This window comes from Carcharodon carcharias, chromosome 18 (assembly GCF_017639515.1).
Source record: "Carcharodon carcharias isolate sCarCar2 chromosome 18, sCarCar2.pri, whole genome shotgun sequence".
NCBI lineage: Eukaryota > Metazoa > Chordata > Chondrichthyes > Lamniformes > Lamnidae > Carcharodon > Carcharodon carcharias.
Window position 1 is genome coordinate 36,462,814 of NC_054484.1, and position 121,896 is coordinate 36,584,709.

General features: G+C 40.3%; 4 protein-coding genes across 9 annotated transcripts; 2 read left to right on the plus strand and 2 right to left on the minus strand.

The window, feature by feature from the left end:
• Positions 1–3,413: 3,413 nt before the first annotated feature.
• LOC121290822 (sentrin-specific protease 7-like) lies at positions 3,414–91,118 on the minus strand. Of its 6 annotated transcripts, none has more exons than XM_041211793.1 (24): positions 90,671–91,118; positions 90,182–90,273; positions 81,509–81,588; positions 71,601–71,720; positions 68,864–68,985; positions 67,477–67,689; positions 54,764–54,879; positions 42,718–42,890; positions 33,225–33,450; positions 30,363–30,535; positions 29,325–29,471; positions 26,169–26,202; positions 23,822–24,001; positions 23,055–23,314; positions 21,302–21,438; positions 19,248–19,364; positions 15,984–16,106; positions 12,821–12,913; positions 12,132–12,346; positions 11,344–11,405; positions 10,354–10,409; positions 9,563–9,631; positions 7,418–7,568; positions 3,414–3,751 (listed from the first exon to the last, which is right to left on the minus strand). In XM_041211793.1, exons 3-24 carry the CDS (start codon positions 81,566–81,568, stop codon positions 3,620–3,622), a joined length of 2,979 nt encoding a protein of 992 aa, XP_041067727.1. In that variant the 5' UTR covers positions 81,569–81,588; positions 90,182–90,273; positions 90,671–91,118; the 3' UTR covers positions 3,414–3,619. The 6 variants fall into 6 exon arrangements, with proteins under 6 accessions (XP_041067727.1, XP_041067722.1, XP_041067723.1 ...); XM_041211788.1 differs by having other exon boundaries at positions 33,225–33,603; positions 90,671–91,117; XM_041211789.1 differs by having other exon boundaries at positions 33,225–33,603; positions 90,182–90,288; positions 90,671–90,720.
• A 3,856-nt stretch (positions 91,119–94,974) lies between these two features.
• On the plus strand, positions 94,975–97,158 carry LOC121290751 (putative protein FAM172B). Its single transcript, XM_041211631.1, has one exon. It carries the CDS (start codon positions 95,956–95,958, stop codon positions 97,003–97,005), a length of 1,050 nt encoding a protein of 349 aa, XP_041067565.1. The 5' UTR covers positions 94,975–95,955; the 3' UTR covers positions 97,006–97,158.
• An 8,816-nt stretch (positions 97,159–105,974) lies between these two features.
• On the minus strand, positions 105,975–114,712 carry txnl4b (thioredoxin-like 4B). Its single transcript, XM_041210659.1, has 3 exons — positions 114,492–114,712; positions 112,258–112,409; positions 105,975–107,297 (listed from the first exon to the last, which is right to left on the minus strand). Exons 1-3 carry the CDS (start codon positions 114,621–114,623, stop codon positions 107,132–107,134), a joined length of 450 nt encoding a protein of 149 aa, XP_041066593.1. The 5' UTR covers positions 114,624–114,712; the 3' UTR covers positions 105,975–107,131.
• Positions 114,713–115,049: 337 nt separating this feature from the next.
• Positions 115,050–118,222, plus strand: trmt10c (tRNA methyltransferase 10C, mitochondrial RNase P subunit). Its single transcript, XM_041212013.1, has 2 exons — positions 115,050–115,271; positions 116,625–118,222. The coding sequence occupies exon 2, from the start codon at positions 116,703–116,705 to the stop codon at positions 118,023–118,025; it is 1,323 nt and encodes a 440-aa protein (XP_041067947.1). The 5' UTR covers positions 115,050–115,271; positions 116,625–116,702; the 3' UTR covers positions 118,026–118,222.
• The last annotated feature ends 3,674 nt before the right edge of the window (positions 118,223–121,896 follow it).

Below are 121,896 nucleotides of genomic sequence, written 5' to 3' on the forward strand. Positions count from 1 at the left end.
CTTTATCCCTGGAATCATTCTTGTGAATCTCCTCTACTCTCTCCAACGCACATCCTTCCTCAAGTATGGCATCTAGAACTAGATGCAGTACTCCAGATGAGGCCTAACTAGTGTCTTATACAAGTTCAACATGACCTCCTTACTCTTGTTCTCAATGCCCCTATTAATAAAGCCTAAGATACTATATGCTTTAACTGCTCTCTTAACATGCCCTGCCATCTTCAATGGCTTATGTTCATATACACTGAGGTCCCTCTGTTCCTGCATCTCCTTGAGTCTCTCCCTTATTTTATACTGTCTCACCATATTCTTCCCGCCAAAATGGATCACCTCACATTTGCATTGAACTTCATCTGCAACTTGTCTGCCCAGCCCACTGACATGTCTATGTCCTTTTAAAGTTCAAGACTATCCTCATCACAGTTGAGATTTCTAATCTTCGTATATATCAGGAAGAGCAAGGGTCCCAACACTGACCCCTGGGGAACTCCACATCAAACATTCCTCCAATCTGAAAAACAATCCTTTTTCATTTCTATGTATCCTGTCACTCAACCAATTTCCTATCCAAGTGCCTACTTTCCCTTTTTTTCCATGACCTAGAATCTGTGGCACTGTATCAAATACCTTTTGAAAATCCACATACACCACTTCAACAGCGTTTTCCTTATCAACCTTCTCTGTTACCTCCTCAAAATACCCCAGCAAGTTAAACATGCTATTTTAAGTAAAGATAGCATTTCTAACATCATCATCTTCTCAATTGTAAATTCTTCAAGTGTACCTGTTACCTCCTCTCTCATCTCGGCCTGGGAACATCATCTTCCTTTGTAAAGACAGATGCAAAGTACTTGTTCAATACTTCTGCTATTTCTCCAGCCTCCACATGCAAATCCCCTTTTTGTCCCTAATCAGCTATATTTCTTTTACTACCCTTTTATTATTTATATGCTTATAGAACACCTTGGGAATTCCCTTTTATGTTAGCTGCCAGCCTCTTTTCATGCTTTTATTAGTTTTTTCACTTCCCCTCTGGGCCTTCTATATTCAGCTTGATTCTCCATTATATTTTCTACCTGACATCTGTCATGTGTTCACTTTTTTCATCTTCACCTCTATCTCTCTCATCATCCAGGGTGCTCTGGATTTATTTGTCCTACCTTTTCCCTTCAAGGGAATATACCTTGGCATTGCCTGCAATACCTTTTCTTTGAAAGTGGCCCATTGTTCAGCCACCGTCCTTTCTGCCAACATTTGATTCCAACTCACTGGACTTAGCTGCATTCGTAGCCCATTGAAGTTAGCTTTCCCCCAATTCATTATCTCTGCTCTGGATTGTGCCCTGTCCTTTTCCATGACCAACCTAAACCTTACGATATAATGATCACTGTCCACTAGAGGCTCTCCCACTGATATTTGATCCACTTGGGCCAACCCATTCCCCAGAACCAGGACCAAAAGTACATGTCCTCTCATTGGATTGGAAACATACTGCTGCAGAAAATTATCTTGAACACATTCCAGGAACTCTCGCCCCTCTTTTGTACTATTCCTATCCCAGTCTATATTTGGATAATTGAAGTCCCCCATTATGATTACTCTATTACTCTTGCACCTCTGTAATTTCTTTGCAAATTTGTTTCTCCACATCCCTTCCACTTCCAAAATGAATATTCTCATTTTATTTCTACATTCACACAAAGTTTTCTAGGTAGCAGGATATAAACTACACATTGAGGCACAACTAGTGCAAAGATTTTCAGAGTGGAGACTGTCTTTTCACAATTTATTTCTTTGTCTCCACCTTCTAGCCTCCTTTCTTGCTGATATTCTCACCCCTCCACTCCTTATTGCAAACTTTAAATCTAAAAGAAAATGAAATAGTCTCCAAACCAAAATGTGACAATACACGTTTGCTTTTGTCTTTTTATTTGATATTCCTCCTTGTGATATCTATTATTCCTCTCTTCATAATTCAGGCAGGCAGCCTGCTTATAATGCCGATTGTGAATCATCCTTTGGGTTTTGGTAAACATGACTTAAGCAATCAGGATTGCTCCTCCTTTCGAACAAAACTTAGCTTTTGCTCAGTTCGTTCTTTTCTTCTCTGTAATCTGTTTTCCTTCCCTCCTCAACCTCCCCACCAAAAAAAATACAACAAATGGGGAAATTGCAAAGTAATCTGCATGCTATCAGTTTCAGCATACTGATATGTTATGTACATGCCTGACACTTGTTCTAGTCCAAATAAAATTAATTGCAATTAGATTCCACAACTTAGCGTTTATACAAATGGATGAAATACTGCATACATTAGGGCATTTTTCTTTTTGCAACCAGTGACAGTGCAAAGGGCTCAACTGAACAGCAGCACATATGATACAATGCACTATTTTGTTACATCATCCTCTGCATCCTTTTTAAAAAAGATAAACTCAACAGTACAATGGTCCTTTCCACAATCTCTGCCCCAGTTATGACTCAAGGGTCTATTTGTCAAACCAGTGGAGCAGCCATTACTCAGTCTGCAGCGTGGTTGAAATTATTTATTGCTTAACTTGGTATGTTTCAAGTATTCCTTGTGGGAAAGAGTCCCAAGTCAGAGAAAAAGTCATCCTAGAATTAAAATTGAAAACTTGCACCTTAAAATGGCATTAGCCTCTATCTCAATATTAGGAAAGTAATGATTAAAGTTTCAAAGCAAAATGACTAGGTACCATACTGACTGCACTTTCCACCTTGGACAGGTGTGTGGGGAACTCAATTCCACCCAACCCCCAGACAATCCCCAAAGGCAAAGTTTTATAGTGCTGGAATGACAGAGTATGAAGATCACTACCAAGTTGAACAATAAACTTATCTAATCATCTGGTAATCAGAAAAAAATGCATAAATGTCCTCATCAATATTCATTAACATAAATCTACTTATGTCCATAGCTACAACATTTAGTGAAAATTATGAAACAAAACAACAATGATAGGGTGTGAACAATAGTTCAATAAAGCTAAAAAGAAAAAGAAAATAAGTTATGATTGAAAATAATACCGCTACAGAATGTTAAAATATTCCTCAAACTGCCTTGTTCTCTTACCCCTTCTTTTGTCCCAGTGTCTCCAACCAACATCATATTTTCTTTTTCAACCAGAATAGCTCGGACAAAGCTTCACATCACCCATCATTACTGTTCCATTATTACTTGAAAGTAGTATGCTATTCCAGAATATAGTTAATTCACCCTTCTCCCTGTTCCAATTCATGGACAAGTATTTTAACTGTTGCTGAAGCACATGAAACTTAAAACTGAGATGGAGATTTGTGTACTGTGGCCTTCTAGCAGTGGAACTGAATAAGTTATTGGTCCATTAACGGAATAGTCATTTTGATAACAAAATCAAAGCAAGAAGCCAAAAAAGTCATAAAGCAGTATAATTTATTAAACTGTACACCACTATAAACAGAACTATTTTAAACTGAATGTGCTACACATTATTGGTCAACTGGTTCAAAAATTTACAGTTGCGTTTAAAATCTTCACATTTCCAAGACATCTGGATACTTGATGATCAGCAGCTTTGAAATGACCCGGTACACTATCTGTCCTGCGTGTACAGATTCATTAGCTATCAGTTCTCTGCTGACTGTGTAAGTGCAGAATCAAATCTTGTATCTCCTCCCGTTTTTTCTTTACTTCCTCTCGCAGGAACCATTTATCCAGCTGCAATGGCAATTCAAAATTTGTGATGGGTTTCTGTGGAAAGAGAAATAAAATACAATTTTGTAAAGAGGAAGAAAGGCCACTTACCAATGTAAGAGTAAACAGTGTTTTGAAATGATTCCTCAATATTAATTTGAATAGAACTCCATTAATAATTTGAAAATAATACAAACACAGCTATGCCAAATGTTTAGATAAAAACAAAAAACTGCGGATGCTGGAAATCCAAAACAAAAACAGAATTACCTGGAAAAACTCAGCAGGTCTGGCAGCATCGGCGGAGAAGAAAAGAGTTGACGTTTCGAGTCCTCATGACTCTTCAACAGAACTCAAACTCCAGTTATGTTGAAAGGTCATGAGGACTCGAAACGTCAACTCTTTTCTTCTCCGCCGATGCTGCCAGACCTGCTGAGTTTTTCCAGGTAATTCTGTTTTTGTTATGCTAAATGTTTGTCCATCTTGATGGGACTGTTCTTATTTAGTTCCTCTTTCACCTATCCACTCTTTTCCAATGGATCCCTTCCCAGTGGCTCCTCTTCCCAACCCTTACTGTCACCTGGGGAGATCCCAAAGGCTGGATTGTCACTGTGCAACGGAGGTGCAAATCGGGTCGCAAAATGCTGAACTTAGTTTTCTTTTTGCTGGAAAAGTATTTTCATACACCATATTCCAATTATATATTATCCAGAAATCAGGGAATATGAAATGAAAACTAACTAAGAATCTCAGCGATCTCATGATACCCAAGAAGGTTCTACGAATTGTTGTGCCACAGATATTGCTTGCTGTGAAGGGCCATGGAATAATCAGAAAAGAATAAGCTGGATTGGGTCCTTGCAAGGAAGGTGCTAAATGGGTGATCACTGTATACAAGATTGCACAAAGTCATAAGGTGCTGAGAAAACTCACTTTCACTTGCAATGATGTTCAAAAGTCACACTTCTTTGTTAAAGTTTCTCAAGTAAAGACTTGGATTAACCACCGCTCAGTCATTGTGGAGACGAAGTCCTGCCTTCACATTGAGGATACCCTCCATCGTGTTGTGTGGCACTACCACCGTGCTAAATAGGATAGATTTTGAACAGATCTAGCAACTCAAGGCTGGGCCATGAGGTGCTGTGGGCCATCAGCAGCAGCAGAATTGTACTTGAACACAATCTGTAACCTCATGGCCCAGCATATCCCCCACTCTACCATTACCATCAAGCTGGGGATCAACCCTGGTTCAATGAAGGGTACAGGAGGGCCAGGAGCAGTACCCGGCACACCTAAAAATCAGATGTCCAACTGGTGAAGCGATAATAAAGGAGCACTTGCGTGCAAAACAGCACGCAAGGAAGTGATAGACAGAGCTAAGCGATCCCTTAACAAACAGATCAGATCTAAGCTTTGCAGTCCTGTAACATACAGTTGTGAATGGTGATGGACAATTAAACAACTCACTGGAGGATGAGGTTCCACAATTATCCCCATCCTCAATGATGGGGGAGCCCAGCACATCAGTGCAAAAGGTAAGGCTGAAGCGTTTGCTATAATCTTCAGCCATAAGTGCCGAGTGGGTGAACCATCTCAGCCTCCTCTGGAGGTCCGCAGCATCACAGATACCATTCTTCATTCAATTCAATTCACTCCATGTGTTATCAAGAAACGGCTAAAGGCACTGGATACTGCAAAGGCTATGGCCCTGACAATATTCTGGCAATAGTATGGAAGACATGTGCTCCAGAACTTGCTGCGCCCCTAGCCAAGCTGTTCCAGTACAGCTACAACACTGGCATCTAACCAGCATTGTGGAACATTGCCCAGGTATGTCCTGTATACTCTCATCAGTCTACTCTCCATCATCAGTGAAGTAATGGAAGGAGTCATCAACAGTGCTATCACACAGCACTTGCTTGGCAATAACCTGCTCACTGACGCTCAATTTGCGTTCAGGCAGGGCTGCTTAGCTCCTTACCTCATTAGAGCCTTGGTTTAAACATGGACAAAAGAGCTGAACTCTCGAGGTGAGGTGAGAGTGACTGCCCTTGACATCAAGGCAGCATTTGATGGAGTGTGGCATCAAGGAGCCCTAGCAAAAATGGAGTCAATGGGAATCAGGAGGAAAACTTGCCGCTGGCTGGAGTCATATCTAGCACAAAGCAAGATGGTTGTGATTGTTGGAGGTCAGTCATCTCAGTTCCAGGACATCACTGAAGAAGTAGGGTCCTAGTCCCAACCATCTTCAGCTGCTTCAGCAATTACCTTCCTTCCATCATAAGGTCAGAAATGGGAATGTTCACTGATGATTGCACAATGTTCAGCACCATTCGTGACTCCTCAGATACTGAAGTAGTACATGTCCAAATGTAGCAAGACCTGGACAATATCCAGGTTTGGGCTGACAAGTGGCAAGTAGCACTTGTGCCATACAAGTATCAGTCAATGACCATCTCAAACAAGGGAGAATCCAACCATTGCCCCTTGATGTTCAATGGCATTACCATCACTGAATCTCCCACTATCAACATCCTAGGGGATGACTGGAAGCTGAACTGGACTAGTCATATAATTACTGAGCCTACAAGAGCAGCTCAGAGGCTTGGAATCCTGCGACAAGAAACTCACCTCCTGACTCCCCAAAGCCTGTCCACCATCTTCAAGGCACAAGTCAGGAGTGTGATGGAATACTCCCCACTTGCCTAGATGAGTGCAGCACTCACAACACTCAAGAAGCTTGACACCATCCAGGACAAAGTAGCCCACTTAATTGGTGCCACATCCACAAACATTCACTCCCTCCACCACCGACATACAGCAGTGTGTACCATCTACAAGATGCACTGCAGGAATTCACCAAGGCTCCTTCGACAGCACCTTCCAAACCTAAGCACTACCATATAGAAGGACTAGGGCAGCAGATAGATGGGAACAACACCACCACCTGGAAGTTTCCATCCAAGCCACTCACCATCCTGACTTGGAAATGTATCGCCGTTCCTTCATTGTCACTGGGTCCAAATCCTGGAACTCCCTCCCTAACAGCACTGTGGGTATACCTACACCACATGGACTGCAGCAATTCTAGAAGGCAGCTCACCACCACCTTCTCAAGGGCAAGTAGGGATGGGCAATAAAATGCCAGCCAAGCCAGCGAAGCCCACGTCCCATGAATAAAAGGAAAAATAAGCAATCGATGTCTTGGACAACTAGAACATTAAGGTGGCTTGAATAATGCAAGCTTTCCAATATAATTCTATTAATTTGGAGCTGTTCATTTTACAGTTATGAGGAAATTTTCACTTGGGGCAACAGCTATTGCAGTGGTATGAATATAAATGCTCAGAAATTCTAGGTTTGCTACTATAACGATCTTTAGCCAGATAATTGGAAGGGCTAAAATGTAGAGAGGCAGGCAGGGACTGAAGTCCCAAGCATTCAATTGATTAAACTACCATTTGATCAGCACTCTAAGGCACTTCAACAACTTTCCTAGTTCACTAATTGAACTAGGATGTGCACATTTGTGACTGAAGACCAGAATTCTTCCAATTCAGCAACATTTACACTAACAAGCTAATGCTCCAGCAAGTCGGCTGATGCAAGTTAGACAAGCAATGAGAAGCTTACTAGTACTCAGAAACTTAATATGAAGACTCTTCACCAGCACTATTGATTCCCAATGGTTAAACAACACTCAGTTAATCAAAATTAAGTTACCTGAAAAAAGCTCTCCACATATTGCAGTAAGTAAATACCACAGTCACTGCTGTTATCTTGCTTAGGAACTCTAGGGACTGAGCCCTTCATGTTTTCAGCTGTGAAACTGCGTTGTCCTCTTTTTTTCACTTCCCACTCAATCTGCAAATACCTAATTCAAGGAAAAGGGAAAGGTGTCAATACAGCTTTTATTTATCATTATTGGAAAACAATAGAACTGTAGCAGTAGTTAATGATCCAACTGCCATCACCAATTTGTACAGTACTTGCACAGCACCTTAAACATAGCAAAGTATCACAAAGTACTTGACAAAAGGAGTGGGATAAGTTGGGTGGGACAGACACCAAACAGAATGTAGGACTTATGGGAGATGATTGAAAGAATATCTGAAGAAATAGGTCTCAAGGAATTGTCTGAGAGTGTTGTAGGGGAAAGAATAAAGTTTCAAAAGTGAAAGGCTAAAGATAGGTAATTAATGATAGGGAGGAAACAAAAAGGGAAGTAAGAACAAATAGATCAGAATCAAAAAAACATAGGGTGCAATCTAGGTTGTGGAGTTAAGGGAGACTGCAGAGATGCAGTGGGCAAGACCAAGGCAGAATTTGTAAACAAGAATCTGGAATCAGTGCATTAGCAACTAGTAGCTAATGGATCAACAAGAAAGGATGATTAATAATTGGCCCTTAGCTAATGAAGCTTTAAATGAATTTGAGTTTATGCAAGGTGGTGCATGAGGGGAGTCCTGAAGTCAAGTCTGGAAGTGACAGGAGCATGAATGAAGGTTTCAGACAGAGTATTATTTGGGCTAAGGACACCAGCAGATGATCTTATGAAGAGAATTGCCATTTTTGGGGTGCAAAGGATGTGGGTTTGCGGCTCAGCAGGGGGTAAGATAAGATATTGAGGATGTGCATGATCAAATTCAGCCTTAAAAGGCAGCCAGGCAGGGAAAGAGAGGAGAGAGCTAAATGTAAGGGCTTTGGCAGAAGCCAAAAAAAAGGGTAACTTTTGGCTTGCCAAAGTTAAACTGGAAAATGTTTGGCTTATACATGGAAAAGTACGTCAAGTAGTCAGACAGCACAGTGGCAGCATGGAGTCAGAGTTGTGTAAGAGTTGTAGAAATAGGTATCAGCATAGATATGGAAGTGAAGGATGCTTACAGGTAACACCACTGAGGAGTAGCATATGGGATCACGCAATGCCAACATCTGCATACCTTGGTAAGCATCAACAGCTTTGGGGGATGCGGGGTCGGGGGGGGGGGAAGTGGGTGGTTTATACATCAGATGAAGAACACCCCACTGCTGCAGTTCAGATGTAGCTGATGCTCTTGCTCAAAACAAAATCATCTTCCTCTTTGCAGGGTAAAATGTTTCACTACTCCATGATCACGTTGAAAGGCATGGACAATCCAGAACTCCTCTACAAAAATCACCTTCTCTGAGAACCCACTTCTTCACCTCTAACATGAAGCGTGGCAAACATGAATTTCGATCTCCAAATTTTGAGGATATTTGGTTAGTGCTGGGAACTATAAACTCCCAGATTATGTATAGCCCTGTTGGATATGCAAAAAGAATAAAGCACTCTTTCTATCCCAACAGTGCATCTCATCCAACCCCTGAGGAGTAACCTTTGGTGCTCTATTGATATAATTTTCCATTTCTCACACAAGCTATCCTGTGGCCCTCAGTTAATTAGGTGCAGTTTTGTGCTGAACAACATTTCAGAACAAAGGCTGATTTTGTCCTCATCAGTCACGTGTACACATACAGCAGAGGTAGGAGAGTGGTCAGGAATGGGACATCGACGTGAATTTTGCCCTCTAAAACTGAAACTGGTACCAGCTGCAGCACCTCTAACCACTTCTGGCCCAGCTGAAAACAGTGTTTGTTTTTCCATTGATTCAAAAAAAATTGCAATTATTTTTATTTTATAGATTGTGGTCCAGGTCTCAAATCACCTCTTGCAAGCATATGCCCATTTTTAAAGTAATTGATAAAATGCTTAGGACAAAAGGTAACAAAAGGAATTATTTTTATAAGCATCAGACTCTGAGGATTCCTATTAATTAAAATAAATTTAAATAAGTTATCTTACCTACATGACTCCCAACAGATAGCATATACTTTACTGATACTCACTCTCGTAAAATCTTCACTGTGTGCAATTGTGAAGCTGCTCTTAATGAATCCATAATGAGAATACAGGGCCTGAGATGAAAAATTAAATAATTTCAATTACCACTTCATACTTCAGTTTGATTACTAAGTTTCTAGTGGCTGAGATCGGCACTGTGGTAGAAATGAATGGCCTGAGCCTCACACCACTACAATCAACAAAAATAAAAGTCACTGACTGATAATCCTGACACATCTGACAGGATTCATGCGCCAGCCTTGTAACTACACCCCTTATTCCTGATAAGAATCAAAATAGAATAGCAGGGTTTAAATTCAACTTCCAAAATCATACTCATTCAAGTTATGTTTGTTTTTTCTTTCACAGCAAAACCTAAAAGTAATTTATAAACACTCACACAGCTTATTATAAATCAAGAAAGGAAAAAACAGCTTAGTACATGACACGGACACAGCCATGATTTTACCAAATGGCAGATCGGGCTCAAGGGGCCAAATGTCATACTCCTGCTCCTAATTTGAATGTTCATATATTATAAGGGAAAAGGGAAAAAAGGAAGCATTTGTATTTCGAGGGGGAGAAAGGAGGGTTAAGTATGCAGAAAGCACTGCCTGCATGATCTTGGCTTTTGCAGCCATACATGGCAAGATTAGTAAGTCACCATTTCTAATTACCTGCAAAAGGAAAATGATTACTTACTCCTAGTTAGTGACAATCTATTGCTTGGAATCAAAAACAATTTAGTAAACTACCATTTAGTAAGTCAGCAAATTATCATTTCAATGTTACTTACTGTTTGAGTATCCTTTTTTTTTGTTGGTGCAGGTTGATTGGTGCCTTTATACATCCCTGTAAGAAATTGAATACAATTTTAAATAAAACTATTTTCCAGCTCCACAAATGGCTCTGCTGGTAAATGTAAACATGTAAATGAGGCATAAAGATTCAATTACCAGTTTGTGCCAAGTTAACTAATCTCAACGAAGAATGTAAGTAATTGTGATGGGGATGAGGCCAGATGGAAAAGGGAATGCAGAAGTTGGTATTTCCACTGTGATTGTTTAATTCAGCTTAAGTTTAGCATTCAACATTCTCCCCGAAAATTATTATTGCAAACAATGCTGGAATTTCTAAGTTCAGCTGAGGACTCACACTTCATGGAAACCTCTGGTTCTTCAATGTGCCTTTTCCAGTTCAACATGTATAACTTCAAATGTATATCTTTACCAATGATCATACATTGAGAAATGCTTCCAGGCAGAAGTTCTGAACTTGCCTTTCACCAATTTGTACTTGTATCCCCTTATCCTACAGGTAAAATAATGTTCTGGATTAACCTTCTATCACATTGATACCTTTTGTGCCTCTATAATATCTTCATTCAATTCAACTTTCAAGCCTGAAGACCCCAAGCTTTATTCAGAACCCTGTGGCATGAGACTTGCAACCCTTCTTTGCACCAGTTAGGATGTTTCTCTCACTCTGGGTTATCTGAATTGATTTCAGGACATAACAAGGGGCCTGACCAGAAAACAGTCCAACTTTAGCATGATGCCCTCAGACTTCTGCACTACTGTTTTGTTTGCTTTATGGACTGCTGCTCCGAAACTAATAGACTGGACAAGATAGAGTCTTATCGACAATCCTTGACCTCTTCCAGCCTTTCCACCAATCAATGATTCATTCTTCTACATACTTATTTTTCAATTAACCTAGACCCATATTGTCCTCATCTAAGAGGATATGTTCATTAAGAATTTAAGCTAATTATTGTGTTATTTACCTGAATTCTGGAGCTGGACAACGCTGAAGAAGTTACACAAGGAACACTGCTGGAGTTTTTATCTGTAACAGAGCAAAATTTGGTCTTACTGAATCAATGCATTCATTCTGTATGCTAATTCATATCAACCTGAATTACTGCACATCTGATCCCCAGCAAGCATACACAGCCATATTTCGGTGAATAATTACACACCATGCTTAAGGCTGCCAGATAACATCTGGAGATTAGGTAGTATTGCCAATGGAAAGGGAATTACGGAAGACATAAAAAAAAACTAATGGTTCTTTTATAATATTCTTTCTTGTGATGTTGACACCCTTAATAAGGCTGGCATTTACTGCCAATCCTTGGTTGCCCTGAGGTGGTGGTGTTGGTGGGCCTCATCTGTAATTGAGGTAGCAAACAGGGTAGGTGCATGTCTAACAATTTTTTTTGATATTTTTAAATGCTAATACTGGAACAATGGAAAGACAAAGCTTTTAAAATATTCATCTGAAAGATTTGTTACATTAGGTTCAATTTCTTCAATAAAGTGAGAAGTTCTGAGGCTTCGATAAAATATGTTTAGTGCATTTTGATCTCAACCAGTGGGTAACTTTTTTTACCTTGCTACTTCAAATCCAATACTAAATGATCTTTAAGGGAGCTGTAGGATTCATCCTTTGAGATTGTCTTTTAAATCTACAATTTTCTCACATTAAGATTACTATACAAACTGTTGATTAAAAAAATGAAATAATATTTGTTTCATACATATATCCAAGTAAAAGACAAGAAGTGCTTACCTGCTGAATCCTGTGACGGTGCATGCTGAAAGGTATTCCCATCAGATTCATCTGATGATGACACTTGTTCTTTACTCATCCTCTCATCATTAGATAACAGTGTGGAAGATGGATTTGAAAGTAACTTGCTTGCCTTTGTTTCAGTGGTTAAATCAGTTTCATAAACTATTTTGTCTAACGCAGGAAAACAAATAACAGCAAGATACCAATGTGATCTGCAAGCAAAATATGTAATGTAATAAGTTACCAGGTATGAATTTTATTAATCTTTCCCCAGTCCATAGTTACCAATAATTCACTTTCTAGAGCTCCCCTCAGTCTTTGCTTTAGATCTAGTCAAGAGCCCAAGATTAGCTCTGGCACTAAGTTGCAGGCACCTCTGAAGCACTGCAGAAGTTTATCGCTGCTTCGCTCAGTATTAAGATAGCCTGCTGGCAGACCATATAAAATGGAGGAATAAGGATATGGCTAATCTTAACAGTAAATCACTTGTAGCACTAATAATTTCAACTATCTTACTTTAAATGGCTCCTGAAAGAATCACAGAATAGTTTAGAATCTGTCAGTTTGCAATAATGATACAGCTTGGTCTCATCAATTTAGCCAAGTTTAGGGATCTACTCAAAGAAACGATTTTCTGATATATCTCAGCAGAGACATCCACAACAGATTATACAAAGCACACTTACTCTTCATTAACAGGCACAAATATGAAATCCTTTGTAAAGATATCCACATGTCGAGTCCATGTTCTCACACGTTGATGTCTCTTGTGCTGTATTCTACAAGGGCAGCATAACATGTACTTTTAATCTGATTAGGTAAATGGTGAATATGCAATTCAGGATTAGCAAATAAACAAATACTGAAGTAAAATTATTATTAAATTGTTTTATTTTTCTTCAAATAAGCCCAGTTAACAGATTAAAAGCAACAAAAGTAGTAATACCGGAGGTCTGAAAGGATTCTAATGTAGGCATTGTAAAATCAGCCTGTCAGCATTAGCATAACAAGCCATGGATCCTCAATTTTGAGTGAAATTGGTATATCTCCTCAAAATGTACATACAAATATAACTCTTGGGGCAGAGTTTCCAAATAATTATAAAATGCAAATATTTATGAGTCTTAAACAGAGCATTATGAAAGTCTTTGCAAACACTCAGTTAATGCAGAGGCACAGAAGAGGGAGAGCTGGCTAAGGTTGATTGGGTAAATAAGCTAAAAGGTATGGCGGTAACGAACCAGTGGGAAGCATTTAAAGAAACAAATCAAAATGTTCAACAAAAATACATTCCATTGAAAAACAAAATCTCAGCGACTAAGATCCATCAGTGGATCTTGTTAAGGAGGTTACGGATAGTATTAGATTAAAAAACAAGGCTTATAATGTTGCAAAAAAATAGTAGTAAGTCCAAGAATTGGGAGTGTTTTAGAAACCAGGAAAGGGCCACCAAAAAGTTGACAAAAGGGGGAAAAAATAGAATAAGTGCAAGCTAAGCAGGAATATAAAAAGACTATAAGGGCATAGTGATAATGTCACTGGACTAGTAATCCAGAGGCCCAGGCTAACACTTTAGGGATACGGTAACTGATAGAATTTAAATTCAATTAATAAATAAATCTGGGATTAAAGCTAGTCCCAGTAATGGTGACCATGAAGCCACTGTCGTCTGTCGTAAAAACCCATCTGGTTCACTGATGAAGGAAATCTATTGTCCTTACCAGCAACGTGGTTGAGTCTTAATGCCCTTGGAAATGGCCTAGCAAGCACACAGTTGTACCAAACCACTACAAAGTCAATAAGGATTACAACTGGATGGACCACCCGTCATTGGCCTAGGCATTGGAAATGATAATGGCACACCCTGACCTATCAACCTTGAAACGTCCTCCTCACTAACAAATAGGGGCTTGTGCCAAAATTGGGAGAACTGTCCCACAGATTAGTCAAGGAACAGCCTGATATAGTCATACACACTGAATCATACCTTACAATGTCGCAGAAACAAGCATCACATTACATCATATGGCCTGTCCCACCGGCAGGACAGACCCATCAAGAGGTGGTGCAGAACAGTGGTATTCAGTTGGGAGGGAGTTTGCCCTGGGAGTCCTCAACATTGACTCCATACCCCATGAAATTTCATGACAAGGAAGCCTCCTACTGATTACCACCTACCACCTACCACCCACCCCCACCTCAGCTGATGAATCAGTACTCCTCCATGTTGAACACCAAAAGAAGATGCACTGAGGATGGCAAGGGTATCTACTCTGGGTGGGGGGGGGCTTCCATATCCATTATTAAGAGTGGCTCAATAGTACCACTACTGACTTGAGCTGGCCGAATCCTGAAAGGTACAGCTGCTACACTGGGTCTGAAGCAGGTGCTGAGCGAACTAACAAGGAGGGAAAAACCTACTTGATCTTGTCCTCATCAATCTATCTGTCATAGATACATCTGTCCATGACAGTATTTTTAGGAGTAACCACTGCACAGCCCTTGGGGAGACAAAGTCCTGTCTTCACATTGAGGATATCCTCCACTGTGTGGCATTACCACTATGCTAAATGTGATGGACTTAGAACAGGTTCAGCAGCTCAAAACTAGGCATCCATGAGGCGCTGTGGGCCATCAGCAGCAGCAGAATTGTATTCAATCACAATCTGTAACCTCTGGTTGGTTCTTTCACCACTTGCTGCAGGTCCAGTTTGGTAGATATGTCCTTCAGGACTCAGCCAGCTTGGTCAGCAGGAACGCTACCGACCTACTCTTAACGATGGACATTTAAGTCCCCCACCCAGTGTATATTCTGTGCGCTTGCTGCTCTCAGTGCCTCCTCCAAGTGGTGTTCAGGAGCACTGATTCATCATCTGAAGAAGGGCAGTAACTGGTAATCAGGAGGTTTCCTTGTCCACATCTGAACTGATGCCATTAGACTTCATGGGGTCCGGAGTCAATATTGAGAACTCCTACGACCATTCCATCCCAATGTATAGCATTGTGCCACCAGTTCCGATGGGTCTCATCCTACCGCTGGAACAAGACAACCCGGGGATGGTAATGGAGGAGAATGGGACATTAGCTGTAAGGTCTGACTTGGTGAATCTAACTATGCTGATGCTTGACTAGTCTGTGGGACAGCTCTCCCAATTTTAACACAAGCTGCTCAATGTTTGTGAGGAGGACTTTGCAGGGTCGACTGGGCAGAGTGTGCCTTTGTCATGTCCGGTGCCTAGGTCGATGCCAAGTCTTTTGCCTGGTGTTATTCTTTAACTTTCCGTAGCAGTTTGACACAACCTCAAAGCTTGTGAGGCCATTTCAAAGGGCAGTAAAGAATCAATCACACTGCTGTAGACCTGGAGTCACTTGTAGGCCAGACCAAGTCAGGATGGCAGGTTTCCTCCTCTGAAGGACATCAATGGACCAGATGAGTTTTTACGATAATCCGTTAGTTTCATGATTATATTACTGAGGCTAGCTTTTAATTCCAGACGTATTTATTAATTAGCTGCCCTGGTGGGATCTGAACTCTTGTATCCAGAGCACTTATCCAGGTGTCTGGATCAATAGTCCAGTAACATTACTATTAGCTCCCATCCCCCTGAAAATGAACACATCAAAGCTGTAGTGTTTTGACAAAAAAGAAGCCAGCATTAGCACAGTGGGCATTCCTAGCTGCTAATCTCAGTGAATCCAGCAAGCTCACTTTGAAATTGCTGTGCATAACCTATGCATCTAGAGCTGGCAGTACTAAAATGGTAGTACATCATGATAAAAACTGCTACAGAAGTGTGAATGCTTTAATAAGAACCAGAAAGCCATATGAGTAGAAGAAAATTTGCTTACGAGAGGTTAGTTGCCTCCTCTGATCCAGCATTGTCCTTCCGGGTCAGGCGTCGATAAAAGAAGCTACTGAAAATGTGAGTACGTTCAGCAAGTTCTTTGGGTGCTTTCTCTAGCAGAAGGTACCTTAGATAGAATAAACAGTACCAGTTAACGTAAAACACTTCAATCAATTGTGACTAAAGTATAATAATTTTCATAATATTTTTCTGGTTTATTGTGTAGCAGGTTTATGGGTTTGATTATAGTTGGGTCTGTGTGATTTACTTACATTTGGAGTCAAGTAGTCTGCAAGCCTGAAATCATCAAAAGAAGCTAGGTGCTTGACATGCTAATGAGTAAACATGGATGCTGGCTTAGCATGTAAGGTGTGAAGGGAATTTGTATTTTTAGATAAATGAAGGGACTGTTGGGTTTCAAAGGGATGTTAGTCTCTTTACAACTAGCTAGATAAGCAAGGATAAGGAGGGTGTTTATTTTTCCCAAAGGTTACTGACAATATTGGTAACATGAAAGTTTTTATACTATGAGGAAGATACGGCGGGATTTTCCGCACCCTCCCGCCGCCATGATCTCCCAGACCAGCCGCAATCCAATGGACTTCTGGCTGGGGTGCCGCATTGCCCGTTGCGGGTCCCGCCCATGACAGGGCCGGAAAATCCTGGCCATAGTTTCAAAGATATATGGAACAATAGAATTTCATATTAAAAAGAGAGAAACATATATGAAGGAGAATGAAAGGCTATGTAAAGAAGGCCATGTAAGATCTAACAAGAGTGTGTGAAACAGCCTTCAAGAAGCCTCTAGCCATTTGTGCATAAGTCTGCTATGTAACAAAAATGAAGTTAAGGAGGTCATTTGGAATTCCACTGTCAATGGGTTTCGTGTTAACTTGCTGGTTTCAGTTTAAATCTAAAATCTATTTTGGACTATTGCCTTAAAAGGGTGTGTAACTGGAAATCAGGTCAGTTAGGAATTTTAGGATTTGTCATAGTAGTAATTGTAGTCATATGTACATGTCTGAAATCTTCTATTTTGTTAATAAATATTTTAATTTAATTTTTAAAAAATCTCTAAAGGTCTTGGTGGGCTCACTACTTCTGAATTCAGTGCACAGATCTTCTCGTGGTAAACACAAATTGCAAAACTGTTGTGATAGCGCAACCCATGACCTCTACCACCTAGATGCTTGGGAAAACTACCACTTGCAAGTTCCCCTCTAAGCCATGCACCAGCCTGACTTGGGACAATATCACCATTCCTTCACTGTTGCTGGGTCAAAATCCTGGAACTCCCTCCCTAACACAACTGTTGGTATTCCTACACCACATGGATTGCAGTGGTGCAAGAAGGCAGTTCACCATCTTCTCAATAAATATGCTGACCTAACCAGCAACGTCCACGTCCCATGAAAGAATTAAAAAAAACACTAATTGGCATAAATTTTGTTTTCTCAATGGGAAGTTGTAGCCAGAACAATTATTGTTCACTCCTTGGATTATGCCAGTGGATCAGTCATAATGCTTCACCACATTTCCCTCCAGGCTGTCTGTTACCTTGACAATGAGATTCTTAAGAAATCACTGAATTGATGTGAGCATTCCACCTTTTTTACACTCCACTTTCATTGTAAAAATCCTTGAAAAAATTAAAGTCTTGTTGACTGAAGTGTGACTAGGTTTTTAATGGTGTGCTAAGATGAAATTATTGCTGAACAAACTCTCTGGCCTGAAAAAATCCTTGGGCAAAATATTACACTCGGCATGCGGGCACGCGCCTGACACACCCGAGTGTAAAATGACGTGCGATGATGTCGGGTGAGCGTCGCGATATTTCGCTCGGCGCGCGCGCACCGGAGTCGGCTGCGCACCCACCGACAATCAAAAGGCCTATTAAGGCCATTAAGAAGCTAATTAAATTTAAATTTACTCGGTCCGTCCAACCTAATGGTTGGTGGGCAGGCAAAAAGGCCTTTACATTTTTTAGAAAACCTCTTCCACGGGCGGGATGAGGTTTCTTAAGCAAATAAACATCAAATAAAAATTTTATTTTTGAATTAAAAACACATCCCAGCTCATGTGACAGTCACATGTGGGGACATGTTTTCTGACAATTTTATTTGCTTTATTTTTTTTTAAACAGCACTTCATCTCCCTGGGGCAGCTCCGTGCCTCAAAGCGATTGAAGTGCTCTTTCGCGCACATGTGCGAAGATCACACTAGGCCCTCATGGCCTCCTCCCCCCCGCCCACACAGCCAGTGCTGAGCACTGCTGGTGTTCCATGCTGGGTAGGTCTTAATTGGCCAACCAGTGTGAAATCGCGGTGTGGAGCCGATCGCAGGCGGCGATTGTCTTCCCGACCACCCCTGTCCGAGCGGCCTCGCCAAGGGCAAAATCCTGCCCCATGTGTATTTGTGGAATGTCAAGCGTCTCCATTTGATTACATTTTTAAAAAATAATAAACTTCAAAAAAAAAAATTATATATATTTCAGCCAAGTTCCAATCTTTATTTCAGTGTTTCTGTAAAATTGTAAAAATAAATGACAAAACCAGCTTGTTGATTACTGTTTTTCTGTCCTATTTAGCCTGCTTGATGAAGTCACTGTTGCAAGGTGCCAGAGTGCAGGCAGGCAGAATGAAATTAATGTTGGGAAAAGTGAAACCCATGCCACAGAGTTCAGTAGATCCTTATGGCCAGTTTTCTTCAAGGTCAATGGCTTTGCCACTGACTGTAAAATTGGAGCCAATAAACATATTATTAGCCTGTCTCTGCAACTGATAAATACATAAATGCATTGTAGTTGGGAGATTCTGTTCCCTACAGGCTACAAACAAGGTAATAAAAAGAGACAAAGATACAAGCAATCAGCCAAGTCCTGCACCAGTTGTGGTCAGTCAGTTTTCAATCAATGTTCTTGGTTGTGTGCACCTGATTTTAAACTAGCACAGTGAACGCTTTACCAATTCAACTTTGCCAAATCTTAAAATGATGTCAATCTTCAGAACTTAAAATTCTTTCTAAAGAGGATATAAAAAACTACAAAGGAAGCAGAAAAGACCAAACAAGCCAAGGACATTGTTTGCTACAGTCTCTGAATATGTTGTTGATATTCTTAACGAATTTCCAAACAAGAACAATCGTTACATGAATTGTCAAAACTTTCTTTTCAAAAATTACCACCAGCTGGTTCACCTCCAGTAAAGTATGGTGTTCTTACAGAACAATATTATTGTGAGACTGCAGAAAAGAAGGCCTAAACACTTACTTTAAATAGAAATCAATGATAACATCATTGAGAAATTCTCCCTCTTCCAGACATTCCAGATCTTCAGTTGTAACAGCAAGTCCTCCTTTAGTTGGTGGAGGAGGGAATACTATTATTCTGAGTGAACAAAAAACACATATTAAGACTATGTAGAACTATTTAAAACTATTAAAACATATTAAAACTATATTAAAAACACATATTAAAACTATTGCCTTCTGTCTTTTTTAAAAAATCAATAATCAGAATAAAATAATCTCAATTATGAAATACCTATGTTCATTTGCGATATACAGGTATATATAACATGGCAGAAAGCCTTATTTTTTGAGTATGGAAAAGGGGCAAATTATGTTCATTTTAAGGTTTCATTTATGCATATTAATCTGAGCAGTTGTTAGATTTATACACCAGAGAAAGCTAGGGTATATCATGAGTTATATTTTTTGGCCAATGTTAGTGCAACACGTAACCCTAATTTAGTCATATTAAATACATTCATGCACTACAGTGCAGTGGAATACAGATCTGCATTCTGATGCTCCTCAAGTACAAATTTACATTCCTAGCTTCTGTCATTAGGTGTTACTAAGCTAATACCTGGGGTTACCCGCAGGGATGAAAAAGATCAGAATTTTAACGGCACAGGAGGCCATTCAGCTCATTGTGTCTGCACCAGCTCTCCAAATGAGCATTATGACCTAGTGCCTTTTCCCCATACTCCTGCACATTGTTTCTATTCAAATAATCATCTAATGCGCAATTGAACCTGCCTCCACCACACTTCCAGACAGTGCATTCCAGACCTGAACCACTCGTTGTGTGAAAAAGTTTTTTCTCATGTCACAACTAACAAATTAACAGAGGCCAGATTACAAAAGCAAACTTCAAAGCCTTGGAGCAGAGCCATAAAGTTAATAAATTATTGGCCCTGAATAAAAAATAATTTGACCAGCACCAAGTATTGTTGTTGACAAGTGTGTCAGTTTATTTTATTTGTTCAAAGGCTGTGAGCACCGCTGGCAAGGTCAGTTGCAGAGAAATTTCAACCATGTATAAGATGCCCCTATATTGTGGGCATTAAAATTGTTTATAATTGGTCCAATATGTTTTCAAAACACGCTATCTGTAAATAAATTGAGGCAGGGTGCATATCCCATCTGTGTCATATTTTGAAAGATGTAAGGAATGCAACTATGCATTCACATCCACTTAAAGCCAGATCCAGTTCCAACGAAATGCTTGGTAAAATGACAGTGGCGAACATATGATAGATATAATAGTATTTGACTCAAATCAACCCATATACTGAGTAAGATGATATTTGATCATCTATTAATATTAAATCCAATTCTTTAGAGGTAAATAGAGTACAATTAAAATTACACAATTATTTTACGTTAAAAAGAGCTCCTACAGAAAATGACTTACAGTGCCAGGATACAACAGAAAAAGATTGCTGAATGTACATTTTCATGGATCACCAAAACTATACATAAACATAATTTCTGCAATATAGTAAATAGAATCTTAGACAAAAACTTCAAGTAAATCTCCCACTAAATTTTTCATTAACATACTCAATTGAGGCCAGAGTGAAAGAGACAACTAGAAAATAGCAGAATAAATGAAGTTACAAGTCATATTAGAAATTTCACAACACAATTAGACATGTCTACTCCACAGATAACCCTGTACATTTTTTAGTATACATGACGGTAATCAGTTTCCCTGCGATGAACCAAGGATCTGCCAAAATTATTACACTCATTACGTAAATTAATTTCTACTTTGTAAAACCCCTAAAGATATTGCAAGAACTATTGTGCTAAGATCAGTGAAGGTAGAACCATCAGATTCATCATAATAGTGCGCCTGGCTCCTTACAAGCCAGCAATCGTTCATTTGACCAGATGCACAAGCTATTAAGAGCTGCTCTTCGCAAGGGCAGTTAGGAATGGGCACAAATGCTGGCCTTGCCAGCAGCATTCACAGCCTGTGAACAAATAAAATAGACTGACACACTTGTCAACAATAATAATAAACAAGCTTACTTCTGAATTGGTCCACTTTGTTTAAATGTGTGCTTCTCCTTTTCTTGTTTTGAAGCAATTGTGACCACGTACTGGTCCTTTCTCCACATGTGACACAAGGTGTAATTATTTGGCCTCACTGGACTTGCATTTTCTTCCTACAGAAGTGAAAGCAGAACAAGAAATAAGCAAAAACTGAAGGCTTTATATCATTCAAGAGATATTCTGCAGTATAGGCCCCTTGCCAGGATCACAGCTTTACTTTGATGCCTTTCACAGTACATTTCTAAAATGGCATCAGAATTTGTTTAACTGTACAGAAAGTTAAGTTGACTGCATTGCTTTCTTACACCCGCAAATGGCAATTCCAACTTTACTTCAGCGCCATTACCAGTTAATATATTCAGGCCTGGATTGTAATGGACACTATAACCACACTCACAAATTCAATAATCTAACATTTTAAGTTCTATGGTGAGTATATTTGAAATTTATTTGCAATCAGCCGCATTGCACATTATTAATCAGCATTTTTGAGAGGCATATCTGATAAGGTAGAAATATTACTGCTCAGCTTCATATATCTTTTGAACATTGGATGTCGCATTAAACATGTCCATTTTAAGTACAGTACATGCCAATGCAGAGCTAAGTTTGATCTCATCAAGTCCAGTATTCCTTAACAGATAAAGGTAAGTACAACTCCCTGCTTCACAATTATTACATTTCTGCTTCCCACACAATGGCTGAATTTCATGACTGTAGTGGTGGCCCTGTCCATGGCTGGCAAGCCGATGGCAACCCTGCCAGGGCCAATCCCAATCCCATCTCCAAGAGTTGTCGACCACAGGGCCAGCTGCTCTTCAGGGCCAACAGCACCACCAGGGCAGTGGCCACTGCTAAGACTACAGTAGGCCCCAGACCAGGAGCAGCGCTGGAGACCCAGAATAAAGGTAAGTGGGTAAGCTCGCCGAGGCCAGTCAGGCAGGCCCTGACAAGTTGGTAGGGAAGAGATTTTGGTCAGTGTGGGGAATGGAGGTTGGGCCTGCGGCAGGGTCCTCTGCATGCCCCCACCCCTCCCCCCACAAGCCTGTAGACAGGGTCCCTGGGGTATACTTGACGCCCTGCCCATGTGGCATGGGTCCACCCTACTGGCAGAGTATCTGCAGCGGTGGGATGAGATCCTCTAGTTAACCATAATTGGACACTTAAGGGCCTCAATTGCCCTTTGGGCAGGAAGGCCAGGGGTGATTTGTCAGGAAGGCCACAGTTTCTTCACCTTGTGCCTTCCTGCCCGATTAATTGCATCCCCCCACCTGCCTCTTTGGGGACATTAAATTGCATCTTAACTAGCCTGTAGCCGTGAGTGCAACTAACAAATTAATTTCAGCAACTGATTTATTAGCAGCTTTTGATGGTTCCCTGTAACATTGGTGCGCTAGCCTTAGTCACTTATGACTCACTGTCTGACACTGTAGTTGTATAATTTTGCGGGAAACAAGAAAGTAACCTTGAAAAACATTATTTTGTTTCTTCATGTTTTTAACTCTCCTTCTTGCCTCATTTTACCTGTCCATTTAAGATTCCTTTTGAAAGAGCCACATTTTTCTAGTTGTGCATATTATATAACAAAAGCTGCATGCTTTAGCAGCTAAGTATTTTTACTAGTTTTTTGAGCCTCAATGAACTAAGATATCACTTAGTATTTCATAGGATCCATTTTTTTGTGCAAATGCAATAATTGCCATGGACCTGCCTTAATCTACTAAATCACCTGAGACAAATGGGACTCCTGTGACAACGTAGCAATATCCATTTGCTGCTGTAGGGTTTTGCAGCACGACATCAAGAAGGAGCTCTGCTTCAAACTAAATTTAGCCACTAGCTGACAAGTTTCATCCAATGGCATAACATCACATAAGTCGGTAATTCCATTCTTTTCACTTATATCAGTCATGATTTTCTTCAATGCTGCTGTTTCTGTTGTTTGTAAAGGTTTGAAAAGTTGAATGAAGATAAATTCGTTGCACTTATCTGCAAAGAAAAACAGCTGTAATGAAATACAGCAACCAACAACAAAAAAAAAACACAAATCAGGCCTCCCAATTAGTTTAGAACTTTACAAATGTGGATCATGTATAAAGGATCTTGAATTCAATCTCAGATATATGAGCTGGTGAAATTTTGCAAATAAAAAAAATTCTCCCCAATTTTATGGAAAGCGATTTTAGAGCGAAGTTCTCGATATTAATTTTGTGCAGGTTGGTAGTGGAGAGAGTTCAAACTCACCTGCTGCGCCAGAAAATGGACTTTGGGTATTTTAACCCTCTGGCATCATTATGATCTCAATGGATAGATTTCCCACCCAGTCTTCTAATATAATGGGAAACCTGTCCGTTTTTGCAGCACAATGTCTAGTGCCAGGGACTTACTTAAAACGGGAATGCATCTCAAAGTAAATCCGGACACCCGGAGGGAAAAATAACTGTTATAAAATAGAATAAAAAGCAGATTCCAAAAGAAGGGAAAATGCACACTTACAATCATGTTTTGAAGGATTGGTTTGTGACTGTTTGTTAATTTCATCTATATAATCTGCAGCAAACCACAGGAAAATAATCGAGTGATTCTCACAGACTGTATCAGACAGAATCTCCCACAGACTATATTTCTTTAAGTGAATGGTATTCAGTTCTAATGAATGGTTCACACCAGACAAATCTGTAAAACAAAATACAAGATCAATATTTTGAGATAAATTAATATATTAATCTTATATCATTATTCAAGTCCATACCGAAAATAATGGACTCTAGCTATCCTAAAGTTAGTCAACTGTTTTTTAATAGACGACAATAATAATTGCAGTAATCTTTCACAGACGTGCTGGCCCCACCACCCTCCAACTTTACGATGGTTGAGCTATCAACTGGCTCGACAAAACTTTGTCCCAATTTGCGAGAAGTCCCACCTCTTGGGGATGCTGGCCAATCAAATGGCAGCTCTCTAGTCCCAGTTGCCACTCCAGGAGTGGTGGCCACTGCTGGGACTACATGCAGTACCCAAATTAAAGATGCCAATGCCCTGGACCTGGACGTGAAGGCAAGCCCGGGGTTTCATCGGAGCCAGGCTAGCATAGGGAGAATTGGGGCAGGGAGATGAGGGGGACCTCAAATGGGCACAGGGCACTTGAACAGGAGGCACCAACAAACGCCCAACTGGCAACAAGGTTGCTAAATGTTACCTGGCAGCCTGGACCCTTGGCCCTGGCACCTGCTGCCATGGGTAAAATCCCAGTGGTGTTGGTGGCAGGAGGCCCTTAAATGGCCATTAATTGGCCTCAACTGACCAAAAGGTAAGTGAACCACCCGACACCACTCTTGCCATGGTACAATCCTAGTGGAGACAGGTAGACAACCAGATACAACGCCACTGCCATAGCTCCCAATTTTATGACCTCCTCCATCTGCCAACACACCCCCAAGGGAGGGTGTAAAATTCTGGCCAACATTGTGATTAAGTGGATTTTGTGAACAAGTGGATAATATACGTCCTTAAAGATAACAACTTAACAGGGGTAGGATTCATAGTGGTCATAGTTCCTCTTGCATCTTTCCAATTGGTCATAATTTAGTGACAAATGTCAACAGCTTATTCAACTTGTGGGGGGAATGAGGTGCAAGACATCACAGCAGAGCTAATTCTATCTTTATCCAGCATCCACACATGCAGGGCTATCTGGACAACAATGAGGAGCAGCAATCTTAAGAACTTAAACAGAAACAGGAGTAAATTGCATGGCCCCTCAATCCTCTTCCAACATGCAATACAATCATGGGGCTAATCTTCTGACTCAATCCACTTTTCCACCTGCTCCCCACATCCTTTGATTCACTGGGAGATAATAAGATCTGTCTGAATATATTCAACACTGCAGCCTCTGCAACCCTCAGTATTAAGCAATTCCCAATATTCACAGCCCTCTGAGTGAAGAAATTCCTCCTCATCTCAGTCTTAAATGATGGACCCCTATCATGAAACTGTACTCTGGTGTTCTAGATTCTCTAGACACTCTCGGTGTTTATCCGGCCAAGACCCTTCAGAATCTTGTATGTTTCAATGAGATCCCCTCTCATTCTTCTAAACTCCAGAGAATATAGACCCAATTCACTCAAACTCTCATCATAGGACAACCCTCTCATCCCAAGAACCAATCTAGTGAACTAAATCAGTCCTGGTGGACATCTCCCCTTCCCATTTAAGGAGCATTGAAATCAAATGTATTGCTCCTGCAGCTATCCTAGCTGAAGTCAGCTAGTCAACAGACCTGTGATCAAACCTGGCACTTTCATGGGCCTCTATGTATCAGCCATTCACTGGAGGAAAATGTAAAATCAGACATCAGAGGGGCAAAGACAGCTGTTTAAAGATTTTAAAAGTGGATCATGCACAACACTAAATTCAATTCAAATCAACAGTGGATTTCACACCTGTGCTTAACCTCAAACATACTTACATGTATATAGTTGTAAAAATCACAACTAGGTTTGAAAATTCTAAGAAAAAAAAGATTGACCAAGTATTGTGTTCCAAAAATGATGAATTAATATATACACATGTAACTATAATAATGTGCATTTTGTCCAGAACTCAGGTTAAATGTGCAAAATCGGTCTTAAGATCTTCTTAACAAAACATTCAAACCCAGAACAATCTCAAATCCAACAATAGTAAATATAAAGCTGTGCTATTTGGGAGTTTTAATACACCAGTATCCATTTTACTATAAATTATCTAGTAAACAAAACTCATTCTTTTTTGTTAACACTGAACACCTTATTCATTTCTAATTATGACTGTAAGCACATCTTATTCAAAATTAATTTACCTGAAAACGATATTGCAATATTGTCACGACCAAACTGCAAGAAAAACAAAGCAAAAGTATTTTTTTTTAAATCAAAAGACATTTGAAATGTGTTTGTACTACCACAAAATGAGTTCTGGCTGGATTAGACTTCATTGGAATACAGATGAACATTCATATCAACCTAGAAAACTCATAAAACATGATCAACACCGTCAATAATGCAAACAGGGACCCACCCCTTAAAAAGAAATCGCGCTGTGAGAAGGTCCATGACTTCACAGCACAATAAGTTAAATTCTGTTCTACTGGGTTTCAGTTAGTACTTTGGGGTTCAAATTTCACAATTTACTTCAATATCTCGGGAAAACCAAAGCCGCTACCTATCCCAAATGAAGACAAGTGATTATACCGGGAAGGCAAGGCAACATGAGCTTGTCAGAACTTAAATTGCTGTTTAACCCAATATTCAGTTAATTGCAGCATAGAGGAAAAACACAGATCGCCAGGTTAACAGGTTTACAAATTGAAGGAAGATGTGAGACTAAAATTGCAGGTTTAATTTTCTATGGAGATTTAGGGCAAGCTCTCCTGTCTCCCCACAGGATTTTTTTTTAAAAAGACATGGGTTTTGGAGTATTTTATAGCATTCTGGAATATACTGTAATCCTATCTTTAAAACCAAAAATAATTTATTCTGAAGCATTACAAGTAAATTAAATATTAAACAGTTATTACAACTAACTTGGTTTTTGTATCATTCAAAGCTAATACAGAGTAGAACACAGCAGGCTTAGCTGAATGAGAACACAACTAATCTTACACACACAATGGAGAAAGCAATTCCATTGAATGGCAATGGGCTCTGAACCATGAAAGAGAACTGTTTGGACACACCTTACACACCAGAAGCTTAACCTGTATTAAATCTGGAGAAAAAGAAGACCACATGAAGATGTTGAGAGGCCTGGAGTTAAGGTCATGTTAGTTAAGCAGAATATGTGGTGAAAAGTGGAAAAGATAGGAGGATGCATAGGAGGCCAGAGGCAAAGGATCAAAGGATGCTATAGGGGAGACAAGATTGAAAAATGTTGCAGAAGTAACATGGAAGGAGGTTGTGGAGGGACTTATAGATGAAAGCAAGGATCTTAAGTTTGATCCATCTAGAGTCCAGAAGCCAAATAGAGACAAAAGGCAAGCAGGGAAAGAGATAACATCACAATGAGGGAGAAGACAGGGCCAATAGACAGATCTTTGGGAATATGGAGATGACTGTGTGGGTTCTGAAAGCAAAGGCAATCCAAGGACAAGTAGAATGGAATCATGCAAGAGCAGTCCCACAGACAAGAGGCAACGAAGGAGGATGGACTGATTGCTGCAGAGAAATCGAGGAGAACGAGGTAAAATAAAGCACCATGGTGAGTCATATAAGGCGAAACACAGAGGGTCGCTGGTGACATAAACCAAGCCAAGCTCAGTGCTAGGTCTGGGCATAAATTAGACTGAAGAAAGAGTTGGGAGAGGAATAAGAAAGTAGTTTAAGAGACAACTACAAGTTCAAAAAGGAGAGATTATTAGGTGGAGGAGAAAGACACATCAAGTAAAGACTTTGACAAGGGAAATTCTAGCTGTAATGCAAGTTCAAATGGTTCACAAGTGGCTCAATCAACTCAGTCTGGCTTTACTTTAGTGAGCATTTTCCCTTTGATTTTTTCTTGACCTCCTATTGCTCCAGGATCTTCCTGAATGCTGAAAGAAAACCCAAACACCTCACCACAAACTGCTTCCCTTATCCTTTTACCATCACTTCTTAATGGACATAACTCCAATTCAAAAGATCCAGCATTTCAGAACATTTGTCATTACCCTCTTCCTTAAGCAAAACCTATTCACCATGTTGATAATATCAGGCTATCTCCAACCTCACCTTTCTCTCCAAACTCACAACAGAATTTCATGTCTTCCTCTTTCAATGCTCCCTGTTTGAATCATTGCAGCTAATAGGCCATCCTGGTCAAATTCAACATCTCTCTCTATGACTGACTGGATGTAACTCTACAGTACAGAAATTACTTCTCTTGCACATGCCTCTCTACCTTTACCTCTTATGGTTGTGTTTAATGAAATTGTAAAAAATGGGAAATACAAGGGATCAGAAAGGAAGCAACAGAAACTAGCTTAAAGTAGGATACACTAGAAAAATATAGCAACAGGCATATTCTATTATATACCGCTTAAATATTTGTGATAAGTTGAAAGTTTGAACATATTTATTAATTCTGAATCTCTCCATGAAGAAAAATTGTTATTTTATTTTGATCCATTCATGGGATGTGGGCATTGGTGGCTAGGACAGCATTTATTGACCATCTCTAATTACCCTAAAGGAGGTGGTGGCGAGCCAATTTCTTAAACCACTGCAATCCATGAGGTTTAGATACTTCAACAGTGCTGTTAAGTAGGGAGTTCCAGGATTTTGACCCAGCAATAATAAAAGAATGTTGGTATATTTCCACATCAGGATGACTTTAAGATGGTAGGGTTCCCCATGTATCTGCTGTCGTTATCCTTCTAGTTGGCAGAGATCTGAGGTTTCAGGGTATTTTTGAAGGAGTATTGGTAAATTACTGCAGTGCATCTTGCAGATGGTACCCACTGCAGGCATGGTGCACTGGTCTAAATGAAAACTTCTACACGAGGTGGTGTTAGCAGGTTAGTTTAATCCAGATTTGTGCCTTAGCAGTTTTGTTTCTCCAGTATGTCCAGCACTAGTACTCTTCTGATCTCACTCTTGTAATGATGCAGTATACAACAGCTGTCTGGGAGCTGCTGGGAAGCAGAGCAATTTGATTAAGGTGAATTGATTAAGGGGGCTGAAAATCTACAAGCTCTTGAGTTAGAAACTTTTTTAAAATATAAGTATTAACCTGTGAAAAATAAGTAAAGTGAACTATAATGGACTTCTAAATTGCTGAAAGTAACAACAATGTTTCTCACTGTGGGCCTCCAGTGGCAGTACAAAACATAACAGCAACAATTCAAAGTAGGTTTTCAGTATACATTTTGTCACATGAAATGCAATGGACAATGCAAGGTTCTAGAACAATATGCCTATTTCTCCCTCTCTACCAACCTTGGTCATGAACAATTAAAATGCTGTCTATAAAAATAACATACCATTACAGAACCTTGTTCATTTCCCTCAATTTCTCCCATATGTAGGGCAGCAAATGTTAGATCCAATGTTGCTTTCGTCATTGTACTATTTTCCAAAGAACAGTCCATTTCGATTAACTTATTCTTCTCAGTTACTTCATATGCATCCTGAATACAACAGGTAACCAACATTAGAGGGATGCAAGAAAAAAATTTTCTTTCAGTTCACTCTTTTTTGATTTGTCGTAGAATCTTTCAACATTTTTATTCACTAATTAGGTTGATGATTTTCACTGAATATGCTTGGGGTTAACAGAGTGGCAATGGTCTCAAAATGAGGCATTACAACCCTGTTAACATCAGTGATATGGTGACTCAGTTTTGAAAGTGGCCTACCTACGGGTGCCCAAAGCTCTTGCCTGTTACAGGCGATAGACCCCTTTTAATATGGGGAACAAAAATATGACCCTGATCGCCAGTTACGGTCAGAACTGCTTGAAGAGGCACTGATCAGTTTCAGGGCAGCTGGAACAAAAAGAGACCTGCCAAAGATAATAGTCAAATTATTTTTATAATTGCAAAAGGAAGATAAAAATCACATTTAAAGGAAGAAGGAAATATCAATCAGGTAACAATGCATTCTGAATCAGCAATTTTAAATCTACTACAATTTGATGAAAGCTCAAAACATCAGTCATGAGCCTACAGTGAACTCACCCCTCTAATATATACATTTTTAAAAATCACAAAAAATTCAAAGTGCATATAGTCAAATAGCTTTCTAACAATGAACTGCAGCCTTTAGAAGTAATGAATTTGTGTGAAGGTAAATACTTGTACGCTTTGCAAAAGTGCATAAAATACATTGAACAAATCAACACATTAAGACACTATAATGAATGCCTTAAAATGTAAAATGAGAAGAGATACGTTATTACTTAAACATCTCTACGTTTTCTGTAGCATTAATGCATTTTTAAAGGTCTTTAAAACAAACGCATTTGATTCAATTCTTAGACATAGTGTAATGTCATCAATTACCTTCTCTGTTATACATACCTTCATATTCTCTGGTTCCAGCTTTGCTGGCACAGGCATAGTCTCTCTTTTACTGCTCTCAGTTGACAGTGATCTACTCCCCAGATGTAAGTGCTTAATCTCTGGAGTTAACGTGGTACAATGGATACTAGAGTCTACTTTATCTGTATCTTCATCATCACTGGAAAGCACAACTGAAACACAACATAAAAAAACCACATTCAGGCTGATGCATTCTAACATTCTACAGATGGATTAACATTTTGCTCCTATTACTGTTCAGCATAGACTGATGTTGAGTTAATTAACTTATTTTCAGATGAAGAATAGTATACCTCAACAGTTTTAATATTTCTAGGAACAAAATCTTATTGGTATCCTAATTTACATTCAGACTTAGAATCCACGCTGTATTAACTAGCATTGACATTCTTTTTTTTTAGAAAAAAAGAGACATTATTCCTGCAATACTTTTGGAGGTTTGGTATGAGATTGTATTTGACACCAAAATCAAGATCTTCATCATGATTACTAAAATTTGTACAATGCAATAGCCTGTTCATATGTCCGATTAGCAGTAATTAAGTATTTATGTGTAGAAAAACCATGGATGAACTTCAAAAAGCAAAACACATAAAATATAAAATGCATAGAATATGGTGCAACAACAAAAAAAAACATAGATCACTCATTGATTTTTTATCTTTCTGCCCTGAAATATTTATAAGGGTACAGGTCCTATCTTTTATCCTGCTAAACAGGCATTATTTCAGGGAGTGCAGTTGAAAATTTCAAAACTAGGTCAGGGAATGAGAGAATTAAGTGAAATAGGACTAAGGCAGGTAAATGGAATTGAGGTACAGATCAGACATAATCTAACTGAATGGTGGAACAGGTTCGAGGGGCTGAATAGCTTACATTTGTTCCTATGCCCTCAGGGCCCCGCTTATGTTGCTCAGAACAGACTATTGCTTCTTCTGTGGGATCCCTTCACAAGCAAAACCTATTGTATTACAGATTATAGCAGATAGTCTTGCCCTATACTTCAAGTCTTGACCCTATGTTTCAACAATAAAATCTACAGCAAATTTTACAAGAACTGACGTTGACCCTCAAGATGATGAGTGGTGGGGATATGTTTGTAAAGACATGCTGGGCTGAAATTCTACACATCTCATTCTGCTGGCAGCAGTGTGGTTGAGTTTAACTTCCTCCTGTCTTAGGATCCTGCTGTAGAATCTATCCAAAATTTGAGGATGGGGTTATTTAACCACACAGAGCAGGAAGCCCGTGCCAGTAAGAACAGACTAAAGGCATCCGTCTCAACAGCTGTCAGGAATACAAAAGTAGAGGGGTTATGTTTCAGTTATACAGGGCATTGTTGAGACCACATCTGGAGTACTGTGTATAGTATTGGTCTCCTTATTTAAGGAAGGATGTAAATGCATTGGAAGCAGTTCACAGAAGATCTACTAGACGAATACCTAGAATGGGCAGGTTGTCTTACGAGGAAAAGTTGGATAGGCTAGGCTTGTATCCACTGGAGTCTGGAAAAGTAAGAAGCAACTTGATTGAAATGTATAAGATCCTGAGGGATCTTGACAGGGTGGATATGGAAAGGATGATTCCCCTTGTGGGAGAATCTAGAACTAGGGATCACTATTTAAAAGTAAGGGGTCGCCTATTTAAGATAGATAAGGAGAAACTTTTCCTCTCAGAGGATCATGAATCTTTAGAATTCTCTTCCTCAAAAGGCAGAGGAAGCAGAGTCTATAAATATTTTTAAGGTCAAGGTAGATAGATTTTTGATTAGCAAGGGGGTGAAAGGCTATCAGGGGTAGGTGGAAATAGGGAAATGAGGTTACAATCAGATCAGTGATCTTATTGAATAGCAGAGCAGGTTTGAGGGGCCAGGTGGCCTACTCCTATGTATGTTCATATGTATGTACAAAAATTTGAATAGCATGACGCTGCTCCCATGGCAAATCCCAGGAATGGTTGAAGACAAGAATTATTTAACCTGCTTCTAAGGGAGCTTGATGCCAAGCTCAGAAATGTAATTGGAATACACAATCTAAATCTGGACAAGGTCCTCAAATGAAATTCAAATTAGCTCTCAGCTGGGAACTCCTTTGTGCCCCTGCAAGAGACTAATAGATGGAATTCTTGGGGTAGTCCATGAATTCCCCAGAGTTGCCCACTTCACAAGGTGGCCAGATGACTTGCCTGCAACTTTCTTCCAAATGGAACTTACACCACTTTCTGAATGGGGCAAAGTTAAGTTCCATCCCAAATTTCAGACCCTGGGCTTGCAAGGTCCCTATTCACTAGCCTCCAGAAATTCAGGGATTGTCCTTTTGTTCCTGCATGCTGTAAATCAGTATTTAAATTAAAAGTATGTTGTAGCATCACAAATTGCAGTGATGAGGCGACAACATTTATGTTCATCATTTCCTCCTTTAAAAGTGGGCCATTTTGGTACAAATCAGAGAAGCAATTAACAGATTCTTCAAATTAAACTAATTTTAATTCCTAAGATTTAATTCTACTTCAAATTTATGAAGTCAAAGGACAGCTTGTTAGTTAACAAATTCTGTAAATGTATCACTATCCAATCTATTTGTTAAAATTTGTATTAAAATATAGTCATTTAATTGGTTTCAGCAGATGCTGGACAATCACAAAACTAAACACTGTGGCACACAGTGATCCACAGAGTTTCAAAGAATCTTTCAAAACATCCATAGAGTTAACAATCTTTTCATTCATTCAAACTGTCATATAATCAATTTTGTCAGATTTAAACTTACTCAATAGGTATTCAATAAGGTTGTCTTTATTTAAACAGGTTCCTGAAACATCACTTACAGTAAGAATACTCACTTGGCTCACTTGAAACTGCTGCGGGTTTCAAGTGCTTAATCTGGCTACTTGATATAGGTGAGCTCAGGAATTTTGCACCAATTTTCTGTTCATTTAGTACTGGAGTATGCAGAGATTCCATTCGATTAATATTCCCATCAGGGGTTGAAGGGTCTTCACTGACTAACTGTTGGTCTCTGTAGTTGGGGCTTTGCTGTTTTGTATCCAAAGGAGAAAGTTGTTCCTGCTGTAGACATGATTCAGGCTGTGTTATTTCCATAAAATGAGGGTCAATTTCTTGCCCGTTATTGCTATCCGTACTAAAGCAATGGCAATTTTCGGTCTGCTCTTTGCAAGTTAGACATACAAGCAATTTCTTTAGCAAATCTTCAGCATCCTTCTGAAACAAAATACAGGGAAGAACTGCCCATTAGCTTTTCAGTTATGTGATATGCTTGTTATTCACACATTGCGTATTTAATTAATCCATGAAACTACAAATTAGACTAATCAATTTAACCTGCTAAATTTGAGGACACATTTAGCAACATTAACTCAAATTGTCATCAACTTGGCAGACAGCATCAATGTACTCTCTCATTTTTTTTGCAGTGCATGGGTGCTTTAAATTTCGTTGCACGACCATGCACAGGCGGTAACTTAAAGGAGCCAACTTGTGCATGGCCTGTGTGGGCAATTTTGGGTTGCTGCATTGCTGTGCAATTTAGAGGGAACATTGAACATCTTATGGCATTGCTAGTGCATAGATATAAATTCCAGAATATCCTTGTTTGTGCATAAAGACAAAACTGCCAAAAAAAAACAAAGCAAACTGTTTTGCATCCCTTTCAGAGCATACAAGAGATGGATCTTACAAAATCCATATTTAACAGGTCAGAGCAAAGCTCTGCAGCCCTACCACACGCAGCTGAGAGTCAGGAAATTAACATTAACAACTACAATGAAATTCCCCATTCTCAAGCATAGCACAGGCCAGCACATAAGTGCTTTTGACAAGGGCAAAAGTGCATACAAACATCTTCAGTCAAATCTACTCCACCTCCCTCTGAAGCAGGTCTCTCCATATGTTGCTAAGCAGCTGAGCACACTGAACATAAAAAGAGGCGAGAAGCCCTGACAGCATCTTAACTCTAAGATCAAACTTTTGCGCAGAACTAGCTACCCCCTCACCTCGAACTATATCACTGGCATCTTACCAACATGTGAAAACTTGCCCAGATAGATCCAATCCACATTTTTTTCCAGCCAGTTTCTTCCCACTCAGCAATGTAATGGAAGGAGTCATTAATAGGGCAATGAGCACCCTACTCACCAATTTTCAGATTCACTGAGCATAAAATCTCATTGCAGCCTTGATCCAGAATGCACAAACCGAATCCCACAAGAGAGGCATGAATAGCTACCCTTATTATCAAGACAGCATTCCTCAGTGTAGGTCACCAAAGTGTCCCAGCAAATCTGTCATTTTCCCTATTCCTGGTCTTCTCCACCCTTCTCTTCCCCTCCCTCTCCTGAACAAGCTGTCCTCAAACTGGGATCCTTAGAGCCTTGGGAATCCACAGAGAATTTCCAGCGGGGTCTGCATTAAATCGCCTCATCACAAACTTCATGTGAAACATATTGAAATTAAAAAGTTACTAACCAGAGACTACTTAATTAATGATAAATTAATTACACTAATAACAATCTTCCCCCACTAACCTTGATAAGTCTCCTGTTATGATTTTGGTTGAGATCAGTAACTATTTTTTAAGAAATCCAAAATCTTAGTTATTTACTGAAAGAATTAAGCCACAGCTAAGAGAGATCTTACAAACTGGCTCAGCAGTTCACTCAGCATATGTCACCAGTCTCAGGTTATGAAGTCCTCCAAAGCTCTGTCTTCCTCACAAAGAATTTCAGTTCCACTTCTTTTAAGACTCAGGGTGGAATAGTCCCAGGTTGGAACGAAGTGTGGTAGTGGGTAGGAAAAACAATGTTTTACCTGCTGCCTGCAATGGCGGCTTCTCATGCTGTATCATCTGAAGCCCGCCGCAGTAATTATGCATTCCTGGGAATCATGCCATTTCTATGGCAGGTGGGCTGTCATTCGCCTGCCACCACCTCGCCGCTTCATCACTCTGGGCACCACATTTAAAGTGTAGCCGTGTGCACACCCCTTAGTGCTTCCAGACCAGGACTGTAACACAGAAGACATGATGGCCCCGAAAGGCAAAAAGACTGCAGTTCCCTGCTTCAGTGATGCATCCCTTGAGTGCCTTTTGAATGGAGTGTTGGCCCGCTGTGATGTCCTCTACCCCAGCTCTAGCCACAGGACAGGCAGCTGCATCACCAATCTAGCATGTGAGGCAGTGGCAACGGTGGTCAGCGCCAATGCCCTGCAAATGAGGACAGCCACCCAGTGCTGCTATAGGATGAATGGTCTCATTCATGCTGTCAGGGTAACTCACACTTCTCATCACTCTCAACTCTCTCACTCTCAAACCCATCACACATTCACAGGGATCTCACACCTCAAGGACAACACCACTAATCTCAGACACACCCTCACATCTCCATCAGGTTCATACCCTCTTGAGCTTGCATCCTCATCCTGCCCATGGTCCACTCACCACACAAACATTCCATGCAGTACCATGCGTACTGCTCACACATTCTCCATCTGTTTCTATGCAGGAGAAGCCTGCTCACATCAGCAGGGAGGGGTCCCAGATGGCGGGGGGGAATGGAGTGGCCCACATTAGGGCCCTCCCACTTTGAGAAAATGGTGAGGACATGGACCACGCCTGCAGTAACGGTGAGGTCGGCAGCGAACACCCTCATGAGGATCCTGCAACACATCAACCCTCTCTCAATGCAAATGTGAGTGCTTTCTCTCCTGCTTTTGACTGTGTTGACATGCACTAATTATCTCTATTTTTGTTCACAAGGAACTTTGCCAAGCGACTGACAGCCAGCCAGTCCCTCAGCTCCATCCAGATCCTCACCTCTAGCCAAGAGGACACCTCCTCTATTGAAGAGCTGGAAATAAGCAGCCTGGAAGACCCATCACAGTGCTTACTTCTGCATCAGCGCCGAAACACACACCTTGGTTGGACCTAGATCTAGAGGAGGTTCTGGTTCACAATCTGGTGATCACCATAGGGACACACATCTGTAGTAGAAGGGGGCAGGTTCAGCAGAGCTCCCTGGCACTCGGAGGACTGCTGGGGAAGAGGCATCTTTGAGGACCGAGTCAGATGATGAGCCTCTGGATTTGGCTTTCCAACTCATTGTGGAGAGTCAGCAGAAGGCGTGGGAACGTTACACAGAGCTGCTGGAAGCCCTCAACAAAGTGGCACACGAGTCGGAGGAGTGCGTCCATCTGCTCTCTGATGAAGTGGTGCCCACATGTGCATATGGAGGTCTACAGGGAGGATGGCAGACACCATGGAGGCCCTGGTCCAGCAAAAAACAGAGATGTGTGCAGACCTGCACTCCATAGCGGGAGCCATGAGTGAGTTCCTGCAGTGGCAACGCAAGAGGGAAATGAGGCACCTTGGCATCCCTCCAGGTGTTCCTTCCCCTCAAGGAGTCAGGCCGGGACGCTCAGGCACCCAAAGGGAGTAGCGGCAGCTAGGTACCCCGGGTCATCCACTCAGGAACTTCTGAGGCTGTCCACTCCCTCTGAGTCCCATTTGCTTGTGAGCCCCTCAACCTCGTCCTCTGTCACCGCAGAGGGAGCAGCTGGCCAACGAGTGATTCTGGAGGGAGAAGTTTGTGTGCAGCAGGGCCTTTCGGAGCCTCGTGCAAGCACTCTCCCACACATGAAGAACCTTCATGTATGACACTCACCACTCACCTCAATGGCCTGAACATTTTCAATGCTGCCTGCTTTCGCTTTCAGTTGCCCATCTGAGCTGACCTGCATCACCGCCCACCCAATGATCACATTCCCATGCAGCACCTGATCTCGCCCACTGTCTTTTCACTTTCAATTTAGACAGTATGGTCTTGATTCGGTTTTTTGTGCACTCCACCATTTTTTCCCATCCCCCAGTCACCCATTTCTTTTCCTCCATCATTGTTAAACCCCCCCCATATCACCTTCCACCTCCCCTCCATGACCTACCAGCCACAGCCCTTTTCCTTCAGGGATGTCCAGACGATCGTCCGCGTAGCCTTCCTTCCCAGAAATCCCACCTCCATCCACATTCACCTCCCCGACCTCCTCCTTCCCACCTCCAGGGTCTGTGTCTGCCTCAGAGTACCCAACCATCCTCGCCGTCCCTTCTACCATGACCATCGAACCCTCACTCTCCCACCCTACCGCCTCACTCTGCCCTCAGTTATTCTCACCATTCCCTCGTCCCACACCCACCCTCTGTCCCAAAGGAGCAAACTGTCATGGCCCTCCCATGCACGTTCACCTGGACACCACCCCCTCCAGATCCCTTTCTCCCTTGGAACCTCCTCCCCATATTTTGTCTGTTCTCAGCTTGTGGATCTTCAGGCTGCCTGTACTGCACCACTGGAATCCTTGGCTCTGTCATCTTTTATATAGTTCCAACCAGAAGCTTTGGTTTTCGATCTGTTTCAGTCTTAGTTTCCTCAGAAATTTTCAATTAGGTGTGTTGCAAACATAACAAGCTTTGAAAGCACAGATTCTGTAACACACACAGTGCACTGATTGTTCCTGTCTGGAGCTTTTCAGCCAAAGATTCACTACTTATTGGTTCTTTGACATGTCAATCATATGCTAACTTCTGGTTTGTAGAGTGGAAAAAGAAGCTTAGTTTTTAAAGTACGATTCTAAGTACATCCATCTGTAACTTTTAATCATTGTAATGTACAAGCACCTATATTTTTAAAACCTATAATGTAATCTCGCCCCTTTTTCTGATGGGGGAGAGACAATTCATTGGAGAGCATTAATTGGATATAATAGCTGTCAATCCTCCAAGTGTCACTGTTAAACATCACGCCAAGGATAGGCAGACTCTGCAGTGAGAAGCGGACACACCCATCTCATTGATAGCTGTAATGCATGTTTCCTTAAAAGCATTAAAATACTTTTCATATTCTTTCACATTATCGGAATTGTACAGTACTGAATTTTAGATGGGGCTCTGTGAATACTAATCCATTCGAAAGGAAGACATTCAACTAACAAAGTTTGAGATCCATTGTACTAAACCATCAAAATGAAGATTGTGGTCTGGAACCTCCATTAAATAAAGTAATTTTTATCATTTAAATGTGGGCCCCCTCACTGCTGGGAACAATTTTCCATTATTTCCAGTGTAGACAAATTCTACCGTATTGCACTGGCAGAAAAAGTAATTAAATGTGAAATACTGGAATTTATCGCGTGGAGCTTGGAATACAAGAGCCAAGACATGGTACTTTAATTGTTTCGAGTCTTAAGACCCCCATCTAAAGTACTGCTTTCAGTTTTGGGTATCAAACCTCAGAAATTATATATTGGCCTAGGTGGGGATATAGCGTAGGTTCACCAGAATGATACTAGGGCTTAAGTTATGAGGAACAACTTGCAAAAACTTGGTTTATATTTTTGAGTTTAGAAGGTTGCTGGGTGATCAATTTGGGGTCTTTAAAATGATAAAAGGATTTGATAGAGTAGATATAAAAATGCATTTCCTCTAAAGGGGGAAATTTAGAACAAGGGGACATAATCTTAAAAAACAAATACAGGCCATTTCGGAATAAAATCAGGAAGCAATTTTTCCACACAAAGGGTGATAGAAATCAGTAAGCATTTTTGCACATGAAGGATTGTGGAAATTTGCAATTACGTTCCCCACCAAATATTGGTGCATGCTGAGCCTACTGAAATATAAGACTAAGATTCATAAGATTGTTAGACAAGTGTATTGGGGATATGGAGCAAAGGTAGATAGAGGGAGTTGAGGCAAAGATCAGCGATAATCTATAAAATGGAGGAACAGGCTCAATGTGCTAAATGCTGCTGTTGGTTAGGAAGGAGCAAAGGAGCAGGAGTATGCCATCCAGCCTCTGAAGCCTGTTCTACTATTCAATTATATAATGGCTGATCTGTATCTCGACTCCATCTGTCCATCTTGATTCCATAAACCCTAATACACTTAACTAACAAAACTGTTCCTATGTCCAAGTGAAGTACTCCAGTGACAGGAGTCACATCTGACACATGGACGATCATGGTAGTTGGAAGTGATTTTCACAGGCCCAGGCTATCATTGCGTGAGTTCCCTACAGCAGTGTTCTAAAATAATTACATTTTAGTTGCTTCATTTATAACCTTCCTCTTGTAATATGGCCAGTGGCAGGGATGTTCTCTAATTCAAAATTCTTCTATGGAATCAATGTTAATAAAGTAGGCCAAATTGACCTACAACAGAACTTAGATAACATCCAGACTTGTGCTGAAAAGGAGATCATATTTGTACCACTTAAGTGACTACCTCCAATAAGAAAAAGACAATGGACTTCCAACATTTAATGGCACTAACATTGCAAATAGATGCTGCTGGAACCTGCAGCTGGAGCTGCAACTGCAAAATGCTGAGCTCCCGTTGCTAACATCACTTCAGGGTCACCAGTGATGAGATTTAAATGAATCAGCCACATCAACACAATGACTACAAGAGCAGGACAAAGAGTGGGCACTCTTCAATAGGCAACTTACCTCATGACCCTTAAAACCCTCTCCACCCTCAAGGACCAAGTAAGGAGCATGAATTAGAATGATCATTGCTTGCTCGAATAGGTGCAGCCGTGACGTCAAGAAGCTCAACAGATCCAGGAGAAATAAGTCCACTTGATCACTGTTTCTGCTACTGTAATATCCACCCACTGCATCACTGGCTACAGTACATACTATTTACAGAAGGCATTGCAGCTACTCAATCCTATTTTAATGCCACCTCTGGTCCTCTTAAAGAGGATGAGCGGTAATCTCACATGAACATTATCACCTCCAAGTCACACACTATCCTGACTTGGACATACATCACCGTTCCTACATTACAAATGACTACACTTCAAAAGTATATCCTTGACTATAAAGCACCTTGAGGCATCTGGAATTAATGAAAGAATGTTGTATAGAGCCTTTCATTATTGCTAGGCCAAAATCCTGGAATTCCATACCCAACACCACTGTGGGAGAACCATCTCCTAAAGGACCGCTATGGTCAAGGTGGCCCAATGATATCTAGTCAGGGCAACTAAGGATAAGGAATAAATACAGCCTTGCTAGTATCATCTACTTCCCAGGAATAAATTAAACAAACAATAGAAGTGATTCAATAACTGTGCCAATATCTATTGTTCTGAACCTTTTTTACTGCAGACAGGTTCGCTAACAATTAGAAACTTCACATGCAGGAGATTCTCACAAAGACACATCCATTTTTGTGGTCCCAAGTATAATTTGTGTTCTTACTACAAAGTCACATTTGCAACTTCACCAGTCTGGCAACAGACTTCCCCCATCAACCATGGGGATGTCCAACTATGCCAAAAGCACAATGCTATACTATGCAATCAGCCGCCAGCTCAGTCTGCTTGGGGTAAAACCCCAAAATGAGAGATTCAGTTTGCAAACAGCAAACCTGACTCATACTAGCCATCATTGATACTTTGTTTAAAGTCCCATTCACCAATCACCCACTGCTGACCTACATGGGCTCTGGGTTAAACAATGACTTGATTTTAAAATTCTCATAGTTGTTTTCAAATTCCTCCACGGTCTCACTGCTCCCCACCTCTATAATCTCTTCCTACAACTGTCCAAGATATCTGCGCTCCTACAAATCTCACTCTTGAGCATCCCGGGTTCTATTCACTTTACCACTGACAGCCGTGCCTTCTGCTGAAAAGGGGCAGATAATATTTGTACCACTTAAGCTCTGGAGATTCATCCCAAAATCTTCTCTCTTAGCTCCTTTAAGACGCTCCTTAACATTTACCTCTTTGACCAAGCTTTTGGTCATCCAGCTTAATATAGCTCTTATGTAGCTCCGTCACAAACTTTGTTAACACTACTGTGAATCACCCGGGGACATTTTGCCACATTAAAGGTGCCCGGCATAAAATGCATATTCAAGAATTGAAAAAAAGTAATAAAAATTAGATAACAGCTTTTTCCATTTAAACTAAACAATCTCAAAATCTATGATAAACAGAAAATGTCCATGAGCTGAATGTTTTCTGTTTTGTCAGCTGCTTACGTTGTACAGAGAATGAAGCTACCGTGAATTTTCTATCAAATTATGACTATGCCAATATTTTCTGCAGCTGAACAATGAGAAGATCAAAAATTATCCTGATCAACCTCTGGCAAGAACTTCATATGCTTGGCTTAATCCCATTCCTCTTCCTAAATGCCCACTCAAGCTCAAAAAGCTTTAACACTTACCAGTATGCTTGTCGACTCTGACCCGTACTTCAAACCCATAAGCAGTCTATCACCAACACTGTTCATTTACACCATCGATCTCCTCTCCCACAATAATCCTGAAAAGCTTGTCACGCCTTCATCACCTACAGAGTTCATTTTCCCAGTACGCTGTTTACTGACACCCTAATCTTATAAAAATCCCAATTTGTCTAGAACTCAGCTTTTTATATTCTATCCCACAAAAAATTCGTGTAACCCCAATCTTTTGGGACCTCCACTGACTTCTTGACCCTCAATGCAACAATTTCAAAACCTTTGTTATTGTCTTTAAATCCATCCACAGCCTTACTCCTTTTATCCTATATCCCTGATGTCCCTCCTCCAATCTACCAATTAGGTCTATTCTGTGTGTTGTCCCCAAGTTACATTCTACCAATGGTGATAATGTCTTCAGCCATCTTACTCCTACATTCTGGAACTTGCTTTTATCCTGCCGACCACTTTGAACACCTTCTCCAACTCCCCTACTTAGATTCAGACTCCCAACTGTAAAATAGCTTGGAATATTTTGCTAGCTTAAAGATAATGTATAAATGCAAGTTGCTTTTGTTGAGCAGAGCCAAATTAAGTTTCCTAATATACAATGGCCAACTGAAATTAAAACAGGAAATGCTGGAAATACTCAGCTGGTCTGACAGCATCTGTGGAGAGACAACAGAGTAAACGTTTCAGGTCAAGGCCCTCAGATTTCCCGCATCCACAGTATTTTTCTTTTCCTTTAGTATTTAATTCATTGCCACTTCTTGTCCAGTAATGCCTACCTTGAACAGGTTCTGCTCTTCTCTTTGACGGGATTTCCATTTGTCTGTTCCATCCTGTTCACCTTCCTGGCTTTTCATTTCCCTCATGCTTGATAAATTCCCTTGACCGGAAACATTAACTTTCTCTCTCCAGGGATGCTGTCAGACCTGCTGCATATATCCAGCATTTTCTGTTTTTGTTTCAGGTTTCCAGCACCTGCAGTATTTTGCCTTAATGGTCAATCGAATTTGTTTTAATCCAAACTACACAGCTGCATATAAAATGACTGCTAAAAACATGTGGGCTAACCTGTGAAGGTGTAGCATTATTAATGTCTCTTTGGCTACAATGATCCTGAAGGTCAGTGCATAATCTTTTTTTCTTGGGGCTTGGAAGAGGTGATTCTTTTGGTTTGTCTTCATTTATTTTATTCTGTCCACAGAGCTGGTCTCCTTTCTCTGTCTGTTCTTTTCCAAAAACACCTGAAAAGAAAAGCTAACTCTTTAAAGTTTGCCACTTTTATGCAACTTCAAACTACTAAAATTCGGTAATGCTTTCAAGGTTCTGAAATAAATGAATTGCATCAGTCCTACAGACACTCTTAGATTTCACTGGTTCAAATGTATGCAGAGGTTACAATATACCACCAAACCATCTCCTTACTAGCGTTATTTGAGAATCTAAACACACATTTTTACTCCAAGATTTGCAAGGCTGAGGTTAAAAATAATAGAAGTGCTGTTGTCCAGTGAGCACAGAGCTTGTTGAGTGGTGGACATGATTCTATTTGGAGATAGCAGTCTTTATTGAGGGGTCTCAGGAGGCATGCAGGACAGGGCCTGGCTACGGCAGGGCTAGAGTCTGGGGAAGGGTCTGATCAGTGTCACTTCCCTTCACCTGATATCTCTCAGTGGGCTGATGAGGTGTTAATTATTATTCAAGCAAAGGAATGCCTGAGACTTGAACTTGCTTTCCTGAAACAAGAGTCAAACAAACTCAAAACGTTAACTCGTTTTTTTTCTCTCCACAGATGCTGCCAGACCTGCTGAATTTTTCCAGCATTTGCTGTTTTTATAGCCTTCCTGGAATGAGTTTTCATTGTGGGCATTTCTGTGGAAATTCATCTGGCACTTGGAGAAACCATCTTACTGTAAATTAAATAGCACTGTTTTAAAGAGTGTTGAATGGCGCTATGTTGCAAACTATTGCCCTTTCATCTCTGGGAATCTTTAGTTTGGAAAGAAGTAATGCATACGTCCTTCTCCCTAATGATTGCAAACATCTAACTATAATGAGTTGGACCAGACTCAACTCAACTTAGGGCCAGGAAGCTACAGTGAAATGTTGCCAAAAATCGAGCATTAAGATAGATATGCCGGAGAGAGATCACAAAGGCAGTTAGCTTTAGAATAGAAAATTCCACTAGCGCAGTAGAATAAGGTTGGGGTAAGACACAGTTGAAAGTTCATCTCAAATCCAAGCATCCCAATTTTGCAGCAGGATGTGATTTCCACTCCCCACTTTCACAATAAAATTCCCAAAATGACTTTCAATCCTAAAACTATTGATCTGAACGAGCCTTTTATAATATAGACAAAGTCTTGGGAAAGCAATCCCAAGGGCGCTGTTCTCCCAAGTTTACTTTCAAATTGCACCAATACACTTGGAAACCAATGGTCAAGGGGAACATTTTGGCAAGCTGTATACAGGAGTACTGACACAATTTTGGTGCACTATGGTGTTCCTCTGATGCCAACTCAAAAATAATACATTTGTGCAGGATGACCACGATGCAAGACCATAATGTCACCACAGAAATGACGTTATCCTCATTAAAACCCGTGGCAGTCATGGTGAAATGAAAAACAGTGTTTCTACCCATTGTCTGAAAGGCTGAAACATTTCTGGAAGTTTACCTCAAGGGATCTACATTATAAGAACCAGTGACCAAAGAACAATTTAGAAGCAGCTTCAAGTTTATTTATAATTGAAGGTGAGGATATGTAAAGCCAGAAGAGAAAGTATTCCATTTCCCTTAACTCATCAATCCACATTAGTTGGATTTCTCACAATGTAATTAATGTTGAAAGTGAGAGAGAGAGAAAAAATTGGGGATGCAAAAGAGGCTAGAATTAGAGGTGTGGAAATATCTTGAAGGGTTCTGGCGCTGGAGAAGAGAGAAAGGTAAGACTGTGAAGGGGTTTAAAAACAAGGATGAGAATTTTAAAATCAAAATGTTGCTTGACTGGGAGCCAATGTAGGTCAGCGAGCATATAGGTCATAGGTGAATGAAACTTGCTGTGATTTAAGACATGGGTAGCAGAGTTTGGATGACCTCAAGTTTACATAGGGTAGAATGTGGGCGACCAGCCAGGAGTGGTTTGGAATAGTCAAGTCTAAATGTAACAAAGTCATGAATGAGGATTTCAGCAGCAAATGAGCTGAGAAAGGGGAGAAGTCAATCAATTTTAGGGAGGTGGAAATAAGCGGCCTTAGTGATGGCATGAATATGAAGTTGGAAGCTCACTCGGGATCAAATGTGATATCAAGGTCGCAAACAGACTGGCTTAAACTTAGACTGTTGCCAGGGAGAGGGATAGAGGGGGTATCTAGGGAACAAAGTTTAGAGCGGGGATTGAAAACAATGGTTCTGGTCTTCTCAATATTTAATTGGAGAAAATTTATGCTCACCCAGTACTGGATGTTGGATAAGCAGTCTGACAACATAGTAACAGTGGAAGAGTTGAGGTTTGGTGGTCAAGTAGAACTGGCTGTTGTCAGCATGCATATAAAAACGAACAATGTGCCTTTTGATGATGTCGCCAAGAGGCAGAACATAGATGAGAAATAGGAGGGGCCAACGATCAATGCTTGGGGGACACCAGAGGGAATGGTGTGGGAGCAGGAACAGAAGCCCTTGCAAGTGGTTCTCTGCTATGATTAGATGGATATGAATGGAACCAGGTGAGAGTGGTCACACATAGCTGGTCGACACTGGAGAGGCGTTGGAGAGAATGGTGTAGTCAACCATGGCAACAGCTGCAGATAGGTCTAGAAGGGAATGTTTACTTTTGTGACAGTTACATTATTATTATTCTAATGCAGATCAGTGCAGTCCAACAGAAGGGTCATGAGGACTCGAAACGTCAACTCTTTTCTTCTCCGCCGATGCTGCCAGACCTGTTGAGTTTTTCCAGGTAATTCTGTTTTTGTTCTCCATCATACAGATAATGCAACCTATAAATTCCAAATTTGATCTTTACCATTAACTAATTTCAAACAGGTTACTCTGGACCAGTAACTCAGATAGGAAAGACAGGCAAAAAGAAGTCATCTTTTAGAAGTGCAATGCACTAAGAGTTGTTGGAAAATGCACACGTGAAATTAGGCAGCAGTGGATGAAACTCTGCTGCACAACACTGAAGAGCCTTTGACACACCTAGGCCAATGTATCCAGAATTATCAACCGGATAAGATAACTGAAGATTGGCTTAAGCACATGGAACCATAGCCTAATACTAATTACTGGATTCAGGTTGTGGAAAGAGGGACGGCTAAATGGACTTCAGGTAAAATGTTCTTCCAACCACAATAGGAAAAGCTGGAATTTCCTTGTGAGGAATATGTGGAACAAACTGTGAGTTTGTAAGAGATTACATAACATGAATACTCAGGGGAAATCCAATTACATTGCTATCAATTTTTACAATATCTTCAACCTTGCAAAGTTGGAAGCTATGAATCATAGAATTATAGAAGCTTATAGCAGAGGAGGCCGCCATTCCGTCCATCACGTGCGCTCACCTGTCAAAAGAGAATTATCCAGCCTAATCCTGCTTTCTAGTTCTTGGTCCATTGCCTCATGGTAAAGTTCAAGTGCATATCCAAGTATTATTTAAGTATGATCAGCGTTTCGGCTTTACCACCCTTATGGACAGCGAGTTCCAGAGCTCCACCACCCTCTGGATGAAAAAATTTCCCTCGACTCCCCTTAGTCTTTCTACTACTTACTTTAATCTACACCCCTTTGTTATTGACTTCTCTGCTAAGGGAAATGGATCCGTCCTAATGGATCCGTCATATCCACTCTGTTTGGGCTCCTTATTTTATACGTCTTAGTTAAATCTCCCCTCAGCCTCCTGTATTCCAAAGAAAACTACTAAGCCTATCTAATCGTTTCTGATAGCTGAAAGATTACATTCCTGATAACATCCTTTCAAATCCCCTCCGCACTTCTCGCTTGTGTGATCACATCCTTCGTTAATCAGTAGCAAACTGTACACAGTTCTCTAGCTGTGGCCTAATATTTTGCACAGTTTTAGCGTAACCTCCCAATTCTTATATTCAATATCTTGGCTAAAAAAATTATGCCATATGGCTTTTTAACCACCTTATCCACCTGTCCTGGTACCTTCAGGGATCTGTAGGGGCTCCAAGGTCCCTCTGTTGCTCTACAGTCTCAGCATCCTACCATTTATTGTGTATTCCCTTGCCTTGTTTTCCCTCCACAAATACATTACACTTCTCCAGACTGAATTCCATTTGCTTCTTTTCAGCCAACTCAACCAGTGCATTGATATCTTCTTACAGTCTACAGCTTTCTTCCTTACCATCAACCACATGGTCAATTTTTGGATCTTCTGCAAAATTCTTAATCATGCTCCCTATAAAGTGAAGTCCCACCATTCGCAAGTTCCTCTTTCACAAACTCGTTAAACCGCACAAAAGTCTTTGTACATTAGATCACCCAGTGTGGGCCCAAATGTTCACTTATCCACAGTTTTAAAAATAAAAATTAGAAGCTAACTTTAGAAAATGCTGAAAAATAGAAATGCCATCTAAATGAAGTTAAAAAAACAGAAGGCATAGTTCCCGCAGTAGAAAGTGTGCACTGGGCGTATGTCATCTGCCATTATTTGCACGTGGGTGTTCCTTGTCGCTGCGGTTTAATTCCTGATCACAGTGTAGTATCTGGGCAGTCTTTAAACCCATACCTTTAAGCATGTATAGTACCATATTTAAAAATAAGCGAGCCAGAACCAAGCAGTAAACGTCCTAGAAAAGTAAAAACACTTGCCCAAAAAGTGACAATATCAGACAGACTGAAAAATGGTGCTAGTGTGACCATGTTAGCCAGGGAATAGTGTCAATGAATCTACAATTAGATACAAAAGGCAGTCTGAAGATAAAAACAAGAGCCAATGTTATTGCTTCTGGTAGTCATGCTGCCAGGTTAACTTCTGTAAGTAGGAGGGATCCACACTTGGAAGAAATGGAGAAGTTACTAAATGTGTGGATAGAGCACCAGCAACAAAGGAGGGCCCCAGTTAATGATCCAATCATTTGAAATATGGTGCTTGAATTATACCAGTGCATAAAAAGTAGTAAAGAGGGTAGTGCTGTTACTGGTGATAATAACGATAGTGAAGGTGGTGCAGAAGGGGCCTCCACTTTACCTTCCAGAGGATTTTCAGCCAGCACAGGATGGTTTGATCGCTTTAAAAAAACATTTTGTTCTACATAATGTGAAATTGGTGGGGGTGCCTGCATCAATGACCATGCAGCTGCAGTAGAGTTTCCCCAAGGTGCTGCAGAAATGCATTGAGGAGAGAGGGTATCAGGCAGAGCAGGTCTTTAACACAGACAAAACTGGCCTGTTCTGGAAGAAAATGGCGAACAGGATTTAACCAAAAGAAATAAGGACAGCACCTGGTTTTAAAGCTGCAATGGACAGGCTTACACTCTTACTATGTGCCAGTGTGAAAGGTTTTAAGTGTAAAGTAATGCTGGTTTATATGTTAGAAAACCCTCAAGCCTCATCTATCAGTTTTTTGGAAGGCTAACAGCAGTGCCTGGGTTACGGCTGTAGTGCTCGACGACTGATTGAGAGTTGCTTTACACGAGGTCGGCACTTATCTAAGGGAAAAAACTTGTTCTTCAAGGTCCTACTTATCCTCGATAATCCACCTGGACATCCACACTCTCATGCAGTCAGCCATCCAGATGCTGATATTTTGTTTTTACCCTCAAATACGACCTCACTTATCCAGCCAATGGGCCGGGGGCTATTGCATCCTTCAAAGCTGACTACACCCATAGAAGTTTCAGCCACATCATCAACCTTATGGAAGCAAACCCTTTGACCACTGTGCGTGATTGCTGCAAGGAATTCAACATACAAACAAGGAGCTGGAATAGGCCACTTGGCCCCTCCAGCCTGCTCCACCATTCAATAAGGTAATGGCTGATCTGATTGTAACTTCAACTCCATATTCCTGCTTACCCATACATACAATAACCTTTTACCTTCTTGCTTATCATGCATCTATCTACCTCTACCTTAAAAATATTTAAAGACTCTGCTTCCACAGACTTTTGAGGAACTGTGTTCCAAAGACTCATGACCCTCTTAGAGGAAAAATTTCTCCTCAGTTCTGTCTTAAATGGGCGGCCCCTCATTTTTAGATAGTGTCCCAGACTGCTGAGGGAGGCAAGGGAGGAGATCGCAGGGGCTCTGACCCAAATTTTTAATTCCTCTCTGGCCATGGGGGGAGGTGTCAGAGGACTGGACAACAGATAATGTGGTTCCGCTATTTAAGAAGGGTTGTAGAGATAAGCCAGGGAACTACAGCCCAGTGAGTCTCACATCAGTGGTAGGGAAACTATTGGAGAAATTTCTGAAGGAGAGTATCCATCTCCACTTGGAGAGGCAAGGTTTGATCAGGGATAGTCAGCATGGATTTGTCAGAGGGAGATCATGCCTAACAAATTTGATTGAATTTTTTGAGGAGGTGACCAGGTGTGTAGATGAGGGTAGTGCAGTTGATGTAGTTTATATGGATTTCAGCAAAGCCTTTGACAAGGTCCCACATGGGAGACTTATAAGGAAGGCAAAGGCACATGGGATACAGGGTAATTTGATAAGGTGGATTCAAAATTGGCTTAGTTGTAGGAAGCAGTGGATGATGACAGAAAGATGCTTTAGTGACTGGAAGCCAGTGTCCAGTGGCGTACCACAGGGATCTGTGCTCAGTCCCCTATTATTTGTCATTTATAAAAACGACATAGATGACTATGTGGGGGGTAGGATTAGTAAGTTTACGGGTGACATAAAGATTGGCTGGGTGGTTAACAGTGAGTTGAGTGTCTTGGGCTACAGGAAGATATAGACGGGATAGTCAAATGCGCAGGTAAGTGGCAGATGGAATTTAACCCTGAAAAGTGTGAGGTGATACACTTTGGAAGAAGTAATTTGACAAGTAAGTATTCAATGAATGGCATGGCACTAGGAAGTTCTGAGGAACAAAGGGACCTTGGCATGTTTGTCCATAGATCTCTGAAGGTGGAGGGGCATGTTAATGGGGTGGTGAAAAAGGCAAATGGGACACTTGCCTTTATCAATCGAGGCATAGATTACAAAAGTAGGGAAGTCATGTTGGAGTTGTATAGAACCTTGGTGAGGCCACAGCTGGAGTACTGTGTGCAGTTCTGGTCGCCACATTATAGGAAGGATGTGATTGCACTGGAGGGGGTGCAGAGGAGATTCACCAGGATGTTGCCTGGGATGAAACATTTAAGTTATGAAGAGAGGTTGGATAGACTTGGGTTGTTTTGGCTGGAGCAGAGAAGACTGATCGAGGTGTACCAGATTATGAGGGACATGGACAGGGTGGATAGGGAGCAGCTGTTCCCCTTAGTTGAAGGGTCAGTCACAAGGGGGCATAAGTTCAAGGTGAGGGACAGGAGGTTTAGGGGGGATGTGAAGAAAAACTTTTTTACCCAGGTGGTGGTGACAGTCTGGAATGCACTGCCTGGGAGGGTGGTGGAGGGGGGTTGCCTCACATCCTTTAAAAAGTACCTGGATGAGCACTTGGCTCGTCATAACATTCAAGGCTAAGGGCCAAATGCTGATAAATGGGATTAGGTAGGTAGGTCAGGTGATTCTCGTGTCAGTGCAGACTCGATGGGCCGAAGGGCCTCTTCTGCACTGTGTGATTCTGTGATGACCCCTAGCTCTAGATTTTCTCCCAAAGGAAAACATCCTTTCCATATCCACCCTGTCAAGGCCCCTCAGGATCTTATCCGTTTCAATCAAGTCGCCTCTTACTCTTCTAAACTCTAGCGGATACTAGCCTACCCTATCCAGCCTTTTTGCATAAGACAACCCATCCATTCTAGGTACTAATCTAATAAACCTTCTCTGAACTGCTTCAAATGCATTTACATCCTTCCTTAAATAAGGAAACCAATACTGAACACAGTACTCCAGATGTAGTCTCATCAATGCCCTGTATAACTGAAGCATAACTTCCCTACTGAGCTTATTTTTTTATTCATTCATATGAAGTGGGCTTCATTGGTTGGGCCAGCATTATTGCATATCTCTAGTTGCCCTTGAGAAGGTGGTGGTGAACTGTCTTCTTAAACTGCTGCAGTCCATGTGGTGTAGCTACACCCAAAGTGCTGTTAGGAAGGGAGTTCCAAGATTTTGACCCAGCAACAGTGAAGGAACGATGATATATTTCCAAGTCAGGATGGTGAGTGACTTGGAGGGGAACTTCCAGGTGGTGGTGTTCCCATCTATCTGTAGCCCTTGTCCATCTAGATGGTAGTGATCATGGGTTTGGAAGATGCTGTCTAAGGAGCCTTGGTGAATTCCTGCAGTGCATTTTGCAGATGGTACATATTGCTGCTACCGTGGCGGAAGGAGTGAATTTTTGTGGATGTGGTGCCAATCAAGTGGGCTGCTTTGCCCTGGATGGTGTCAAGCTTCTTGAGTGTTGTGAGAGATGCACTCATCCAGGAAAGTGGGGAGTATTCCATCGCACTCCTGACTTGTGCCTTGTAGATGGTGGAGAGGCTGTGGGGAGTCAGGAGATGGGTTACTCATCGCAGGACTCCTAGCTTCTGACCTGCTCTTCTGGTCACAGTATTTATATGGCTAGTCCAGTTCAGTTTCTGGTTAATGGTAACCCCCAGGATGATGATAGTGGGGGATTCAGTGATGGTAATGCCATAGAATGTCAAGGGGCGATGGTTAGGCTCTCTCTTGTTGGAGATGGTCATTGCCTGGCATTTGCGTGGCCACATGTTACTAACCACTTGTCAGCCCAAGCCTGGATATTGTCCAGATCTTGCTGCATTTGGACATGGACTGCTTCAGTATCTGAGTTGCCACGAATGGTACTGAACATTGTGCAATCATCAACAAACATCCCCACTTCTGACCTTATGATGGAAGGAAGGTCATTAATAAAGCAGGGGAAGATGGTTGGGCTGAGGACACTGCCCTAAGGAACTCCTGCAGTGATGTACTGGAGCTGAGATGACAGCTCCAGCAACCACAAACATCTTCCTTTGTGCTAGGTATGACTCCAACCAGTGGAGAGTTTTCCACATGATTCCCATTGACTCCAGTTTTAATAGGGCTCCTTGATGTCACACTCAGCCAAATGTGACCTTGATGTCAATTCTCACCTCACCTCGGGAGTTTAGCTCTTTTGTCCATGTTTGAATCAAGGCCGTAATGAGGTCAGGAGCTGAGTGGCCCTGGCAGAACCCAAACTGGGCATTAGTGAGCAGGTTATTGCTAAGCAAGTGCTGCTTGATAGCACTGTTGATGATCTCTTCCATTACTTTATTGATGAAGGAGAGTAGGCTGAAGGGGTGGTAATTGGCTGGGTTGGTTTTGCCCTGCTTTTTGTGCACAGGACATACCTGGTCCACATAGCCAGGTAGTTGTAGCTGTACTGGAACAGCTTGGCTAGGGGTGCGGCAAGTTGTGGAGCACAAGTCTTCAGTACTATTGCCGGAATATTGTCAGGGCCCATAGTCTTTGCAGTATCCAGTAACTTCAGCGGTTTCTTGATATCGCATGGAGTGAATTGAATTGGTTGAAGACTGCCATCTGTGATGCTGGGGACCTCTGGAGGAGGCACAGATGGATCATCCACTCTGCACTTCTGGCTGAAGATTGTTGCAAATGCTTCAGCCTTATCTTTTACACTGATGTGCTGGGCTCCCCCATCATTGAGGATGGGGACATTTGTGGAGCCGCCTCCTCCATTGAGTCGTTTAATTGCCCATCACCATTCATGACTGTATGTGGCAAGGCTGTAGATCTGATCCGTTGGTAGCTCTGTCTATCATTGCTACTTAGGACTATTTGCATGCCAAACAGCATGTGTTATAGCTTCACCAGGTTGACACCTAATTTTTAGGTATGCCTGGTGCTGCTCCTGGTAAGCCCTCCTGCACTCCTCATAGAACGAGGGTTGGACTCCTGTTTTCTGGTAATGGTAGAGTGGGGGATATGCCAGGCCATGAGGTTACAGATTGTGTTCCAGTACAATTCCGCTGCTGCTAATGGTCCACTGCACCTCATGGATGCCCAGTCTTGAGTTGCTAGATCTGTTCGAAATCTATCCCATTTCGCAAGGTGGTAGTGCCACACAACACGATAGAGGGTATCCTCAATATGAAGGTGGGACTTGGTCTCCTTAACGACTGTGTGGTGGTAACTCCTACCGATATGGTCATAGACAGATGCATCTGTGGACGGCAGGTTGGTGAAAATGAAGTCAAGTATGTTTTTCCCTCTTGTTGGTTCCCTCACCATCTGCCGCAGACCCAGTCTAGCAGCTCTGTCCTTTAGGACTCGGCCAGCTCGGTCAGTAGTGCTACCACCAAGCCACTCTTGGTGATGGACATTGAAGTCCCCTACCCAGAGTATGTTCTGTGCCCTTGCCATCCTCAGTGCTTCCTCCAAGTGGTGTTCAACATGGAGGAGTGCTGATTCATCAGCTGAGAGAGGGCAGTACGTGACAATCAGCAGATTTCCTTGCCCATGTTTGACCTAATGCCATGAGACTTCATGGAGTCTGGAGTTGATGTTGAGGACTCCCAGGGCAACACCCTACTGACTGTGTACTACTGTGCCACCACCTCTGCTGCTATTTGATTCCCCTCGCAATGAACAATAACATTCTATTAGCTTTCCTAATTACTTGCTGTACCTGCAACCTAACATTTTGCGATTCATGCACTAGGACACCCAAATCACTCAGAGCTCTGCAATTTCTCACCATTTAGATAATATGCTTAATTTTTATTCTTCCTTCCAAAATGGACAATTTCACATTTACCCATATTATACTCCATTTGCCAGATCTTTGCCCACTTACTTAACCTATCTGTATCCCTTTGTAGCTTCATGATCTCTTCACAACTTAATTTCCTGCCTACCTTTGTGTCATCAGCAAATTTAGCAACCACACCTTTGGTCTCTTCTTCCCAGCACTGATCCCTGTGGCACACCACTTATTACATCTTGCCAACCAGAAAATGACCTCAGAGAAATAGGGATAATTAAGGACTCATGGAATGAAGTTAGAGGATCAACCAAAAGTGGCCTGAGGCTGTGAATGATTTCACAGGGTTCCTTAATGTGGATGCTGAAATAACCAAGATTGTTGAGTTGGCAAAACAAGTTGGAGGGGAGGGATTTGAAGACCTGGCCAAAGGTGAAGAAGAGGAGTGGTTTCAGTCTTTTCAAGAGGAACCCGCCACAGAAGTGTTGGTAGACCTGATGAAATTAAGTGAATTTAAACAGGAGCAGGAAGAGCAGCCTAAGAAAGCTCATTTAACACCCAAGACAAGGCAGACCTTGTAAGATCAGTAGAAGATTTGAGAAAACAGGTGACAGATTATGATACAAACATGGAAAGAAACACTGCCTTCTGTAGAGTGATTGACACTGCAATTGTTCCTTACCAAGAACTTTACCAAATTGAAAAGCAGTCAAAAATAACATTTTTTTTAATCTACATCAGCATCAGCCACTTCACCCACTCACTCCACCTTCACACTGAAGTACAGTACTGGGTGACAAATTATACATTGTTCTTATTTTATTGCTTTATTTAACAATTTCTCCAGTAAATCTTTCTCAAATTTATTAAAAGCATAGTTTTTATTGCCTTTGACCCTTTAAACATGTTAAATTTTAAGATGGCTGAAACCTATCTAATTGACTCCCATTTTTAAGTATGTTTGCCGTTCACAATTTCGCCATTTGCGAGATTCTGCAGGAATATAGCCCCCCTTAAAGGCAGGACTTTACTGTATTCATGTTTAAATCAATGATATTTAGAGAAATTAGAGGATCTAAATTCCATGCATGTCAAATAAATGACTAATCAAAAATGATTAATCTTAAAATTATTAGTATGATGGAGTCGACAGCAAATTTTCTCGTTTATAACACTTCTTGTAGCATCGTTCTTTTCTCAACAGGAATGCAGTACAAATCTGGGAATTCGTGCATCAACATAGTATATAATATAATTCTACACACCTTTAGCCTCTTTCTTAGAATTTCTTCCAGGTGATGTGCTATTTTCCTTCGGTCTGGTTAAATTTTCACTCTGTTTCTGAATACAACATTCTGATCTCTTCTCAGACTGCACTCCCCTGGAACACATTTAAGTTGAACGTAATTACCCATGCAAAAAACATCAACGTTTTTTTTAATTTTACTTTCATATAGATGCAGCCGCTAAGTGTGCAGGCTCTTTAAAATTTTGCAGGACCGTGCAATAACTTAAAGGGGCTGACTAGTGTGCAGCCTGTGCAGGAACTATCAAGTTGCTGTGCAGCTTACAGAGAATATTGGTCAGCACCATTGTTACATATTGGACCAGATTTTGTGGTGATAATGACTGCAAAACTATCAGTGTTCATCTGCATTACTCCAACAAGACGGTAATTTCTGGAGTCCGCATAAGTATGGATTAATGTGGAAATCCAGCAGTTACTATCAGTGATTTATGCTTTTCCAGAGATTTTACCGTAGAGCCAACCCCCAGACCGCAATTAATACAATATCAGTGAATTGACAAGATCTTCAACTCTTATACTGTCTTGCTGTAAAAACGCTTGAAAAACTACACCTTGCTGAATGAGATGTAACTGGGTTTAACAGCACACTAACTTCAGAATTTCTGCTAAACACTCTCATTGACCCTGAGAAGCTAATTTTATATTTGTGGACTGTCAGATTTCTCCATTAGGATACAACAATTCCACATTTTGTTTATCTTCATTTTTATCTTCTATCTTAATCCAAACATAAACCATTTATTTTGCTATCTAAACATTTACATTAAAACTGAAGGATAAGTTTTTTTTTAATTTCCTGGTTTGCTGTGCGTGAAGACATTAATATGATAATCTGCTTACCTGTTTGCTATCATCATTGCTGCATCCCATTGAATGGTGTCAGGTTTAAACTGCTGTTGGGAAATGGTAAAGCCACTCCACAGAGATCACTGAATCTTTGTAGGCAGCTTTCTTAGAATCAGCAGCAGTGCCCATTACCTCACAGCAACAGTCAGGCCAACACAATAATAGTTATACCCAATTTTTAAGTCATCATCATTCATTTGCATACTATACATTCTGGTACTAATGGACTTTTTGAATGAATTTACTTAAAATAAATACATACAACAAAATACATACAACAAAGAGGGCAATAATGTAAAATAAAGCCAAGTAAAATGGCAGTATACTTTCCAGCTTAGTGCAAAACAGTTGCATGTCACAGGAAGCCATCAACCTGTATTGGAAAATAGTTTTCTATGCAGGATGAACATCTTGAACTGTAAATTCTTGAATTTACTTAAGACAGTTTAAGAAAAACAAATTGGGAGGAACAAATTTTTTTTTAATATGTTTTTTTGCCTTCTTCAAAATGAAAAGAGATTGCTTCTTGGGCGGGCGGAAGCTGTTCTGCAATGTTAGGCGACATTTATAAAGGAAGGGTGTTTATGTGCAGATAAATATGGAAGTGAGGAGTCGTTTAAACTCAGAAGGGAATAGCAGGGAAAATAAAAGCAATCAGAAAAAGCAAGTAGATAAGAACTAGAGGAGGTCAAGAGACGAATAAAACAGAATTCAGCAAAATGAATTGCAGGAGGAATAAAGGATTGCAGAGTGAAATTAAATTGACCAATTCTAAGTAGGGAAGAAAATAAAGCAGAGTAAGGAGGTTTTAGCTGGAACAGAACCAAAAAATCCAAGGGAAAAGAAGCAGCATTAATATAAACAAATGGTAAATGCTTAATGCATGGAAAATAATTTGAGACCTAAAAGAAAAAATGTCATAGCAAGATTAGATTTATAGTGTTAGCAGAAACTTGGCTGCAAACTTGAAAGAAGTGCAATTAATTATATAGCATTACAATATTTTAGGAGGGCCAAAGTAACAATAGACAAGAGGATTGGCAACATTGGTGAAGGAGTAAATATTATATAGAAAAACATTTTAAAATATTCAGACACAGGCAACATGGCTGGAGCTTAAAATTTAAAGAATTCATATTAGTATGGCTGCATTGTAGGAGGGAAGTGGAAGGGAAATTTGACGGGAGTTCATGGAAATGAGTAGGAACAAAACTGTCATTATAGATTTAATTACCTAATCTGATTGTGACGGAGTGAGAGTAAATGGAATTTTTAAATTGTGTGTAGGACTCCTTCATCAAGTAGCATGGTTGCATAATTACAAGGGCAGAGCTGCACTAAATCTGGTTGTAACAAAACAGATCAGATAGAATAACTAAATGGAAGCGCCTTGAAAGTAATGATCATAATACGATAACTTCCCCCCATCTATCTGGTAAGAATTTAATAAAAAAACTAGGACACCAGATTGAAATATGACAGATTGAATAAAAGAAGAGGAATGAGCTGGCTGAAGTGAGGCAGAAAGAGAAATTGTCACACAGGACTGCAGATTAACAATTTAATTATTTCTGTAAATATAACACGCAGGACAGCAAAGTATCAAAACAGCTCTTGGCAATGTTGCCCCCTTTTTATGGCATTGGCTGCCTTAGGGTAGGTTTAAAGGGCCAATTTGAATGTTAGTGAAAGGGTGAATCTATGAATGGGTGAGGTGGTAAGGGGTAGTCGGGTCTGGTCGAGTGGGGATGATTGGGTTTTGTAGTTAGCCAGATGTTAAACTAGGGTTTCAGTGAATATTTTCTGGGTAACTATTCAGATAAGTACTGCAGATCTCTCCCAAGTCTCCGACTTTGACTCAGAGTCAAAGACATTCACAGAGGGTCCCAGGGAGCAAGGGAATTGCCCATCGGAAATTGAAACTTCCGGACAATTCCCACAGAAGTCCTTGCATCAGATCTTCCACAGGGTCCCAATGCGCATCTTCAGAACATTATTTGGCCCTTAATGTGTTACTGCCTGCCATCCTTAGATAAGTTGCTTAATGCTTTAAATATGATATTTAAATACAGGTTTCCTTTTATTAACTGAAAATCCTACAAGACATTTTTCATCCCTACACCAAACAAAAAGCTGCTCTACTCACAGTTCCATCACAATAGCTATAGCGCACACACTACTGTCCCACCACCCAAAATTGCTAGTTGCATTAAGTCATACAAACCCAAATAATATGCAAATCAGCAGCTGGTGTGAATAGCATCTGATAAAACTGTAATACAAGATCAGCATTGAGTTGACTTTTCAAAGAATGGGCTTCAAAAGAAAAGTCACCTGAATGCAAAAGACTACATTAAAACACCAAAAGCTATACCGCTGTGAAAGCGGAGGTTCTGAATCATACCCTTTGGAAATTAAGGTTACAACAGACTTTCATGAACACATTAACTACATACATTTTGAAACAAACTCTCTGATCCCAACTAAAAACTTAGCAAGTTACCTATCATATCAACTTTTATTTCTTCTATATGTATACCTGTGCAATATGCATTCTATACTTGACTTTTTGGAATTGTTTGCATGAATTAAGAAAGATCAGTCATCATGCATAGAGGTGTTGTATGTCAAGAATATGGAGTGTAACAGAACTTTGTTAAAATAGGTTTGGAATACTCAATTAATTGGAAATCAAAGATTAAAATAAAAGCATTATAAAAATTCACATGTACTGAATACAAAATGTAAAAATATCTGTTTTAACACTTAATGTTCAATTTTAGGTAAAACATACAATAACTCGCATTTATGTAACACCTTTTATGTTGTAAAACACGCCAAGGCGCTTCATGAGAGCTAAATCTGCCAAAAGCCAAAGGAGGAGATATTAGGTAACTAAAAGCTTGGTCAAAGAGGTAGGTTTCAGGAAGAAGAAACTGGTGAAGGCACAAAGAGGCTAAAAGAGGGAATTCCAGAATTTGAGCTTTAGATAGCTAAAGGTAATATCACGAAGTTGTGGAGCCTAGGAAGTGGGGATGTACAAGGCCATAGTTGGAAGAACAGTGTTCTCAGAGGATTGTAGGGCTGGAGGCAGTTACAGAGATAAGGAGGAGTGAGGCTATGGAGGGCATATTCTAGACAGGTTTAATTTTGATTTGATGACGTGCAGTAGGCATTAGAAAGTTATATAGTAAGAAAAAGTTTTCTTGATTCAGATAAAAACAGAAGACTTGTCTACACATTTCTAGGAGACATCCCAATCCTTGTTTTGAAATAAACATAGGCATGCATGTCAATTTATGCACAGCAAAATCTGGTGAAATGAACAGTTAATTGGTTTTCATTGTGTTAACTGGTTTTCATGGTGTCAAGACACTCAAAACTCCTTGCTTTTAAAATAATGAAATAGGGTCTTTAGTACTTTTGAGCAGGTGGACGGCTTTTGGCTTAGAATTATATCTGAAGAGCACTACCTTTTGATAATGCAACAATGTCTCACTATTGCGCTGAACTTTCATCTTAGATTATGCACCTACATTTTGGAGGAGTTTTGACCCTTCTACTCCAAGGTGAGAGAATGCTGCCAACTCAACCAACCTGAAAAATATTATAGACACTTCAATCACTTGAGAATTCCCAGTCCTCAAGATTTACCACTAATCTATTCTGGAGGGTAAGAAATTAGATTATCTGCATTTCTATGCAAGGACATCAAAGCAGCTCAAGAGCAGGGATTGGCTTTTGTGTGGATAAAGATGTCAAGAACAATGCCCTCAAGAATGGAAGACTTTTCATCTTGTACATTTAGTTCCAATTATGAGCTTCTACGATGAAAAAACAATATTAGATATAGAGTAAAGCTACCTTGGCCCCAACTTTAGAAAAGCAGCCCTTATAGTAGTTTTCTATTTGGCAAAAATGCCATCTTCTGGCCTGTAAGTGAAATTGCTAAGTTAATGCAATAATGAGGCCCATTTTATGCTTTGACCCACGTTTAGTAGCAACTATACCAGGACTTCTAAATTTATGGCATTGCAGCCAGCTGAGCAGAGACTTTTGTCCTGTCAATCTGAGCTGGATTTGTCAAACCCATTGCACCACCAAATCTCCTAGGAACACATCTTACCCACATAAGAAACTGGACAACACAAATTCACAAGAGCATTGACCAATCTAATAAAGCATAAGCATACAGTTCACTTATTTTCTGAGGGCAGAGAAGACTACCTCTCCTATGCTGCAAGTACAAAATGCCATGTGGCATTGGGGGAAAGGGTGGAGGCCAATTTAGCTCTCCCATCAAGAAATTGGGACATTAATTAACTTTTGGAAGGGGAATTCTGGGGGCAAAAATTGACATACAAAAAGCAATTTTATAAAAAGACCAAGATTTTGAAATCCAATCAAAAAAGGTTAATAAAACTAGCAAATGCTGGAAATACGCAGCAGAACTGGCAGGATCTGTGCAGAAAGAAGCAGAGTTAGGGTTTCAGGTCACTGACATTGCATCAGAACTGGAAAAAAGTTCGGTCTTGCATTTGTTAAATAATACTTAATATTTAAAAGACAAAAATCTGAACATAAGAAAATATGCAGGCCTCCTTGAAGGTTGAACCATTTTGTGTCAGTTTTAATACAGGGTTACTTTCATTGTATTCACGTAACAATGTTAATGTTGAAAACTCTGCATTTAGACATGATTTCACAACTATCCTCAATCATTTCAGCAAATATTCCAATGGTGAACATTTCACAAAGTGAAGGTTTTAAGCACTTGAGTGCCCAACAAGTAGGCCACAATGGTAATTAAGTGGTCTAATTATTTTGTTAAATATATGACTGCCATGCAGTGCCAAAGCCTGGTGGAGGAGAATAGATAGTGAATATTATCTCTTATTGTCAAACATCTTGTTAATGAGCAAGTTACTTATCCTATTGACTTAAGGATGGAACATTGATCAGGAGGGGAGGAAAGGAGAAATAAGAAAAATAAAAGGGGCTAAAAATCTAGTACCAGACTATAACAAAGTGTACATCACCTTCCCTGTTGCTAAATGGTCATATTTTCCGCTGCAATAAATGAGAGCCTTGCAATGAGCATTGTAGGTATAAACACAATTTACCGACTTGAGTGTGGTCTTTCTCTGAATAAAGACCATACACTAGCTGAGGGGATCATTGGCAAAACTTTATAGGTTTATACTCTTAGGAACATAAGAAATAGGACAAGAAGTAGACCATTCGGCTCCTCGAGCCTGTTTCACCATTCAATACGATCATGGTTAATAATCAGCCTTAACTCAATTTTCCCATCACTCCCCACATTGCTGGATTCCCAGAGAGGGCTAAAAAGAACAGAACACAAGGGAAGCCGAAGTGGGGAAGGCAGCAAGAAAACAGTGCCTTTTTTTTGTATACATTCATTGTCAGTATCCTTAGCTACAAGGACACAAGAAACAAAATTGTTTGTATTACTTGGGCTCATCTCAAAACAAAACTTACATTCACTGAATCATAAAAAAGCATAAAAAGTTTTCTTTAAATTTATTGTCAAGAATGACTGGCTTGGGGAAGTCTTGAATGAAGACAGGTGGGCAAGGCTCAAATTTCCAACCATCACAGTTGTGTCTACGTTCTCTTCCTATATAAATGCCCTACTTGCAGATCAGCCCTCAGTTCCCACACTGTAGACTGCTCTTACTGGTGTATATAATATATACTATGTAACTACATTAGTAATGGTGACCATAAAACTACCAAGTTGCTGTAAAAACCCATCTGGTTCACTAATGTCCTTTAGGGAAAGGAAGGAAATCTGCCATCCTTAGCCTGGCAACAAACTAAGCACCGGACATGACAAAGGACACACAATCCAGTCGACTCTGCAAAGTCCTTCTCATTAACATCAAGGGACTTGTGCTAACATTGGGAGAGGTGTCTCATAGACGACTCAAGCCTGACATAGTCATAATCATAGAATTATATCTTACAGCTATGAGACTCCTCTATCCCCATCCCTGGGTATGTCTTGTTCCACAATTAGGACAGCCGCACCAGAAATAGCAGCACAGTGCTCTACAGTTAGAAAGGAGTGGCCCTGGGAATCCTCAACAATGACTCTGGATCCCATAAAACCTCATGGCATCAGATCAAACATGAATAAGGAAACCTCCTACCACTTTTCTTCAACTGATGAATTGTACTACTCCAGGCTGAACATAACTTGTAAGAAGCACTGAGGGTAGCAATAGCACAACGTCTGGGTAGGGAACTTCAATATCCATCACCAAGAGCAGATCGGTTGCACTACTACTGACCAAGCTGGCAGAGTTCTGAAGGACATATCTGCCAGACTTGACCTGCGGCAAATGGTGAGGGAACCAACATGAACCTACTTGACCTCGTCCTCACCTGTTGCAAATCCATGACAGTACTGGTAGGAATGACCACCACACAGTCCTTGCGGAGACAAAGTCCTGTCTTCACACTGAAGGTATCCCCCATTATGTTATGTAGCACTACCATAGTACCAAACAGGGCAGATTCAGAATAGATCTAGCACTTCAAAACTGAATATCCACGGAGGTGCTCTGGGCCATCAAAATCAGGGCTGTATGCCACCATTGTTCCAAAGAAGAGTCATATGGGACTCGAAATGTTAACTCTGTTTCTCTCTCCACAGATGCTGCCAAACCTGCTGACTTTTTCCCACATTTTCTGTTTCTATTTCTGATCTCCAACATCCACAGTATTTTGCTTTTATATTATTGTATTCCACCATGATCCGTCACCTCATGGACCAGTGTATCTGTCATCCTACCGTTAGCATCAAGCGAGGTGACCAATCCTGGTTTGATGAAGAGTGTAGGAGGGCACACCAAGAGCAAAATAAATAACAAAGAGGAAGAAGTTCTGCAAACATCTCCACCCTCAATAATGGTGGAGGCTAGCACATGAATGCAAAAGATAAGGCTGAAATGTTTGCAACAATCTTCAGTCAAGTGTCATGTGGATATCCATCTCAGCCTCACAGATGCCAGTGCTCAGCCAATTTGATTCACTCCACATGATATCAAGAAACTGAAGGCACTGGATATTGCAACGGCAAGGGTCCTGATAACATTCCAGTAACAGTACTGAAAGACTTGTACTCCAGAACCAGCCACACCTAGCCAAGCTGACCCAGTACAGCTACATCACAGGCATCTATCCAGCAATGTGGAAATTTGCCCAAGCATTTCTTGTCCATAGAAAAGAAGAAAACCAATCTAGCCAATTACCACCTTATCAAACAACTCGATCAACAAAACGATGGAGGGTGTAGTCGACAGTGCTATCAGGCTACTCTAATTCACCAATAATTTGCTCACCAGTACTCAGCTTGGGTTCTGCAAAAAGTACTCAGCACCAGACCTCATTTCAGCCTTGGTCTGAACATGGAAGGAAAGCTAAATTTCAGAAGGTGCAGTGAGTGTGACTGCCTTTGATATCAAAGCAGCATTTGGCCAAGTGTGACATTAAGAAGCTCTAGTAAGATTGAAGATAATGGAAATCAGGGGGTAATCTCCCCACTAGCATACATCACACAAAGGAAAATCGCTGCAGTTGATGGAGGTCAATCATCTCAGCCTCATGACATTGCTGCAGCAGTTCTTCAGGGTAGTGTCCTAGGCCCAACCATCTTCAGCTGCTTCATCAATGACCTTCCCACCACCATAAGGTTAGAAGTAGGGAGGTTGCTGATGATTGCACAATGTCCAGTTCCACTCAACTCCTCAGATAATGAGGCAATCTATATCCGCATGTAACAAGGTCTGGACAGCATTCAGGCTTGGGTTGATATGTTCAAGTACGCCACACAAGTGACAGACAATGACTATCTCCAACAACACAGAATCTAACACTCCACTTGATATTCAATAGCATTAACACTGCTGAATCCCCTACCATCAATATCCTAGGGGGGATATATTTCCAATTGCCTGCTTGAATGCTGCTTCAACAACTCAAGAAGCTCAACACTATCTAGGGCAAAACAGCTTGCTAAACTGATACTTCATCCACCAACTTAAACATGCACCCCATCCATCACCAGTGCACTGTGCTGCAGTGTGCTTCATCTGCAAGATGCAATGCAGCAATTGGCCAAGGTTTCTTCAACAGTTTCTTCCAAACTCCAGACCTCATCACTCAGAAGAGCAAGGGTAGCAAATACATGGGAAGACCATCAGCTGCAAGTTCCCCTCCACATCACACAATATCCTGATGTGAAAATACATCACCATTCATTGCCACTGGGTCAAAATCCTAAACTCCCTACTTAACAGCATTGAGTGTGTACCAACATCATGTTGACTGCAGAGGTTCACCTTCTCAAGAGCAATTAGGGATGGCAATAAATGCTGACCTTGTCAGCAATGCTCATATCCCATGAATGATTAAAAGTTTCTTTTGTACAGCAAAGGAAAATTTACTACAGCAAAGTTCAAATATTCTGGATTTGTTAAAGTAATGCAAGCCAAAAATAAACTACGTTGAATAAACTAAGATTGTACTACATCATTTTTATCCTCCATGTCAAAGAAATCAAAGAGAAGGAGCAAAGTTAATTTGATTTTAAGGCCTCCTAAAAAAACAATGCAATGTAAAATGATATCTTCATTGGAAAGCAAATCCAGACAATAATAATGCTTTTACAACAGGCAGGACTATTCTAATTGGCTGTTTTAAAATTAGGTCGAGGCCATATTTGGAACTGCCCTAACAACTCACAATTTGTTTGTTCATATAAACTTTCTGCACATTGTTCAAAAAGGTTACCCAATTCTGTTCAGCTAAATTAATATATTTTAAATTTACACAAATCTTTAGTATATTAAGGCACTCAAGATATTTATACCAAGACTCTAGTTAATCTTGGAGGAATGCATTGATGAAAAAAATTGGCAGTCATTTCTGGAAAAAGAAAGCTGACAGTTTCCAGACATGAATTAGGAATAGCCCGGATCACAATTAAAATATAGTAGATTGACTAGAAAATTCCTTAGCCATTGATGTAACACACTAAAGCCAAGACTTCAGCAAAATAGTCTGACGATATTCCATGAAATAGGAAAGGAAATTCAAGCCACTCAATTAGATAACTAGGAGTTTTTTTGAGGATGAAACTAGTAAGGTAGTAAAAGGGAACCTTTACTATCTTACTAGTGTACTATACCAGGGTACTACACCTGGATTTCGAAAAGGCATCTGAGAAGGTACCACACAAAAGGTTAATAGGCTAGTATTGGCTTATGAGTAATATATTAGCATGGATAGAGGATTGGTTAACTGACAGGAAGCAGAGAGTGGGCATAAACAGGGCATTTTCAATTTGGCAGGCTATGACCAGTGGACTGCAGCAAAGATCGTTGCTGGGGCCTCAGCTATTTACAATCTATATCAATGACTTGAGATGAAGGGACAGAGAGTAATGTATCTAGGTTTGCTGGCAATACAAAGCAAGGTGGAAAGGTAAGCTGTGGGGAGGGCACAGAGAGGCTGCAAAGAGATAAAGACAGGTTAAGTGAGTGGGAAACAAGATGGTAGATGGAGTATAATGTAGGACCAGTGTGAGGTTATTCACTTTATGTCATAAGAATAGAAAAGCAGAATATTTTTTTAAAAGTTGTGAAATGAAATGTGTAAACTTTGATATTCAAGGAGACTTGGATGTGCTCATACAAGGCAGTAAGTTAGCATGCAGGTACAGCGAACAATTAGGAAGGCAAAAGGCATGTTGGCCTTTATTGCAAGGTATTGGAGTGCAGGATTAAAGAAGTCTTGCTATAATTGTATAGATACCTCAGCTGGAATACCGTGTGGAGTTTTATCTCCATATTTAAGGAAAAATATGCTTGAATTGTAGGCGGTACAACAAAGACTCATTAAATTGCTACCTGGGATGAAGGGGTTGTCCTATGATGAGAGGCTGAGTAAATTGGGCCAATATTCTCTGGAGTTTAGAAGAATTAGAGGTGATCTCATTGAAGCATACAAGATTCTGAAGGGGCTTGATAGAGTATTTGCTGAGAGATTGTTTCCACTGATCCAGGAATCTAGAACATGGGGCACAGTCGTAGGATAAGCAGCCAATCATTTAGGACTGAGATGAGGAGAAATTACTTCATTGAGAAATTTGTGAATCTTTGGACTTCTCTGCTCCTGAGGATTGTGGATGCTCCATCATTGAATATATTTAAGGCTGGGATAGACAGATTTTTGGTCTCTCAGGGAATCAAGGGATATGGGAAGCAGGCTGGAAAGTGAAGTTGAAGCCCAAGATCAGCCATTGTGTTGAACAGCGGAGCAGGCTTGACGGGCCATATGGTTTACTCCTGCTCCGATTTTTTGTGTTCTTGTGAACTCTTACAACAGGCCAGAGTTTAGTTGCCACTCAAAAGCAGAGGCAGTAGTCAAGAATGCACCCAAAAATGGGTGCTATATCAAGGTAAACAATACTCCTCAGAGCAGATTTGAGGTTCTATCAGCAAGTTCCAATACTGTTTAGTAGCTGAAGCAGTACCACTGACTAATTATTTAATGTCAGGGCAACTTCAGCCCAAGATCAGAGGTTAAAAACAAAAAACTGTGGATGCTGGAAGTCCAAAACAAAAACAGAAATACCTGGAAAAACTCTGCAGGTCTGGCAGCATCAGCGGAGAAGAGCAAAGTTGACATTTCGAGTCCTCAGATCAGAGGTTAATCTGTCAATGGGCATTTTACCATATAGAACTGCCTTAGAAGAAATACCACAGCATGTGTACCACTATATGGAAGTTTTTAAATTAGGCGTACCCACATCTTTTGTGACTTCAGGGCAAAAGTATTCTTGTTGGATTAGAGAAGGATCCAAAGCTTTTTATCATAGTCTAAGATATCCACAACCGATACTCTTAAAACAAGTCAGTCTTACAAATGTGGAGGACATTTTTCCTCTTACACACCTGGAATGTCTGTACATTTAAGACACCAGTCGATCTTTAGTGGCATTGCTCACTGTGTCAGAGGACACAAGATAAAGTAGAGCTACACCTCACAACTATGGCTAAAAAGCATCTCTCTGGATTGGGAATTCCTATTACAACTATACAAGTATTTTCAATGTTTAATGTAGACATGAAAAGCATGACAAAAAATCTTGACAATAGAAACTGAAATTTATGGAAGGAAATGGAGTACGTGATTATATACAGATTGATTGTATTACTAATTATATGAACTCAGATGGAGATGCAATGGGCAAAAAAAAGTCTTCAATTAAATCTCCAAAGACATGCAGAATTTGAGGTGTGATGCAAGTGTACAACACTGGGAAAAAAAAATCCAGCAAACAAAATAAACACATCTCAATGTTGAGAATTGGTCAGACTAAAACAAGGTAGAATCATTCAATTCCAAAACAAAATCAGGCAGAATTTTTCCAACTGGGAGAAAAGCAAATATTTGCTGATGACTATATGGGGTTGGAAAAAAATTGAGGGTCAGTGTTTTTATGCAGTTATAAAACTGGCGAAGATCAAATTACCCTGTAGTTCAGAAGATGTTAGTCTCCTGGACAGTATCCTAGTGATTTTCAGAAGAAAATGCACCTAAGTGCACTGAGGATAAATGAAGAGGAATGCAATTCACATATATTGGAATTTTAAGAATCAGCAAAAAATAATCCACAGAAAGCTGGCAATAGTGCACAGGGTAAAGTCTTTGCAGACTTCACACAAAGAGAAACAAAACTGATGCATTTGTGCATTTAGCAGCTGGCTGAAGCACAGCTCAAGGACCCACCTGCTGGATAAAATGTTGGACTGACTATCTTGGTGAGATGTTTTGGTTTCCACGTGACAATAATCTTTTAGTTCACTGGTTGCTGATGTGTGATGTTTTGCATGTGAAGTGTCAGTATTTTCGACATTGCTACAGTCTGGCTTTTTAAGGTGCAGCAAATGTTGTCTTCCTGAATCTGTCATCAGCACATCTCTGAGTACAATTCTGGCTTCCCTGTTGTAGGCAAAGTGCAACACAAATAACACGTTTAAAAAGGAATTAGTGAAAGCCCTACCAAAAATAAATAAAAAGATGTACTTATGGAAATCAATGGTCTGAGTACCTTAAAAGAAAGGATTTAATATTTCAAAACCTTACCATTATTACCAGTGAAGTTCAGCACAATGCTCGGCTATACCCTTCTAGTTGGTCTTTGTATTATGGAACATCTATTCTAGTTTTGTAACATGAGTCCTTTGATATCAAATTTTCCTTATTCTACTGTCAGGGAATTTAGGTAAATAATGGAACTGCTCACACATAAGCTCAACGGTCATAAAACATTCAGTTGTTTACAAAAAAGTCAGGGTTGAGACTTTCCGACCACAGACTTTTGCCAATTTTGAGGAAGGTCCATACAGGTCAGCAATAGTTAAAGCACATTGCTTGCCAGCATGGCTAGGCTGTTAACTTTAGCCCACCCAGATCAAAAGATAGACACAAAGCACCCAGTGATACCAACTCTTGGAAAAGGATTTCACTGCCTTAGCTGCTATCGGTGCTTTCTCATTTATACTGCCTGGCTACCTCTGACAGCATGATAGCTGTTGGAAACAATGTTGTCAGGTAAAGTGAACACAAGATAGTGCAATGCCTTCTGACTGCCACTGGTAGGCTACAGAGCTTATGAAAGCAAATGAAAGACAGAAATGGTATTAAAGCTACAAGGACAATCAACGCAAATGAAATGACAAATTAATGACCTGCAAGGAACTAAAATAAAACAATAAAGGGCTGTAGGAACATTATACAAGGAACAAGAAAGTAAAGGATTAACTCAAAGGTCAAGGGCTATGAACACAAGCACAGAAAGGTCAATACTGCCATTCACTTCTGGACTTGTCATCAGGCACTTGTCAAATTCAGATTCACTGTCATTCAGATAATAACAACACATATTTGCCATTAATCAGCTTGGGTAAGATAGATAAGCAATACAGTCTCACCATTTTATGGTTAAAATTACCTTCTACTGGTGCTTAAGCAGACTGAATGAAACAATCCACTATTTCAACATTATCAGTTCAATTTTATAAGCAAATAATAAATATACTACTGCAAAAAGGTGGGATCTGCACTGTTACCTGTACAAACAGATTTATAAAAGGATAAGTGTTCATATTCTTACTTCAGTTGTACTTCATCTCCTGGAAAGTTGTGCTTTGAACGGCAGTTCCTCCTTTGATTATAAGCAATTGAGTCTTGATTTCTTGTTTTATTGAAAGTATTATAAGAGAATGGCAAACGCTTCTGAAAATAGACCCAAAATCTAATGTTTAAACAAAATTAACCCATTATAACAGAGGAATTATGGAGAAAAATTAGTGAAATATGTTTCCAGGATATTGACTGAACAGAGAAGCAATGTGATATATAGTACCAACCCATAATTCAATTAAAGATCTTCCCAGAAAACAATGAATTTCAGCATATTTAATTTGCATAAAAATAAACAGTAGCTCAAAAACAAATATTTGAAATAGTTGAAAAAACATTGTAAAATTAAACCTGAACATTTCACCTGAACATTTCACGGTGAATCTCCTGAATTTTACTTGCAGAACAAAGGTCTGTGTTTCAACACACATGTAGAAGCCTGAAGCAGAGCTAGGCTTTGTATTCTGTGCAGTTCTTTAAAATTAACTGGTTGAAACAGGATATAGTCTCACAAAAAAGAGCCAGCCGATTACTTAGAGTATGGGAAAATATGAAGATACTATACACAAATTTATACTGGTAAGAATTCTTGACATATGCAAGTATTACTTTCACAGACTACATCTACAGACACCTTATTTCATTTTCAAAAATATATATTGTATTGCAAAAGCCAGTCTATATTCCAACTTTCTGAAGCCAACTCTGTTCCCACTGGAAATACACAAGTCTGGCAGCATCTGTGGAGGGAGAAACCGAGTTATTTCAGGTCGGTGACTGATCTTGAGTTCTAGTGAAATGTCACAAACCTGAAATGCTAACTCAGTTTCTCTCTCCACAGATGTTGCCAGACCTGTTGATTATATCCAGCATTTTCTATTTTTGTTTCACATTTCCAGCATCTACAGTATTTTGCTTTTGCATTACTGTTCCACTGAAATGCTGCTGACAGACATAACCTGCATGATCTCCGCCCATGTCACAGTTGGACTTTGTAAAGTACTGGAAACAGCTTCAGGGGAACAAACAAGTTAGTAGATTGGTGAAATATAAAGCAGAGAAATGCGAGGCAATGTGCTTCAGGGGAAAAAATAAAAAGAAATGACATTTTTATTTATTCTTTCATAGGATGTGGGCATCGCTGGCAAGGTCAGCATTTGTTGGCCATCCCTAATTGTTCTTGAACGAAGTGGCTTACGAGGTCCTTTCAGAGGACTGTTAAGAGTCAACCCCATTGTTGTGGGTCTGGGGTCACATGTAGGCCAGACCAGGTAAAGACAGCTGATTCCTTCCTTAAAGAACATTAGTGAACAAGATAGGTTTTTATGACAATAGATGATGGTTTCATAGTCACCATTACTGAGACTAGCTTTATATTCCATTTATTATTTATATTTTGGTTAGTTAATTGAATTAAAATTCTACCAGCTTTTGTGATGGGATTTGAACCCATGTCCCCTGAGTATTAGTCTGGGCCTCTGGATTACTAGTTCAATGACATCACCACTAGCCACTATCTCCCCACTAAATGGCAAAACAGTAATAGCTGGGAGGAAAATAAGATAGAAAGGGAAAAAGAGACACACAGAGAGTTCAGTCAGACAAATCTTTAAAAATGCGAGGACATTAGAAAATTTACAGCACAGAAAGGGGCCATTTGGCTCATCTTGTGTGCGCTGGCTGAAAAATACTATCCAGCCTAATCCCTCTTTCAAGCTCTTGGTGCATAGCTCCATAATTTACAGCAGTTCAGGTGCATATCCACGTACATTTTAAAAATACAATGAGAGTTTCTGCCTCTACCACCTTCTCAGGCTAAGTTCCAGATCCTCAACCACATTCTAGGTGCCCATCCAGAAATTAGTGTTTCCACTATTGTGTGCCATCTTGGTATCAAGGTTGAATCTTACGGAAGTCTCAAGGAGTTTAACTACTCTATGTTTAAGTGCACTAAAATATATATTTGTGGGTCATATAGGCCAGTAAGATTAATGCTTAATCCCTGGTTTATGCCAACTTAATTGGTAGCAACCATGTGATAACACTGCACTACAGCGGTTCTTAATCTAGACTCAGGAAGAAAGGGGCTTTGGAAAGATAGAGGAATGAAAGCTTCCCTCTGCTGATCACAATGTAATGATTTCAGGTTCAAGGCATGTGTGAGAACATCAGGTCAGAACAAGATTGGGTAGCCCAGTTAACATTCAGTCTCTATGCTCACACAGAATATGGCAGCATAGCGATATGTTACTGGCCTCACAATCAAGGGGCCTGGATTAGTATTCTGGATATGTGAGTTCAAATTAAATAAGTCTGGGATAAAACGCTTTTATCAATAATGGTGACGATGAAACTATTAGATTGCTGTAAAAAAGCTAACTGGTTCACTAATGGCCTTTAGGAAAAGAAACCTGCCATCCCTAGCCTACATGTGACTCCAGACACACAGCAATGTGGTTGACTTTTACCTCTGAAATGGCCTCATAAGACACCCAATTGTCACTACCACCTTCAAGGGCAATTAGGGTGGACAATAAATACTGGCTGTTCAAATGACTCACACATCCCATGAATGAACAAATAAAACATGAAGATCAGAAATCTGACAAGGTACCAGTTCATAAGTTAAATCCTTCCAGGAAATGAGTGGAGAAAATTTGGAGACAGAAGAAGAATTTGATTGCATATGAAATTCCACGTCAACTCACATGTGATGTTTTTAAATTTTCAATTCTGGAATCAGTAAGACGAGATAGAGGAGAATGTGTCTCTACACTGTCAATCTCCGATACCTTTTTCTTCTTTGGAATTTTAAATCTTCCCCCAGACTAGAAACAGAAGAAAATAACGGAACACTTACGTAAAACTTCTAAATTAGAATGACAAGATTCTTCATCTAATTATTTAAAACTTCAAAATAAAATATCCATTAATTTGGAATTCAAGAAACACATACATTTGGAATGTCTAACTACAAATTAATTACATAGTGATGTAAAATATTTAAGAAATCAATTATGTAATAGAACAAGTTATTGATACATGCAAGCATATTTGAGTGGGCACCCAGTCATGCCAATATTTTACAACATAATGGGCTGGATCTTGTGAAGCAATGGAAATTGCTGCTTACCTTAATGTAAATTTGCTCTTTCGTGGTTTCATGGCCAGTGGAGGTACTTAACAGTAATTATGAACTCACTATGGTTGTTAAAAACCCAATTATACCCCATTCAACAATGTGTAACTTTTTCCAAGGGTTTTAACAGTGAGATGAATAATCTAACAGTGGGAGCTCTCATCAATTCAATGATTTCTAATTGGTTGCATTTTGGGTAAAACTCAAGAGTACACCCTCTGGTGACTCATAGAGTCAAGCAACTTCTGGATATCTACATTTAATTGTGCATGTGTTGACTCCAGAGGTTACCATCAGTTTGAGGAGTAATGCTGAAAACTTTGCTGTCATTGCCACTGTAAAATCTGGGCATATAAAAGCAGTATTTCATAGTGTAAGAAATGAACAACCTTAACAATGTTAGCCATGAGTCAGGGCAGTAAGGGTTACCTCTGCAATTTCAAACTTCAAGTCACTCTTTACAAAGTATACAACGTTTCAGGAGCATATTTAAAGCTCATCACAATGCAGAGTGTCTTAATTTTATTACATAATTGTAAGGATATGAACCATATTGGGAGAAGAAACAATGGAGCTAACATACACCATTGCTTCTCAGCAGCCTAGAATAGCACAAATTAATGCTTAGATATTCCAATCACAGCTGTTCCATCACAACATTACCAAGAGAAAGCCAAACATCCACAAAAAGTGTGGGGGGAGGGGATGGTGTACGGATGCTGGGAGAAGTCATGACATGCTACACATCTTGTGACTGATTGCAGCCCAACAATATTTGAAGCATCTCTAACTAGTATTTTGCAAAAACAATGTCACTGTTTTTGTTTTTGACATATGAGAGTCACTGACAAGGCAACATTCAACGCCCATCCAGTTGTCCCTAGAGTCAACTGTGTAGTTGAGTTTTTGCAACAATCGGGTAGCTTTTGTGGTCTTTATTTCTACTGATGCCATCCCACAACTTCAAATTCAATTTCTGAGTTTGTGATGGTAGGATTTGTACTCATAAGCTAAGGTTTGCTAGACTAGTAGCAATATTGCTAGGCTACTGTATGCATACATATATTCACAACCTTTACGAAATGTACCTGATGTGGGATAAAAACAGATCACAGGACAACCGCAAAAAGACATAATGCAAGATCTACTATGGTCAGAGATGAAGGATGATGAAATGATAGCATCGAAAGAGATGACTAAAAGACAACTAACCTTCACCTCATCACACTTCACAAAATGGAAATATAAAGCATTTATGGAGGAATCCTACATATGATTTCACTTCTAGAAATCTCAGACCCTCATAAAATTTAATTCTTATGTTTAAAAATGATTTTCCTGCTTTAAAAAGGGAATGCAAGGGACAACAACAGCATCAACTTGAATCCCATAGTGCCTTGACATAAATAACTCACAACAAACCACTTGCACTTAATATAGCACCTTTAATGTAATAAGATATTTCAAGGTACTTCACAGCAGAGTTATCAAACAAAATTTGACACATAAGAAGGTAGAAGAAAAAATGACCAAAACATTGATCAAAGATGTAGGTTTTAAGCAGCACCATAAAGGAAGAGAGAGGGTAGCTGAGGCAGAGATGATATGGGAGGAAATTCCAGAGCTTAGGGTCTAGATAGATGCCAAAAGTAGAGCAATTAATAAGGGGATGCACAAGAGACTAGAATTTGGGGAGTGCTGAGAACACAGAGATGTGAATCACAATTTGCAAAGAACCAGAATGTCACACGAAAACTAATATAACAAACAATATTCTAGGAAACAAGCAACAAAGGAAAAGCAATGCCCAAGCTACATGACTCTATTTAATTATAGGATATATGTATTGAGTTGACTGGACTGCAAAATAGTGCCTGAACCTGACAGCATCTGATGTTAAACAAGTCAACCCAATATCCAGATCTAAAATAGGAGCCCACAAAGCAGCTAAAGTTGTAATCAAAATTTTAAAAAAGCCAATATCCTCTTATTCTTCATTTCTAAGTTGTTTCCAAAGTAATTTCCCCAAGGCTAAAGGTGAATAATATTTACCATTCATTTAGAAGGAAAAATAGAGTGGAAAAATAAAGAAATCAAATTCAAGCTGTTGGCGAGTGATCCCCAAGGAATTGATATATGTAATAGATACAGTATCTATATCAGAGTTGGAGATGAGCAGAACGGTGAATACATCACAGCAAGCAACTGAGCCCCACACTATCTTTCTACATTCAGAATATTGAAAACTATGGAAAAGAATAGCTTACTAATTTCTACTCATGTGGGAGTCCAGCTCTTTCCATGACTGCACATGCTCCACAGGTATTGGGGTGGGGGGGGGAGCCTATGAATTGCACTGGTTGAATTCAAATTCTCATTGTCTCTATTAAATCCCTTATCTTTTCCTTTAAAAACATTTGGGCGCTTATCTCGAGGTGCGAGGTATAGCTATTTGCATTCTCCATACTAGAATCAACAAAATGGTAAACAGTTATTCTAAAAACAGTTGCCTAAGACAAATTGCTAAGAGGGAGACAGCTTTGGCTTATCTTTCAAGATAAGCCACAAATAGGATGAATGGGACATCCACATGATTTAATAAAGGAATTCATTCTATTTATAAAAAAAATTCAAAATGTGCCAAATACTTAAAACACCCAGTCTAACAAAACAGGTCTCTTGAAGAGCACCACAAAACATGTTTCTTCTGAAGAAATGGAGCACTTATTTCATTGAGGTTAGCAGAGCGTTAATATTAATGCTATCTCAATTTGCAGAATTGAAGAACAAGAGCATAAAATCTGTAGAAGAGGGAAGACACACCTATGTCTGGAAAATCTTTGCTAAAGTGGGGGAACAAAATAGCTACCTCAGTGCTCTAGCTGCGGCCTAAATAATGTTTTATAAAGTCCTAGCATAATCACCCTTTTTTTTGGTGTATGCCTTGGCTATTAAAGGATAGTGTACCTTATGCCTCCCTGAACACCTTATCTACCTACACTGTTACCTTCAGGGATCCATGGAGAAGCACTCCAAGGGTCCATCTGTTTCTCCATATTTCTCATTATCCTGCCATTTGTTGTGTATTCCCTTGCTTTGTTTGCCCTCTGTCATGAAGCTATTAATGTATATATTTTAGAAAATATTTTTCTTTTAAAATAGAGGTTTAGTCTGTGGCTGTGTCTTAATTGGATTAAAGCCAGCTGGTCTGGATGCTTTGATATGTACTAGCTTTGATATGTAAGAGAGATAGCATGCATTTGCATTTTTTGAATAGAGCATTCAAGAAGTGGCTTGATGCCTTTCTAGCAGCTACCAAGCAATATGTTTATATTACTAATGAAATTGGTACAATGAATGGGGTTTCATTGTTAAAAGGTAAAATTCAAGAAGTGAGACAATGAGAATTTGAATTCTAAGATAAAAGCAAAAAACTGCAGATGCTGGAAATCGAAAACAAAAACAAAAATAGCTGGAAAAACTCAGCAGGTCTGGCAGCATCTGTGGAAGGGAGCACAGTTAATGTTTCGAGTCTGCATGACTCTTCAACAGAACTAAGGAAAAATAGAAAAGGGGTGATATATAAGCTAGCTTAAGGGGGGGGGGTTGGGACAAGAGAGCTGGATAGAGGGCCAGTGATAGGTGGAGATAACCAAAAGATGTCACAGACTAAAGGACAAAGAGGTGTTGAAGGTGGTGATATTATCTAAAGGAATGTGCTAATTAAGGGTAGAAAACAGGACAAGTAAGGTACAGATAGCCCTAGTGGGAGTGGGGTGAAGGAATCAAAAAAGGCTAAAAGGTAGAGATAAAAATAATGGAAATAGGTGGGAAAAGAAAAATCTATATAAATTATTGGAAAAAACAAAAAGGAGGGCCCCCTCCCACAACTCTTTCTCCAGTACATTGATGATTACTTCGGTGCTGCTTCATGCTCTCGTCGGGACCTGGAAAAATTTATTAATTTTGCTTTCAATTTCCACCCCTCCATCATTTTCACATGGTCTATCTCTGACACTTCCCTTCCCTTCCTTGACCTCTCTGTCTCAATTTCTGATGATAGACTGTCCACCAATATCCATTACAAGCCTACCGACTCCCACAGCTACCTCGACTACAGCTCCTCACACCTCGCCTCCTTTAAGGACTCCATCCCATTCTCTCAGTTCCTTTGCCGCATCTGTTCTAATGATGCCACTTTCAAAAACAGTTCCTCTGACATGTCCTCCTTCTTCCTTAACCGAGGTTTTCCACCCACGGTCATCGACAGGGCCCTCAACCGTGTCCAACCCATCTCCCGCGCATCCGCCCTCACACCTTCTTCTCCCTCCCAGAAACATGATAGGGTCCCTCTTGTCCTCACATCACCCCACCAGCCCCCGCATTCAAAGGATCATCCTCTGCCATTTCTGCCAACTCCAGCATGATGACACCACCAAACACATCTTCCCTTCTCTGCCCCGGCGGAATTCCGTAGGGATCGTTCCCTCTGTGACACCCTGGTCCACTCCTCCATCACCCCCCATACCTCATACCCCTCCCACGGTACCTTGCCATGCAACCTCAAAAGATGCAACACCTGCCCCTTTACTTCCCCTCTCCTCACCGTCCAAGGGCCCAAACACTCATTCCAAGTGAAGCAGCATTTCACCTGTACTTCCCTCAACTTAGTCTACTGCATTCGTTGCTACCAATGCGGTTTCCTCTACATTGGAGACCAAACGCCGACTGGGTGGCCGCTTTGCAGAACACCTTCATTCTGTCCGCAAGCATGACCCACACCTCCCTGTCGCTTGCCATTTCAACACACCACCCTGCTCTTATGCCCACATGTCCATCCTTGGCTTGCTGCATTGTTCCAGTGAAGCTCGATGCAAACTGGAGGAACAGCACCTCATCTTCCGACTAGGCACTTTACAGCCTTTCGGACTGAATATTGAGTTCAACAATTTTAGATCATGAACTCTCTCCTCCATTCCCACACCCTATCTGATTTTTCCCCCTCCTTTTTGTTTTTTCCAATAATTTATATAGATTTTTCTTTTCCCACCTATTTCCATTATTTTTAAATGTATTTCCATCCATTGTTTTATCTCCACCTTTTAGCCTTTTTCGATTCTTTACCCAACCCCACTCCCACTAGGGCTATCTGTACCTTGCTTATCCTGCTTTCTACTCTTAATTAGCACATTCCTTTAGATAATATCACCTTCAGCACTTCTTTGTCCTTTTGTCTGTGACATCTTTTGGTTATCTCCACCTATCACTAGCCCTCTTTCCAGCTCTCTTGTCCCAACACCCCCCCTTAAACCAGCTTATATTTCACCCCTTTTCTATTTTTCCTTAGTTCTGTGGAAGAGTCATGCAGACTCGAAACGTTAACTGTGCTCCCTTCCACAGAGGCTTCCAGACCTGCTGAGTTTTTCCAGGTATTTTTGTTTTTGTTTGAGAATTTGAATTCAATCAGTGGTGGTAGGTTCAGTAAGTTTTCAGTAGTTTTCAGGTGGACAGAGCAGAGGCAATGTGAGATCAAAAGGCAGCTGCGAGCCTCCAACTGGCTCCACAGTAAAAAGATCCTAATTTTGAATTTGTAAGGTGAAAATGCTTTGCCTGGTGTTTGGTTAAGTTTATGGGTTGCTGTTGCCTTAATGGAGATTAGTTTGGAACTTTGTTAAAAAATTATGATAGTAGTAATTTGTAGCCATGTATATATATTTTTTAACCTGTGTAAATTAATAAAATGTTTCAATTAATTTAATGTAAAACTTCAACAGCTGATGGTCTGCTTCCTGAATTTAGAGTCGCATCTCAAACATAACACTTAAAATTACAGGTTACGACAGTTGTTTAAAGTTTCCCTCTGGAATTTTTAAGTAATTGCACTTTACCAAGTGCATCAGTCATAACACCCTCCCCAAATGTATTAAGATGCATTTCTCTGTATTGCAGTTAATTTGCCACTTATTTGCCCATCAGACCAGCTCACTGATAACTTCCTGCAGTCTACAGCTCTCTTCCTCACGAAGAAACACACAGCTAATTTTGTGATTTTTTTTTTTAAACCTCATCTTTGTAATCATGATAGTATGTTCCATGCTTATGAAAATTCTGCTATTTCATATAGCAATGGTAACATTCGGGAAAGCTTAATGTGAATCACAAGTATATTGAGCTTATTCTAGGAAACCTCCTCTTCCACTTTAGGAAAGGTGTAAAGGCCTTAGAAGTGTACAGAAGAAATTTAGCAGGATGTTGCCAAGGATGAGGGACTTCAGTTACGAAAGGAGGTTGGAAAAGTTAGGATTATTCCCCTTGGGAAAGAGAAGATTAAGAGCTGGCCTAATAGAGGTTTTCAGACAATGAGAGGTTCGGACAGAACACAAAAAGAAAACATTCCCTCTGGTGAGTAGAACGATAACCAGAGATCATGAATTTGAAACATCGCTGAAAACTGGTGTAAGCTGATTCCATAAATAATTTTTAAAAGGGAGTTGGACAGGTACTTGAAGATAAGGAGATTATAGGGTTACAGGCAAAAATTGGGGTGTGGGGCTGAGCAAGATTGCTCTTTCAAAGAGCCAGCAAAGGGATGCCAGGTCAAACAGCCTCCTTCCGTGCTAAGTTTCAATGATTTCTAAGTAATGGTTGTCTACACCGGGACAGATTTAATAGATTTATGGCATCGGCTCCTGGAGGACTCAATTTAGACTTCAACACCACTACTAATAAAAAGTCCCTGGAGTACATAGCACATAAAAATAGAACTTGATCTGCAATGGATGAGTACTCAATTTGGATTGTATATGCCCTTGAAACTGCTTGGCTCAATAAATGTTCTCCATTTATGTCTGGTTATACCTTTGTGAAGAACCTTGGGAGGTTTTTGTACAGTAAAGACACTATATAGAGGCAAGTTGTTGTTTATTCCTTTTTTAAAAAAAATGAAAATAACATTTAATAGATGCACGTTAAACATTGTACAAAGATTTAGCACAAAGACCAGTTTTCAGAAGTGTTAACACCTCTCATATTTACAGGATATCACCAGCAATAAATAAAAGGCTATACTCAACAATTTGACACTAGCATGTTAATAAGTCAACCTGACAAGCCACATACAATTAATATAACCAAATACACTATCCTATCCATTTAACCTCTTATGGGGAAATTTTGCATAAAATTCTCCTTGGTCCTAGAGATAGTCAAGTAAAATATCTCAACAAACATTCCACTTTGGCAAACCCAGAAGCCCTGCAAGCCTTCTGTCTTTACAGACATTGTCTGTTCTCAGATCACCAGTCCCACTCTAGACAGCTGCCATCGTGCACTAGGAACTAAACGGTGGGTCGGCTCTCTCCATTCTCTCCTTGCCGGAAGATACTGCAGCTCTCCATTAAATGTGGCTGAGAAATAAGCAGAGCAAGACTCAAACCTGCATTAAATCTCACCATGTGGTTGTGAGTGAGTAAAAACCAACATGCTTCCAAGGCACATTTTAAAAACCTACATAGTACAAACACGAAATATTCAATGGTTCAAAAGCACATGACTTGCAGATTTGCAAATTTAACCCCAAATTACCGAATATGACACCATGAGTGGGTTATTTTAATGCATCACTTTTACAGGCCTCTGCCAGGACAAAGTTCAAATATCACATCCACCAGCCTTGTACAAGGGAGTGTTTTATCAAGTCTGAGCCAACCAACTAGGTGAGAAATATGGAACAAACATAATGGGGCTATAATTTATTGCCCAATAGTAGCTGTGTGAACTTCAGGCACGTGAACAGATGTGCCATTAGCTTTGCAAAAACAGTATCTCACTATCTAGCTCACCATTAAAATCCACTGAACAGCATTAAATTTCTTTGCTTGCATAGTAGATAAATTAATGTTAACGTAGAATGTTAATTTTTGTCCATTTCAGTCTAAGTACCCTTTTGCTGACATGTTGATTACTGCAAATCAAGTTCTAGGGCACTGAAAATGAATAATAATGAATGAGGACCTCAATTCAAGTTTTAATTGTTGGAGATTTTCAAATGCTATTTTAAAAAAAACTTTTCCTTTATCTCTTATTCTCTCTCAATCCAATCTTTTGCTCTCGTTTACTGCTCTCCCTGTCCCCAATTTGACAAGGAATTCACCCACTAACTTCCTTATTGGTTCTTGCACTGTTAATTTCACAATTCTTTAATCTGATTAGCTAAGGTAATAACAAGAGTTGTTTGCCCTGTTCACTCAGTTCCCAGATGCCCTGCTTCCATCACTGTGTAGTTAACAGCTTGCACTTTCAGCAACCTGCCACACAATTTTTTTTTCTTTTTTGTCCTTCTCCAGCAAATTATGGGCCAGTTATAACAGACTGGGAGGAGGAGGGGAAATGCAGATATGAAATAAAGTAATACTGTCTGCATATTCACTAAGATGTAAAACATATCAGCGCTAGCAGCTGCCTGTTAAGTAGGAAAATCAAAAATTGAGGCAACTAAAATAATGAGGTGAGTTTCTGCTTTGGGCACAATTGGCAGAGTGAAAATGCGCTCAAAATTGCAGTAGTTTTCAGAAGTGATTTATTTTTTTGTTCAGGTTTCCACTGAAACTCGCATCACTGAATGCAAAATCTGCCATGAACCAGGCAGAGTTTTAGAGCTCCTTTTTTTCCCCCCACTGTGTAGAAGAACATTCCTTGATGTATTTAAGAGTGGTCACCTGGTGCAGCTTTACTAATACAGTTGGAAATTGATTAAAATGCTTATTTTTTGTGATAAACCAGAGTACTTGAGGGTAACCATAAATAATTAAAAATGTCTTTATAAACAACACAATCATTAATTACTTTCATTAATGTACAGTCGTCAATTTCTTAAACCTTTAAAAAGGTGACTTGTGTCTTTATACCTAAAAAAAACAGCTTAATTCCAAGAGCCTCCTTGAAGGCCTGCAGATGGGCCCAATTAGCAAAAACCCACCTGGTTATGAATTCAATTTGGAGTGCAGCCAATTTTATGGTCAGGGCTGGGTTCCAAAGCAGTACTTTTTAAACTAGCGCAAAAGACAGCAGAAACTCAAATTGCACTGGATGTAATTTGCACTTGAATTTCCTCGATAATTTACTCCAATTTGCCCACTTTTAGACATGGTGCACTTGGAAATACGTGCAACCTAGTGGAAACCTCTGGCCAATTACTTTTCCAATTGGTAATCACTAAGGAATGCTAAAGACAAAAAACAAATTAATTCAGTTACAATCATCAACTTAGATTTATCTTCATAGCCCTCTAAAATTAATATCAAGTAAAACTCAGAATTATAGTAAACAAGTGGCAACTTAACAGCATAAAGAAAGAATGCGTTCTGTACCACTCATTTCTTTCACCAGGAAAGCATAATAGAATAAACCATACAATCAGAAGAAGAGTTAATAGTAAAGTGGATGTTGCAGACCCAACAATAAAGCTGAACTCTGTACCTTAAATGTCCCTGATCCATCCTGGCCAGCAGGTTGTGTTGACCCCCTACGTCTATCCATTTTGGGCAGCTGCAGGATTGCTATGTACAAGAACACAATTTTCAGAAGTGTTTGAATATCAAACAAAATGGTTGCAAGCATTGTTATCACTATTTGTAAATGAAAAGACCACAAAAAGTATAAATGGTCTTCTTTTATTGCAGCAAAGACTTTGAAATGTCATTTCCCGAAGGAGTGCCCAGTATAAAATGAGTCTTTAGATACATAAGGCATTATTTAGCACTAAGCACAGGCTTTCAACGAACTATTTTACCTCTCTTCAACCAGTTTAGTGATATTTTCTAGAAGGTAAATACCCAAAGTCTAATACACATAAAATAACTGGAAAGAAAATACTTCAGCGAACAAAGAGGTCAACAGTGACATAAACTTAATTGAAGGTTTTATTAGAAATAAAAGAATTTGGCATTGCATCTCATTAGTTAGCAATCACAAATTCATGAATTAATGAAATGGCTTGACAAAATGAATTCTTTAAAGAAATGACTGAGTGCATTGGCAAAGGGGATTATGATCTGGAATGCATTGCATGAGTGTATGTGAAGACAGATTCAAGTGTGGGTTTCAATTGCAATTGTATAATTATCGGAAGATAAAAAAATTTGCAAGGTTATGGTGAAAAGGCAGGGACATGGGACTAGCTGAACAGCTCTTACAGAGTGCTGGCAGGGACATAACAGGTCGAATGGCCTCCCTTCTGTGCAACTATTCTATTTTAATAAAGTGCCACATTAGATAATTGCTTCAAAATCAAGACCTGTGTGATTAAATAGAATGCGGCAGGAGGCACAGGGTTGTTTGAAGTATAGAAATTAAACAGTAGCAGTTAATGGAATTGACAAGGTCCTGTTGCCCCAGCCATGTGCTCGGATCTCTCATTCCCTATGTACATAAATTATTTGGGCAGGTATCGGTGAATGTAGTTTAAGAGATAAATGTGAAGTAGCATCCTTTCTGAAAAAAAAATCCAAAATAGGAAAAATTCTACAAATAGAATGGGAGGGCTGTGGATGAAGATGTATACAAAATATCATCTTACAACAAAATATCAGCTTACACCACAGAAGCTTCTAGTTTCAGAGTTGAATAGGAAGGAAGTTAGTGAAGGTCCACTTAAAGTGAAACTTGAAGCACTAGTTGCACTTAATGCAGTTTTTGATCATGGTAACAAAGATGAATCCAAAAGCAATTAGCTATACCATTTTTGATGCAAAATGAACAATTCATTAATGAATGAACACTTCAATTAGCAAACTATAAAAGAAAAGAAAATGTGATATATTTACTATAATATATATCAATGAGCTATTGAATATTACGAGTAATTCTGTACTCTAGGGCAATGATAGAAGTAGCAATCAGAACAAATATATTTTAAGTCACTAACTCAATATTTTATGAGCAGTTGCTTCCTGAACATTTAAAATTTTCCATTTATGTCTATTAAGGGCATATAAATTTCCCGTAGGTCTTTAGCACAATTGTTCTTATTTTTCCCCTCAAATGAAATTCTCCTACGTAATACACTATTTTCCCTGGATCATTATTAAAATAGTACACAACTCCCAAAAGTACTTTAGTATTTGATACTGTGCTATAGGGACCCAAGAATCTCAATGGAACTGCTGAATGGGTGCCATAGAGTTCCCATGTATGGAAAAACTTCTGGGGAGCAAAATACTTGTTTCCCAACACAAAATGTTCCAGCCACGCTTTATACTTTTTTTACTCCCTCCCTAGAAACCTACACACTCAGCTCCTCATTTATAAACTTTTATTGAAATATTTTGATTAAATATTAGCCAGTATTTAAGATCCAGAGAATTTTCTGACTGGGATTACAATTTTTGCCCTACAACTAAAACGGAATTTAGGAAAATATATTATTTTCTATGTTCAAAGTGCTCTGTAAATATAAGCTGTTGTTGACAGACATCACAGCTAATTCATCCTGAAAAAGTCCTATACAACTGATAAATTTATTTTAGCAGCTTGGCAGTTAACAAGATTAAAAGCTATTTTCTGTGCTAATGGTCCTGTGGCTCAATGAAACAAACAAAAGAATGAACCTGGGTACCAAAGTAGCTTTTCCTTCTTTCTTCTCTGTGCCCAAAAGCACACTTACAAAATAATTCTCTACATATCACTAATGGCAGTTAATAGAAAGGTGGGAAACCCACATCATTAGAATTCATGTACATTGTACATCACACCATTCTTTCAAACCCGTACATGACAAATGTTTCAATGGATTTACATATTTACACTGGAATGGCTTACCCAAATGTAAAATCTGTCTATGCAGATTGAAGCACAGCTTGGTACTATTTATGCAAAATAATTCCTCTATATTTAGGGCACAGAACAATTAACAATTGAACAATACACTGGAGTAAGATTGCAACAAAAAATACAACTTTTTTTTTTAAAAAGACACACATCTACACAGTTCTTTTCTAAACTACTTTTCCAATAAAATCATCTCCTCAGGCCACCATCTAAGTTGTGCACAACTAAACTATTATAGAGGATTTCAGAAAGTATCTTGAAAAAAACATCAAATTTGTGGTTGGACAGGTCAAACATTTGTTTGTTTTACTGCACAGGGCTTTCCTCCGCCCTCCCATGGATTGATACACTTGCAGTAATCTTGAGAAAGAACTGGTTAATTCTGTACTTGTGTAAGGGCAGAGTTACAAAAGCAGGAGAAGAGGTTTGTCATACTTCAATCTCATATTATGCAAATTCTGTTACAGCTCACATTAGTGGCATAAACATGGAGAAATCTGGTTTAGTTATTGTTTTGGCCTTATGGATCACCTGTAGTTTGACATCTGTGCTATGTTGAAAAGATGAACTCTGGCATAGAGGACACCTCAGCAAGTCCAAACAGCTACCTGAGCATTGAGCGGACCAATCTGGAATTAATCACTTGAAATAAGGAGGGCTGCAATATTTAAATCAATAGGCTTTGCAAAACATGAAAGGCGCAAGAACAAGGAGCTTTGAGGATTTTGATTCTAAAACCTTTCCTGAGGTGTTATCCCTCAGAGTGTAAACAGTGGAAAAGCCCTACAGAATAAGTCATTTGGGTTCTCTTATGCAACTGCCAGTAGTTTAATAGCTTACTCTGAAGCCAATACTAGTCTGTCAACTAGATTCTTCCTGTTGGGAGGTGGCATGTGGTTCTAAGGGACCCAACTTTGGGAGGGAGGGAGAGAGAGAGTGTTACTTGTTTAGCATTTACTGTTAAGTTTTGATTTTTTTTGAAAAAGGTCAGTCCCTTCCTCAACAATCCTTAAATCCCTTATTCTCGCCAGGGTGAGAGGGGGCAGGGAGGGAGATGTCTTTGTCTCTAGTATGCATATACAAACTTCAAAGAGATTAGAGTTTTCAATTAATCAAAAGGTGCACATTGAAATTGAACACTCATGCTGAATTAAAATTACAGTGTTTTGCCAGAGGCAGCACCAACTCCAGTGGCCGCACTGCAAAACAACAGAAATAATGCTAAGGCCTCTAGTACCAGAGCATCTCACCTTCAAATGGCTTTTCTCTCCTTAACACCACCAGGCAAAAAAATAAGTGAGATGCCCTTTTCAAAACTGTGAACCTCTTCCAATAATATCAGTGGTCTGAAAACCATGATATATATTTATATGTTCATGGGATGCGTATATCGCTGGCTAGGCCAACAATTATTGCCCATCCATAATTGCCCGAGAAGGTGATAGTGAGCTGCCTTCTTGAACTGCTGCAATCCACCTGGTGTAGGTGCACCCAAGAACACAGGGTGAATTCCATTTTTTTTCCCCCCATTCACAGGGTTTGGGTTTCACTGGCTGGGCCAGCATTTATTGCCCATCTCTAGTTGCCCTTGAGAAGGTGGTGATAAGCTGTCTTCTTGAACCCCTGCAGTCCATGTGGTGTGGGTATACCCACAGTGCTGTTAGGGAGGGAGTTCCAGGATTTTGACCCAGTGACAGTGAAGGAGAGGCGATATATTTCCAAGTCAGGGTGGTGAATGATTTGGGGGGCAACTTAAAGGTGGTGCTGTTCCCATGTATCTCCTACCCTTGTCCTTCTAGATGGTAGTGGTCGTGGGTTTGGGTCATGCTGTCTAAGGAGCCTTAGTGAATTCTTGCAGTGCATCTGGTAGATAGTACACACTGCTGCTACTGTGCAGTGGTGGAGGGAGTGAATGTGTGTGGATGTGGTGCCAATGAAGCGGGCTGCTTTGTCCTGGATGGTGTCAAGCTTCTTGAGTGGTGTGGGAGCTGCACTCATCCAAGCATGTGGGGAGTATTCCATCACACCCCTGACTTGTGCCTTGTAAATGGAGGACAGGCTTTGGGGAGTCAGGAAGTGAGTTACTTGTCGCAGAATTCCTAGCCTCTGACCTGCTCTGGTAGTCACAGTATTTATATGGCAAGTTCAGTTCAGTTTATGATCAATGGTAAATTCCCAGGATGTTGATAGTGGGGGATTCAGTGATGGTAATGCCATTGAATGTCAAGGGGCAATGGTTAGAATCTCTCTTGTTGGAAATAGTCATTGCCTAGCACTTGTGTGGCACGAATGTTACTTGCCACTTGTCAGCCCAAGCCTAGATATTGTCCAGGTCTTGCTCCATTTGGACATGGACTGCTTCAGTATCTGAGGAGTCATGAATGGTGCTGAACATTGTGCAATCATCAGCGAACATCTCACTTCTGACCTCATGATGGAAGGAAGGTCATTGATGAAGCAGCTGAAGATGGTTGGGCCAAGGACACTACCCTGAGGAACTCCTTCAGTGATGTCCTGGAGCTGAGATGAATGGCCTCCAACAAGCACAACCATCTTCCTTTGTGCTAGGCATGAATCCAACCAGCGGAGAGTTTTCCCCCAATTCCCATTGACTCCAGTTTTGCTAGGGCTCCTTGATGCCACACTCGGTCAAATGCTGCCTTGATGTCGAGGGCAGTCACTCTCATCTCACCAGTTCAGCTCTTTTGTCCATGTTTGAACCAAGGCTGTAATGAGGTCAAGAGCTGAGTGACCCTGGTGTAACCCAAACTGAGCATCAGTGAGCAAGTTATTGCTAAGCAAGTGCCACTTGATAGCATTGTTGATGACCCCTTCCATTACTTTACCGACGATGGAGAAAGACTGATGGGGAGGTAATTGTCCGGGTTGAATTTGCCCTGCATTTTGTGTACAGGACATATCGGGGCAATTTTCCCCATTGCTGGGTAGATGCCAATGTTGTAACTATGCTGGAACAGCTTGGCTAGGGGCACGGCAACTTCTCAAACACAAATCTTCAGTACTATTGCCAGAATATTGTCAAGGCCCATAATCTTTGCATCTTCAGCCTTTTTTTGATATCACACGGAGTGAATCGAATTGGCTGAAGACTGGCATCTGTGATGCTGGGGGCCTCTGGGAGAGGCCGGAAATGGATTATCCACTCGGCACTTTTGGCTGAAGATTGCAGAAAATATTTCAGCCTTATCTTTTGCACTGATGTGCCGGGCTCCCCCATTATTGAGGATAGGGATATTTGTGGAGCCTCCACCTCCAGTGAGTTAATTGTCCACCACCATTCACGACTGAATGTGGTAGGATTGCAGAGCTTAGATCTGATCTGTTGGTTGTGCAATCACTTAGCTGTGTCTATCACTTGCTAATTTTGTTGTTTGGCATGCAAGTAGTCCTGTGTTATAGTTTCACCAGGTTGACACCTCATTTTAGGTATGCCTGGTGCTGCTCCTGGCATGCCCTCCTGCACTCTTCATTGAACCAGGGTTGATCCACTGGATTGACGGTAATGGTAGAGTGGGGGATATGCCAGGCCTTGAGGTTACAGATTGTGGTTGAGTACAATTCTGCTGCTGATGGCCCACAGCGCCTCATGGGTGCCCAGTCTATCCCCTTTAGCATGGTGGCAGTGCCACACAATACGATGGGGTGTATCCTCAATGTGAAGGTGGGACTTCGTCTCCTCAATGACTGTGCGGTGGTCACTCCTATCAATACTGTCATGGACAGATGCATCTGCAGCAGGCAGGTTGGTGAAGATGAGGTTGAATATGTTTTTCCCTTTTGTTGGCTCCCTCACCACCTGCCGCAGACTTAGTCTAGTCCTTTGGGACTCAGCCAGTTCAGTCAATAGTGGTGTTATCGAGCCATTCCTGGCGATGTACATTGAAGTCCCCTACCCAGAGTACATTCTGCACCCTTTCCACCCTCAGTGCTTTCTCCAAGTGGTGTTCAACAAGGAGGGGCACTGATTCATCAGCTGAGGGAGGGCAGTACATGGTGGATCAGCAGGAGATTTCCTTGCCCATGTTTGATGGGGTCCGGAGTCGATGTTGAAGACTCCAGGGCAACCCTCTCCCAACTGTATACCACTGTGCCGCTACCTCTGCTGGGTCTGTCCCACCGGTGGGACAGGACATACCCAGGGGAGGTGATGGTGGTGTCTGGGACATTACCTGCAAGATATGATTCCTATGATGACTATGTCAGGCTGTTGCTTGATTTGTCTGTGCACAGCTCTCCCAATTTTGGCACTCGTCCCCAAATGTTAGTAAGGAGGGCTTTGCAGGATCAACAGGGCTGAGTTTACCATTGTCTTTTCCAGTGCCCAGGTTGATGCAGAGAGGTCCCTCCAGTTTCCTTCCTTTTTTATGGCTCTGTAGTGGTTTGTTACAACTAAGTGGCTTGTTAAGTCATTTCAGAGTCGACCTGTGGGTCTGGAGTCGCATGTAGGCCAGACCAGGTAAGGACAGCAGATTTTCCTTCCCTAAAGGACATTAGTGAACCATTACAACAATCAACAATGGTTTCAGGGCCCTCATTAGACTTTTAATTCCAGATTTTTATTGAATTCCACCATCTGCCATGGCAGGATTCGAATCCAGGTCCAGAATGTTACCCTGGGTCTCTGGACTAGCAATCCAGTGACAATACCAATATGCCATCGCCTCCCCCAAATCACCAGCACATTCAGTTCTGCAATATATAAACAAGCTATTACATTGCACCATTGAAGGACATTACTTTAAATGATTAGGAATGCAAAAATTCCCTTCCTCACACATCCACAAAGTAATAACTTCAATTATTTTAAAGCAGAAGATCGTCCAAAGAGTTAGACATGGATTATGTCCATTATATTTGCTTATCACAAATGCATAAAGCCTGTCAGAATGTGGAAAGACTCTGAAATGTATCACGCCCTGAAGCACTTAACAGGAAAATACACTTTAAAAATTCTAAACATTTAACAATGATGTCAACTATTGTCTAGGACATAATTCCACCTTTGCACAAAAATATTAAATTATTTTTAAATATTATTTTGAAATTCAATTACTATTACAGTGGATATCACAAAAATATCGTGAAATCTGATGATGCTTTAGTTAACTCACCCCAATTTCAAAATATTATTGACTGAAAACAAAAGCATGTTATTAAAACAATATTAAGTTGTACATTTAAAACAAAATGAAAAAAGACTTACGGTTAATTTTCACTAACAATTTTATTCATTTTTTGAGGATTCATTTCCATGCGCGGGAGGTGACTTTTCTCTCACTGGTCACCACATGACTGAATTTTCCTGGGCTTTCAGGGGCTTTCAAGGGTGAATTCATCCACTGCCCCATGTATTTTGAATTCTGGGAGTATCCGCATCAGATTGCCAGGGTCAGGAAAATTGTCCCCAATTAAAGGCCCAATGCGAGAATCCTGCCAACCAGCAGCAGGATGTCAATTAGGCTCATCAATGAGCCAAATGACTTCAATTATCCCTGAGGCCACCGCAATTTAGTGGTGGCTCAGGGATTAAATGGGAGCTGCATGGCTCTCCAGCACCTTCCAAAGGCTGCCCAGCAAACCCCGCTGGGTTTGCCTGCAACTCTCAGTACCTGATCGAAGAACCCAGCATCAAGGTGTAGGGGTGCGCTGTAAGCCATTCCCCTGGCCCTTGCCTCTCCTCCTGCCTCCTTCCCTAATTCAACTTTGACCTCGAGCCACTCGATGATCTTGAGCCCTGTGGGGTACACTACCAGTGGGGCTGATGGCTAATCAGAGGCTGGCAGCCGTCAGCAGGCTGGATTTCCATCCCCAAAGTCCTCAGTCCTGTAGAAGGCTCGACGGTGGCCAGTTAAGTCCCTGATGGGCACTTTATTCCATCTGGCCACCCCCACAGAACTTTTGGGGATTCCCCATCAGTTCCCCAAGCGGTGGACGAGACTTCCATAAGGCCCATTAAATCCCACCCAATGTTTCAAGTCAATGATGAAGGGTCATCGTCACCTTGAAAAGTCAACTCTGTTTCTCTGCACAGATGCTGCCTGACTTGTTCAGTATTTCCAGCATTTTCTATTTTTATTTCAGATTTCCAGCATTTGCAGTATTTTGCTTTTTTACAAGCATACTTAGATGTTTTATTATTTTTCTGCGCACCTTTTAAATCAATATCAGGTCTTTCTGATCCCAACCTAAATATTATCAACTTTTCACATACATTGCACTGCTTCAACCCATCACTTTAAATTTCTGTAAATTTCACCTCGTTCCGGAGAGTGCGATTATAAAACAACACATCATCTGACTCACCGTGAGCAATGCTACATCCAAGGTCTGCAAGGTGATGCTGCAGCAAATGAGTCTTCAGGTCAAATTCCAATCTGGTGTAAATCTGTGGAATTCTGAAGCAAGCAATGCTGTCAAAAGCAAAGGACTGCCATTTCCGGATATATTTGTTTACGTAGCACAAAGCCAAGCAAAATCGCTTCAAAAGACAATTTTGATTATCTATTCCCTACTTATCGAATAAGAACCTTCGTGGGTATTTCTCACCGAGATGAGGCTGATTTCCAAGTGAATGCAGAACAGCTCAGAAATAAATCAAGTTTGTTTTAGGTGTCACTAGGCTAACAGTGGGTTGTATTTTATACCTTCGCAAAAGGCTGATGCTGATTTCCAAACCTTACGAAAGATTTACATTCGTACAAACAAACAAAAACAAGGGGTGGTCGACATGCTTCAACGCCTAAACCGAATTGCAAACTACTGGTCAGAAACAGACAGGAGATGAGCACTCACCTGGAGAGTGAAGGTCCCAGTGATCTCTCTGACTGGATGGGGAAATTTTTTTTGCGGGGGGGGGGGGGGGGGGGGGAAATAAGAAAGTTAAAACCACAAAAACACACAAACAAACGAACAGAGAGAGGGGTTTAAGGAAGCTGAGCGGCCCGGGCTCGCAGCTTTCAACCCATCTGCTGGCAGGAAACTCAGTAACGGTCACATCAGCGCCCACAGGCCGCGGGCGCCCACAGCCGGGGGCAGGGACAGGGACAGGGACAGGGACAGGACAGCCACCACAGCCGGCCTAGAGCCAGGGCCTGGGCCTGGGCCTGGCTGTCCCCGATCCTCCTTTAATAATAAAGAAACGACAGGAGAACCGAAGCAGCTCGGCCTGTCTGTCAGTCTCTCTCTGTCTCTCTCTCTCTTTCCGCCTTCTCTCTCAGGGCAGGAAGGAAGGAATCCTCATCACAACGGAAGAGGAGGAGCAAAGAAAAAAAAAAAACAAATCTTAACAAAGGTCTAAGTCACAACAAGTTGTCACACAAAATACAAAATAAAAGGGAGCTTCTTCCACTCCCCTCCCCCTCTCCGCTTCAGAGGGAGATAGAGAATGCCCCGTGGTGTCTGCAGCACAGAGACACAGCCGCACGCCTGTGTTTATTTATACACCAAACCCTGTTTGAAGGGTAGTTCCGTTGTGGAGTGGTTGGAAAATTATTAATGATTGTGCTTATCCCGCTGCAAAGTAGTTCTTCATCTTCATCGAGAGTTTGGCAATTTTGGGGGAGGGGGGGGGGGTGCAATTCTGATTCTGGTCATATAAAAGGGTTGCAACTGGCAAGATTCTGCTCATGGGCAAATTGTCCAAGTTGCCTTAGCTCGTGACCCTAATGTTGTTTTATTTTTGCTGTATTATTTTAACCTGTAATACATGATGCAAAATGGACAGCAACCATGCATTAAGTGACAAGGGCACAACTACTCCCAAAAGGAAGAGGAAAACTCACTTTGGAAGAGAAATTAGAAGTGCTAAGATGCAATGACACTGGTCAGAAGGCAGCAGCCATAATGAGTTCACTTGGGCTTCTGCTAATGACTATGTGCGCCATTAAGAAGAACAAAGATAAGGATAAAGGCTGATGGCCAAACAAAACAGCACACCACTAGCAACCCCCACGGCCCAGGCAAGCAGAGGCAAAGTCAAGACATTGAAGAGAATGCACAAATTACGATCAATCATGTCTCAGTTACGATCAATAGTGAGATTCTGGAAAGTGTGGACCATTTTCCATATCTTGGGAGCTTTGTTTCAACAAAGGCAGACATAAACAATAAAATTCATCATCACCTCCAATGTGCCAGCTAAGCCTTTGGCCAACTGAGGAAAAGAGTATTTGAGGACAGGATATCAAACCCAAGACTAAGGTGATGGTTTACTGGGCATCAGTGAGGCCAGTGCTCCTATACACTTCAAAAGTTTGGACAACCCACAGTGGGTCCCTCAAAGCACTGGAGAAGTGCCACCATTGGTGCCTTCCTAAGACTTCCAAATCCAGTGGCAAAAAAAGTAGCTCAACAACAGCATCCTCTCCAAAGCCAACTTACCCAGCATCGAGGTGCTAATCACTCAAAACCAGCTCCACTGGGTGGGACATGTGGTTCGTATACCTGACACCAGATTCTCGAAGCAATTGATCTACTCAGAACTCGGTCGTGACAGGACAATAGCAGAAACACTTTAGAGATATCCTCAAAGCATCCCTGAAAAGATCAAACATACCCACCAACTCATGGGAGTTCCTGGTTTGTGATCCATCAAAATGGACAAGGTTTATTCAGGAAGGCACTGAACACATCGAAAGACTTCTTCTGGAGCAGGCACAGGCAAAGTCAAGGCATTGAAGTGAATGCACAAATCTCTAAACAACTCATCTGCCCTTCAAGCACCATCTGCCCCTCTGGTGGCAGACTGCGCATTGGACTTACCAGCCATCTCAAAACCCATCAAACCAGAACAGAAGCAAGCTATCCTTGATCCCAAGGGATGCCTAAGAACTGCCTAAGAAGCAGCCAAAGTGGTCCTCTAAGTGCAATGAAGATTACCTGTACCTGGTGCAGCATGTTAGAAAACCTGGAGTGATTATTGAGTGTGTGGATCAGGGTCCAGAACCAAAGGAACATGCCAGTTAATCTGCTGACTACCCAAGAAAAGGTTAAGAGTTTGTTTAACAACCTGAAACAGCAAGAATGTGGGAATTCCATTAGCATCAAAACTTGTAATCTGTGGTTGAAAGATACTATAGCCTACAACACAACAAGCTGAGTGGTGAAGCTGCGAGTGTGGACAACATAGCAGCCAGTAATTACCCTGCCAAACTGAAAGCTGTCATTGATGAGGAAGCTTACACATTGCAGAATATCTTTAATGTAGATGAGACGGGCCTTTTTTGGAAGAGAATGCACAGCAGGACATTTATTTCAACCAAAGAGAAAATTGCACCAGGATTCAAGCCAGCTAAGAAAAGGTTGACTTTGTTACTGGGTGGCAATGCAGAAAGCAACTTTAAGATTAAGCCTCTGCTCGGGTACCACTCAGAAAATCCACGAGCAATGAAGGGTTACAGCAAAAGACATCAAGATAACATTGAGCAGGTGCTGGAGTCCCACAGCGAAGCACTGACCAATGAGGAGCTGATTCAGCTTAAGCAGGAGCTAACTGTATCAGGGGAAGATGAAGAACGGTCGGAAGCATCACATAGCAAGCAACTAACATTGCAACGCATGTTGGAGGCTTTTAAGCTCATTGAAGCAGTACTCAAAATTTTCAAAGATAATAATCCTTAGGAAAGAAGTTTAAAGGTCAACGGAGAGAATAAAAGGGTCATCAGCTACTACAGGGAATCAAGAAAAGCAAAAGCATAAAGTGCAACAATCCATTCAAGCATTCTTCAAACCTGCAATTCACCACGTTGTTCAAGATATGCAGGTACCAAAAAGTGAGGTAGAAAGAAACCCACCTCATTAATGGTGAGTGTCAATTGTTTTTGTGAATTGTGCATTTGTGAATTGTGTTTTGTTTATTATTGGCTTATGAATAAAGTGTATTTCATGTTTAGGTTACATAGCGAGGGCAAAATCTTGGGTTGGGAACGCATCTCCTAATACTACATACAATTAAAATGGGAAAGCTTGTTCTGATACAAGTAGTTTGATTTAAGAAATGGTTTCCAGGAACGTATCTACTAATTAAAATAGGGTATTCCTGCTTTGCACATTAGATTTTTCCTACGCCTATTCACCTAACCCTGGCAACATATAGTATTCCTTTCTCCCTCATGTACTTGTCTAATTTCTCCTGTGTTGTTCACCTCAGTTATTGCTTGTGGCAGCACGTTCCATATACTAACCACTCTGGGTGGAGAAGTTTCTTCTGAATTTCCAATTAGATTTATCATTGACCATCTTTTATTTATGCTCTCTAGTTCTGGTTTCGACCGTAAGTGGAAACATTTTCTCCCCATCTCTCAATCAACCCATTTCAGTATCTTATTAACCTGCATTTCACTTTGTTGGCTGCAAAGCACCTTAGGACATTCAGTGGTTGTGAAAGGCACCAGATAAATGCAAGTTTTTTATTTTTTCTTGAAGATCTCCATCAGGTCCCTCCTCAGTCTTTTTTCTAGAACAAACAGCCCCAGCTGTTCAGTCTTTCTGGGATGCGCTGCTGAGAAAGGAATATATCACAAACAACCATAATTCTCCATGGCCAATTCAGCTGTCAGTACAACAAGGATGGCCACTTGAGCAAAACACCAGTAGGTGAACAGCAGCCATGAAGAGTGCCTTTAAAGAGTCAGTGACATCAAGAAGGGGTTAGAACATTGGAATGGGAAAAAGCTGAGGGTGTTTTTTTACAGCAGCCAAAAGGCATTTAACTAATTACAAGAAAGATAATCAAACAGAAAACACAGCCAGGCTCTGAAATACAAGACAAAAGCAAAACACTACAGATGGTAAAAATCAGAAATAAAAAAAGAAAGTGCTGGAAACACTCAGCAAGTCAGGCTGCATCTATGGAGACAAAAACAAAATTAACAATCAAGCTGATGACCTTTCATCAGAACTGGTATAAGTTGGAGATGACCAATTCTTAAGCAGATGAAAGGGGGTGGGAGGTGAGGTGTAGGTAAGAACAAAATAGAGCTTTGTCATAGGATGGAGCACAGTATAGATTAAGTGAAAGAGTGATGATGATGCAAAGCAAAATAAGATCTGTGCACTCAGTGGAGATGTAAATAGTTACAACAGAGGAGGAGGGAAGGATGGAAAATCCGACTAAGATAAACCTCCCATGGCCTGGGAATATGTTTGAAGAAAGTATACTGTGTACCAATAGGGGATTTTGTTCAACACAAAAACAGGAATAGAAATACCTGGAAAAGCTCAGCAGGTCTAGCAGCATCGGCGGAGAAGAGTACAGTTGACATTTCGAGTCCTCATTTTGTTCTCTTAGAAGGTTAAATGCAGCACTGATAAATCCATTGTTTTATATATATATGTCAGGTTAATTTGATCAACTGAGAATTTTTAACAGTTATAATGGACTGATTATGTAATATAACTTATCAAATGAAAAGCACTAAACTTTCAGGTTCCAATACAAATAATTTTTCAGATATAATTAAGTAACATAACAGAAAATGGATAGGAAAACAATACTTTGTACCAAGGTCAAATACAAATTCCATCATTGCTGGCCATTAATATAAATTGTGCAGATTAAAAACATGTGTTTTAAGTACAACTGAATTCATTATTCAAATAATTAAGTCTAATTGGCATGCTCCAAAAACATAGTTTAGCAGTGGTAAGTGATTGGGCCAAAAAAGTCCTTGAAAGTTTGCATTTAATTTGCTCCTGAAGAACTGAATGAATAGTAACAATCCCTGAGTGTGGCATTCTCTGTAAAGGAGGAATAAATTAATCATGGCAAGTCTATATGTAAACAACATGAACATTTTAATTGGTGAATCATCTCAATTCATAGTAGTTACAAAGAACTTTAGAACCACCACATCATCATTAGTACCTAATTAAACAACATTGTTTAAGCCAATCATATCAACATGTGCAATAAGGGATGGGTATCTTTTGCCCCAGAAACAACAAAAAATACTTTAGTCTGGGTAGGTTTCTCTATCTACACAAAAGGACAGTAGCATGGAAAATTAATAGCATGATATTATTAATTATCTGCTGATAAAGAGCTGCTACAGAATACCAGGTGGTTTTTGTTTAAGAAAATGGAAGAAGCAATGATTCCTCAGCAACTGGAAAATGCAAAAAGACTGAAAGAATTCAATTTCTATTTCAACGATAAAGGGCAACTGAGACACATGGAAACAAACCAACCATTTGTTTATAAACAATATAGTAATATGAGCAACTTGAACCACCAGTGGTACAAAGCCTTTGGAACAGTTCTGGCCGAGTATGTATACGAACTCTTGGAAAAAGAATGTCAACTGAAACGCGTCTATATTCCCTTTGATACAGCAGAGGATGGTTCTAAAAGTTTCTGCTTCATGACTGAGGGTGCCTTGACTAATTCTTCCAAGTTAATTGTTCTACTGCAAGATCGTGGAGTCATGCGGGCTGGTACATGGTCCCAGCAATTGATTGTGCATGACTGCCTGGACACTGGCACTCAAATCCCTTTTATTAAGCAAGCTGTAAGGGAGCAGTATGAAGTGATTGTATTAAACAGTAATGACAACTTTATGGCTATTAAGCAAGATGACACAGAAGAGAAAAAACAATGTGATTTTGATCAAAAAGATCACAACTTAAAGCTTGAACAAATACCAAAAAGAGGTTTTGAAACTCCTGAAGCACACGCCTTCTACATTTGGGACCACTTTATATCTAAGTCTCCTGAGGTGAATGTAGCCTTCATAGTCCATGGCTATGGTGGGTTGGCATTTGTGAACCTCTTAAATGAGCGTAAAGATGTAATGAGCAAAGTCTATGCTGTGGCCTTCATAAACTCTGCTCACAATGCAGACCATCAAAACGTTGGGCAAATAGGTCGGAATTGGATAGAAAAAAAATGCCGTAACTGGTTATTGAGCTCCAAACCTCTAGACAAGCTTGTACCCTCAGTGAGGACAGGCTGTGCACAGGTTTCTGCAGGCACTGAAAACCATGACTTGGCCCCCTCAACTTGCCTTCACTCTATTTTCAAGTACCTGAAGAAAGTTGCAAATGTGCAGAAAACTAATCAATTCATTCGATCACCAATTGTTACAAGAAGTTTAAGTAAGAAACTGAAAGCAAAAAAAAAGAGAAAGTAGCATTGTTTGTTGAATTATGTAAACAAATCCAATAAAGCAACAATACTTCGCAATAAAACCATGAACAGAAAGAGCCCTACAGCTGAAACATCAACTAATGTTCTCTCCGTGGATGCTGCTTCTGGACTGGTATTTTTGTGTTTTGTTACAGATTTCCACCTTCTGAGTATTTTGCTTTTTAAGTATGATTTGCATAGATTTGTGCATTGAACAAATGGAAACATTTGTGCCCAGCCTAAATTCCACTCTAAATGACTAAGATTTTACTTTGTGGTGGAAGTAACACTGTTTGGTTACTTAGGGAGAAATGTTTTTCTAGTGTTCCTCCTGGTCACTCAGATTTTGCATGTTGATGGTATCTGTGGCCTACTGATATATGCAGTGTTCTTGATGGTGGGAAGGATGTGCTTAAAACTGTACTTTTTTTTTATGTGGAATTTATCAAAAGAGGCATCCTCAGCACTCCCCTCTTCAAACAAATTAAAGCTTTCTAGAAAGTGATTTACATTAGTTTAGTGTGTTTCTGTCAACATAACTCTACACAATTTTTAAGCTTGAAGATTTTATATTTCTGAAGATAAAACATTTCTTCCTTTAAATCAACGTGAATGGCTAGAAACAATCTCGTGTAGTGCTCACATCAAAACAGAGAAATACCAATAACATGGCTCATAACCCCTGAGAAATAGCCAAAACATTGACTTCAGTTTATTAGGTGTGGATCAGATGAATTAAGCATTCAGTAAGTCTTGTTTCAACCTCCCACCCTATCACTTTCCACACTAAGACTATTGTGTAATATCCACTTTTACATCAGATCTCGTCATGTCTCATTTTTATTACTGTCCTCTTATGAATACAGCTAGCAGTAAAATCATTTGTGTTTCAAAACCTTGTCTGGGTTTTGATTAATGGTAACTATCAGCCACCAAAGACTGGAAGATTCTAGGTTTGATACCTGGGTTGTGCTGAGTTAGCAGATACCTGCCCACTACCATGTATGTATTTTCACGTAAAGAAAATAATCCCCATTTTTTCTCAATAGTAAGTGTAGATGGCATGGTCTGTTACAGCCAAGTAAGCAGTCCAGTGTGTATAGCTGGACAATGCCATGGAAGCCATAATAATTTGACAAACCTTTGACAGCCAATTTGCACAGTATTATTTATATTACATTCATTGTCTTTATGCTGTAGTTTAATTTTCAAAACTAAATAATGTGAATGAATGGAATAGAAGTTCACTAGTCTGTGTTTTGACTAAAGGCTACAAAATGAGCACTAACAATAGCTTAATGGGTGACTGTGGATGTGCTGCACTTGGATTTCCAGAAGGCATTTGACAAGATGCCACATTAAAGGTTACTGCACAAAATAAGAGCTCATAGTGTAGGGGGTAACATATTAGCATGGATAGAGGATTGGTTAGCTAACAGGAAACAGACTAGGCATAAATGGGTCATTTTTAGGTTGGCTAGATGTAATGAGTGGAGTGCCACAGAGTTACAATTTATATCAATGACTTGGATGAAGGGCCTGAATGTACGGTTGCTACATTTGCTGATGACACAAAGATAATTAGGAAGCTAAGTTGTGAAGAGGACATAAGGAATCTGTAAAAGGACATAGACAGCTTAAGTGAGTGGGCAAAAATTTGGCAGATGGAGTATAATGTGGGAAAATGTGAACTTGTCCACTTTCGCAGGAAAAATAGAAAAGCAGCATACTATTTAAATGGAGATTGCAGAACTCTAGGTACAAAGGGACCTGGGTGGCCCAATACATGAATCACAAAGTTAGTATGCAGGTACAGCAAGTGATTAGGTAGGCAAATGAAATGTTGTTGTTTATTGCAAGGGGAATGGAATATATCAGTAGGGATGTTTTGCTACAGTTGTGCAGGGCTTTGGTGAGGCCACATCTGGAATATTGTGTGCAGTTTTGATCTCCTTATTTAAGAAAGAATATAAATGCTTTAGAAGCAGTTCAGAGAAGGTTCACACAACTGACACCTGGGATGGGGCGGTTACGTTTTGAGGAAAAGTTGGATAGGCTGGGCCTTTATCCATTGGAATTTAGAAGAATGAAAGCTGACCTTAGTGAAACATAAGATGCTGAGGGGACTTGACAGGGTGGATGCTGAAAGGATGTTTCCCTTTGTGGGCAGGACTAGACCTAGGGGATACAGTTTAAAAATAAGGCGTCTCCCATTTAAGATGGGGATGAGAAGAAATTTTGTCTCTTAGAGGGTCATGAGTTTTTGGAACTCTCTTTTCCAGAGAGTGTTGGAGGCAGGGTCAGTGAATATTTTTAAGACAGAGATAAATAGATTCTTGACCAACAAGGGGGTCAAAGGTTATTGGGGATAGGTAGAATGTGTGAGACTACAATCAGATCAGCCATTATCTTATTGAATAGCGGAGCAGACTCGAGGGACTGAATGACCTACTACTGTTCCTAATTCGTATGTTCGAATGTATGAAGGATAGCTTGGACTTGGTTGTGTTGTTCCACTTCACAATGTACCAGAGCTGCAGTGTACACTAACTACAGGAGGCAACAACTCGCTAAGGCTGCTTCAGCAATATCTCCCAAGCCTGCAACCTCCAGCACATGGAAGGACAGGGGCAGCAAGTACATGGGGATACCATCATCTCCAAGTTAGACACTGTCTGATTTGGACACACATTGTCATACCTTCATTGCCATTGGGTCAAAGTTCTGATACACTCTACATAACAGCATTGTAGAAGCACCTTCACTACACTGGCTGCAGCAGTTGAAGCAGACTCACCAGCACCTTCTCAAGATAATTGCCTTAGATGGAGGAACACAGGTAATGCTTAAATTATCTTCACTGCTTAGAAAAGAAAATTGCATAACTGAAAGGTATACATCAATTCATGTTGGCGAACATCTTCCCTCTGACACTTTTCATTTTGTGCACAACACAAAAGCAGCTTTTATGGGCCAGCACATGCTTTTCCTGAACTGAAACTGTTATATGTAAAGAACCTATGATAGTCGATCCCCAGATGAACAATGAACTCCTCTGCCATAAACGCAGACACTGGAAATAGGATGGTATACGAGCATAGACTTGATCTCTGACGGAAGGGAAGAAAAAAAGCACATGGGCTGACTATTGCTTCCAACTAAAATTATTAATTCATGTTAAGTAAGATTAAAGAGATGCAAAAAAAATAATTTTAATTGATCTGTTTAAAAACAAAAGTCTTAAAATCTTGGCTATTCTCTTTTGTAGCTTGCACCACAGTCATGATGAGGCGTTGGTGAGAAAGAGTGCACTGTTAACTATTAATCCATATGGAAAAATGGCAAGTAGGAAAACACAGAGACAAAGGGTATTCAGTTACATGCCTCTCTTTCCTTCGACATTCCAGCTGGTATGAAAGATTTTGTTTAGATACTTTCACAGTTAAACAATCAATAGATTTTAAAGACACAAGCGCACCTTCTCGGATCCCGGACTAAAACAGTTTGTTTGCTTTTGAGACAAAGCAAAAATATCACAAAAGTTGTGCTTTTTTGGCTTGTAAGACTTCCTATGATTGATGATTCTCCACTTTCCCCCAAAAAGCAGCAGAAAATCTCTTCAAGAATGAGATCATTGAAGCCCTTCAAATTTGCTACAATGCTGGCATAGCTAAAAATTCCTTCAGAAAATATTTTAAATTCCTATGATTAGAAATTGAATGGATTTGCTGGGTTAATAAAATAGTCAAATAAAATAAAATGGTCCTGCCATTTGTAACTATGCCTTTAGTTGTCTAGCTCTCGAGCTCCAAAATTCCCTCCCTAAACTTTTCTACTTCTCCCTGCTCCTTAAAATCTACCTCTGACCAAGTTTTTAAGTCACCTGTCCTAATATATCGTTCTTTCATTTGTTTTCTGATTATGCTCCTGTGAAGTACCTTTTGACTGTTTCCTATGTTAACAGTGTTATGTAAATAGAGGTTGTCATTGTATGACAATAGTCAATAAGTTTACATGGGAAGGTTGATTGTTTGGATGTACAGCCAAGCTTGGCTCAGCACCTCAGGGAAGAAAATTGGAGGGAGCATTAAGGATTTTACCCATTCAGTTTAGAACTGAAAGATGTGTATGCTGGCATTCAAAAATGATAATTCAATTAAATACATTGTAACCACATTAATATTTCTTCAAGACAAGTGGTGCAATGTTTGAATCCTTTATCAACCCCTATTAGCAGTCAGTTATTCAATCCTTCCTGTTAACAGTATGCCTGATATGTGGGAATGTTGGAATTAGCAAAGCTTTATACAATGCTGCTTTTGATTTTAAGTGCCATTCTTGTATTTTGTCCACATCGTTTAATAAAACTGGTACACATAAGAAACATTGTTTGAATTCCATCCTGTTTTCCTTCTAGCATCATATCAATATGGAGCACCTGCAAGTTAGCTGATTTTCACCTTTCATCATCATTAAAATACAATAATTAAAGTAAAGTAAAATACTCCACCAGCTACTAAACACAGGCATTGTAGTTTCCTACAGAGCTATGGAGGCAAAATTGCCAAACACTGATATCTACTCCACTATTTCTTTAATAGAACTCTGAGGAAAATGAAACATTGTTGTGTTGGAAAGTAAAATTCAGCACCTTTTATTAAAACATCTGATCATCTAGAGGAGAAAAGTCATTATCTAGGTAGGATTCTGATTATCCTCTGAAGTGCTTAATCTCCATCAGAGTGACTGACACTTTGAAAGCTCTTCTTATTCATTCTTCTTATTGTATCCAGCACTATTTTGGACTTAGAGGCAACAATGATTCATTCAAAATAATTACACTGGTTGACAGTGCAGGTTGAAAAACAGCTTATTGGACAAGATGACAAAAAAGAACTTATGATGACTTAGCTGCTGGGTAATCACAGAATGCAGAAGAGGCCCTTCAGCCCATTGAGTCTGCACCGACACGTGAGAAACACCTGACCTACCTACCTAATCCCATTTACCAGCACTTGACCCAGAGCCTTGAATGTTATGATGTGCCAAGTGCTTATCCAGGTACTTTTTAAAGGATGTGAGGCAACCGCCCCCACCACCCTCCCAGACAGTGCATTCCAGACTGTCACCACCCTCTAGGTAAAAAAGTTTTCCCTCACATCCCCCTAAACCTCCTGCCCCTCACCTTAAACTTATGTCCCCTCGTGACTGACCCTTCAACTAAGGGGAATAGCTGTTCCCTATCCATGCCCGTCATAATCTTGTACACCTCAATCAGGTCGCCCCGCAGTCTTCTCTGCTCCAGTGAAAACAATCCAAGTCTATCCAAACTCTCTTCATAACTTAAATGCTTCATCCCAGTGAATCTCCTCTGCACCCCCTCCAGTGCAATCACATCCTTCCTATAATGTGGTGACCAGAACTGCATACAGTACTCCAGATGTGGCCTCACCAAGGTTCTATACAACTCCAACATGAGCTCCCTACTTTTGTGATCTATGCCTCGATTGATAAAGGCAAGTGTCCCATATGCCTTTTTCACCACCCGACTAACATGCCCCTCTGCCTTCAGAGATCTATGGACATGCACGTCAAGGTCCCTTTGTTCCTCAGAACTTCCTAGTGTCATGCTGTTCATTGAATACCTCCTTGTCAAATTACTCTTTCCAAAGTGTATCACCTCACACTGTTCAGGGTTAAATTCCATCTGCCACATATCTGCCCATTTGACTATCCCGTCTATATCTTCCTGTAACTCTTTCAAGTACAAACCCGTTTCCATCTGTTTCAGATGAAGGTACATTGTTTCATAGTTTGCCATTGTGAGATTTGAACTCTTGATCTTGGGGTTACAAACCCAGTACCATAACCACTTGGCTATTTAGGCCAAGCTCCTATATCTTCCTGTAGCCCAAGACACTCAACCTCACTGTTAACCACCCAGCCAATCTTTGTGTCATCCTCAAACTTACTAATCCTACCCCCCACATAGTCATCTATGTCATTTATATAAATGACAAATAATAGGGGACCAAGCATAGATCGCTGTGGTACGCCATTGGACACTGGCTTCCAGTCACTAGAGCATCCTTCTGTCATCACACTCTGTCTCCGACAACTAAGCCAATTTTGAGTCCACCTTATCAAATTACCCTGTATCCCATGTGTATTTGCATTCTTTATAAGTCTCCCATGTGGGACCTTGTCAAAGGCTTTGCTGAAATCCATATAAGCTACATAAACTACACTACCCTCATCTACACACCTGGTCACCTCCTCAAAAAATCCAATCAAATTTGTTAGGCATGACCTCCCTCTCACAAAGCCATGCTGACTATCCCTGATCAAACCTTGCCTCTCCAAATGAAGATAGATACTCTCCTTCAGAATTTTCTCCAATAGTTTCCCTATCACTGACGTGAGACTCACTGGCCTGTAGTTCCCTGGCTTATCTCTACAACCCTTCTTAAATAGCGGAACCACATTATCTGTTCTCCAGTCCTCTGGCACCTCCCCCGTGGCCAGAGAGGAATTAAAAATTTGGGTCAAAGCCCCTGAGAGCTCCTCCCTTGCCTCCCTCAGCAGTCTGGGGCACAAATCATCCAGACCTGGAGCTTTATCCACTTTTAAGCCTGCCAACATGTCCAATACCTTGTCACTCCCTATATCAATTTGCTCAAGAACCTCTCAGTCTCTCAGTCTCTCTCCCCGAGTTCGATGCCTTCATCCTCATTCTCTTGGGCGAAGGCGGATGTGAAGTATTCGTTCAACACTCAACTGATGTCCTCCGGCTCCACCCATAGATTGCCCCCTTGGTCCCTATTCTTTCCCTGGTTATTCTCTTCCCATTGATATACTTATAGAACATCTTGGGATTTTCCCTATTTTACCAGCCAGAGCTTTATCATATCCCCTCTTTGCTCTCCTAATTGCTTCCTAAAGCTCCACCCTGCACTTTCTGTACTCCATTAATGCCTCTGCTGATTTGCTTCCCTTGTACCTGCTAAAAGCCTCTATTGTCCTTCTATGTCTAGCAAACTGGCATCAACAACTTTCATGATCTTGGATTGGTTCCATTGCTGAAATGCTGCCCAAACCTCACAAAGCCTCATGTATTTCAGAGCCAAAGTCAGTATACCAGAGGAATGGTTCCCACTCTCCAGTAACAATGATCTGCAACATAAATCATTTGAATGCAACTTTTTCATTTTTAAGACCAAATATGGAGGGGTTTTCATAAGCTGCTTGAAACCTGCAGCACTGTAAGTACTTCCTGTCCAATTAAACTACATACCAGTCTTTACTAATATGCGTTTTACATTTCCAAATAGGACACCTGTCATTTTTAATGTCTTGGTCACAAAATTCATTCGACTCAATCCAGGTAACTTTTCGTTGCATATTTGGTCTCTGCAGTATAGGTGAATGATTGTTTTACTGAATATATCCATTCTGTTCACAAATCCAACTCCAAGCTTGCTACTGTATGGCACTTCAATGGCATTCCATCCCACTCTGACCACTTATGCTGTTCCAATGAAGCTCAACACATTCTTGAGGAATAGCACCTCATCCTTCTACTTGGCACTTTGGCCTCAATTTGACTTTTAATAACGTTAAACCTTAAATGTAGCTACTATATTCTCTCTAGCACTAAGTGCTGACAATGTTGGATGGGCACACAGACACGTTTTTGGGAATATGAGAGGGTTGGTGTTGAGACGGGACCACTGTGCTGGTGGGGTCGTCTGCACACTTGATGTTGACCTATCTTTTTGTTCCATCAGACTCCCTAGCTGCTGAAACCTGTTCCACTTTGACAGATTTTCCACACTTCCTTTTTCACTTACCTGTCCATATGGGCTCTTACATACTCAGCGACATACAGAGCATGAGTAGACCTTTCAAGCTTGCTCTACCATTCAATAAAATCATGGCTGATCATCTACCTCAACTTCACCTTCCTGAACTATACCCATATCCCTTTATTACCTTTGCATCCAAAAAAAAATCAACCAATTTCTGTCTTGAATATGCTCAACAACAGATCATGTACAGCTCTCTGGGGTAGAGAATTCCAAAGATCCACAACCTTTTAAGTGAAGAATTTGCTCCTTATCTCAAATGACGTGTTTATGTCTTTTATTTCTCTCATTATGCCTGCTGTGCATATTAGTTCTACACTTTAATTAATTTCCAGTTTCCATCATAACAATTTACAGGTCATTCTATATCTTTTCCTGGATGTATGTGTGCGTGCATTTTTCCTCTCATTCTCCCTGTTCTGTTCTTTCTTAAATGTTGTTTATTTGTAATACCTTTCATTCGAAGGAATAGTTTGCTTCCTAAAATGTCAGCTAATTTATGATTTCCTCACCCAATGCTGCTTGATTTGCTAAATGTCCCTACTGTTTTCTGTTTACATATGAACATACAAATTAGGAGCAGAAGGCCATTTTCCCCTTTTGAGCCTGCTCCGTTATTCAATAAGATCATGGCTGACCTGCTTGTGGCCTCAATTCCACTTTCCTACCTACCCCCTATACCCTTTCACTCCCTTGTTAGTCAAGAATCTAACTAACTGTGCCTTGAAAATATTCAATGACCCTGCTTCCACAGCTCTCTGGGGAAGAGAATTCCACAGGTTCATGACCCTTAGAGAAAAAAATTCTCCTCATCTCCATCTTAAATGGGAGACCCCTTATTTTTAAACTGTGTCCCTTAGTTCTAGTCTCTCCCACAAGGGGAAATATCTACCCTGTCAAGTCCCCTCAACATCTTATGTTTCAATAAAATCACCTCTTAAATCTTCTAAACTTCAGTGGATACAGGCCAAACCGGTCCAACCTTTCCTCATAAGGTAACCCCTTCATCCCAGGAATTTGTTTCCTATTTCTAGCATTTGCAGTATTTCACACTATGTAACTTCAAAATTTCAGGTTGGTTAGAAGAACACAACATAAACCATAGTTATACAGAATAGATTGTTTTTTAATCAAATGCAAGACTACAAGGAGCTGTGTCGCTATTATTGTACACTGATAAACAGGAAGTCTCAGGTCTATGCTGCATTAATGGATACCAGGCAGCGCAGTGGTGAGGAGCTTTACACTTAACATGGGTGTCCAGCATGAAAAAAGCACTGGCTCACTGTTCACAATTCATATGCAGTGAGCAGCACTAGAAAATTTGCACGTGTATTGTGCCAGAGAGACAGGTGTACAGGGACAAGATCAAACTAGAATGCGATGCCTCCCGTGAAAAATAACTCTGAAACTGTAGGTTCATTCTTGCAGAGTGGCCCTGGTCTCAATGTGTCACAAAGTTACTGGCACCCCTTGAATCATACATCAATGTGAGCCAGCTTCTTTGGAACAGGAAAATAGGGTTGAGGGAGAAATCCACATTCAGCAAGGGTGTATGATGACACATTGCCTCTGAAAACTTGAACTGTCCATGAAATGCCCAAAGGTGTGTTCAAGCCCATAAGTCCTCAAGTAACTGCTAAAGCAAAACTTGAAGTTAAAAAACAAAATCAGCTGCTGATGTGCTCAAAGGAGCATGAGCTTGGAAGCAGGTTAGTTGCCTACTATTTTGGTATGGGAATGATATGTGGTAATGCAGAAACAGCATTTCTTTCCTCCATTTTTTTTTAATAACTGTTGCTTCCTTTCCAATTCCCTTTTCATGTATAGGGTTTATAGGATATAGCACGGTTATTTTAAACGAGGGAACACAGACCCAGGAAGAACTCCTGTGGACGAGAGAATTCCCATCAAGTGCTAATCAGGAAAACATCAATTGTCAGTCAAATGAATTACTTCTCCAAAGCTAATCTTTAAGGCAAGCTTGTGGCAGCAGACTTGCCAATGAGCGGAGATGTGGAGTTCCAGGATACTGAAATCCTAAGCAATGAAGGATCATAACTTTCCATTTTGAGTCCTTTCATCATGATTCTTGCAAATCTCCGCCAAGAAGTTTCTTGTCTATTAACATTGTGGATCATCTAAATATTCAATCAAATCCCAATACTCCTCAACAAATGGAGAACAGTAGGTGAGTAGAAATTCCATCCTGTTTTAAGTATTTGCCATGAGATGATTGCAAAACACAGCAAACAGTCAGTACATTTAGATGCCATGATAGAGGAGGTCATACTTCGGGATATTCCTCGGATCAATAGGGCTGTGTACTATCAGCTTTCCACGCATTGCTCCACGGAATATTACTTCAATTAAATCTATGAAGTCTTGCTTTGTTTTGAAACACCCAACAAACTTTGTATGATCTGGAGACCTAAAAAAAAAACGTAAACACTTAATTTTGCCAGTGTTCACAATTTTACTTCCAAGAAATCCAATGGAGTTGAACAAATTAGATTTAAATACATCTTTATCATAGAAAATGTCCCAGGGCATATCACAGCAGGACAATCAAACAAAAATGGACAAAGAAAGATATATTCGAAGAGGTGATCAAAAAAATCATCAAAGGGCTGGATTTTAAGGAGGAGAGGCAGGTGAAAAGATGGAGTAGTTTAGAATTCCTAGATGACTGAAGGCACAACTGCCAATGGTGGGGTGAATGCATTAAGGCTATGGACAGAAGAATGAAAATTTGGGGTAGAGGGGGTTGCAGAGATAAGGAGCAGGAAGCCCATGGATGAGAAATTTAAATTTGAGACATTGGTTTGAGTGATGCAGAGCAGAGTTTTGGATCAGCTGAAGCTTAAGGAGAATGGAGGGCAAAGGATGCGAAGCTATCCTACAGAGCATGAGAGCAATCAAGTCTGGGCTGGATGAGGGTTTCAGCAACTGATGGGCTAAGGAAAACAGACAATGTTACAAATGTGATGAAAAGTTTATGGGGTAAGTTGGTGATGTTTTTCTTCAATAAATATTGACCAGGATACTGGGGATAACTCCCCTGTTCTTCTTCAAAATAGTGTCATGGGATCTTTTACATTTCACCCAAGCAGGCAGAGGGGGCCCCGGTTTAACGTCTCAACCAAAAGAAAGCACCTCTGACAGTACAACGCTCGTTCAGTATTGCATTAGGGCATAAGCCTAGGTTTGTGTGCTCATGTCACTGGGGCGGGGCTTCAACCCACAACCTTCTGACTCAGAGGCAAGAGCCATGGCATTTTTGAAACATTGAGCTGTAGAAAATGTAGAATTGGATTTGGGAAAGGTAATACCTTCAAGAACTCAGAGAAGAAAGGAAATTTGGACATAGGGTAGTAGTTTGCAAGATAGTGGAGTCATGGGAATATTTTTTTCTGGAAAGGGTTTTGAAGGCTAGTTTTTAAAGCACAAGAGGCAGTACCTCAGGAGAAGAAACCATTTATAATGAGAGTTAGCATGTGGGCAAGAACAAAGTTGAGTGCTGAGCAGTGTAGCGGGCCTGGAGTAAAGGATACAGGAGCTGGGTCTCATGAGCAAAATGAGCTTCAGAGGAAATAGGGGAAATGGAAGAAAAAATGAAGAAAAACATGGATCCAGAACTAGCGCACAATGAAGTTTGACTTGGTGGGCAGCTAACACAAAAGAAAATCCTAAAGCCGTCTACAGACGTATAAATAGTGTCCCATCCAGAAGACAGAAAGGAAAATAGACATATCTACGTCAATCTGGCTACTCTATAAAATTACTATTTTTTAAATGGACAAAGGCTTTTCCCTCACTGGCCATGACTCATACCAGAGGAATTTCTAGCCTTCAGAAACCAGTAGGGACCTCATTATCTTTAAAGAGATGCTAATGCCCCTATGACAGCAGAAAATCATATTCCAAAGAAATGCACCAACACCCTAAGGCAGAGCTGGTCAATGGAGATGGTATGTCTGTAAGGGCAAAAGAGACCCTGACTCCTCGATTAAACACCTCAAGATTCCAGACCTGGGAAAATACATCCTCTGACCAAGACCCAGGAGAAGTAGTAGGAGGTATATCACATGACCTCCCCCAAGCTGCTAGAACCCGTAATATTACTGTGTGGAACTGAACACAGGCAGACTACTATTTTATCATCCAATATGTAGCAGCAGAAAGAACTCTGTCTAGGTAAATTGCCTGGCCTTCGTCTATACTGTGTACTACTAGAGTATTGGAACTCCTGTATCGGTGCCTATAAGACTCATTCATCGCTGCATGCCATTTTCCATCGTGGAAGTCCTTGCTTCTGGAAAGTCGGATCACCCTGCAAAAGTTTCAGCCTGCTACCCTCTGAAGGAATACGCCACTGGACTTTTGACTCTGCTCTCTGGACTCAGGTGAAATCATAACCCTTATTTTTATCATAGCCTTGCCCTGTAGCCCTTTCTTTCCCTTATCCCTCTTTTATTGTAGGGGTGCAAAAAGGGGCAGATGTTGCGAAATCCCTTTCCCGCATTTTGTGTGTGTGTGAGAAATAAAACAACCCTCTTATTTTACCTTATCTCAAGTTTACTATGGGGTTATTAATAGAGGATTGGATCACTTCAAACTGAAGGGTTGGGGAAAACACACCACCACATAAAAAGGGGGCAATCAGAAATCAAAACACCTGTTTACAGATAGGTAGTGAGAGAAGAAATCAGAGCTGTTTAAATTAATCCCCCTCCTATCCGTAACAATAGTAAAAGGAGGATTGGGGAAGATTAGGGACCAAAAAGGGGATTTACACATGGAGACAGGGGGAATAGCTGAGGTATTAAATTAATACTTTGCATTTGTCTTTACCAAGGAAGATGCTGCTGCACAGGTCCTGGTGAAAGAGGAAGTAATTCAAACACTTGAAGAGTTTTAAGATTGATAAGGAGAAGGTATTGAATATGATGTCTGTACTTAAAACACCAGGACTATGTGAGGTGCATCCAAGGATACTGAGGGAAGCAAGAGTGGAAATTGTGAAGGCACTGGCCATAATTTTCCAGTCTTCCTTAGACTCAGGAATGTTGCCAAAGGACTGGAGAATTGCAAATGTTACACGCTTGTTTAACTTTTGTGGTAGGGAAGCTTCTTGAAGCAGTAATTCAGGACAAAATTAATAGTCACTGGGGCAAATGTGGGTTAATAAAGGAAAGTGAGCATGGGTTCATTAACAGCAAATCACGTTTAACTAATGTTCTGGAATTTTTTGATGAGGTAACGGAGAGGGTTGATGAGGTGTACGCGGACTTCCAAAAAGCATTTGATACAGTACCACACAACACTCTTGTGAGCAAAGTTATAGCTCATGGAATAAAAGGGGCAGCAGCAATTTGGGTACAAAATTTGAGTGACATGAAATAGAGAGTAGTGGTTGTTTTTCAAACTGGAGGAAGGTTCGTAATGAAGTTCCCCAGGGGTCAGTTTTGGGACCTTTGCTTTTCCTGATATATATTAACGACCTAGACTTTGGTGTACAGGACAAAATTTCAAAATTTATGGATGATACAAAATTTGAAATCATTGTGAACTGTGAGGAGGATAATGTAGAGCTTCAAAAGGACATAGACAAGTTGGTGGAATGGGCAGACGGGTGACAAATGAAATTCAATTTAGAGAAGTGTGAAGTAATTCATTTTGGTAGGAAGAATGCAGATAACCAGTATAAGGGGTGCAGGAGCAGAGAGACCTGGGTGTATTTGTGCATAAGTCATTGAAGGTGGCAGCACAGGTTGAGAGAGTAGTTAATAAAGCAGACAGTATCCTAGGTTATATTAATAGGAGCATAGAGTACAAGAGCAAGGAGGCTAAACTTGTAAAACATTAGTTCAGCCTCAATTTGAGTATTGCGTCCAGTTTTGGGCGCCACACTTTAGGAAGGATGTGAAGGTATTAGAGAGCGTGCAAAAAAGATTCACAAGAATGGTTCCAGGGATGAGGAACTTCAGTTACATAGATAGATTGGAGAAGTTGAGACTGTTTTCCATGGAGAAGGTTGAGAGGAGATTAGATAGAGCTATTCAACATCATGAGGAGTCTGGACAGAGTAGATTAGGGGAAAAACTGTTTCCACTGGTGGAAGGATCAAGAACGAGGAAGCACAGATCTAAGGAATTGGCAAAAGAAGCAATGGAGACATGAGTATAAAAACTTTTTCACGCAGCAAATGGTTAGGATCTGGAAATGTGCTGCCTGAGAGTGTGGTGGAGGCAGGTTCAATTGAGGCATTCAAGTGGGAATTGGATTATTATCTGAAAAGAAAGAATGAGCAGGATTATGGGGCACACAATGGGCCAAATGGCCTCTTTCTGTGCTGCAACAATTCTGTGATTCTGAATAACAAAAATGTTGCGGGGGGGGGGGGGGGGTGCGGTTGGAAGCAGCAGAGGCAGCTGAAGTGATGGTTTCATTCTAGTGATAGAGACGTCCATGAGCTCCTCTTATATTGTTTGGAGGCGAGGGGAAAGGGGTTTAAGGAGATAATAAGTAATCAAGAAAAAAACAGGGGACTTCAGCGCTCTTCAGGATACTCTGCGGTAGTATACAGTTTTGGCAGAGAAGTAAATGTCTCAATAGTTTTTGATGTCATCCAGATCTGGCGATGGATAGCTATATCAATTGTGTGCCAGATGCACTCAAGACTTAGGATCTGGATGCACTGCCTAAATGTATAGTGGAGGCAGATTTAATCATGGCATTCAAAAGGAATTGGATCATTATTTGAAAAGGAAACGTTTGCCGGGCTATGCAGAAAAGACAGGGGAATGGCACTAGGTGAATTACTCTTGCAGAGAGCCAGCATGGACACACAGCAGGCCAAGTGGCCTCCTTCTGTGCTGTAACCATTCTATGATTCTAAGGTTACACCCCTTGGAATTGAACAAAGGTGGAGCGATATCATGCGGGTGGGGCGGAGCGGGAGAGAGAGAGTAAAGATTTTCCTGGGGACCAGGGCATCAAAGGTGCAAGTAGTGAAATACTTTATACACTGCAGAAGTAGTGTGCCAATTTGAGGTATGAGTCAACAGATAATAGGTAAAATGTGAGCTTCAGCACAATTATGGATTGTACGATAGTTAACAATTAAAAAAGGAAAGATTTTAAGCAGTCATTTTCTGTTGAAAAAGCTATGCTATTGTTTGGCTAATTTCAATTGATGGCATTGGATCTGTTAGGGGTAACAAAGAGAAAAATGACTCTCCTTAATATTTTGCTTCTTCCATTCCATATGAAACAAGAGATTTAACACAAGGGAATAATGCAAGGATCAATGTTTACTGGAACCCTACACACATACCAGACGCAATTATATTGCCCCGCCACATTTTAACTGAAGCAAAATATCTTACCCATAATCCACTTTCATATGTTGGCCATTGAAGAAAAAAACCGTGGAAGGAATGTAGCTGATGTCAAAGTAGCGAGTATATATAGGCACACTGTCAACATCCACAAGGTAAATAGCTGCCATTTTACTCAGGTCATGAGCAGTTTTTGAAAGCTAGTGAAACAAAAATGAAAAAAAAGAACTTGATATTGAGACCTTACTTGACATGAGTGTTTTACTTCGGAAGGAAAACTTTTGTAAACGTGTTTACAAAGATTTAAACATTAAGGGAATATAACAGGTTGGGGCAAATAATTAGTAGAAAAGCTTGAAACATACCTTACTAGAATTTTTTTTAACCATAACAATAAATTTAAATTTGGATTTTCAATCATTCTTATTAAGTGTTTAATTTGCAAAATGAACTAAACCTGGGCTGAAATACAAACTTGAGGTGATGTTCACTTTTGTACATTTTCTAGTCAGTAATTTATAGATCTCAGCCAAAAGTTGCTAATTTCAACTTGAGTTAAGGTGACCTGTTGGCTTAACAATAAGCAAAAATAGACATGGTTCCCAACTTGCATTTTCTTTCAGCAATTCCTTGTGGTATTGGCAAAGGTCAAGAAGGTATCCAAAGTCACGAACATAAGGTACTCCAGAAAAGGACTGAAGTACAAAGTAACTTGAAATGTTATTAGAATTTTCAGAGAACATAAAGAGAATTGCCCCGAAAATGAAGTACACTGTTTTTGAGAACACACAATTCAAGAACTTCTTCACTTACTGAGTGTACCTCAAGGGAATAATTTGACTTCTAACCAAATTATATAAAGTATGATTTATAAATATATGGATAAAATTATTTATAGATATAGATTACATATATGTGAGGTTGCTGTACCTTGATATATAATTTGTCTAATGGATCCCCAGGACAGATTTACTGAGGAGTTTAGGCATTTTAAATTACAAGAACAAATCTTGAAAAGGTCAGTTCCCCAAGAATCACTTTTCAAGTATTTTACATGATGTATGTTGCTGTTCTTATGACATCAGTTTTATTCTTTTGGTAAGTTTTTACTGGTGTGTGGTTGATATCCCAGGTGACAATGAGACATGATGACATGAACATATGTTTTGTCCCATCAATTTTCTCCTCTCCCAAAAAGATGTTGACCGCTCACAGAAGCACTCTTTGCTCAAGTGGGCGTTCATATGTGTGTTTTTACAAAACGTTTAAAAACCTAAACATGCAAGTATAACTAATAACAAACACCATTAAGTGGTATTTTACAGCAAATCATGACTCAACATTTGTATTAACAATTTGTACTTATAAAGCGCTAATATATAGTAAAACATCCCAAGGCCCTTCACTGGAGCATTAACAAACAACATTTGACACCAAGTAACATAAGGAGATATTGGGGCTGATGACCCAAAGCTTGGTCAAAGAGGTAGGTTTTAAGGAGCATCTTAAAGGAAGGCAGAGAAGTTTAGGGTAGGAATTCCAGGGCGTAGGGTCTAGACAGCTGAAGACACAGCTACCAATGGTGAAGAGATTAAAATCAGGGATGCAAAAAAGGCCAGAACTGGAGGAGCACAGGAACCTCAATGAATCGTAGGACTGGGAGAGGTTGCAGAAATTGGGAGGGGCAGTCACGGAAGAATTTGAAAACAAATAATTTAAATTTAAAGCGTTGCTGTACCGGGAGCCAGTACAGGTCAGGAAGCACAGGGGTGATGGGTGAACAGGATTTTGTGCAAGTTCGGATACAGGTGGTAGAATTTTAGATGAGCTGAAGCATCTTATCACACCAAAACAGCTCAAAGCTTCACACATAACAATCACGTTTGAAATGCAGAGTTTGTTGTAAACAAACTCTAACTGAGCACAGCAGCACCATTAAAAATAACCACAGAATACAGTAAATCTGTCTTTGCTGCTTTCAGCATTCTGAGGAACAATGTCATTTTTCATGAACAGTGCCAACCATCTCATTCCGTAGATAATACCTCCAGCCCTCTCCCAGAACATCACTGAATTCTCGACTCAGCCTGTAAATTCACAGCACAAGATACTAGGGGCGGAAGCGAACCTACAATTTTATGATTAAGGGTCGAGGAGTTCTAACTAAACCAAGCAGATACTGTAATGTATTTTCCCCGATGACAGTGAAACCTGACGAGAATGATTTTTTTTTAAAAAATGTGAAACAGGTTTGTTCTTGTATGTTTGGTGGCGGTTCTTACAATTTCATCCAGTTGCAAACACACCGTATCCTGGTCGCGGCCAAAACGCAGAACCAGTACCCTCTCCGCCACGGTCTTTATAATGTGGTCAACGTCTTTCTTAGTTTGTAATTTTGGCAGCAGGAAGCTCATTTTCTCGACTTTTGAGAGGAAAGGCGAATTGAAGTAGAGAGTTGAATTAAAATTCACTTAAGGGACATGGGCGGGGCAAGAGAACCGGATGTAAACGTCCCGCTCCCGTAGGACGACATCGAAATAATCCCCCAGAAACAGGCTGCGATGAGTATCTCGGGGGGGGGGGGGGGGGGGTGAATCCCGCATTTTATTTAACAGCGGGATGAGATGATTCCTCAAAAGTCATGTCATGTCAAAGGGATTTATAATCAGTGTGACAAAACACACAGATATATGCATCGTGGAATAAAACACCGTCAGATATTTACGGGTGACAAGGCATTGACAGAGCTCCAGTAAAATGAATTGGGCGGATACCATATTAAATTATACTCGAACCTTAACTTTACGTGTGATATAGGGTGCGAATGAAAATGGGCCTGCAGGTGGCTTTCAGGAGACTTGCAACTGTGCTCATTTTTATATATATATATATATAATTATATATGTGTGTGTGTGGTGTTAACTTTGAATGTGGAGAGAGGATGTGGAAATGGGCGGACAGACGTGTTGACCTTTCCTCCAGGCGGAGGAAATGAGATCCGGGCAAGGTTCTGTATTCCACATTCCACATTCCAACCAGGGCTTCATTCATTTCTTTGACAGGTTCGCTTGATTCTGTTTGTTCCTAACATGCAATCTCCATTTCTCTTTTTGTGGTTGTTGTCGTTGGATAGTCTGCTTATTAATTTATTTGGTGTTAATTTAATTGAAATTCAAATGCCTAAGTAACGAGACAAACCGCATGCAGAGCATTTCGGGAGAATGTTAATCGACAAGAATATTAATTAATAAGAACATGCAAAATTCTCCATGCTTTTCTTTCCCACGTATCTCCACCTCCAGAATCCGGTTCATTTGCTCAGCCCTTGCTGAGTCCTCACCCCGGCGGTTGGACAGGGCCTGGGCGAAGCTTCGGCCTTGCGCCCGCTCCATTAACTTCCGAAAATGAAATATCGTACATTATTATGAATAAAAATGCTGCATTTATCATTACATATTTATTTCAACGAGAAAGGAGGCTATTATAATAACGATCGTACATCTCATTGTTCTACACTTTCCACAGGATATGTACTAGAAGAAATGACATTATAATGTGCAATATGGCTCACATGGTGCGATACCATGTATTCCTGCAACAGTTTCTAGATGATTTTACGCACAATTTACACAATCAATAATCATTACAGTAGAGTGGGCTACATTATATTACATCCTTTATATTATTTACTGGTTCACAGTTTTGGAACAGTCATGTAGATGTACAAACTTGTAAAATTGTCACAAAAACAGAATGAGGAATGTAATAAGAAATTTTGAGAAAGACTGCAATATAAATACATGGAAATCTATATGTATTTCAGGAAATGTGGACATATATTCATTGCATCCCCACTGCTGAAGCCTGTTTGTTAACTAATGTAGTTTCAAGAAGAGTTCATTGTTTTTTTTGCCACCCCAGCCCCCACCAAATTATGCCGCTCTCGGCGACCACCTAGTTTGACTAGTGCTTGCACCAGACCTGCTGTTAGGGTGCTACAAATGATTCAATCTCACGGGTTGAGGAGAAAAGGGAATCAATCAAGGGTTCTTGAAGCTAACTGCAGTCCAGTGACTCCCATTGTAAAGTATCTGGTTAGACAGTGGGTGAGGAAACAATCAGGCTCAAGTGATTTTTGAGTGAAAATTGTCCATTCAATGAGTTACAATCCAGCATCCTTAAAACCATATTCCAGCATAAATTAGTGTCTCTGAGACAGGAGTGGAGAAAATTGGGAGGGTGAACAAGTGTGCTTGGTAGAAATGTTTCCTGTGCTTAGCTGTCTAACACATCTGTGGTTCTGAGAAAATGGAGACCTCTGCTTTTCAGTCTAAAGAGATTCAGCAAGGATGTAATAACATTTACTTTATAAAAAGTCTTTCATAATTCTTCAAATACTTTTTATCTAATTGCAGGTTCCAATATTACCTTGGATTTATTCAAACATTGTTAGAGATTATTTGGATTTCTGCAATTTTTAATTGGAGTATAATATGTGGTTCCGGATTACCCATCTTTTACAAAGTTTTGGTTGGCATTACACACGACAATTAAAGACTCAAGTAAAGAATAAAGTGCCTTTGGCCAGATGCCAATTTATGCCACAGCACAGGACACTAGTTTTGACACCATGTGTAAAGAATGAAGAAGAAAAAGTCAGCCATGATAAACTGGATTTGGATATTTGGAAGACAATCATGAGAGAGAACACAACTGAAGCTCCCAAACCACTCCCCTCTGAAGATCTTGGGGACTCATTCCTTCCTGCTACAAGGGAACTTGTTCAAATGTGGCGATTAGCTGGGAAAGCTGTACCAGAAGACATAACTGAGGAACAGTTGAGCATAGTTAATGAACTACTTTCGAAATCAGCAAAGAAAAAATATCTCAAGTACTTAGCAATCAAAGAAGACAAAAAGAAAGCTACAAAGGAAAAACGAAAATTAAAACAAGAAGGAGCAAAGCATCTTCAAAAGGAAAAAGGAAATGAGGAAGGAATTACATTAAGGAACACTTTTCTTTTACAATTCTGGCAACGGTCTTTCGACATAATGTACAATTGGAGGGCTGCTCAGTCTATGATATTTGGTCAGCCACTGGTATTTGATATGAGCTATGAAAGCTATATGGCCCGTCGAGAAATGGAGAACACTGTCTCTCAGCTACTGGAGTGTGAGGGGTACAACAGAAAATCTTTGGACCCATTCCACTTACATTTCTGTAACCTCAGCCCAGATGGATCATATCATAAGGAGCTTTTGAAACGTTATGGGGACGCCTGGGATAGACTCTTGATAACAGTAACAGAAAAGTCATATGTTGACATTTTTCCCAAAGACAAGCTTGTGTATTTAACTGCTGATTCACCTTACATATTGAAGACTTTTCAGCATGATAAAATCTACATCATTGGATCGATTGTCGATAAGTCAATTCAGACAGGATTGTCCCATGCAAATGCAAAGCGTTTAAAGTTGGCAACTGCACGCCTTCCCTTGGATGAGTATTTGAGGTGGGATAGTGGTGCAAAAAACCTTACATTGAACCAAATGATCAGCATTTTGTTGACTATAAAAGAAACCAGTAGCTGGCAAGAAGCTCTCAAGTTTGTTCCAACAAGGAAACATGAAGGATTTTTACCACTTCCAATGGAACAGAGATACCGCAGTCAAACCAAAAATCACCAGAACAGGAAGACAATTGACAGTGAACCAGAAAAGAAAGCCGGGTGGCAAAAGTCAACTTTAAGTTTAAATCAAGCTGTAAAAAGATCTTCAGATAGCCGTAAAAAACGATGGTGGGAGGAGGAAGATTGAAGATCCTTAAAATATTTTAAGTACTGATTTGGCTAGAAGAAATGTCTTTTATTTGTACACTGATTTTCATGTTGCATTGTTATATCAAAAGATGTATGCCTGATTATTCTGCACACCTCCCCACCTCAGTGCACTGATTATAGACGATAAATGTGAGAAAACTATTACAAAGTAATAAAAGTTGCATGTTTAACTCCCTGGTGGGTCGGCAAGTTATTCAGTGGGTAACTGAGCCATTGATACTTGGAAGGTTCCAGCTTTGATCCCTAGTCAGTGTGAGTTAGCTGATTTCAACCAGGGCTGTGTTAGGGCCATTGCAATTGGCATTGCTATTTCAGGATTTTGGCTGAGAAAATCATCCAGGATCCACCTGATTGATATCCATTAATTCTTGCTGGCCCTGAGAATATGATTAAGCAAACTGATTTTCCGTATGCCCATTCCCCAGTAAGCAGTGTGGCAAGAATTTTATTTGAATAATAATGATGCTCAAAGAGACTTGAGTATGATTGTACAAGGAAGGCAGAAAGTTAGCACACAGGTGCAGCAAGTGATTAGGAAGGCAAATGGTATGTTAGCCTTTATTGCAAAGGGATTGGAGTACAAGAATAAAGACGTTTTTCTGCAGTTGTACAGGGTTTTGGTGAGACCACATCTGGAACACTGTGTGCAGTTTTGGTCTCCACGTTTAAGAAAGGATAGGAGGTAGTGCAGCAAAGGTTCACTAGACTGATCCCTGGGATGAGGGGGTTGTCCTATAATGAAAGACTAAGTAAATTAGGCTTATGTTCTCTGCAGTTTAGAAGAATGAGAGGCAATATCATTGAAACCTACAAAATTCTGAAGGAGCTTGATAAGGTAGACGCTGAGAGGTTGCATCTGCTGGGTGGGGAATCTAAAACACAGTCTCTGGATGAGGAGACCAATCATTTAGGACTGAAATGAGGAGAAATTATTTCACTCAAAGGATTGTGAATCTTTGGAATTCTCTAGGGGGTTGTGGACGCTCTATCATTGAATACATTTAAGGTTGGGATTGACAAATTTTTGGTATCTCGGGAATTAAGGGATATGGGAAGTGGGTGGAAAAATGGATTTGAAGCCCAAGATCAGCCATGAATGTACTGAATGGTGGAGCAGGCTCTGTGGGCCATATGGTCTACTCCTGCTCCTATTTCTTATGTTCTCATATATCATCTTGGACAACCAATGGCCAGAGAACCAGATCCTTCTGAAGGGATAAACAGCTGGAGAAAATTAGTGGGGGAATGAAAGAACAGCTTTAACAAATGGCATCTGTATTGAGTTAGTCAATATTACCCAGAATTGCTAAGGAGGGAGCTGGGCACATTATATTTGACCTCAGCATCCCCCACCTAGTCAAGGATACAAAGCCAATAGGCTCCTCACTGTTGACTGCTGTCCAGGGACTCCTATTGAAATTGCTTGTCTGTGAATGTCAAATGATGATATGATTGGGATTATATATAGTCGTTTATACAATCACTTAACCTGCTAACATTCATTGACTACAGAATAACTACATTAGACGTGCTACTAGGGGACTGGTGGTATCAATGGAAATTCATGGCAGTATGAGTTACAGTATTTAGGAACAGAAGAATTATGAAGGAAAACTGGCAATAGGAAGAAAGGCAAATTAATAGAGGGGAAGCACTACCACTATCATAGCAATGAAATTCAACTGCCTGCCACGTGAGGGTCAGGATAACAGTCATTAATATGGCAGTTAGAAATCTACTTCATACCATAATGAGTCACTTTTGTAGGTTATTTTTTCAAATGAGTAACTGCTTAAAAAAAGCATGAATAAAACATCCACCACATCCACAAAAAAGAGAACATTGAAGATAATGCGTCAGATGTTCACAATGTTATATCTGCTTTGAGAAATTAGAAAACAGAGATTGATTGCCAAAGGTGCAAAGAAAACCCAACAATATAATTTGATGGTGACATTTTTAGTCTTCATTTCGTGTTAGTATTTTGAATAAAAAATAAATCTGATGTGAAGGAAATGGGGTTGAAAAGATATGGCAGGAGGGTGGGTAAGTGCAATTAGAACTATTTACTTACACACAGAGTAAACTGATTTGTTGGGCTAAATGGCCTGTTACCACGTTGTAAATCTTAGTGAATGAAGTTGCTGAAGTAAGTCTTGTTGGGCTACAACTATATATTTTCTTTAAACATTTCATCTCAATAAACTAAACAATATAAATAAATATAATAACTTGGAACAGAAAAACTGTCAAACATTTAGCCATGCAGACAAAAATCAGGCATTAATTTTTCAGAGACATTTTAGTGGTGCGTATTCTCAAGGCAGCATTTGCTGGAGGTTACATTGATGCCATATTGTGTACATATGTTCAGTGATTGAACACATTTGACAACCGGATGGGAGCAGCACAGCTGGGCAGAGACTCGCACCTTTCCAAGTGTTTTTTTTGACTGGGGATTCTTTTGTACAACCGGCCTTTTTGCATGCTATAATATCTATTTATGAATGTATTTTCCAGAATAAAGTTCTAAGTACCTAGTGTCTTAAACTGCAAGGCTTAAACTATAATGAATGCTGATTTTCAGAAAATCACAGCGACAGATTTACCATAGAAACTGTCAATTTGCAGCATCATCTAGGTACATGTTGACACTTTTAAAATGGATTTTGCTTTAGGAGAGGTCACCAAGAGGATTTTCAGTGCATTTGGAAATAAAATATTGTGAACCTATTTGACTTTTAATATCTAATAGAGAGAAATTCTATTCTTCTCTATGTTTGTTATTTTCTTATAATTGTGATTTGCAATTCTAGTTTGTGACTTTTTAGAAATTAATCTTAGAAAAGCTTCTATTTTTATTTAAAATGTCCCAAAAATGAATTTTAACTAGTTTGCCACAACATTGCGCTTACTTATCTGGAATGCTTTGATTGCTTAAAAGCAAAATACACAAAACTGGTACAATTACGTGCTTTTTAATATAGAAATAGTAGCTTGTGGTGCCTCATGGAGAAGGAAAAGCATGAATAAAATTTTAATGAAATTATAGGCGTATTAGGAGAAGTGTAGCTCAGTCACATCTGGGTTTTGAGGAGACTTTTAAAGGCATAAAGGATGTAGAGATGGGGAAGGGTTTCAGGAGAGCATTCCAGAGATTAAGACCAAAAAAGCTGAAGTTCCAGGTAAAAAAGTTAAGGAGGTGGGGTGGTGGGAAGAAATGGAGGCCAGAATCACAGGAGCAGAGGGTACAAAAAAGATCGTAAGGCTCGAGGAAACTGTACAGATGGACCAGAGAGGTTATGGGGGTATTTGTGGATCAGGTTGAGTCTAAAATTCAATCTATTATGATGTTTTTTCACAGCTTTTTTATAATGCTTGTCAGTTTCTTGACTTCACTGTCCTTTCTGCAGTCACAAGTTAGTCAATTGCAGCATCCACACCTACCTATCTGTGACGGTGCCTGGTAATGGTTCACCTCACACAGCCTAGCTGGATAAAATGTTGCTTCTGGTATGGGAAAATATAGGGAGCTAGTGTAGGTCAGCATGAGAAACTGAGGCATAATTTTGGACAGGGTGCAGGCAGTGAAGTTACGGAGGGTTGAAATTTGGAGACCAGCCAGGTGGATGTTGGAGAGGTCAATTTTAGTTATGCTAAAGTACCAAGAATGGTTCAGCAGACTTAAAATGGTGATAGTGATTATTCTTGATATTAGAATATGAGGTTTAAACCCTGATCTGAGTCAAGCAATGGCAAGATTTCATACAAAACTTCAACTGTAATTAAAACTTTTATTGAACAAACAACTAAGGTGACCTGGAGTTGTATTTGGCATAACCAACTTG

Bases quoted from the DNA above. Each gene is read 5' to 3' on its own strand.
- txnl4b (XM_041210659.1), bottom strand. From the start codon at position 114,623: ATGAGCTTCCTGCTGCCAAAATTACAAACTAAGAAAGACGTTGACCAC. The intron at 112,410-114,491 runs GTAAGAACCGCC...TTGTTTCACTAG, and splicing joins GTTTGCAACTGGATGAAATT to CTTTCAAAAACTGCTCATGA. The intron at 107,298-112,257 runs GTAAGATATTTT...TTTTTTTTTTAG, and splicing joins CATATGAAAGTGGATTATGG to GTCTCCAGATCATACAAAGT.
- LOC121290751 (XM_041211631.1), top strand. From the start codon at position 95,956: ATGGAAGAAGCAATGATTCCTCAGCAACTGGAAAATGCAAAAAGACTG.
- trmt10c (XM_041212013.1), top strand. From the start codon at position 116,703: ATGTGGTTCCGGATTACCCATCTTTTACAAAGTTTTGGTTGGCATTAC.
- LOC121290822 (XM_041211788.1), bottom strand. From the start codon at position 81,568: ATGGATAGACGTAGGGGGTCAACACAACCTGCTGGCCAGGATGGATCA. The intron at 26,203-29,324 runs GTATGTTATTTT...TTTTTCTTGCAG, and splicing joins ATGAACAAGGTTCTGTAATG to TTTGGTCGTGACAATATTGC. The intron at 12,347-12,820 runs GTAAGTGTGCTT...TTTTGCTTGCAG, and splicing joins TTTGTGCCTGTTAATGAAGA to ATCACATTGGTATCTTGCTG.